Source organism: Gallinula chloropus (genome assembly GCF_964237585.1).
Source record: "Gallinula chloropus genome assembly, chromosome: 30".
Classification (NCBI taxonomy): Eukaryota; Metazoa; Chordata; class Aves; order Gruiformes; family Rallidae; genus Gallinula; species Gallinula chloropus.
In genome coordinates this window covers 2,008,060-2,150,917 of record NC_140115.1, presented here as the reverse complement: position 1 = coordinate 2,150,917, position 142,858 = coordinate 2,008,060, and the positions used below count along the sequence as shown (strand labels likewise).

Below are 142,858 nucleotides of genomic sequence, written 5' to 3'. Positions count from 1 at the left end.
AACTGATGATAGTGGCTGCACACTAACAAGCTTCCAGGGCAAAGTCACTGAGTGTGGAGGCCCATGGCAGGAAGGAAGATTCCTGGAGGTTTAGTAGAGGCTCCTCAGGGCTGTGGATGATGAAACTCGTTCAGAACATTGACACGTGCCTCCCTGAATGCTGATTGGAGCAGGAAATCAGGGAGCAATTTCAGGATGACGAAGTGAGAAGATACAGACGTGCTGTGTCATGGAGCCACTTGCATGTGTCCTGTCACACCACAGGGCCCAGTGGTCCTCCAATGCCCAGTGAAATGGGGAGGCTTTTGGTCACCAGCTGAAGTTAGTCTCTGGTCACCGTGAGGGTGGAAGCTTGCAGAGTGCCTACACACCCTGTCTCTTCAACCTGGCACTGCCCAGAGCACCCTCCACCTTTTCCTGTATCCTAATCCTGGAGCACTCACCTATCACCCTACTCTAAATGCCAACACCATAGTTGAAACCCTCACCAGATGCCTGAAGCTTAACCCATCCCTAATGCTGAAGCCACCCTCCCCACATCTTCAACCCTTCTCCAAAATGTTTCCTAAAGAGCTACAATGAGGGCAGGGATTGTGAAGGAAAGGCCAGGGAGATGAGGTTTGGGGCAAGAGGAAGAAGGTGGCATTGCTGGTGATGATACTTCTGCTGGAGGAAGCTGGTCGGTGAGGAGCAACATTGTGAGGTGCTTGAGATGCCTGAGAGCTTCATCCAAGAGCGAAGGGACCGTGGGGAAGGACAAGGAAGCAGAACATGAAAGGGACAGCACTTGATCCCTACTCTTGACATGCCAGCCTTGATCTTGGCCCTTCCTTCTAGCCCTAACCCAATCCCCTAAGCCACAAAGCTGAGCAGCCCTGAAATCACTTTCAAGTAGCACTAAGCAGAAACACAAATCCTCACCCTGAGCCTCACCCAAACTGTAAAGGGGGATCCCTGATGCTTAGCCCTGTGAGGTCATTGAACCCTTGGAGGAGAAAGGTGAGGTGGCATCTATCTTTGAAGGGCTTGTAGGACACAAGGGGAGTGGTGGGTGGGGAAGGGACTTTTATTTCATCTGTGCCTCAGAATCTGAATAGTGACAGCCTGATTGCAGAAAGCTCATGTCTTGGGTTGTGACATTGCTTCTTCCTGACATCTCACAGGATGGGTCACTCTTGCAGGTTCTCCTCCTGCTGGTGGATTTCAATCACCTTGTAAAAGGAGAGTGGGGACTGGTAGCAATCCAGGAGTATCCTGGGTTTCATCAAAGATGACTCCTGAGGTAACAGACCTACGAGAGAGTAGATCTATTGGTTACCAGTTAGTCAGTAGGACCCCCAAGGAAACTGCCCTCAGCACCAAAGAAGCAGAGAAGAGCTGGCAGATGTTTTAAGATGCTGTCATGGTTTTACCCCAGCTGAGGGCCAAGATCCACGCAGCTGCCTGCTCCTTAAATGAAAAGAGCAGGGAAAGAGAGAAGAGGGGGTGGGGGCGTGGGTGTGTATGAGAGGCAAAGGAAGGGAAAAGGAAGGGGCAAATAACCCCAAAACCAAGAAACTAAGAGGCCCGTGGGTTGGGATAAGGATAGTTTACTAAGATAGCAGAAAGATAAAATATAACAATGCTAACAGGACTTTAGAGCAAAAATATATGAAGCTGTTGATACACAATGCAGTTTCTCACTGAACCCACAGCTCAGGCCGTGCCACCCAGAGCCGTCCCAGAACCCGACCGTCCCACAAGAACCGCGCGTCCCGGAGCCGCCCCAGGCCTTCCTCCTGTCAGCCCCCCGATATCCTGGTCAGGATGTAATTGGCATGGAATACTCTCTTTGGTCAGCTCGGTCACCTGTCCTGGCTTTGCCCCTCCTTTCCCATGAATAGAGAAATACGAAGAGCTGAGAAATTTCTTGACTGTCTGACAGCAACTAAAAACATCAGGGTGTTACCAGCACTGCTTTCATTTTAACTCTCAAACACAGCATCCCATCCGCTGCTACAAAAGAAGTTAACTCCATCCTGACCAAAACCAGGACAGCTATATAACACTGTGCCACTCACTAATAAACGCCATTTGCCGTCCACCACATTGGTGTCTGTGAGCTGATGGACCATGAGGCCAGAGTGTGGCGTCGTTGCCGTTCCTGAACTGGGTTGCCACGCCACAAAAGGCAACAGGAGGCCCAAGGTCAGTCTCTGGGGTTTTGGAGTCGGGGCTACAGAGGATCCAGACACTCTAACAGAAAGGTAAATACTGGCAGCACATGAAGGGGTTCGAGCCACTTCAGAAGTGATTGGGACTGAAGCCCAGCTCCTCCTGGCACCCAACTGCCAGTGCTGGGCTGGATGTTCAAAGGGAAGTCCCCTCCTACACAGCATGCCACTCATGCTACGTGGAGCAAGTGGGTCACACTTATCACACAGCAAGATTGAATAAGAAACCCCAATCACCCAGGAACCCTGGAAGTGATCACAGAGTGGCCAGAGGGAAAGATTTTGGAATATCACCACAGGAACAGGTGACATGTGGTGAAGAGGCTTCAGTGTACAGTGAACTGACAGAAAATGAGAAGAAAAATGCCCTGTTCACCAATGGGTCCTGTCACATTTCTGGTAAACATCAGAGGTGGAAGGCTGATGTATGGAGTCCTACACAACCAGTTGCAGAAGCTGCCTATGGAGAAGGCAAATCCAGCCAGTTTGCAGAGGTGAAAGCCATCCAGCTGGCTTTAGACATTGTCAAAGGAGAAAAAAGGCCAAATATTGCATATTTCTCTATACTATTTCCTGGATGGTGGTCCAGAGTAGATGGTCTAAATAATAAATGATGTCATGAACCTCCCCAGGACTCTGAAAACATAAGATCTGCGCATGGTGTAGATGGTGTGGAAACAGGAGTGGATAATGTCCTGGTTCTGGCCAGGCCAGAGCTCACCTCCCCTAGCAGCCAGCACAGGTGACCTGAGTTTGCCTGGGCTGTTTTTCACACCACCTGACATCACTTCCCCATCCAAGGGACTGGCTGAGGAGGGGTGGTCATGGCATGCTGCAGCACTCTGTTATTGATGGGTTTGTAATGTACTCTGTGCTGTCACTGGGCGTGAGTGCAATTGGGGCTGTTATTGTTCCCGTTTTATGGTGCTTTTGTCAGTAAACTGTCCTTATCCCAACCCACAGAGGGTCTGTCTGTTTTCAGGCAGACCTAATGCAAAGAGAGCACAGGTCTGGGTCACACAAGTTCAGGAGAAGCTGCATTAGGAATGGGATGGAGGTGCACTATTTTATTATAGATTAGACAGAAAAGAAGGAAAAAACCTTCCACAACGTGGTGCAGTTTATTGCTGCTTAGAAACACCAGACACACTAGTAATCAGTTTCCACAAAGCATCCTTGAGCTCCTGGTTCCTCATGCTGTAGATGAGGGGGTTCACTGCTGGTGGAACCACCGAGTAAAGAAATGCCACTACCATATCCAGCACAAGGGAGGAGATGGAGGGGGGCTTCAGGTAGGCAAACAGGACACTGCTGACAAACAGGGAGACCACAGCCAGGTGAGGGAGGCAGGTGGAAAAGGCTTTGTGCCGTCCCTGCTGCGAGGGGTTCCTCAGCACAGCCCTGAAGATCTGCACATAGGACACCACAATGAACACAAAACACCCAAAACCTAAACAGATACTGACGACAATGAGTCCAATTTCCCTGAGGTAGGCATCTGAGCAGGAGAGCTTGAGGATCTGGGGGATTTCACAGAAGAACTGGTCAACAGCATTGCCATGGCAGAGGGGCAGTGAAAATGTATTGGCTGTGTGCAGAATGGAATAGAGAAACCCACTGCCCCAGGCAGCTGCTGCCATGTAGACACAAGCTCTGCTGCCCAGGAGGGTCCCGTAGTGCAGGGGGTGGCAGATGGCAACATAGCGGTCATAGGCCATGACAGTGAGAAGACAGAGCTCTGTTGCAATCAAAAAAAAAAAGAAAAAGAGTTGAGCCACACATCCTGTATAGGAAATGGCCCTGGTGTCCCACAAGGAATTGGCCAGGGATTTGGGAACAATGGTGGAGATGCAGCCAAGGTCAGTAACAGCGAGGTTGAGGAGGAAGAAGTACATGGGGGTGTGGAGGTGGTGGTCACAGGCTATGGTGATGATGATGAGGCCATTGCCCAGGAGAGCAGCCAGGTAGATGCCCAGGAAGAGCCAGAAGTGCAGGAGCTGCAGCTCCCGTGTGTCTGCAAAGGCCAGGAGGAGGAACTGGTTGATGGAGCTGCTGTTGGACATCAGCTGCTGTCAAGAGTGGAGACCTGTCCAAGGAGGAAAAGACACAGTGAAAAGTGATGGAACACTTCTTTTAGGAAAACATCTTCTAATTCTTAGGGAATGCCCTCAGATTGACTCCCTGCATTCAGGAGGACTTTTGTCAGGTCCCTTTTGGGAGGTCTGCTTTGTGCTGGCATGAGCGTGCCACTGCTGGGAAGAGGGTCAGCTGTGGGCTCTGGAGAACTCAGTCCTGCCTGGCAGCAGTCAGTAAATAGAAGGATGGTGTGATCTCAGACTAAATGCCCTGTGGATAGGAATGAGCTTTTCAGCACTGTCACTCCTATTTCACCTGAGGGCAGAGCAGAGCTTTGGTAATGGTGGGACAAAGGCAGCAAGGACAGGAAGGGAAACAGTGAGAAATAGTCCAGCCAGGGCTGCAAGGACAGGGACAGACAGACAGGTACTCGCAGGTTTCTCAGACTGAAAACGTGGAAGTCTTGTCTCAGAGTCTGTGCTGGGTGGCAGAAACCAGGGGGTTGCTGTGGGAAAGTATCAGCACACTGTGTGATGTCAGGTAGGTACCAAATCCCACTGCCAGGGCAATGCTGGGAGCAGCTCACTCTTCCTCCTTGCCAATGTATCTGCTAACTGCAGCTGTCCCTGCAGATGCTTCTCTTTGCCCATGTCACCTCTGCTCTGTGCTCACAGACCTCATCCAAATTACCCTGTGCTCAGCTCTGCTCTGCAGACCCCTCCTGGTATCAGGGCACTGCCCTGGGGAACCTCTGTGTGTGCAGGGCTCAGGAGATGCTCTGACAAGTCCTAATGACCAATGAGTTTGCACTGCCTGCTGCAAAGTTATCAGGAAAAGTTCAGCTCCCACTTCCCATCCAGTCCACAAGAGCAGAAAATTCAAAGTAAAGTCTCTTTACCTGGAGTGGAAAATTCATCCTTGGTGTTCTTGAAAAGTCCCTGGGAAGTTGCCAGGGATCCGCTGGAGCTGGGAGCAAACCTGTCCTACACAGCACACTGACAGCAGAAGGACCCTACACTGTCTTTCCATGGGTCACACTTTAAACTCACAGCTTCTTTCTGCACTGCTGATAGAAGTCCAGCAGGCAGGCTGAGTTCTGACCCTGGCAGCAGCAGAGTCCCTGCCACAGCACACAGACCCTGGGGTGCAGGGACCCTGCTCACTAGGACAGCCCTGGGCATCCCTGGGTGCACACGCTGCTTCACACCTCTGCAGCCATGCCCAGGAGAAGACAGCTGTCCTGCCCTGGTCCTCTGATGGGGTAGAAGGACATCCCTTCCAGGCAGCACTTTCTGGTCCTATAGAGAACCTGTCCTCCTGACAGACCCCACACACTGCCCCATGTCCCAGCTTTAGGAGATCCCTCCAGGAACAGAACCTGCATTGCCCTGCACCCACAGACATACCAGGCAGAGTGCTTTGGAGATTTCTCCTGCAGTGAGCTCTCAGTATCCATCACCTCTCTAAGCCTCACAGGTCTCCCCTCGATGCCTACAGGCAGTGTCCCCAGCCCTGTGTGCTTGGTAGAGGAGCTGCTCCTGGGCAGAGCTGTCTCTCTGGAGCACTGCTGGGTTGCAGTGAGCTCCCTCCATCCCAGGACCCTGGCCAGCTCAGCAGAAGACCAGTTCTTCTAGGCTCCCTCCTGGTGCCTCAGGCCTCATGGGGATCGCTCTGTGATCTCATCTCTGATGTTCCCTCCCTCAGCTGGGGAGAAATCCTTCTGTCCAGCAGAGTTCTTTCTCCTGATCAAACCAGAGCTGGGCAGGACAATCACTTTTCCTTGTCTCCCCATGAGACAGGACCTCCAGGCAGGGACAAGCAGGGGTGTCTGACCCCCTGCAAAGGTTAAGGAGCATGGCTGCCTGGGAGCTGCTGGTCCCAGTGCCCATGGGAATTACTGAGAGTGGAGGCCAGGAAAGAGTTGCTAAGACACCAACCCCTGTTGTCACCTGAAGGGCCAGAGGTGAAGCCAGGTCCAATCGAAACTCCCAGCGACTCTAGAGGGGGATAAAGTCCCTGTAGTGTGCATTAAAACCAGTTGGCAAAACAGTCCAGGTTATTCCTGCTACAGGCAAAGACAAACCCATTTGTGGGATTGCTTTAACTCAGGGACCTGAGTGCACTTGGTGGGTGATGAGAAAGGATGAGGAAGTCCAGTGTGTACCCCAAGGGGTTTTAGTTCTAGGTGAGGACAGCCACTAAATTGTTGGTGTATAACAAAATCGCTCAATGGCAGATGGTCTAAATAATGGATAAATAATGTTATAAACCTCCCCAGGACTCCGAAAAAGTGAGATCCAGGCATGATGTCGATGGTGTGGAAACAGGGGTGGATAATGTCCTGGTTCTGGCCAGGCCAGAGCTCACCGCCCCAGGCAGCCAGCACAGGTGAGATGAGTTTGCCTGGGTTGTTTTCCACAACCCCTGACATCACTTCCCCAACAAAGGAAATTGGGCTGGTTGGAGAGGGGTGCTTGTGGCATGGTGCAGCACTCTGTTATTGTTGGGTTTGTAAGGTACTCTGTGCTATCACTGGGTGTGAGTGCAATTGGGTCTGTTATTGTTCCCCCTTTTATGGTGCTTTTGTCAGTAAACTGTCCTTATCCCAGCCCACAGAGGCTCTGTCTGTTTGTCCTCCAGGAGTGAACAAACAGCATGTGTTGCTCAGCCATTGTTTGGGGCTGAACCACCACAGTTTCCAAGCCACAAACAGTGAGCTTCTGTAAGAGAAAGTTCTGGAAATCTGTGCCCAAGGCCTGGCTAAAGTCAAGGTAGACAACATCCAGAGCCCTTCCCTTGTCCAAGAAGCAGGTCACTCTGTCATAGAGGGAGATTCAGTGGGTCAAACAGGAGCTGCCCTTATGAACCTAAGCTGACTGGGCCTGATCACCTGGGGGTGCTTCATCAAACCAACCTAGGGCTTGCTCAGCATCTCAGCTGCTTGTACATTGCCTTTGCCTACCAGCCAACATGGCCTCCAGTTACCTGTTCTAACGAGTCCCTGGGGAGGCTCAGCCAGCAATGGCTCTCAGCGGGACTCATTAATACTTCAGGGTACTTTGGCTTCTGCTTTTGACATGGAGATTTTTGTGTAATTTCCTATCAGTACCTGAGCTTCAAGGACTCAGCACCAAATGCACCACAGGGATCATTAAAAGTAAAAAGCAAACCCTGACGAGCTATGTCAAGTCTTCAAGAGATGTACAGATCATTGAAGCTGTTTCAAAGGGAGCTCAGAATAAAACTGATTTCTTTTTAAAGGTGTAGGATATTATTTTCACTTCAGAGGACAGGTGATAACCCCTGACTGAGATAGATTCAGGGTGCCTCCTAAGGAGGTCTGGGCTGGTCTGAAAAAAGGTCCCTTGAGGCAGTGGGGACAACCTTGCTGCACATCTCCACAAGCCCACCATGACTCTCACCAGCCAACTGGGACTTGCATCCCTTGTCCTTACATCAGGTCTCTCTGCTGCACTCCACAGTGGGGCATTACAGCCCCTCTGTACCAGCTCCCCTGCTTTCCTTAGAGAACTGGCTGCACACAGGCAGCACACAGGGAGTTATGTTCCCACCAACAGAAGAAACCTGAGAAGATCCACCATTAAATTAAACACTCCTCACTCTGTGCCAAGTGCAATCTGCCACCAGTGAGGTTCACCTGCCACAAAGCTTAACCAGGTGAGAAATGTTTTTGTGAGGAATGAGACTGTGAAATCACCACAACTCAAGAGCTGGCTAAAGACAGAATGAGTCAGACAACTGCCAGAAAGGCAAGGGTTTAACTCCCTGAAACTCAGAGCAGCAGCTGGATGGTTGAGAGGTGTCTGAATGGTCGAAGGGGAAGGGGAAGGGAAATCTAGAGAGCAACCAGAAGCACTGGTGTGCAGATCCACTGTTGGAACAATGGTCAATTGACTTTGGACAGGTAGAACTATGTGACAGACAGGGGAGATTAAATGCACAGCGGTCCTGTTTCAGGCCAGGCAAGAGTTCACCTCCCCAAGCAGCCAGCAGAGGTGAGCTAAGTGAGCAGGGGTGACCTGAGTTAGCACAGCTGAGCTGAGTTAGTCCAGGCTGTTTTCCACACCACCTGACATCTCTGCCCCATAAAAGGGGCTGGTTGGGGAGGGACACTCATGGCTTCCTTAACGACAATCTGAATATGGCTGGGGCATTTGGTTGGTCCTTGCACTGTGCAGTACCTTGTGATCCTTTGGTCAGTAAAGTACTCTGTGTTATCACTGGATGTGAGTGTAGTTTGTGATGTGCTGTTATCATTTGTTCACAGTGATTTTGTCAGTAAACTGTCCTCCTCCCAGCCCACAGAGTGTCTGTCTGTTTCTCCTCCGGGAGTGAGCATTATAACCTGACCCTTGTACATGACTACCAAGGGAACGGTCCTAAAATTACCTGATGCCATTTTAGGACTCTACCAGTGTCCACCTTCAAACACACTGAACATCCAGAAATATCTCCCAAACAAAACGTGCGAGGGATGAAAGATGGGTCTGGACTACAGCCTCCCCAGGTAGCACACTAGCAGCACCAGGAACCTTGGGGCTCAGGGCTTTCCTTAGAAAGGGAACAATCCTGACAGTGCCTGATGTCACTTTTGGGCTCTACCAGTATACACTTTCCAACTGCTAAACGAACAGCAGTAGATCCTTAAAAAAAGCTTTGAGGGATGAAAGATGTTCCTGGATTGAAAGCTCCTGAGATAATCCACAAGCAGCCCCAGTACCCTTAGGGCTCAGGGCTTTCATAGACAACAGAATCTTCCTGGCAGTGCTTGACATCATTTTTCGGGCTCTAACAACGTCCAGGTTTGAAACTGCAAAACGTCCAGCAATAAATCCCCCAAAAGAAAATCAAGGGCTGAGAGATTGTCCTGCCTTGAAACCTCACTAGGTAGCCCACTATCAGCTCCAGCTACACTTGGACTCAGGTCAGTCCTTATGAAGGGAATGGTTGTAACAGTTCCTGATGTCATTTCCAGGCTCTACCAGCATCCAAATTGGAAACTGCTAAACGTCCAGCAATATCTCCCAAAGAAAAAGTGAGAGGGTTGAAAAAAGTTGCTTGGAATGGAACATGCCCAGATAGCCAACTAGCAGCCCTAGTAACCTTGGGGCTCAGAGATTTGCTTGCTAGGAGAACAGTCCTAAGGCGGGATTCCAGTCACTTCCAGGCTCTGCTACCATCCAGCTTCAAAACTACTAAAGCTCCAGCAATAACTCCATCCTAAATAAAATTTGAGGGATGAAAGATGTTCGCTGGCTGAAACCTCCACTGTGAGAGGCGAGTAGCCCCAGTAACCCTTGAGATCAGGGCATTCCTTGCCATGGGAACAATCCTAACAGAGTCTGATGTCATTTTCAAGCTCTACCAGCGACACCCTTAAAATATTCTAAATGTAGAGCAATAGTTCCCCAACCAAAGGTGTGAGGAATTGAAGAGGTTCCTGACCTGAAACTCCCCCAGGTAGCCCATGAGGAACCCCATTAATCTTGAGGCTCAGGGCATTCCCAGACAGGGAACAGTACTAACAGGGCCTGATGTCAATTTACAGATCTACCTGCATCCACATTCAAAACTTCTACATGTAACACAATAGCACCAAAGCAAAAGGTGTGGGGACTGAATCCTCCCCAGGCACTGCACTACGAGCACTAGTAAGCTTGGAGCTCAGGGCATTCCTAGCCACGAGAATGGTCCTAAAAAACCCTGATTTCATTTTCGGCATCTACCTTCATCGACCTTCAAACATGCTGAACGTCCAGCCATAGGGTCCCAGGTTCTTTAACACCAATTGCTGTCATTTTGTTAGAGGGAACACAATTTGGAGAGATACCTGCATGCACACATGTGCACTGTTAACAAAATGGAGCTGCACTTCAAACTGACCTTGACAAACTCCAGGATTTCCAGACCAGAAACATCAAGAAGGTTTCCAACCAGAAGAGATCATCTCCTGCTGACCATATTTTGTCTGGGCTGGAATTAATTCTCATGTTTGCAGCCCCCAGAGTTCTGTGGGGTGGATTTGTAAGCAAAAAAGTCTAACTAAATGGATTTGTTCCTTGCTGAGCAGGGCTTGCACAGCATCAAGGGCTTTGGACTAATTTTGCTCCAGAAATGAGTCAACTGGGAGTGCCCAAGTGCCGGGAAGGGGACAGAACAGGCCCAGCTGACCATAACTGACCAAAGGAATTCTCCATACTGTATGACTACAAGAGTGAGCCCACTGTTGTGTTGCACTTGTTGTCTGCAAAGGTGGCCTGGTTTCAGCCAGGATAGAGTTGATTTTCTTTCTGACAGTGGGTGTAATGCCGTGTTTGGGAGTTCAGGTGAGAGCAATGCTGATAACACAGGGATGGTCGAGTTGTGTCCAAGCAGTCAGGGACTTGTCAGGTTTTTATGCTGCCCTGTTTCCAAGAACACGAGTTGCACCCAGGGAGCTGGGCGGGGACACAGCCAGGACACAGCCAGGTGACCCAAACTGGCCAAAGAGCGTATTCCATTCAATTGTGTCATGCTCAGATGATGGCTGGAGGGGAGAGGATCGTACAGATCCAGGACATGCAGTTTTGGGGACTGTCCAGGTTCAGGACAGCTCTGAGCTGCTCCCCCTGAGCTGTGCGGTTCAGTGAGAAACTGCACTGTGCAGCCCCAGTTTGTATATTGTGCTACAAAGTCCTGTTGTTGTTGTCAGTCTCTCTCTGCTGGCCCAGTAGACTGTCCTTATCCCAACCCACGATGTTTTGGGTGTTTTGGTTTCCTTTTTATTCCCTTCATCCCAGCCACAATCCACCCCCACACCCTGTTAAAGAGAGAGAGTAGCTGTGTGGTACCCGGCCCTCAGCTGGGATGAAACCATGACCAAAGGTTCCAGCACAACACCCCCACATCAAGGCAGCTCAGACATGATGGGTGGAGAACCGGGCACAAGAAGAATTTGGTCATTCCAGGGGATGCCATAGCAGTCAGAGGTGCTGAACAGGGATCTGGCCATGAGCACATTGGGCTGCACTGGGAGGAGCATGGCCACACAGACAAGGGCCCTTCTTGTCCATCTGGATGCAGCACTTGTGAGGCCACTTCTGGAGCAGTCAGTCCCAGTGTGGGGCTCCCCAGTCTGGAGAAATGGGGAGGAACACTCGTGCGGGCAGTAAAAGTATGCCAAGTTACAATTAGGTGTCTTGTGTGCAGGGGCTGAGTGACCATTGCTTCTTTAGGTCAGGGAAGGGGACGCTAAAGGAAGCCCTGTCTGTGGTATGTGGAAAGAATATAGGTTATCAAATACACAGAAACAGCAGCTTTGAAGGTCAGAGTGGACATGAGGATAAAGAAATGTCATTCTGAGGGCAGTGCTGTGGTGCAAGAAGTCACTCAGTGAAACTGTGGATGAGCTGGTGGCTTTGTGATTAGGGAAACAGCTGGTGAAGGGGAAACAGCAGCATAGGCAGGGACATCATAGGGTGAGAATGAGGATGGGAAGGACAATGCTTGCCTGCAGCATGCAGTGAAACAGGTATAGCCTAAGAGCAGTGTGGGATGGGCCGTGGTGCAGATGGCCAAGGGTGCCAGCCAGGCTAAAAAGGGCCTGATAGAAATCAGGTCTCTGCCACATTCTCTATGGCTGATGGCCCTGCCACAGAGGCCTCAGAGGAGACACATTGTCCTCATGGCCACGGAGCATCGTTACATCCTTGAACCCACCACACGAGAGGACACCATGTGTCATACCCCTGTCCTTCCCTTGGCATCGCACTCCCCACATCAAATGGATGAGCTCTGAGACACAGGTGAGGGTCAGGATTTCCCTGCCCAAAAGCTAGAGGTCAGTGCTTGGCATTTCTGGTTCATCAGACCAAGCCAGGGTGTCCTCAGCATCAGAGCTGCCTGTGCTTTGCCTGGGTTTGTCCTCATGGCCTCCAGTTGTCTGCTCTAATGAGCCCCTGGGGAGCCTTTGTCAGGAATGGCTCCTACTGGGGTTCCAGAATGCTTCAGTGTACTTTGGGCATTACTCCTGACTTAACTTCTGGAGAGGTTTCATCATTCTCTGCTTGGTATCTGAGTCTGTAGAGTCAGAAGAAAAGACACCATGGGGCATCTTAGCATCCAGAAAGCCCTTACAAGCGTAACTCTTCCAGTCATTTTCATTAAAGAACTCAAGACTTCTACAACTACTTGGATTTTAGTTGGGTCCTTAGTGATGAAGATTTCAAAGGAATTTCCCATGAAGGACCTTTTTCAGTCACGGGTATTTTCTGTCCTGGCTCAGTTGATAGAAGCAGTGACAGCAGCATTATGGGATGGATATGGGTCTGCTAAGGAGATCTGGACAGGCAGGAAAAACAGTCTCTGGAGATCTAACCCTGCCTGGAGACCCTTGCTCTTCCCCAAGCCCAGCAGGTCCTTCACTGGCTTCCTGGGACACCCAACGCTTTTCCTCACATAATCTGTGCTCACAGGCACAGACAGATTTCTCTGACAACAAACAGCAGTTCAACATGACACAGTTTAATACCCATGAAATCTCTCTCCTCAGCTGCTGCCACGGCCAAGCAGCGTGTGAAGGGGCTCAGCTTTCAGAGGAGATTCTCTCCCAGAACAGTTTTATTCATATATATATTTATATAAAGGTTACTTATTAACAGAGAAGAAGATCAGTTGGTTGTTGCTGAGAAACATCCAGTCATCAGTTTCCACATGGCATCCTTGAGCTCCTGGTTCCTCATGCTGTAGATGAGGGGGTTCACGGCTGGTGGAAACACCGAGTAAAGGAATGCCAATATCAGGTCCAGAAACAGAGAGGAGATGAAGGGGGGCTTCAGGGAGGCAAAAATGGCAGTGCTGACAAACAGGGAGACCACGGCCATGTGAGGGATGCACGTGGAAAAGGCTTTGTGCCGTCCCTGCTGAGAGGGGATCCTCAGCACAGCCCTGAAGATCTGCACATAGGACACCACAATGAACACAAAACACCCAAAAGATAAACAGGCACTGACCACAATGACTCCAATTTCCCTGAAGTAGGCATCTGAGCAGGAGAGCTTGAGGATCTGGGGGATTTCACAGAAGAACTGGTCAAGGGCATTGCCATGGCACAGGGGGAGTGAAAATGTATTGGCTGTGTGCAGCACAGCATGGAGAAACCCACTGGCCCAGGCAGCTGCTGCCATGTGGACACAAGCTCTGCTGCCCAGCAGGGTCCTGTAGTGCAGGGGGTGGCAGATGGCAATGTAGCGGTCATAGGCCATGACAGTGAGAAGACAGAACTCTGTGGAGATAAAAAAGGAAAAGAAAAAAATTTGAGCCACACATCCTGTGTAGGAAATGGCCCTGGTGTCCCACAAGGAATTGGCCATGGATTTGGGAACAGTGGTGGAGATGAAGCCAAGGTCAGTAAGAGAGAGGTTGAGGAGGAAGAAGTACATGGGGGTGTGGAGGTGGTGGTCACAGGCTATGGTTATGATGATGAGGCCATTGCCCAGGAGAGCAGACAGGTAGATGCCCAGGAAGAGCCAGAAGTGCAGGAGCTGCAGCTCCCGTGTGTCTGCAAAGGGCAGGAGGAGGAACTGGCTGATGGAGCTGCTGCTGTTGGACATCTGCTGCCATCAAGTGTGGAGACCTGTCCAAGGAAGAAAAGGCAGTAAGAAGTTAGGGAATAATTCTTTGAGGAAAACCTCTTGTAACTCTTAGGGAATACCCTGAGATTCACTCTCTGTTTTAAGAAAGACTCTTGGCAGGTCCCTTTTGTGCTGCCTCTAGTGTGCTACTACTGGGAGGAGGGTCAGCTGTAGCTCTCAAGATCTCAGTCCTGCCTGGCAGCAGTCAGGAAATAGAATCACAGAATCACAGAATCACAGAATCTTAGGGGTTGGAAGGGACCTCAAGAGATCATCGGGTCCAACCCCCCTGCCAAAGCAGGCTCCCTATCTCATATTACACAGATAGGCATCCAGACGAGACTTGAATATCTCCAGAGAAGGAGACTCAACCACCTCCCTGGGCAGCCTATTCCACTGCTCCATCACCCTCACTGTGAAAAAGTTCTTCCGCATGTTGGTGCGGAACTTCCTATGCTCCAGCTTACAGCCATTGCCCCTAGTCCTGTCCCCACAGACCACTGAAAAGGGGCTGGCCAGATCCCCCTGCGTCCCAAGTCTAAGATATTTATAAACACTAATTAGGTCTCCCCTAAGCCTTCTTTTATCCAGGCTGAACAGACCCAGCTTACTCAGCCTTTCCTCATATGGGAGATGTTCCAGGCCCTTAATCATCTTCGTGGCCCTTCTCTGGACTCTCTCCAGGAGATCCCTGTCTTTTTTATACCATGGAGCCCAGAACTGGACACAGTACTCCAGGTGGGGCCTGACCAACGCAGAGTAGAGGGGGAGGATCACTTCCTTCGACCTGCTGGACATACTCTTCCTGATGCATCCCAGGACCCCATTGGCTCTCTTCGCCACCAGTGCGCACTGCTGGCTCATAGCCAACCTGTCATCAACCAGGACCCCCAGGTCCTTCTCCACAGAGCTCCTTTCCAGCAGGTCATCCCCCAGCCTGTACTGATACAGTCGGTTGTTCCTCCCCAGGTGCAAGACTTTACACTTGCTCTTGTTGAACCTCATCTGGTTTCTCCCAGCCCAGCTCTCCAGCCTGTCAAGGTCTCGCTGGATGGCAGCGCAGTGTTCCTGCGTGTCAGCCAATCCTCCCAGCTTTGTATCATCGGCGTACTTGCTGAGGGTGGATGCTATACCCTCATCAAGATCGTCAATGAAGATATTAAACAGGACTGGACCCAACACCGAGCCCTGGGGAACACCGCTAGTCACAGGCCTCCATTCAGATTCTACTCCACTGATCACAACCCTCTGAGCCCGGTCCGACAGCCAGTTCTCGACCCACCTCACTGTCCACTCATCTATCCCTTGTTCCCTCAGCTTCTCTATCAGGATGTCGTGGGAGACAGTATCGAAAGCTTTGCTAAAGTCAAGGTAGACGACATCCACTGCTCTCCCTCCGTCCACCCAGTTGGTGATGACATCATAGAAGGCTATGAGATTGGTCGAGCACGATTTCCCCTTGGTGAATCCATGCTGACTACTCCTCATAACCTTCTTCTCTTCCAGTTGTTTGGAGATGGCATCCAAAACAAACTGTTCCATCACCTTTCCAGGGACAGAAGTGAGGCTGACTGGCCTGTAGTTACTGGGATCCTCCTTCTTGCCTTTTTTAAAGACTGGAGTCACATTGGCTATTCTCCAATCTTCAGGCACTTCTCCTGTAGTCCAGGACCTATTGAAGATGATAGAGAGTGGCTCCGCAATCACCTCCGCCAGTTCTCTCAGCACACGTGGGTGTATCCCATCTGGACCCATGGATTTGTGTGCATCCAATCCTTTGAGTCGCTCCTGGACTACCCCTACCTCAACTAGAGGTGAGCCGTTCATTCCCCAACCACTGCTACTTTCGTCTAGTATCTGTGGGTCCCGAGAAGCCTTCGGAGTAAAGACCGAGGCAAAGAAGGCATTCAGTATCTCCACCTTCTCATCATCTCCCGTTACCAAGACACCCGCCTCATTCAACAAGGGACCTACATTATCCCTGGTCATCCTTTTACTATTCACATACCTGAAAAAACTCTTTTTATTATCTTTTATGTCCCTTGCCAGCTTAATTTCTAAGCAGGCTTTAGCCCTCCTAGTTGCATCCCTGCAGGCCCTGGCAACATCCTTATATTCATCCCATGATCCCAGACCCTGTTTCCACAGTTTATAGGTCTTCTGCTTCCCTTTGAGTTTACTCAAAAGCTCCCTGCTTATCCACGCAGGTCTTCTACCTCTCCTTCCCGATTTCTTACTCAAAGGGATGCACCTATTCTGTGCTTGGAAGAAGTGCTGTTTGAATGTTAGCCAGCTCTCGCAGGCTCCCATTCCTTCAAACAGAGCAGCCCAAGGGATAGCTCCTATTTAATTTCGGAGGAGATCAAAGTTAGCTCTTCCAAAATTCAGGGTAGCTGTCCTACTTTTTGGCTTGCCTCTTCCACTCAGGATCTTGAACTCGATCATTTCATGGTCACTTTGTCCTAAGCTGCCTCCGACCTTCACCTCCCTAACGAGCCCATCCTTGTTAGTGAAAACAAGGTCCAGCACCCGCCCTCTCCTCGTAGGTTCCTGCACCATCTGTATCAGGAAGTTGTCTTCCATATGCTGCAGAAATTGCCTGGACTGCATACGACTGGCCGTATTGCTTGCCCAGCAAATATCTGGGTAATTGAAATCCCCCATAATGACCAGCGCCTGCGATCTTGAAGCTACTTCCAATTGCTTGAAAAATGCACTGTCAACCCACTCCTCTTGATCAGGGGGCCTGTAGTACACACCCACGACTACATCACACATACTGGCCTGCCTTTTAATTCTTACCCACAAGCTCTCGACAAGTGGTTCGTCCCTACCCAGCTGGAGGTCAATACACTCTAGGTGCTCTCTAACATAAAGAGCAACTCCTCCACCTCGTCTCCCTGGCCTATCTTTCCTAAAAAGCACGTAGCCATCCATGGTAGCATGCCAGTCATCCAGGCTGTCCCACCACGTCTCAGTGATTGCAATGAGATCGTGGCCCTGTGACCGCACAAAGATCTCCAATTCTTCTTGTTTGTTCCCCATGCTACGTGCGTTTGTATAAAGGCATTTTAGTGGGGCAGCAGATGCAGATATCCCCAATAGCTCACAGCGAGTTTTTCGATAGGGGATGGGCAAAAGCGGCTCCACTGAGGAGTTCACGGGGTAATCCACAGAGTTATCCCTACTCTCATGTGGAGCAACATCCCCAAGTCTGCCATTGTGTTGTTGGCATTTATCTATTTCCTCCATCAACTCGTGCTGTGACTCCCAAAGCACCTGCCTTACCCCAGCGGCCTTTGTAATATCCCCTTCCCCCTTCCTAACTAGTTTAAAGCCCTATCAATGAGCCCTGCCATCTCCTGAGCTAGGATCCGCTTTCCTCTATGGGACAGGCGAGCCCCATTAGCAGTACTCATGTCCGGAGCAGAGTACACCATCCCCTGGTCAAAAAACCCAAACTTCTTGTGCAGGCACCAGCCTTTCAACCACTGATTCAATTCATGTGTTCTCCTGACCCACTCTGAACCCCACCTCCCACAAGTGGGGATAGAAGAAAATATTATTTGGGCACCCGTCCCCCCAACAAAGCGCCCTAGGTCACGAAATTCACTCTTGATAGTGCGCAGGCTACACTTTGTGATTGCATCCCTGCCTGCTTGAACTATCCACAGTGGGTAATAATCAGAGTGACTCACCAGCCCTGGGAGCCTTCTGGTAATATCCCTGACCCTGGCTCCAGGAAGGCAGCACACCTCCCTACGTGTAGGGTCTGGTCTACATATGGGGCCCTCCGTCCCACTGAGGAGGGAATCCCCAACCACAACTACCCTTCTTTCTTCTTGCTTTGCTGAGGCAGTCACAAGGCGTGCAGATACTCGCCTCGCTCTGGGCTTTCGCTTCCTCTGAGGTAGAGGGACTGTATTCATCTCCTCACATACCTCCTCTTCAACTTCCAGGGCTCCAAACCTATTGCATATGGGGACCTGGGGGAGCGGGGTAGGTAGGCGGGGGGAGTGCCTATGGCAGCGAGTAGGGACTGCCTTCCAGACCTCCACAGGGTTTGGGTCACTCCCATTTACCTGGCTAGGGCTGGGCAGGGGGACCGCCTTCAGTAGTGTGGAATCTACCTGGCACTCTTCCCTCTTGGATGCCAGGGAGCTACACCACCAATCAATCTCCATCTCGCATTCCCGAATGGATGGTGTGGTCTCAGACTAAATCCCCTGTGGATAGGAATGAGCTGAGGAGTGCTTCTTCTGTCAGAACTCCCTGACATTGCTGCTGCAGTGCCAGTGAAACCTTCCCTTCAGTGCAGACTAGGAAGAGCAGGTCTGCCAATCAGCCCTCTTCGGAGCTGCCCAGTGCCGGACACTCTGTGATCACTCCCGGGTGTTCCCTGTAGAATATTATTGTCTGTACTCTCAGGGAGTTACCAAATCTTTTCTGTCATGGCATTTCTTGGAGCAGCTCCTTCTCCCTCCCTGACAATGTCTCTGCTGCCTGGAGCTGTCCCTGCAGCTGCTTCTCTTTGCCCATGTCACCTCCTGCTCTGTGCTCACAGACCTCATCCAACCTGCCCTGCGCTCAGCTCTGCTCTGCAGACCCCTCCTGGCATCAGGGCACTGCCCCGAGGAACCTCTGTGTGTGCAGGGCTCAGGAGATGCTCTGACAAGTTCTAATGACAAATAAGTTTGCACTGCCTTCTTAAAAGTTACCAGTTAAAGCTCTGCTCCCACTTCTCACCGAGTCCACAAGAGCAGAAAAATTCAACGCAAAGTCTCTTTCCCTGGAGAAGAAAATGCATCCTTGATGTTACTGAAAAGTCCCCAGGAAGTTCCCAGAGATCAGCTGGAGCTGGGACCAAATCTGACCTGCACAGCACAAGACCCAACACTGTCCTTCCATGGGTGACACTTGCCACTCACAGCTTCTTTCTCTGGTGATGCTGATGGAAGCCCACCAGGCACCTGTGTGTGCAGGGCTCAGGTGACGCTGGAATGTGTAATGAGTTTTCATTTTATGTTCTTGAGTGGGGAAATAAGTTCTCATCTCCCACAGTCAGCACAGCCCACAGGAGAGAAAAAGTCAAAGCAAAGACTCTGTCTACAGGAAAATGCTTCATTGATATTGTTCTTCAAAGTCCCTGAAGAATTTCTCAAGGATCATCTGGAGCTGGGAGCAAAGCTGACCCATGGAGCTTTTTCTTACAGCAGAAGGACCTTCCCTGGGTCCCTCCTCCCACCCAGAGCTGCTGTCTGTGGTTTGAAGCCCATGAGCCAGGCTGAGTGCTGACCCTGGCAGTAGGAGCATTTCTTCCCCAGCACACAGCCCCTGGGGTGCAGGGACCCTGCTCTCAAGGACAGCTCTGGGCACCCCTGGGTGCACACGCTGCTTCACACCTCTGCAGCCATGCCCAGGAGAAGACAGCTGTCCTGCCCTCTCCCTCTGATGGGGCACAAGGGCATCCCTTCCAGGCAGCACCTTCTGGTCCTATAGAGAACCTGTCCTCCTGACAGACCCCACACACTGCCCCATGTCCCAGCTTTAGGAGATCCCTCCAGGAACAGAACCTGCATTGCCCTGCACCCACAGACATACCAGGCAGAGTGCTGTGGAGATTTCTCCTTCAGTGAGCTCTCAGCATCCATCAGCTCTCTCAGCCTCACAGGTCTCCCCTCAGTGCCTACAGGCAGTGTCCCCAGCCCTGTGTGCTTGGCAGAGGAGCTGCTCCTGGCCAGAGCTGTCTCTTTTCAGGAGCTGCTGGGTTGCAGTGAGCTCTCTCCATCCCAGGAGCCCAGCCCAGCTCACAGCAGAGGATCAGGCAAATACGTCACATACTCCATTCCCCAGAGTCTCCTGTGAGGTGTCCCTGGAGCTCCAAGGAAACTACTTGGAAAGACACTAAGTCTTTACTGACTTTCTCTTCCTTGGGTGGGGAGAAACCCTTCTGTCCAGCAGAGTGGTTTCTCCTGATCAAACCAGAGCTGGGCAGGACAATCACTTTTCCTGGTTCTCTTGTAAGACACGATCCCCATGTCGCAACTCTTTCCCCCTCTTGGAGTCACTCTAGACCCCTCATCCTTGCTTTACAGCCCTGGGGCTGGAAGGGGATGCAGCTCTGACCTATGGCTGTCACAAACCCACCTGTGCTGGGATTCCTCTTGTCACAGTTCTGGTGGCAAAAATAGGCTCCTTCTGTCTGGGAGCTGCTGTTCCCAGCTCCCATGGGAATTACTGGGGGCAGAGACAAGTTTCCAAGATCCCCTTCTCCATGAGAGTGGACTTGATCTGATGGAAACTGTGTGTCACCCCCATTCGCCTGTACCCAAAACTGAAGACCAGGAATGACTCTTTGGGAGCCCATGACAGAGGCTTCTGCTCCTCGTGCACACCTGGGAGTTTGTGAGATAAATCAAGATTGTAGTTTTCCATGTTATAAATCTCTCCTCACTCCTGTCTTTTACTTCTGAAAACACTTTTCCATACCCAGAGGCAGCAGATGTCCAACAGCAGCTCCATCAGCCAGTTCCTCCTCCTGCCCTTTGCAGACACACGGGAGCTGCAGCTCCTGCACTTCTGGCTCTTCCTGGGCATCTACCTGGCTGCTCTCCTGGGCAAGAATTTAATGATCAATACTATAGCCTATGACCATTGACTCCACATGCCCATGTACTTCTTTCTCTTCAACCTCTTGTAGAAGGGAGTTGACCCAGGTGCTCACCAAAGCTGCTCTATCACTCCCCTTCCTCTGCTGCATAAGGGAGAGAAGATGTAACAAAAGGTCAAGATAAGGACAGGGAGAGATCATGCAGAGGTCATTCACCAGAGTTACTCTCAATAAACCCATCTAATTCATTACCCAATCAAAGAGAGCAGAGGAATGGGAAAGATAAATAAATTAAAACACCCACTCACATCCCTCCCTGTTTTTCCCAGTGTCCCCTTCACTCTCCAATTCTCTCCTTCCTCTAACTGAGCAGCACAGGAGGATGGGGAATGGGCATTGGGGTCAGTTCATCACACATTGTCTCAGCTGCTCCTTCCCCCTCATGGGAGGACTCCTCACAGTCTCCCCGTGCTCCAGCATTGGGTCCCACCCACAGGAGACAGTCCTGCATGAACCCCTCCAAGTTCTTCCCACATGGCTTCAGATCATCACCAACTGCTCCAGGGTGGGTCACTTGAATGGGCTGCCCTCCTTCAGCACCAGACTGCTCCAGCCTGGGTCCTCCACATCCCTGCCAGCAAACCTGCTCCAGCACAGGCTTCCTATGAGGTCACAGCCTCCTTCAGGTGTCTGCACCTGCCTAAGCGTGGTGACGTCTACAGGCTGCATGTAGAATCACTGTTCCACATCATGTAGCATGGGCTGAGGGGGAACAGCCTCATTCACCATGGTCTTCTGCATGGGATGCAAGGGTATCTCTGCAATGAGGCTGGGAGGACCTTCTCCCCCTACTTCACCGACCTTGTTATCTGCAAAGTTCCTTACACTTTCTCTCTCCTTTCTCTGACAGCAAAAAGACAGATAATTTTTAATTTCTTATTAAATATATTGTCACAGCAAATATATTTTCACTGCCCCTCTGCCATGGCAATGCTGCTGACCAGTTCTTCTGTGAAATCCCCCAGATCCTCAAACTCTCTTGCTCACTGGCCACGCTCAGGGAAATTGTGGCCAGAGCTTGTTTGGCTTTTGGGTGTTTTTGTGTTCATCGTGGTGTCCTATGTGCAGATCTTCAGGGCTGTGCTGAGGATCCCCTCGGAGCAGGGATGGCACAAAGCCTTTTCCACATGCCTTCCTTACATGTGAGTAGACTCCTCCTTTGTCAGCACTGCCATGTTTGCCTACCTGAAGAGCCCCTCTAAATATCCTCCCTATTTACAGATTAACAGATTCACAGAATTGGAGTTGGAAGGGACCTCCAGAGATCATCAAGTCCAAGCCCCCCCTTCAAAAGCAGAGTCCTCGGACGGGTCGGACAGGTCGGCATCCAGATGGGTCTTGAATATCTCCAGAGAAGGATACTCGACTACCAACTCAGGAGACTGTCCCAGGGCTCTGTCACCTTTCCTTTGTTCCAACTTGGAGCCGTTGGCCCCTGTCCAGTCTCCAGAGACCACTTAACCTGGTAGAGGTATTTCTTTACATGGTGGTTCCACTGGCAGTGAACCCCCTCATCTACAGCATGAGGATCCAGGAGCTCAAAGATGCCGTGTGGAAACTGAGGACTGGATGTTTCTAAGCAGCAATAAACTGATCATTTTCTTCATTGTATTGTTGGCCCTGTCGATTTAATGAAATGTAATCATGCTGAATAGATTGATGGAGATGCAGCTTAAGAGACAATTAATATAATTTTAATATAAGAATTATCGTGTTTTTAAGAATAGATTTGTTTTGGATTTTAGTAGATGTGGTTTTGCCCCAGCTGAGAGCTGAGCACCAGACAGTTCCTTGTTCTTTAAAAGGAAGAAGGTGGGGGGACAAGTTGGAAGGGAGGGAGAGGAAAGGGAGAGGGAAAAAACCCAAATCCAAGGAAACAAAACCTCACAGGTTGGGATAAGGATAGTTTACTAGAATAGCAGAAAGAGAGATATAACAATGATAACAGGACTTTGTAGCAAAATATATGAAACTGATGATACACAATGGAGTTTCTCACTGAACCACACAACTCAGGCCGTGCAGCCCAGAGCTGTCCTGAAAACTGGACCATACCAAAAAAACTGCATGTCCTGGAGCTGTCTCCTTCTCCTCCCACCAGCCCCCCTTTTATGCTGAGCATGATGTAATTGGCATGGAATACACCCTTTGGCCAGTTCGGGTCACCTGTCCTGGCTGTGTCCCCTTCCTTCTCCTTAGTAGGGAAATAGGAACAACTGAAAAGTCCTTGATTGCTTGGCAACAACCAGAAACATCAGGGTGTTATCAGCACTGCTCTCATCCCAACTCCCAAACACGGCATTCCACCCGTTATTAGAAAAGAAATTAACTCGATCCCAGCTGAAACCAGCACACTGACATAATTTCCCTGACAAAGGCGCTGGTTGGGGAGGGGTGGTCATGGCATGGTGCAGCACTCTGTTATTGTTGGGTTTGTAAGGTACTCTCTGTGCTATCACTGGGTGTGAGTGCAATTTGGGCTGATATTGCTCCCTTTTTATGGTGCTTTTGTCAGTAAACTGTCCTCATCCCAACCCACAGAGGCTCTGTCTGCTTCTCCTCCAGGAGTGAGCGAGCACCATGTGGTGCTCAGCCATTGCTTTGGGCTCAACCACCACAGTTTCCAAGCCGCAAGCAGTGAGCTTCTCTAAGAGAAAGTTCTAGAAAACTGTGTCTAAGGCCTTGCTAAAGTCAGGTAAACAACATGCACAGCCCTTCCCTTGTCCAGGAAGCAGGTCACCCTCTCATAGAGGGAGATCCAGTGTGACAAACAGGACCTGCCCTTAGGAACCCAAGCTGACTGGGCCTGATCACCTGGGGGTTCTTCATGAACTGGTTAATGCCTCTCAGGATGATCTGCTCCATCAGCTTCTCTGGGACTGAAGTCAAACCATCAGGCCTGTAATTTCCCTGATCATCCTTCTGTTCCTTCTTATATAGGGGGTTACATCGACTGATTTCCAGTCTTCTGGTACCTCTCCAGTCAGCCAGGACTGATGGAAAGTGGCTTGGTGAACCTCCCTTGCTAGTTTTTTCAGCACCCTTGGCTGCATCCCATACAGCCCCACAGATCTGTGCACATCTCTGTGGTGCAGCAGGACCATCTCCTCCTGGATTGAGGTGGGCTCATTCTGCTCCCTGTCCCTGTCTCCTAGCTCAGGGAATTGGATTCTCTCTGTACAACTGCTCCTATTACTAAAGACAGTGGCAAAGATTTCATTAAGCACCTCAGCCTTGGCCTCATCTTTCAACAATGTTTCCTCCTGAATCTGATAGATGATGGAGGGTCTCCCTGGTCTTTCTTTTATTTAAATGGAGGACAGATGAATTTCTAGCTGGGCTTTGGACCAACAATGAGGAGAAACTCTCATCCTGTTGTTCTTCCTTCAGTGTTACACACCCCACAATGCCCCAGGAAGAGCCTGAGCAATGCCTGAGGGGCAGGACCTGTCTTCCCTGGGGCTGGGGGTCAGGGCTTGGCCTTTCTGCTTCACCAAACCAACCCAGGGCTTACTCAGAATCTCAGCTGCTTGTACATTGCCTTTGCCTACCAGCCAACATGGCCTCCAATTACCTGTGCTAACGAGTCCCTGGGGAGGCTCAGCCAGCAATGGCTCTCAGCGGGACTCATTAATACTTCAGGGTACTTTGGCTTCTACTTTTGACATGGAGTTTTTTGTGTGATTTCCTCTCAGTACCTGAGCTTCAAGGACTCAGCACCAAATGCACCCCAGGGCTCATTAAAAATAAAAAAGAAGACCTAACGAGCTATGTCTCTTGATGAAATTATCTTCAAATCTTCAAGAGATGTGCATACCATTGAAGCTGTTTCAAAGGGAGTTCATAGGAAAATTGATTTCTTTTTAAGGTTGTAGGTTATTATTTTCACTGTAGAGGAGAGATGATAACCTCTGACTGAGATTGATGCATGTTGTCTCCTAAAGAGGTCTGGACTGCTCAAAAAAAAGGTCCCCTGATGTCTGGAACAGTGGTGACAACCTTGCTGCACATCTCCACAAGCCCACCATGACTCTCACCAGCCAACTGGGACTTGCATCCCTTGTCCTTACATCAGGTCTCTCTCTGCACTCCACAGTGGGGCATTACAGCCCCTCTGTACCAGCTCCCCCTGCTTTCCTTAGAGAACTGGCTGCACACAGGCAGCACACAGGGAGTTATTTTCCCACCAACAGAAGAAACCTGACAAGATTCACCATTAAATTCAACACTCCTCACTCTATGCCAAGTGCATTCTGCCACCAGTGAGGTTCACCTGCCACAAAGCTTAACCATGTGAGAAATGTTTTTGTAAGAGGAAGCAGACTGTGAAATCACTGCAGCTCAAGAGCTGGCTAAAGACAGAATGAGTCAGACAACTGCCAGAAAGGCAAGGGTTTAACTCCCTGAAACTCAGAGCAGCAGCTGGATGTTTGAGAGGTGTCTGAACGGTCAAAGGGGAAGGGGAAGGGAAATCTAGAGACCAACCACAAGTGCTGGTGTGCAGATCCACTGCTAAATGGTGATTTCAGACAGAGTCAAAGAATCTCCTGAGTTGGAAGGGACCCATAAGGATCATAAAGTCCAACTCCTGGCTCCACACAGGGCCAGCCAAGTCAGAGCACGGAACTGAGCGCATCATCCAGATGCTTCTTGAACTTGGTCAAGCTCAGTGCTGTGACCCCTTCCCTGGGCAGCCTGTTCCAGGGCCTGACCACCCTCTCAGTAAAGAACCTCTCCCTCATATCTAGCCTAAACCTCCCCTGTCACAGCTTCATGCTGTTCCCTCAGGTTCTATCCCTGGCTACGAAAGAGATATCAGTGCCTGCCCCCTCTCTCCCCCTCCTCAGGATGCCACAGACTGCAATGAGGTCTCTCCTCAGTCTCCTTTTCTCCAGACTGAAAAAGCAAGGGACTTGTCGTGGTTTCACCCCGGCTGAGGGCCAAGATCCACGCAGCTGCCTGCTCCTTAAAGGAAAAGAGCAGGTTAAAGGGAAGGGGGGGGTGGGGGGGGTGGGTGAGAAGTAAGGGAAGGGAAAAGTACAACCAGGTCCTTGAGCAAAAGCAATCCCAGACATGGGTTTACCTTTGCCCGAAGCAGGGATGACCCAAACCGTCTTCCCTAATATACTCTTCATATGCACCACTGGGACTCTGTCTCCTTCCACAGTACGTGGAAATTTTGACTGGGCAGGACCAGCTCGATTGGTGGATCCCCTAGAGTTAACTAACCACGTGGCTTTGGCTAAATGTGTATCCCAGTGTTTGAATGTTCCACCACCCATTGCTTTCAGGGTAGTCTTTAAGAGCCCATTATATCGTTCAATTTTCCCAGAGGCTGGTGCATGATAAGGAATGTGGTACACCCACTCAATGCCATGCTCTTTGGCCCAGATGTCTATGAGAGTGTTTCGGAAATGAGTCCCGTTGTCTGACTCAATTCTTTCTGGGGTGCCGTGTCGCCACAGGACTTGCCTTTCCAGACCCAGGATTGTATTCCGGGCAGTGGCATGGGGTACGGGATATGTTTCTAGCCAGCCGGTGGTCGCCTCCACCATCGTAAGCACGCAACATTTCCATGGCGGGTTCATGGGAGGGTGATGTAATCAATCTGTCAGGCCTCCCCATATCTGTATTTCATCCACCGGCCTCCATACCAAAGGGGCTTCAAGCGCTTCGCTTGCTTGATTGCGGCACACATCTCACACTCATGGATAACTTGTGCAATAGCATCCATGGTTAAGTCCACCCCTCGATCCTGAGCTCATCTATATGTTTCATCTCTCCCTTGATGACCTGAGGAATCATGAACCCATCGAGCTATGAACAATTCACCTTTGCGTTGCCAGTCTAGATCTACCTGAGCCACTTCAATCCTAGCAGCCGTATCTACCTGATGGTTGTTTTGATGTTCCTCCATGGCCCGACTCTTAGGCACATGGGCATCAACATGACGTACCTTTACAACGAGCTTCTCTAACCGGGCAGCAGTATCTTGCCATAAGTCAGCAGCCCATATGGGTTTGCCTCTACACTGCCAGTTGTTCTTTTTCCACTGCTGCAACCAACCCCACAGGGCATTGGCTACCATCCATGAATCAGTATAAAGGTAGAGCATTGGCCACTTTTCTCTCTCAGCAATGTCCAGGGCTAACTGGATGGCTTTCACCTCAGCAAACTGGCTTGATTCACCTTTTCCTTCAGTGGCTTCTGCTACTCGTCTTGTAGGACTCCATACAGCAGCTTTCCATCTTCGATGCGTTCCCACAAGGTGACAGGAGCCATCAGTGAAAAGGGCATATTGCTTCTCATTCTCTGGCAGTTTATTGTAAGGTGGGGCTTCTTCAGCCCGTGTTACCTCCTCATCCTCTGGTGACATCCCAAAATCTTTGCCTTCAGGCCAGTCTGTGATCACTTCCACAATTCCTGGGTGATTAGGGTTTCCTATTCGAGCCCGCTGAGTAATCAGTGCAACCCACTTGCTCCACGTAGCATCAGTGGCATGATGTGTAGAAGGGACCTTCCCTTTGAACATCCAGCCCAGCACCGGCAGTCGGGGTGCCAGGAGGAGCTGGGCTTCAGTTCCAATCACCTCTGAAGCGGCTCGAACCCCTTCATAGGCGGCCAGTATTTCCTTTTCTGTTGGAGTATAATTGGCCTCAGAGCCTTTGTAGGCCCGACTACAAAACCCCAGCGGTCGACCTCGAGTCTCCCCTTGTGCTTTCTGCCAGAGACTCCAGGTGGGTCCATTCTCCCCGGCCGCAGTGTAAAGCACATTTTTAACATCTGTCCCTGTCCGGACAGGCCCAAGGGCCACTGCATGGACTATCTCACGTTTGATCTGCTCAAAGGCTTGTTGCTGCTCAGGGCCCCTTTGGAAATCATTCTTCTTCCGAGTTACGTGGTAAAGTGGGCTCACAATGAGACTGCAGTTTGGGACATGCATTCGCCAAAAACCTATGACACCTAAGAAAGCTTGTGTTTCCTTTTTGTTGCTTGGTGGAGACATAGCTGCTATTTTATTGATAATGTCCATTGGGATCTGACGACGCCCATCCTGCCATTTTATTCCTAAAAACTGGATTTCTTGCGCAGGCCCCTTGACTTTACTTTGTTTTATAGCAAAACCAGCTTCTAGAAGGATTTGAATTATCCTTTTTCCTTTCTCAAATACTTCCTCTGCTGTATTGCCCCATACAATGATGTCATCAATATACTGCAGGTGCTCTGGGGCTTCACCCTTTTCCAGTGTAGTCTGAATCAGTCCATGGCAGATGGTGGGACTGTGTTTCCACCCCTGGGGCAGACGATTCCACGTGTATTGGATGCCCCTCCAGGTGAAAGCAAAATGTGGCCTGCACTCTGGCGCCAGTGGTATTGAGAAGAAAGCATTTGCAATATCAATTGTGGCATACCACTTGGCTGCCTTTGACTCCAGTTCATACTGCAGTTCCAGCATGTCCGGTACAGCAGCACTCATACCTGGAGTGACTTCATTTAGGCCACGATAATCCACTGTCAGCCTCCACTCTCCATCAGACTTCCACACTGGCCATATGGGACTGTTAAAGGGTGAGCGGGTTCGACTGATCACTCCTTGACTCTCCAGTTGACGAATCAGCTTATGGATGGGGATCAGGGAATCCCGGTTAGTACAGTATTGTCTCCTGTGCACTGTCGTTGTAGCAATTGGTACTTGCTGTTCTTTAACCTTCAACAACCCCACAACAGAAGGATTGTCCGAGAGTCCAGGCAAGGCACGCAATTGTTCAATTTCTTCTGTCTCCAAAGCAGCTACTCCAAAAGCCCATCGGTACCCTTTTGGGTCTTTAAAATACCCTCTACGGAGATAATCCATACCTAAAATGCATGGAGCTTCTGGGCCAGTCACAATTGGGTGTTTCTCCCAGTCCTTCCCAGTTAAGCTCATTTCAGCCTCTAACACAGTCAATTGTTGGGATCCCCCTGTCACTCCAAAAATGCTAACAGGTTCTGTCCCAACATGATTCGATGGCATTACCATACACTGGGCACCAGTATCCACCAGAGCCTTGTACTCTTGTGGGTCTGACGTGCCAGGCCGTCGGATCCACACAGTCCAATAAACACGGTTATCCCTCTCCTCCACCTGGCTGGAGGCAGGGCACCTCTATTGTTGCTGACTGTGTTGGCTGTTCACTGGTGCAACGTTCTTCCTGTCAGAATCACGTTGTGCAATTCTTTTACCTCGCAGCTCATTCACTCGTGCTTGAAGGGCTGAGGTGGGCTGCATACCCCACTTACTCATGTCCTCACCATGGTCACGCAGGTAAAACCACAGCGTCTCTCGCGGTGTGTACCTACTGTATCCTCCCTTCTGGGACGATGGACGCTTTCTCCCAATAGCTGCAACATGGCTGCATACGGGTTTGGAGATGGACACATTTTCGTCAAGTCGTTTGACCAGTTTCTCTACCACTGCAATGACAGAAACATTGTCCTGATATCTCCGAAGGTGGCCGGACACCTCAGATACGGTTGGTGGATATGTATCACTCCAGTCCATTGTTGCCAATGAATTGGTGTGCCCTGCTGGTGCACTTCGTACAACCTTACGCCACATATCTGGGGTGCATAGGATGTCATCAGGATCAGAGGGAAGCTGTGAGTTGTCCAGATCATAATAAATTACCTCCCGTACAGCTAATTCTCTCAGGTGCTGGATAACTGCCTCTAGCTTGTTACACTTGGGTGTTTGACATGTAATGTATTCCTTTATGGGATACCTTTCCCTCACACTTGACAGTAGTCGACTCCAGAGGCTGAGGATTTCAGGCTTTTCCCCAATTGCCTTATCAATGCCTCCTTCTCTAGCTAGGGATGCCAACTGCTTGGCCTCCCTGCCATCTAATTCCAGACTACTGGCTCCGTGATCCCAGGATCGGAGCAACCAAGTGATGATGTGCTCACCTGGGCGGCGGCTGAAATCTTTTCGAATTTCACGCAGTTCACTCAGGGACAGGGATCTTGTGACAACAACCTCACCCTGAGATGGTTGAGATGGAACAACCTTATCCCGGGATGGTTGAGATGGCTTTTCCTTATCCTGAGATGGTTTGGATGGCTTTGCCTTATCCTGAGATGGTTTGGATGGCCTTACTTCATCCTGACATTCATCGGATGACCCAGCTTTATCCTGACATTCATCAGATGACCCCACTTTATCCTGACCTTCATCAGGTGGCCCTGATTCAATTTCATCCTCATCCTCATCCTTCACTACAGGAACAACTCTCTTTGTGTATTTCCTCTTTAGTACGGGAGCAACAGACACTGATGTGTGGTGATTTTTTGTTTTACCAGCAGTATCTGCTGTAGGGGCAGCGGTAGCTGCAGCATCAGTTGGGCAGGTTGCAGTAGCCACAGTGCTAGTCACAGAAGTTACAGTGGCCTCAGTGTTAGTCCCAGTGATTACAGTAGCTGCAGTTTCTGCTGGTCTGTTTTCCTTCCTTTCCCTCTGCCAGTGCTGACTGCTGTCAAGCAGTGTTTGGTAAATAGTGGCCAGGGCCCAGCACAGTGCAGTAAGCTGTGCATCTCTGGGAAACTTACGGCAATTTCTTTTCAGATATGCAGTCACTTTATCAGGGTCCTGTAACTGTTCGGGAGTGAAACTCCAAACCATCGGGCGTGAGACAGTGCCTAGGTAGTTGCCCATACTCTGCCACATGCCCTGCCACTCGTGATTATCTGGCCTCGCAGAACACTCTTGAGTGGTATTCATAACCCTGTGCTTAATATTGAACAAAAGCAGAACCATATTCACCAAACATAACAACAGCAAAATGCTAGTTTGAATATTACAGGGATATTGGAAATTTTCAAAAGCTGTTCCCAGAGCTGTTGTATTTAGCCCAAAGGAAGAGAAAGCAGAGTAGATATTTCTTTCTCTACTCCCACCATACCAGCTGCCGTTACTAACTCCTCCCTGTCCAAAGAATGGACAGGGCAGCAAAATTTCATACAAGTACCAGAACAAGTTCACAATCATCGATATCACTGCATCATAGACTGCTGTCATAAAGTACACCAAAAGGAGGTACGGGAACGAAAACAGGAGCCGCAGCCCCAAGATTTTAAAAGATCCTGCTAGGATTGCATACAGCAGACGGTGGTTTTGCTGCCACAGCTGTGAGCACAGCCTTGTGAGTAAATACCAGAGCATCGTGACCAGAGACTGCTTAAACCAAAGTGCTTATCACAACTTTGTCTTAATTACAATAGGGTCAGGGTCAGATCTACCGTTATCTCAACCTTTCGGGCCCGACGTTGGGAAGCAAAAAGACTGTTGTGGTTTCACCCCGGCTGAAGTGATCTCTGAAGCCGAGATCCACGCAGCTGCAGAGAAAAGGGAACGGTGTTTGTGTGTGTGAGAGAGAGGTAAGGGAAGGGCAAAGGAAGAGGAAAGGGCAAATAACCCCAAAACCAAGAAATAAGAGGCCCATGGGTTGAGATAAGGATAGTTTACTAAGATAACAGAAAGATACAATATAACAATGCTAACAGGACCTTAGAGCAAAAATAAATGAAGCTGTTGATACACAATGCAGTTTCTCACCAAACCACACAACTCAGGCCGTGCCACCCAGAGCGTCCCGGAGCCGCCCTAGGCCTTCCTCCTGTCAGCCCCCCAATATCCTGGGCAGGATGTAAGTGGCATGGAATACTCTCTTTGGCCAGTTGGGTCACCTGTCCTGGCTTTGCCCCTCCTTTCCCATGAATAGAGAAATACGAAGAGCTGAGAAAGTCCTTGACTGTCTGACAGCAACTAAAAACATCAGGGTGTTACCAGCACTGCTTTCATTTTAACTCTCAAACACAGCATTCCATCCGCTGCTACAAAAGAAGTTAACTCCATCCTGACCAAAACCAGGACAGCTATATAACACTGTGCCACTCACTAATAAACGCCATTTGCCGTCCACCACATTGGTGTCTGTGAGCTGATGGACCGTGAGGCCAGAGTGTGGCATCGTTGCCGTTCCTGAACTGGGTTGCCACGCCACAAAAGGCAACAGGAGGCCCAAGGTCAGTCTCTGGGGTTTTGGAGTCGGGGCTACAGATGATCCAGACACTCTAACAGAAAGGTAAATACTGGCAGCACATGAAGGGGTTCGAGCCACTTAAGAAGTGATTGGGACTGAAGCCCAGCTCCTCCTGGCACCCCGACTGCCAGTGCTGGGCTGGATGTTCAAAGGGAAGGCCCCTCCAACACAACATGCCACTCATGCTACATGGAGCAAGTGGGTCACACTTATCACACAGCGGGATTGAATAAGAAACCCCAATCACCCAGGAACTCTGGAAGTGATCACAGACTGGCCAGATAGAAAGATTTTGGAATATCACCACAGGAACAGGTGACATGTGGTGAAGAGGCTTCAGTGTACACTGAATTTCCAGAAAATGAGAAGAAAAATGCCCTGTTCACCAATGGGTCCTGTCACATTTCTGGTAAACATCAGAGGTGGAAGGCTGATGTATGGAGTCCTACACAACCAGTTGCAGAAGCTGCCTATGGAGAAGGCAAATCCAGCCAGTTTGCAGAGGTGAAAGCCATCCAGCTGGCTTTAGACATTGCCAAAGGAGAAAAAAGGCCAAATATTACATATTTCTCTATACTATTTCCTGGATGGTGGTCCAGGGTAGATGGTCTAAATAATAAATGATGTTATGAACCTCCCCAGGACTCTGAAAATGTAAGATCTGGGCATGATGTAGATGGTGTGGAAACCGGAGTGGATAATGTCCTGGTTCTGGCCAGGCCAGACCTCACCTCCCCTAGCAGCCAGCACAGGTGACCTGAGTTTGCCTGGGCTGTTTTTCACACCACCTGGCATCACTTCCCCATCCAAGGGACTGGCTGAGGAGAGGTAGTCATACCATGCTGCAGCACTCTGTTATTGATGGGTTTGTAATGTACTCTGTGCTGTCACTGGGTGTGAGTGCAATTGGGGCTGTTATTGTTCCCGTTTTATGGTGCTTTTGTCAGTAAACTGTCCTTATCCCAACCCACAGAGGCTCTGTCTGTTTTCAGGCAGACTTAATTCAAAGAGAGCACAGGTCTGGGTCACACAAGTTCAGGAGAAGCTGCATTAGGAATGGGATGGAGGTGCACTATTTTATTATAGATTAGACAGAAAAGAAGGAAAAATCCTTCCACAACGTGGAGCAGTTTATTGCTGCTTAGAAACACCAGGCACACTAGTAATCAGTTTCCACAAAGCATCCTTGAGCTCCTGGTTCCTCATGCTGTAGATGAGGGGGTTCACTGCTGGTGGAACCACCGAGTAAAGAAACGCCACTACCATATCCAGCACAAGGGAGGAGATGGAGGGGGGCTTCAGGTAGGCAAACAGGACACTGCTGACAAACAGGGAGACCACGGCCAGGTGAGGGAGGCAGGTGGAAAAGGCTTTGTGCCGTCCCTGCTCAGAGGGGATCCTCAGCACAGCCCTGAAGATCTGCACATAGGACACCACAATGAACACAAAACACCCAAAACCTAAACAGGAACTGACCACAATGAGTCCAATTTCCCTGAGGTAGGCATCTGAGCAGGAGATCTTGAGGATCTGGGGGATTTCACAGAAGAACTGGTAAAGAGCATTGCCATGGCAGAGGGGCACTGAAAATGTACTGGCCGTGTGCAGCACAGCATGGAGAAACCCACTGCCCCAGGCAGCTGCTGCCATGTGGACACAAGCTCTGCTGCCCAGGAGGGTCCCGTAGTGCAGGGGGTGGCAGATGGCAACGTAGCGGTCATAGGCCATGACAGTGAGAAGATAGAGCTCTGTTGTGATCAAAAATAAAAAGGAAAATAGTTGAGCCACACATCCTGTGTAGGAAATGGCCCTGGTGTCCCACAAGGAGTTGGCCAGGGATTTGGGAACAGTGGTGGAGATGCAGCCAAGGTCAGTAACAGCGAGGTTGAGGAGGAAGAATTACATGGGGGTGTGGAGGTGGTGGTCACAGGCTATGGTGATGATGATGAGGCCATTGCCCAGGAGAGCAGCCAGGTAGATGCCCAGGAAGAGGCAGAAGTGCAGGAGCTGCAGCTCCCGTGTTTCTGCAAAGGGCAGGAGGAGGAACTGGCTGATGGAGCTGCTACTGTTGGACATCTGCTGCCGTCAAGAGTGGAGACCTGTCCAAGGAGGAAAAGACACAGTGAAAAGTGATGGAACACTTCTTTTAGGAAAACATCTTCTAATTCTTAGGGAATGCCCTCAGATTGACTCCCTGCATTCAGGACTTTTTTCAGCTCCCTTTTGGGAGGTCTGCTTTGTGCTGGCTTGAGCGTGCCACTGCTGGGAGGAGGGTCAGCTGTGGGCTCTGGAGAACTCAGTCCTGCCTTGCAGCAGTCAGTAAATTGAAGGATGGTGGGATCTCAGACTAAATGCCCTGTGGATAGGAATGAGCTTTTCAGCACTGTCACTCCAGTTTCACCTGAGGGCAGAGCAGAGCTTTGGTAATGGTGGGACAAAGGGAGCAAGGAAAGGAATGGAAACAGTGAGAATCAGTCCAGCCAGGGCTGCAAGGACAGGGACAGACAGACAGGTACTCACAGGTTTCTCAGACTGAAAACATGGAAGTCTTGTCTCAGAGTCTGTGCTGGGTGGCAGAAACCAGGGGGTTGCTGTGGGAAAGTATCAGCACGTTGGGTGATGTCAGGGAGGTACCAAATCCCCACTGCCAGGGCAATGCTGGGAGCAGCTCACTCTTCCTCCTTGCCAATGTATCTGCTAACTGCAGCTGTCCCTGCAGATGCTTCTCTTTGCCCATGTCACCTCTGCTCTGTGCTCACAGACCTCATCCAAATTACCCTGTGCTCAGCTCTGATCTGCAGACACCTCCTGGCATCAGGGCACTGCCCCGTGGAACCTCTGTGTGTGCAGGGCTCAGGAGATGCTCTGACAAGTCCTAATGACCAATGAGTTTGCACTGCCTGCTGCAAAGTTATCAGGAAAAGTTCAGCTCCAACTTCACAGCTAGTCCACAAGAGCAGAAAATTCAAAGTAAAGTCTCTTTACCTGGAGTGGAAAATTCATCCTTGGTGTTCTTGAAAAGTCCCTGGGAAGTTGCCAGGGATCCGCTGGAGCTGGGAGCAAACCTGTCCTACACAACACACTGACAGCAGGAGGACCCTACACTGTCCTTCCATGGGTCACACTTTAAACTCACAGCTTCTTTCTGCACTGCTGATAGAAGTCCAGCAGGCAGGCTGAGTTCTGACCCTGGCAGCAGCAGAGTCCCTGCCACAGCACACAGACCCTGGGGTGCAGGGACCCTGCTCACTAGGACAGCCCTGGGCACCCCTGGGTGCACACGCTGCTTCACACCTCTGCAGCCATGCCCAGGAGAAGACAGCTGTCCTGCCCTGTCCCTCTGATGCAGCAGAAGGGCATCCCTTCCAGGCAGCACTTTCTTGTCCTAGAGAGAACCTGTCCTCCTGACAGACCCCACACACTGCCCCATGTCACAGCTTTAGGAGATCCCTCCAGGAACAGAACCTGCATTGCCCTGCACCCACAGACATACCATGCAGAGTGCTGTGGGGATTTCTTCTCCAGTGAGCTCTCAGTATCCATCACCACTCTCAGCCTCACAGGTGTCCCCTCGATGCCTACAGGCAGTGTCCCCAGCCCTGTGTGCTTGGCAGAGGAGCTGCTCCTGGGCAGAGCTGTCTCTCTGGAGCACTGCTGGGTTGCAGTGAGCTCCCTTCATCCCAGGAGCCTGGCCAGCTCAGCAGAAGACCAGTTCTTCTAGGCTCCCTCCTGGTGCCTCAGGCCTCATGGGGATCGCTCTGTGATCTCATCTCTGATGTTCCCTCCCTCAGCTGGGGAGAAATCCTTCTGTCCAGCAGAGTTCTTTCTCCTGATCAAACCAGAGCTGGGCAGGACAATCACCTTTCCTTGTCTCCCCATGAGACAGGACCTCCAGGCAGGGACAAGCAGGGGTGTCTGACCCCCTGCAATGTTTAAGGAGCATGGCTGCCTGGGACCTGCTGGTCCCCGTGCCCATGGGAATTACTGAGAGTGGAGGCCAGGAAAGAGTTGCTAAGACACCAACCCCTGTTGTCACCTGAAGGGCCAGAGGTGAAGCCATGTCCAATCGAAACTCCCAGCGACTCTAGAGGGGGATGAAGTCCCTGTAGTGTGCATTAAAACCAGTTGGCAAAACAGTCCAGGTTATTCCTGCTACAGGCAAAGACGAACCCATTTGTGGGATTGCTTTAACTCAGGGACCTGAGTGCACTTGGTGGGTGATGAGAAAGGATGAGGAAGTCCAGTGTGTACCCCAAGGGGTTTTAGTTCTAGGTGAGGACAGCCACTAAATTGTTGGTGTATAACAAAATCGCTCAATGGCAGATGGTCTAAATAATGGATAAATGATGTTATGAACCTCCCCAGGACTCTGAAAAAGTGAGATCCAGGCATGATGTCAATGGTGTGGAAACAGGGGTGGATAATGTCCTGGTTCTGGCCAGGCCAGAGCTCACCGCCCCAGGCAGCCAGCACAGGTGAGATGAGTTTGCCTGGGCTGTTTTCCACACCACCTGACATCACTTCCCCATCAAAGGAAATTGGGCTGGTTGGAGAGGGGTGCTTGTGGCATGGTGCAGCACTCTGTTATTGTTGGGTTTGTAAGGTACTCTGTGCTATCACTGGGTGTGAGTGCAATTTGGGCTATTGTTCCGCTTTTATGGTGCTTTTGTCAGTAAACTGCCCTTATCCCAACCCACAGAGGCTCTGTCTGTTTCTCCTCGGGGAGTGAGCGAGCAGCATGTGGTGCTCAAGCATTGCTTGGGGCTGAACCACCACAGCTTCCAAGCCACAAGCAGTGAGCTTCTCTAAGAGCAAGTTCTGGAAAACTGTGTCCAAGGCCTTGCTAAAGTCAGGTAGACAATAAACACAGCCCTTACCTTGTCAAAGAAGCAGGTCACCCTCTTATGGAGGGAGATTCAGTGGGTCAAACAGGACCTGCCCTTATGAACCCAAGCTGACTGGGCCTGATCACCTGGGGGTTCTTCATGAACTGGATAATGCTGCTCAGGATGATCTGCTCCACCAGCTTCTCTGGGACTGAAGTCAAACTATCAGGCCTGTAATTTCCCTGATCAGCCTCCTGTTCCTTCTTATATAGGGGATTACACTGACTGATCCAGTCAGCCAGGACTGATGGGAAGTGGCTTGGTGGCTCTTTCAGAACCCTTGGGTGCATCCCATTCAGCCCCACAGATCTGTGCACATCTCTGTGGTGCAGCAGGACCATCTCCTCCTGGATTGAGGTGGGGTCATTCTGCTCCCTGTCCCTGTCTCCTAGCTCAGGAAATTGGATTATCTCTCTACAACTGCTCCTATTACTAAAGACAGTGGCAAAGATTTCATTAAGCACCTCAGCCTTGGCCTCATCTATCCACAATGTTTCCTCCTGAATGTGATAGGGGATGGAGGGTCTCCCTGCTCTTTCTTTTATTTAAATGGAAGACAGATGAATTTCTCGCTGGGCTTTGGACCAACAATGAGGAGAAACTCTCATCCTGTTGTTCGTCTCCCAGCATTATACAACCCATGATGCCACAGGAAGAGCCCAGAGTAATTCCTGAGGGACAGGACCTGTCTTCCCTGGGGCTGGGGGTTAGGGCTTGGCCTTTATACTTCATCAAACCAACCCAGGGCTTGCTCAGCATCTCAGCTGCTTGTAATTTGCCTTTGCCTACCAGCCAACATGGCCTCCAGTTACCTGTTCTAACGAGTCCCTGGGGAGGCTCAGCCAGCAATGGCTCTCAGTGGGACTCATTAATACTTCAGGTACTTTGGCTTCTACTTTTAACATGAACGTTTTTCTGTAATTTCCTCTCAGTACCTGAGCTTCAAGGACTCAGCACCAAATGCACCGGAGGGCTAATTAAACTAAAAAGCAAGCCCTAACGATCTATGTCTCTTCATGTAATTATCTTCAAGTCTTTAACAGATGTACAGATCATTGAAGCTGTTTCAAAGGGAGCTCAGAATAAAACTGATTTCTTTTTAAGGGTGTAGGTTATTATTTTCACTGTCGAAGAGAGATGACAACCTCTGACTGAGATTGATCCAGGGTGCCTCCTAAGGAGGTCTGGACTGGTCTGAAAAAGGGTCCCTTGAGGTCCGGCACAGTGGGGACAACCTTGCTGCACATCTCCACAAGCCCACCATGACTCTCACCAGCCAACTGGGACTTGCATCCCTTGTCCTTACATCAGGTCTCTCTGCTGCACTCCACAGTGGGGCATTACAGCCCCTCTGTACCAGCTCCCCTGCTTTCCTTCGAGAACTGGCTGCACACAGGGAGTTATTTTCCCAACAACAAATAGAACCTGACAAGATTCACCATTAAATTAAACACATCTCACTCTATTCCAAGTGCAATCTGCCACCAATGAGGTTCACCTGCCACAAAGCTTAACCATGTGAGAAATGTTTTTGTGAGAGGAAGGAGACTGTGAAATCACAGCAACTCAAGAAAACATGTCCTTAGGCATGGCTGTGTCATCAGGAGAGGGTGAAACACCTGCCTGACCAGGGACATGAAAGAGCCAGACTGGTGGTGATGCAGGTACAGGGAAAGGGGAGTTTTTGTATGCAGCCCAGTAGCAGCCCCAGTATCCCTGAGGCTCAAGGTTTTCCTTAGAAAGGGAACAGTCCTAAATTTGACAAATGCTGCTTTTGGGCTGCTCTTCCCTGTCCTTATTCAATCTCCTGAGCCTCTTAATGTATATTTTCTGCCCTGTCCAACTAAGAAGGGGAGTAATAGACTGACTTTGGTGGGTGTCTGCCCTCCAGCCAGGACTAAACCACGAGAACATTAATAACAGAAGGAGCACCAGGGCGGATCTCCCACCTTTATTGAATGGGGGGGGGAACCGTTGTGGTGGAGGATGAAGAAAAAAGGCTGATGTCTACATAGTAAAGCCTTCATCACTGTCTCCACAGCATCCTCCTGGAGAAATCTGAGCACCTTACCAGGGAGACATAATGCAAAGAGAGCACAGCTTTTTGTTACAGAATGTCTGCATCACACAAGACCATGAGATCCTGGGTTAGCAATGGGATAAATGTGAACCATGTTAGTATAGAAGAGATTCCCTTGAAGCCCCTGGTGAAGTCCATGGTCAGTGAGGTTGTTCCTCCACCGCCCATTCTGGATGATGTGGAACACTGATTCTACCTGCAGCATGTAGACATCCCCACACTAGAGCGTGTGGAGACACCTGAAGGAGGCTGTGACCTCATAGGAAGCCTGTGCTGGAGCAGGTTTGCTGGCAGGGCTGAGAGGACCCAGGCTGGAGCAGTCTGTTGCTGAAGGAGGGCAGCCCATTAAAGTGACCCACCCTGGAGCAGTTGGTGATGATCTGAAGCCATGTGGGAAGGACTCACATTGGAGGAGTTCATGGAGGACTGTGTCCTGTGGGAGGGACCCAAAGCTGTAGCAAGGGGAGACTGTGAGGAGTCCTCCCATGAGGGGGAAGGAGCGGCTGAGACAATGTGTGATGAACTGACCCCAATGCCCATTGGTGGGGGGTGTTTTAATTTATTTTTCTTTCCCATTCCTCTGCTCTCTTTGATTGGGTAATGAATTAGATGGGTTTATTGAGAGTAACTCAGGAGAGTGACCGCTGCATGATCTCTCCCTGTCCTTATGTTGACCTTTTGTTACATCTCCTCTCCCCTATGCAGCTGAAGAAGGGGAGTGATAGAGCAGCTTTGGTGAGCACCTGGGTCCACCCACTTCAACAAGAGGTTGAAGAGGAAGAAGTACATGGGCATGTGGAGTCAATGGTCATAGGCTACAATAATGATCATGAAACTCTTGCCCAGGAAGAGGCAGAAGTGCAGCAGCTGCAGCTCCCATGTGTCTGCAAAGGGCAGGAGGAGGAACTGGCTGATGGAGCTGCTGTTGGACATCTGCTGACTCTGGGTATGGAAAAGTGTTTTCCGAAGTAAAAGACAGGATTGAGGAGAGATTTATAACAAGGAAAACAAAAATACTTGATTTGCCTCTCAAATACCCAGGGAGAGCAGAAGCCTCACCCATGGGGTCCTAAAGAGTCATTCCTGGTCTTCAGTTTTGAGTACAGCAAATGTGTGTGACATGCACTTTCCATCTGATGAGGCTCACTCTAATGGAGAAGAGTTAATGACAACTTGCCTCCACCACCAGTAATTCCTAAGGGAGCTGGGATCAGCAGCTCCCATACAGAAGGTGCCTATATGTGCCACCAGAACTGGGGCAAGTGGAATGGAAACTCCAATGGGTTTGTGGCAGCCATAGGTCAGAGCAGTAAGTCCTTCCAGCCCCAGGGCTGCAAAGCAAGGATGAAGGGTCTGGAGTTACTCGACTGACTCCCTTCCATTCACAGGGGGAAAGAGACCCCTCCTTGTCCCTTCCTGTGGGTCGTGTCTCATAGAGAGACAAGGCAAGGTGATTCTTCTGCCCAACTCTGGTTTGACCAGGAGAAAGGACTCTGACAGACAGAAGGATTGCTCCCCAGACAAGGGAGGGAACATTACAAAGGACTTCAGTATATTTCCAAGTTAGTTACTTGGACCTCCAGAGACACAACGGAGGACAGAGGGGATGGAGAATATGATGTCTTCACCTGCTCCTCTGGTGGGAGCTGGGCTGGGCTCCTGGGATGGAGAGTAGGAGCTCAGAAATATTGCAGTGCTGAAGAGAGACAGCTCTGCCCAGGAGCAGCTCCTCTGCCAAGCACACAGGGCTGGGGACACTGCCTGTAGGCACCAAGGGGAGACCTGTGAGGCTGAGAGAGCTGATGGATGCTGAGAGCTCACTGGAGGAGAAATCTCCACAGCACTCTGCCTGGTATGTCTGTGGGTGCAGGGCAATGCAGGTTCTGTTCCTGGAGGGATCTCCTAAAGCTGGGACATGGGGCAGTGTGTGGGGTCTGTCAGGAGGACAGGTTCTCTATAGGACCAGAAAGTGCTGCCTGGAAGGGATGCCCTTCTGCTGCATCAGAGGGACAGGGCAGGACAGCTGTCTTCTCCTGGGCATGGCTGCAGAGGTGTGAAGCAGCGTGTGCACCCAGGGGTGCCCAGGGCTGTCCTAGTGAGCAGGGTCCCTGCACCCTGCGGCTGTGATCATGGGAGGGACTCTGCTGCTGCCAGGGTCAGCACTCAGCCTGCCTGGTGGGCTTTACACAAGCATAGAGACAGCAACTATGGGTTATAGGAGTGACCCAGGGAAGGTCATCATAAGGTCCATCTGCTACAAGAAAAGGCTGCCTGGGTCAGCTTTGCTCCCAGCTGCAGCTGATCCTTGAGAAATTCCAAAGGGAACTTCAAGAACAACATCAAGGAAGCATTTTCTTGCCAGGCAGAGTCTTTGCTTTGACTTTTCCTCTCCTGTGGGCTGTGCTGAGTGTGGTGTATTAGAACTTATTTCTCCTCTCAAGAATGTCCACATCAGAGGATTTCCTGATCTCTGCACACACAGAGGTTCCCAGGGCAGTGCAATGATGCCAGGAGGGGGTTGCAGAGCAGAGGTGAGCACAGGGCAGACTGGATCAGTTCTGTGAGCACAGAGCAGGATGTGATATGGGCAGAGAGGGACAGCTCCAGGGACAGCTCCAGGCAGCAGAGACATTGTCAGGGAGGGAGAATAAAGGAGCTGCTCAACAAAATGCTCTGGCAGTGCGGATTTGGGACGTCCCTGATATACCCCACTGTGCAGACACTGATGGGTGTGATCAGAGAGCACCCAGCACAGGGCAGTTGAGACCAGGGCTGATGGACAGACCAGCTCTCCCCACTCTGCATTCAGGGGAAGGTTTCACTGGCACTGCAGCAGCAATGTCAGGGAGTTCTGACAGGAGAAACACTCTCAGGTACAGGCACGTGAAAAAAAGCTCCAAAGCTCTGCTCTGCCCTCAGGTGAAACTGGAGTGAAAGTGCTGAAAAGCTCCTTCCTATCCACAGGGGATTTAGTCTAAGATCACACCATCCTTCAATTTACTGACTGCTGCAAGGCAGGACTGAGTTCTCCAGAGCCCACAGCTGACCCTCCTCCCAGCAGTGGCACGCTCGAGCCAGCACATTGCAGACCTCCCAAAAGGGACCTGACAAAATTCTCCCTGAATACAGAGAGTCAACCTGAGGGCATTCCATAAGCAGTGGAAGGGATTTTCCTCAAGGAAAGATTCCCTAATTTCTCTTTGCCTTTTCCTCCTTGGACAGGTCTCCAAACTTGATAGCAGCAGAAGTCCAACAGCAGCTCCATCAGCCAGTTCCTCCTGCTGCCCTTTGCAGACACACGGGAGCTGCAGCTCCTGCACTTCTGCCTCTTCCTGGGCATCTACCTGGCTGCTCTCCTGGGCAATGGTCTCATCATCATCACCATAGCCTGTGACCACCACCTCCACACCCCCATGTACTTCTTCCTCCTCAACCTCCCTGTTACTGACCTTGGCTGCATCTCCACCACTGTTCCCAAATCCATGGCCAATTCCTTGTGGGACACCAGGGCGATTTCCTACACAGGATGTGTGGCTCAACTATTTTCCTTTTTATTTTTGATCACAACAGAGTACTGTCTTCTCACTGTCATGGCCTATGACCGCTACGTTGCCATCTGCCAGCCCCTGCACTACGGGACCCTCCTGGGCAGCAGAGCTTGTGTCCACATGGCAGCAGCTGCCTGGGCCAGTGGGTTTCTCTATTCTGTGCTGCACACAGCCAATACATTTTCAGTGCCCCTCTGCCATGGCAATGCTGTTGACCAGTTCTTCTGTGAAATCCCTCATATACTGAAGCTCTCCTGCTCAGATGCCTACCTCAGGGAAATTGGAGTCATTCTCTTCAATGTGTGTTTAGTTTTTGGCTGTTTTGTGTTCATTGTGGTGTCCTATGTGCAGATCTTCAGGGCTGTGCTGAGGATCCCCTCGCAGCAAGGACGGCACAAAGCCTTTTCCACCTGCCTCCCTCACCTGGCCGTCGTCTCCCTGTTTCTCAGCACTGCCCTTTTTACCTACCTGAAGCCCTCCTCCATCTCCTCCCTTTTTTTGGACCTGGTATTGGCATTTCTTTACTCGGTGGTTCCACCAGCAGTGAACCCCCTCATCTACAGCATGAGGAACCAGGAGCTCAAGGATGCCGTGTGGAAACTGATGACTGGATGTTTCTAAGCAGCAATAAACTGCTCATCTTCTTCCCCATATCACTGGTCATGTAACACACATTAGGACCAGTCTGTATTTAGTATTTTAGGATTTTTGGGTGCTGTGCGGGCTTTTTCCCTCTATTTTGTCTCTGATGTAATAACACCTTCATCCCATTCCTCATGCAGTATCTCTGGTCTTGTTTGACTCAGACATGGCAGCAGAAGAAACACTCCCCTTCCCCTGTACCTGGCTCACCACCGGTCTGCCTCTTTCATCTCCCTCGTCATTCAGGTGTTTCCACTTCTCCTGACGGCACAGCCATGCCTAGGGACATCTTTTCAGTAGACTGGATGGATGTATGCACTTTACTTTGATCACAGGATTCCACCTCCACTTTCTCTTTGTTCATTGAAATCCCAATCATCTCTCTGGTTTCTGCTTTGAGTTCCAAAGTTTTGACAAGTGACCTTTCTATGTATTTTATTAAAACTGTTCTGGGAGAGAATCTCCTCTGAAAGCTGACCCCCTTCACACGCTGCTTGGCTGTAGCAGGCAGCTGAGGAGAGAGATTTCATGGGTATTAAACTGTGTCATGTTGAACTGCTGTTTGTGGTCAGAGAAATCTGTCTGTGCCTGTGATCACAGATGATGCCAGGAAAAGTGTTGGGAGTCCCAGGAGGCCAGTGAGGGAACTGCTGGGCTTGGGGAAGAGCAAGGTTCTCCATGCAGGCTTGGATCTGAAGAGACTGCTTTTCCTGCCTGTCCAGATCTCCTTAGGAAACTGACACCCATTGCATAATGTGGCTGTCACTGCTTCTATCAACTGAGCCATGACAGAAAATACCCGTGAAGAGAAAATATCCTCCATTGTAATATTCCTTTGAACTGTTCATCATTAAATACCTAACTGTAATCCAATTATTTGTAGAACTCTGGATTTTTTTAATGAAAAGGACTTGAACAGATATGCTTTTTAATCCTTTCTGTATTTCCATGAGCCCTATTGTATATCTGCTTCTGAGTCCATAGACCCCAGATACTAAGAGAAGAGTGAAGAAACCTCTTAAAATGTCAGTCAGACCTAATGCCCAAAGAACCTCGAAGCGTTCATGAGCCCTACTGTGAGCCATTACAGACAAAGCCTCCCCATGAACATCTTACACCTCACAACTGGAGGCCATGAGGACAAACCCAGGCAAAGCACAGGCAGCTCTGATGCTGAGAACACCTTGGCTTGGTCTGATGAAGCAGAAATGCCAAGTGCTTATCCCTAGCCTCTGGGCAGGGAGATCCTGACCCTCACCTGTGTCTCAGGGCTCTTATATTGGATGTGGGGAGTGTGATGCCAAGGGTAGGACAGGGGTATGACACATGGATGCCTCCCTACTTTGAGTTCAAGGAGGCAATGATGTTCCATGGCCACGAGAACAATGTGTCTCTTCTGAGGCCTCTGCAGGGACATCAGCCACAGCCAAGTGCTGTGATCTCATTTCTATCAGGCCCTTTCAGCCTGGATAACACCCTTGACCTTCTGCACCACAGCCCATGTGACACTGCTCCACACCTGTGCCTGTTTCCCTGCAGGCACCCAACCCATTTCCCCATTTTGTTCTCACCCCATCATGTCCCTGCCTGTACTGCTGTCTCTCCCTCCTTGCCAGCTGTTCCCAGATAAACCAAGCAACCAGCTCATCCACACTTCCTCCAAGTAACTCCAAGCACCACAGCACTACCCTCAGAATGACATTTCTCCATGCTCATAACCCATCTGCACCTCTAGTTTTAATTGCCATTAATTTGAAAAGGAACTTTCAAGCTCTCTGAGCTACCCCTACACTCTCCTCAGACTCCCCTTCCCCAGGCTAAAGAAGCCCGGGTCTCACAGCCTCTCCACACAAGACTCCTAACCCTATCTTGGCAGAATTTCTCTCAACCTTGTGACAGTTCCTCCACACTCGTCTTGACCACCCCCCACACACACACACAGACACTCCTGGACTCTCTGCTGGTGTCCTCCAGTGCTGAGTCAAACAGTAAGTGCCTTTGCCTGGGTGGCCATACTGCTCCCAGTGCTGCCCAATGTGCTCACGGCCAGGTTCCTGTGTAGCAGCCCTGGCTGCTATGGCATCCCTCAGAACGCCCAAAGCCTCCTCCTTGACACTGCTGCTCCACCAGTCATGTCTGAATTCCCTTGATGTGCGGGTGTTGAGGTTTAACCCTGCTCACTGATGATGTCATCATGCATGGGAGATTCTTTTGGGCAGTTGGCACCAGCTGCCCTGGCAGTCCTCCCTCACAACAACCAGTGCTCCCTGAGCTTACTTTCTAGTGGAGCAGCACGCAAATCAGGAAGGGCCTTGATGCTGTGCAAGCACTGGGCAGCAATGAATAAATTATCATGTGTCACCAATGCTGGATTGGTCACAAAACAGGATGATGTGTTGGTTCTACCCCCTGTTCTGGTTATCCCCTGATGCAGAACATCACAAGATCAGAAGGAGCAGATCAGCTTTGGTTGGAAAAGTTCTTGAAGTTTCTCTTTGTAAAACCACAGAGGATTTTGCCAGGGTCTGCTGGAAGTGAAGCTCCGTTGTGTCAGTGGTTGATGCGTGCGTGTAGAAGCCTCAACTGACTTGTGGTGCCTCAGCAAGAGGCATTAAAGGACATGATAGAAAATAAATGAAAAGAGGAGAGAGTAATTTAAATGCTTCCAGTGGTTGAGCCCCAAACAGTGGCTGAGCACCACACACCACTGGCTCACTGCCAGAGGAGAAAGAGACAGAACCTCTGTCGGTTGGGATAAGGAGAGTTCACTGAAAAAACCACCATGAAACTAGAACAATAAACAGCCCATTAGACTCATACCCGGTGAGAACACAGAGTACCTTACCCACCTGAGGATTACAGAGTGCTGCAGGACAGAAGGACCAACCCAAAAGCCCAGCTGCACTCACACTGCCCTGGAGGCACCCAGGAGTGGTGTCCAAACCAGCTCCTTTATGGAGAAGTGATGTCAGGTGGTGTGGAAAACAGCCAGGGCTAACTCAACCTCCCCAAGCAGCCAGCACAGGTGAGATAACTGCGGCCTGACCGGAACCAGGACATTATCCACCCCTTTTTGCACACCATCTACATCATGCCCAGAAGGGTTTGCCTCTGCACTCCCAGTCGCTTTGTTTCCATTGCTGAAACCACCCCCACATGGCATTGGCCACCATCCAGGAGTGAGTATAGCGGTAGAATTTTGGCCACTTTTCTCATCTGGCAATGTTTAAAGCCAGCTGGATGGCTTGTACCTCTGCAAACTTGCCCTCTAATCTTGTTCATCATATTTGCTGTTTACTTCTTTCAAAAAAAGTCTGAGCAGTCCATTCAAGAGGATCACAGGCACAATGACAGTCTGGTGGGCTGTCTACTGGAAACTGGTGCAGCATTCTTCCTGGAGAAATCTCTTTTTGTAACTCTTTTTCATTGCAGCTTGTCAGGTTTGGAGGTGGGTTTCCCATCTCACCTCCTCATGTCTTCACCATGGTCATGCAGAGAGAACCACAGGATGCCTCTTGGTGTGTACTTTTTTCTGGAACAGGGGAAGGCCTGCTGCAGGTAGCTGAAATTGTTGTCTGCCCAGGTGGGCAGTAGGACATATCCTCTTTGAGTTGTCAGACCTCTCAAGACAACTTATCCACAGCTGAGACAAGAGAGGAACAAAGACTTTCTTCAAGTAGATGGAGTTGGCCAGACACCTCAGCTGCTGTCGGTGCTTCTTCCTTTCCCCAATCTATTACTGCCAGTGAGTTGGCATATGATGCTGGTGCACTCCACACAGACTTACACCACATGGGTGAGGAACATTGGACTTCATCAGGATTGGTGGGTAGCTGCAGATCATCAGGATCATAGTAATTCATCTCTCACATGGCTAATCCCCTCAAATACTGCATACTCTGCTCTGTGGTCATCCACTTGACTGGCCAACACATGACGTCTTCACTGAACTGGTACCTTTCCCCCACACTTGACAGAAGTGGCCTCCAGAGGCTGAGGGCTTGAAACTTCTTTCCAATCACCTTGTCAATAACTCCTTTTCTGAACAGGGATCCCAGCTGCTTGGCCTCCCTGCCTTCTAATTCCAGGCTGCATGCCCCATTGTCCCAGCATCGGAGTAGCCAGGTGATGACGTGCTCACCTGGAAGGCAGCTGAAATCTTTTCTCATTTCTCCCATCTCACTCATGGACAAGGGTCAGGTTATAATGCTCACTCCTGGAGGAGAAACAGACAGACCCTCCGTGGGTTTGGAGGAAGACAGTTTACTGACAAAATGTGAAAAAATGATAACAGCACATCACAAACTACACTCACATCCAGAGATAACACAGAGGACTCTACTGACCAAAGGATCACAAGGTACTGCACAACACAAGGACAAACCAAAGGCCCCAGCCACACTCAGACTGTCCTTAAGGAAAACATGAGTGCCTCTCCCCAACCTGCCAACTTGATGGGGGAGAGATGTCAGGTGGTGTGGAAAACAGCCTGGACTAACTCAGCTCAGCTGTGCTAACTCAGGTCACCTCTGCTAACTTAGCTCACCTCTGCTGGCTGCTTGGGGAGGCTAACTATTGCCTGGCCAGAAACAGGACAGCTGTGCATTTAATCTCCCCAGTCTGTCACATATTTCTACCTGTCCAAAGTCAACTCACCATGTCTGAAATCATAGTTCCATCAATGGATCTGCACTCCAGTGCTTCTGGTTGCTCTCTAGATTTCCCTTTCTCTTCCCCTTTGACCATTCAGACACCTCTCAACCATCCAGCTGCTGCTCTGAGTTTCAGGGAGTTAAACCCTTGCCTTTCTGGCAGTTGTCTGACTCATTCTTTTGTCATTAGCCAACTCTTGAGTTGCAGTGATTTCACAGTCTCCTTCCTCTCACAAAAACATTTCTCACATGGTTAAGCTTTGTGGCAGGTGAACCTCACTGGTGTCAGATTGCACTTGGCATAGAGTGAGGAGTGTTGAATCTAATGGTGAATCTTGTCAGGTTTCTTCTGTTGTTGGGAAAATAACTCCCTGTGTGCTGCCTGTGTGCAGCCAGTTCTCTAAGGAAAGCAGGGGAGCTGGTACAGAGGGGCTGTAATGCCCCACTGTGGAGTGCAGCAGAGAGACCTGATGTAAGGACAAGGGATGCAAGTCCCAGTTGGCTGGTGAGAGTCATGGTGGGCTTGTGGAGATGTGCAGCAAGGTTGTCCCCACTGTGTCAGACCTCAGGGGGCCATTTTCCACAACAGTCCAGACCTCCTTAGGAGGCACCCTGGATCAATCTCAGTCAGAGGTTATCACCTCTGCTCTGAAGTGAAAATAATAACCTACACCCTTAAAAAGAAATCAATTTTACTCTGAGCTCCCTTTGAAACTGCTTCAATGATCTGTGCATCTCTTGAAGACTTGAAGATAATTACATCAAGAGATATGACTCAGGGCTTGCTTTATACATTTAATGAGCCCTGTGGTGCATTTGGTGCTGAGTCCTTGAAGCTCAGGTACTGAGATGGAAATTACACAAAAATCTCCATGTCAAAAGCAGAAGCCAAAGTACCTGAAGTATTAATGAGTCCCTCTGAGAGCCATTGCTGGCTGAGCCTTTCCAGGGACTCGTTAGCACAGGTAATTGGAGGCCATGTTGGCTGGTAGGCAAAAGCAATGTACAAGCAGCTGAGATGCTGAGCAAGCCTTGGGTTGGTTTGATGAAGCAGAAAGGCCAAGCCCTGACCCTCATCCCATGGAGGACATGTCCTGTCCCTCAGGCATTGCTCAGGCTCTTCCTGGGTCAGCATGTGTTGTGTAATGCTGAGGGAAGAACAACAGGATGTAGAGTTTCTCCTCATTGTTGGTCCAAAGCCCAGCTAGAAATTCATCTGTCCTCCATTTAAATAAAAGAAAGAGCAGGGAGACCCTTCATCCCCTATCAGATTCAGGAGGAAACATTGTGGATAGATGAGGCCAAGGCTGAGGTGCTTAATAAAATCTTTGCCACTGTCTTTAGTAATAGGAGCAGTTGTACAGAGAGAATCCAATTCCCTGAGCTAGGAGACAGGGACAGGGAGCAGAATGAGCCCACCTCAATCCAGGAGGAGATGGTCCTGCTGCACCGCAGAGGTGTGCACAGACTGAATGGGATGTAGCCAAGGGTGCTGAAAGAGCTGGCAAGGGGGGTTCACCAAGCCACTTTCCATCATTCCTGTCTGCCTGGAGAGAAACCAGCAGATTGGAAATCAGTCAACATAACCCCCTATATAAGAAGGGAGAGAAGGATGATCAGGGAAATTACAGGCCTGAGAGTTGGACTTCAGTCCCAGAGAAGCTGATGTAGCAGATCACCCTGAACAGCATTATGCAGTTCATGAAGAACCCCCAGGTGATCAGGCCCAGTCAGCTTGGGTTCATAAGGGCAGGTCCTCTTTGAGCAACCACATCTCTCTGTATGACAGTGACCTGCTTCTTGGACAAGGGAAGGGCTCTGGGTGTTGTCTACCTTGACTTTAGCATGGCCTTGGACACAGTTTCCCACCACCTTCTCTTAGAGAAGCTCACTGCTTGTGGCTTGGAAACTGTGGTGGTTCAGCCCCAAACAATGGCTGAGCACCACATGCTGCTCACTCACTCCCGGAGGAAAAACAGATGGAGCCTCTGTGGGTTGGGATAAGGACAGTTTTCTGACAAAAGCACCATAAAAGGGGACCAATAACAGCCCCAATTGCACTCACACCCAGGTATAGCACAGAGAGTACCTTACAACCCCAATAACAAGAGAGTTCTGCACCTTGCCATGACCACCCCTCCCCAACCATCTCCTTTGATGGGGAAGTGATATCAGGTGGTGTGGAAAACAACCCAGGTGAACTCAGCTCAACTGTGTTTGCTGTTTGGGGAGGTGAGCCTGGCCTGGCCAGAACCAGGACATTATCCACCTCTGTTTCCACACCATCTACACCATGCCCAGATCTTACATTTTCAGAGTACTGAGGAGGTTCATAACATCATTTATTATTTAGACCATCTACCCTGGACCACCATCCAGGAAATAGTATAGAGAAATATGTAATATTTGGGCTTTTTTCTCCTTTGGCAATGTCTAAAGCCAGCTGGATGGCTTTCACCTCTGCAAACTGGCTGGATTTGCCTTCTCCATAGGCAGCTTCTGCAACTTGGCGTGTGGGACTCTATACAGCAGCCTTCCACCTCTGATGTTTACCAGCAATGCCACAGGACACATCGGTGAACAGGGCATATTTTCTCTCATTTTCTGGCAGTTCACTGTACAGTGAGGTCTCTTCAGCACGTGTCACCTGTTCCTCCGGTGATATTCCACAGTCTTTGCCTTCTGGCCAGTCTGTGATCACTTCCAGGGTTGTTCCTGGGTGATTGAGGTTTCCTATTCAATCCTGCTGTGTGATAAGTGTGACCCACTTGCTCCACGTAGCATGAGTGACATGGAGCATATAAGCGGCCTTCCCTTTGGACATCCAGCCCAGCACCAGCAGTCGGGGTGCCAGGAGGAGCTGGGCTTCAGTCCCAATCACTTCTTAAGTGGCTCAAACCCCTTCATGTGCTGCCAGTATTTCCTTTTCTGTTAGAGTGTCTGGATCCTTTGTAGCCCCGACTCCAAAACCCCAGAGACTGACCTTGAGCCTCCCCTGGTGCTTTCTGCCAGAGTCCAGATAGGGCCATTCTCCCAGGCTGACCTGTAGAACACATTTTTTACATCTGGCCCAGTCTGGACAGGCCCAAGAGCTACTACACAGACCATCTCCTGTTTGATCTCTTCAAAGGCTTCTCACTGCTCATTGGAAATCGGTCTCTTACCAGGTTACATGGTAGAGAGGGCTGACAATGAGACTGTGGTTTGGGATATGCAATCTCCAGAAAACCACAGTGCCTAGGAAAGCTTGTGTCTCCTTTTTGTGGGTGGATGGAGACATAGCTGCTATTATGCTGATAACATCCACTGGGATCTGATGACACCCATCCTGCTATTTTATTCCTAAAAAGTGGATTTCTTAAGCAGGCCTTTTGCCCTTACTTGGTCTAATGGCAAAACCAGCTTTAGCAGAATTCAGATCATTTTCTTCCCTTTCTCAAACAATTTCTCTGCTGTGCTGTCCCATGCCATAACATCATCAGTATACTGTAGGTGCTCTGGGGCTTCATCCAGCTCTAATGCAGACTGGATCAGTCCATGGCAGATGGTGGGGCTGTGTTTCCAGCCTTGGGGCAGTCGATCCCAAGTGTCCTGGATCCTCTTCCAACTGAAAGCAAACTGTGGCCTGTATTCTGCTGCCAAAGTGACAAGAAAACAACATGTGCAATGTCGATTGTGGCGTAGCACTTGGCTGCTTTTGACTCCAGTTCATACTGGTGTTCTAGCATGTCTGGCACAGCAGCACTCAGAGGCAGCGTGACCTCATTCAGGGCACAATAATCCAGTGCCAGCCTCCACTCTGCACTGGACTTCTGCACTGGCCAGATTGCACTGCTGAAGGGTGAGCGGGTTCTACCAATCACTCCCTGACTCTCCAGTTGATGATCAGTTTCTGAATGGGAATCAGGGAGTCTCTGTTGGGTGTGGTATTGTTGCCTTTGCACCATCATGGTAGCAACTGGTACTCGCTGTTATTCAACCTTTAGCAACCCTACAACAGAAGGGTCTTCTGACGGTCCAGGCAGAACAGAGAGTTATTCAATGTCTTTTGTCTCTGAGGCAGCTATTGCAAAAGCCCACTGGTACCCTTTTGGGTCTTTGAAGTGCCCTCTCCAGAGGAAGTCTATACCCAGTATGCACAGAGCTGCAGACCATCAGGATCACACTAAATCATCTCTCACATGGCTAATCCCCTCAGATAATGGATATCTCTCTCCATGGTCATCCACTGGTCTGGCCAATACACAGCATCTTCAATGAACTGGTTCCTTGCCCTTACACTTGATAGAAGTCACTTTCAGAGGCTGAGAACATGAGATTTCCTTCCAATTGCCTTGTTACTGCCTCCTTCTCTGGACAGGGATCCCAGGTGCTTGGCTTTCCTGCCTTCTCCCTGCTGTGTGCCCCATTGTCCCAGCATGGGAGTAGCCAGGTGATGATGTGCTCCCCTGGAAGGTGGCTGAAGTCTTTTCTCATGTTTCTCAGCTCAAGGACAAGGATCAGGTTATAACCTCTGGTATTGCCTCTTCGGGTCCTTGGAATGGTCCCAGTTCATCATCATCTTTCACAATGAGGACTGATTTCTCCATGTATTTCTTCTTCTGGATAGAGGTGACTGACAGGCATACTGGTTGGCTGTCTGGATCAGCTCTGGGGTTGGCCTCTGAGGTTTGAGTACCCATGGTGCTTGTTGGGGAGACTGCAGGAGCTGCACTCTCTGAGGCACGGGTAGCTCCAGTGCCTGTTGGAAGGGTTCTTTCTGGCTCAGCTGTGGTGGTGGTTTCTGAGGCCTGGGCAGCCACAGTGCCTCTGGATCTTTTTTTCTTGTCTAGGTAATTTTTCATGCCCTCCCACACCCCATGCCACCCCTGACCCTTCAGCCCAGGGAAGACCTCTTGGCAATATTCTTGGAGCAGTTGTTGGTAACACATAGGTCCAGACAGACATTCAGGAGAGCAAGACACATATGCTGGTCTGAACATCCCAGGGATAGTCAACGTTCTCAACAGATGCTGTAAAAAGCCTAAAGGGAAAAGGGGAGGGAAAAGCACCCCTCACCTCATCCTCTACTGTTATCACAACCCTTCAGGCCCCACCTTGGGCTCCAAAAAGGGCTGTGGTGGTTCAGCTCCAACCAGTGGCTGAGCAGCACATGCCACTCACTCACTCGCACAGGAGAAACAGAAAGAGCCTCCGTGGGCTGGCCTAAGGACAGTTTACTGACCAAATCACCATGAAAGGCAAGTAGCCCACAGTGAATTTCACTTATACACAGTTATGACCCAGTAACTGCACAACATAATGACCAACCCGATGACTCAGCTGCACTTGCACTGCCCTGGAGGCACCAGGAGTGCCCCTCCCCAACAAGCCCCTTTTGTGGGGGAGTGATGTCAAGTGGTGTGGCAAACAGCCTGGGCTAACTCAGCTCACCTGTGCTGCCTGCCTGGAGAGGTTATTTCTGCCCTGGCAAGATCCAGGACAGGTGGAATGGGATTGGGATGGGGATGGTATTGGGATGATGTAGCCAAGGCACCCATTGCACAGATGGTGTGTCAGCTTGCCAGGGTTGTTTGCCTGTGCAGCTGTAAAGTCACAGGCTGTAGGAGGTGATAACTGTCCTACGACCTGCTCAAATCCTTCCACAAACCCTACCAGCCAGGGACTGGCTGCTGAGGGAGGAGGAAATGTTAGAGAGACTGTAACAATGATCATTAAACTGCTGCCCAGAGGAGCAGACAGGAAGATGCCAAGGAAGAGGCAGAACGGCAGGAGCTGCAGCTCCCATGGGAGCAGGAGGAGGAACTGGCTATTGGAGTTTCTGTTGGACATGTGGTGCTTCTGGGTATGGATGGTCCTAACTGTGACCATCTGGTGTCTTTTCATTTGGCCAAAGGAATTCCCCACCAGGCTCAAAAATGCTCCTCATCCCAGGCAGCATTGCTCTATTGGACCTTGTACCCACTCATGTCTCTTGGACCACCTCTGGCCCTTCAGCTGACAACAGGGGTTGGTGTCCGAGCAACTCTCTCCTGGCCTTCATACTCAATAATTCTCATGGGCACTGGGACCAGCAGGTCCCAGGCAGCCATGCTCCTTATCCTTTGCAGGGGGTCAGAGACCCCTGCCTGTCCCTGCCTGGGGGTCCTGTCTCATGCAAAGACAATGAAAGGTGATTGTCCTGCCCAGCTCTGGTTTGATCAGGAAAAAGGACTCTGCTGGACACAAGGATTTCTCCCCAGCCAGGGGAGGGAAAGTCAATGAGAACTTCAGTTTCTTTCCAAGAAGGTTCCCTGGAGCTCTAGGGAGGAGTCCAGAGGGGATGGAGTGTACGATGTCTTCACCTGCTCCTCTTCTGTTAGCTGGGCTCCTGGGATGAATAGAGGGAGCTCAGAAATATTGCAGTGCTGCAGAGAGACAGCTCTGCCCAGGAGAAAGACTGATTGCTTGGACACAACTAAAGCCTCCCTGTTATCAGCAGTGTTCTCATCCTAACACCCACACATGACACCACACTGGCTGCTAGAAAGAAAGTCAAATGTATTGCTCCCAAAATTAGGCCGCCTTTGTAGACAACAAGTGCAACACAATGGTGGGGTCACTCCTGTGCCCTTCCAGGCACTTGTGCACTCCTAGTTGACTCATTTCTGGAGCAGAACTAGAAAAAAGGCCTTGATGCTGTGCAAGCCCTGCTCAGCAAGGAACAAACATGTTTATTTAAACTTTATGACTTACAAATCCAAACACCAGAACTATGGGGGCCACCAACATGAGAATTAATTCCAGCCGCAGAGAAAATACGGGCAGGAGGAGAAGATCTCTTCTGGTTGGAAATCTTTCTGATGTTCCTGGTCATCAAATCCCAGAATTTCTCAAGATCTCTCTGAAGGGAATCTCTATTTTACTAATGGTTCACATATGCTTGCAGATGGCTCTCTAACTTACGGTGCTTTTAACAAAATGCCAGCAATAGGTGCTAAAGAACCTGGGACTCTATTGCTGATTGTTCAGCATGTTCGAGAGTGGATGATGGTAGAGCCTGAAAATGACATTTTTAGGACTGGTCCTGTGGCTAGGAATGACCTGAGCCCCAAGGTTTTTAAGCCCTTGCACCTTTTGCCATGGAGCTGGTGCTGGACATTGAGCAGTTTCAAAGGTGGACACTGTTGAAGCTGGAAAATTATGTTGGGCAGAGTTACATCCACTCCCATGGCTACAAAAGCCCTGACCCCCATGTTCCTGGGGCTGCTAGTGGGATACCAGGGGATATGTAAGGCCATGAACATCTTTCATCCCTCACACCTTTAGTTTGGGATGTATTGCTGTGCATTTTGCAGGTTCAAAGGTGGATGCTGATATAGCCAGAATTAATATCAAGCAATGTTATGACCCTTCTTTTGTCTCTGAACACTCTGAACCCTAAGGTACTGGGGCTGCCAGTGATCTACCTAGGCAGGTTTCATGCCAGGAGAATCTTTCATCCCTCACACTTTTGTTAGGGATCTCTTGCTGTTTGTTTAGCAGTTTGAAGGTGTATGCTGGTAGAGCCCCAAAATGACATCAGACTGTTCCCTTTCTAAAGAAAACCTTGAGCCCCAGGGCTACGGGGGCTGCTAGTGGGATACCCAGGCAGGTTGAAGGTCAGAAACATCTTTCACACCTCAAACTTTGTCTTTGGGAATTATAGCTGGACTTTTTATGTTTTCAACGGTGGACACTGTTAGAGCTGGAAAAAGACAACAGGCAAATTTCATACCATTGCATTGTCTATGAAAACCCTGTGCCCCATGGTTACTGGGGCTGCTAGTGGGCTACAAGGAGAGTTTTCAGGCCAATAAGATTTTTATGCCCTTGCATGTTATGTTTGAGGCTACTGCTTTACATTTAGTGTGTCATGTTGGATGCTGGGAGAGCCTGTGAATGTCCACAGGCACAGTTAGGAAAGGTAAGCCCTGAGCCTTAAGCCTACTTGGGCTGCTAGTGAGCTACCTAGATAGGTTTCAGGCCAGGAACATCTTCCAGCACTCAAATCTGCTTTGCAGCCCTACTATACATTTAGCACTTTCTAAGGTGGACACTAGTTGAGCCTGAAAATGAAAACAGGAGCTTTTAGGATCATTCCTCTGTGTAGGAACCACAGAATCACAGAGCCACAGCACGACCAACGCTGGACTCTTTCAAGGAGTTCCCTGTCATTCTTGAACTGAGAAGCCCAGAACTAGACACAACATTCCAGGTGCGTTCTCACCTGGGCAAGGAGGAGAAAGACTTCTCTTGACCTACTGAACACACCCCTTCTAATACACCCCAGGATGCCATTGGCCTTCATAGCCAGGAGGGCACATTGCTGGCTCATGCTCATCCCGCAGCAAATGAAGGGGGTCAGCGTTCAGAGGAGATTCTCTCCAAACCAACTTCTGTTCAGATAGATAGAAAGGTCACTTAACAACACACTAAAATTCTGAGAGAATGTCCTGGTTTTGGTCAGGATGGAGTTAATTTCATTTGTAACAGCAGATGAATGCTGTGTTTGAGAGTAAAATGGGAGTAGTGCTGATAACACCCTGATGTTTCTAGTTGCTGTCAGACAGTCAAGGACTTTCTCAGCTCTTCATGAGAAAGGAGGGGCGAAGCCAGGACAGGTGACCGAACTGACCAAAGAGAGTATTCCACGCCAGTTACGTCCTGCCCAGGATATCGAGGGGCTGATGGGAGGAAGGCCTGGGGCGGCTCCGGGACGCGCGGTTCTGGGGGACGGTCGGGTTCTGGGACGGCTCTGGGTGGCACGGCCTGAGTTGTGTGGTTCGGTGAGAAACTGCATTGTGTATCAACAGCTTCATATATTTTGCTTTGAAGTCCTGTTAGTATTGTTACATTGTATCTTTCTGTTATCTTAGTAAACTATCCTTATCCCAACCCACGGGCCTCTTAATTTCTTGATTTTGGGGTTATTTGCCCCTTTCTATTCCTTTTCCCTTCCCTTACTTCTCACCCCCCTTCCCTTTTCCCTTTAACCTGCTCTTTTCCTTAAAGGAGCAGGCAGCTGCGTGGATCTTGGCCCTCAGCCGGGTGAAACCACGACAGTCTTTTTGGCGCCCAACGTGGGGCCCGAAAGGTTGGGATAACGGTAGATCTGACCCTGACTGGATTGTAATTAAGTCAAAGTTGTGATAAGCACTTTGATTTAAGCAGTCTCTGGTCACGATGCTCTGGTATTTACTTACAAGGCTGTGCTCACAGCTGTGGCAGCAAAAGCACCGTCTGTTGTATGCAATCCTAGCAGGATCCTTTAACATCCTGGGGCTGCGGCTCCTGTTTTCGTTCCCGTACCTCATTTTGGTGTATTTTATGAAAACAGTTTATGATACAGTGATATCGATGATCACGAATGTGTTCTGGTATCTGTATGAGATTTTGCTGCCCTGTCCATTCTTTGGACAGGGAGGAGTTAGCAATGGCAGCTGGTATGGTGGGAGTACAGAAAGAAATATCTATGCTGCTTTCTCTTCCTTTGGGCTAAATACAACAGCTCTGGTAACAGTTTTTGAAAATTTCCAATATCCCTGGGATATTCAAACTAGCATTTTGCTGTTGTTATGTTTGGTGAATGTGGTTCTGCTTTTGTTCAATATGAAGCAAAGGTTTATGAATACCACTCAAGAGTGTTCTGCGAGGCCAGATAATCACGAGTGGCAGGGTACGTGGCAGAGTATGGGCAACTACCTAGGCACTTTCTCACGTCCGATGTTTTGGAGTTTCACTCCCGAACAGTTACAGGACCCTGATAAAGTGGCTGCATATCTGAAAAGAAATTGCCGTAAGTTTCCCAGAGATGCACAGCTTACTGCACTGTGCTGGGCCCTGGCCACTATTTACCAAACACTGCTTGATAGCAGGCAGCACTGTCAGAGGGAAATGAAGGAAAACAGACCAGCAGAAACTGTAGCTACTGTAACTACCGGGACTAACACTGAGGCCACTGTAACTTCTGTGACTAGCACTGTGGCTACTGCAACCTGTCCAACTGATGCTGCAGCTACTGCTGCCCCTACAGCAGATACTGCCGGTAAAACAAAAAATCAACCCACATCAGTGTCTGTTGCTCCCGTACGAAAGAGGAAATACACAAAGAAAGTTGTTCCTGTAGTGAAGGATGAGGATGAGGATGAGGATGAGGATGAGGATGAGGATGAGGATGAGGATGAAATTGAATCAGGGCCACCTGATGAAGGTCAGGATAAAGCAGGGTCATCTGATGAATGTCAGGATAAAGCGGGGTCATCTGATGAATCTCAGGATAAGGCAGGGCCATCCAAACCATCTCAGGATAAGGCAAAGCCATCTCAACCATCCCGGGATAAGGTTGTTGTCACACGATCCCTGTCCCTGAGCGAGCTGCGTGAAATTCGAAAAGATTTCAGCCGCCGCCCAGGTGAGCACATCATCACTTGGTTGCTCCGATGCTGGGATCACGGAGCCAGTAGTCTGGAATTAGATGGCAGGGAGGCCAAGCAGTTGGCATCCCTAGCTAGAGAAGGAGGCATTGATAAGGCAATTGGGGAAAAGCCTGAAATCCTCAGCCTCTGGAGGCGACTACTGTCAAGTGTGAGGGAAAGGTATCCCATAAAGGAATACATCACATGTCAAACACCCAAGTGTAACAACCTAGAGGCAGTTATCCAGCACCTGAGAGAATTAGCTGTACGGGAGGTAATTTATTATGATCTGGACAACCCACAGCTTCCCTCTGATCCTGATGACGTCCTATGCACCCCAGATATGTGGCGTAAGGTTGTACGAAGTGCACCAGCAGGGCACACCAATTCATTGGCAACAATGGACTGGAGTGATACGTATCCACCAACCGTATCTGAGGTGTCCGGCCACCTTCGGAGATATCAGGACAATGTTTCTCTCTCTGTGATCGCAGCAGTAGAGAAATTGGTCAAACGGCTTGACGAAAATGTGTCCAACTCCCAACCCGTATGCAGCCATGTTGCAGCTATTGGGAGAAAGCGTCCATCATCCCAGAAGGGAGGATACAGTAGGTACACACAACGAGAGACGCTGTGGTTTTACCTGCGTGACCATGGTGAGGACATGATGAAGTGGGGTATGCAGCCCACCTCAGCCCTCCAAGCACGAGTAAATGAGCTGCGAGGTAAAAGAATCGCACAACGCGATTCTGCCAGGAAGAACGCTGCACCAGTGAACAGCCAACACAGTCAGCAACAATAGAGGTGCCCTGCCTCCAGCCAGGTGGAGGAGAGGGATAACCGTGTTTATTGGACTGTGTGGATCCGATGGCCTGGCACGTCAGACCCACAAGAGTACAAGGCTCTGGTGGATACTGGTGCCCAGTGTACGATAATGCCATCGAATCATGTTGGGACTGAACCTGTTAGCATTTTTGGAGTGACAGGGGGATCCCAACAATTGACTGTGTTAGAGGCTGAAATGAGCTTAACTGGGAAGGACTGGGAGAAACACCCAATTGTGACTGGCCCAGAAGCTCCGTGCATTTTAGGTATGGATTATCTCCGTAGAGGTTATTTTAAAGACCCAAAAGGATACCGATGGGCTTTTGGAATAGCTGCTTTGGAGACAGAAGAAATTGAGCAATTGCGTGCCTTGCCTGGACTCTCAGACAATCCTTCTGTTGTGGGGTTGTTGAAGGTCGAAGAACAGCAAGTGCCAATTGCTACGACGACCGTGCACAGGAGACAATACCGTACTAACCGGGATTCCCTGATCCCCATCCATAAGCTGATTCGTCAACTGGAGAGTCAAGGAGTGATCAGCCGAACTCGCTCACCCTTTAACAGTCCCATATGGCCAGTGCGGAAGTCTGATGGAGAGTGGAGGCTGACAGTGGACTATCGTGGCCTAAATGAAGTCACTCCAGGTATGAGTGCTGCTGTACCGGACATGCTGGAACTGCAGTATGAACTGGAGTCAAAGACAGCCAAGTGGTATGCCACAATTGACATTGCAAATGCTTTCTTCTCAATACCACTGGCGCCAGAGTGCAGGCCACAGTTTGCTTTCACCTGGAGGGGCATCCAATACACGTGGAATCGTCTGCCCCAGGGGTGGAAACACAGCCCCACCATCTGCCATGGACTGATTCAGACTACACTGGAAAAGGGTGAAGCCCCAGAGCACCTGCAGTATATTGATGACATCATAGTATGGGGCAATACAGCAGAGGAAGTATTTGAGAAAGGAAAAAGGATAATTGAAATCCTTTTAGAAGCTGGTTTTGCTATAAAACAAAGTAAAGTCAAGGGGCCTACGCAAGAAATCCAGTTTTTAGGAATAAAATGGCAGGATGGGCGTCGTCAGATCCCAATGGACATTGTCAATAAAATTGCAGCTATGTCTCCACCAAGCAACAAAAAGGAAACACAAGCTTTCTTAGGTGTTATAGGTTTTTGGCGAATGCATGTCCCAAACTACAGTCTCATTGTGAGCCCACTTTACCACGTAACTCGGAAGAAGAATGATTTCCAGTGGGGCCCTGAGCAGCAACAAGCCTTTGAGCAGATCAAACGTGAGATAGTCCATGCAGTGGCCCTTGGGCCTGTCCGGACAGGGACAGATGTTAAAAATGTGCTTTACACTGCGGCCGGGGAGAATGGCCCTACCTGGAGTCTCTGGCAGAAAGCACAAGGAGAGACTCGAGGTCGACCGCTGGGGTTTTGGAGTCGGGCCTACAAAGGCTCTGAGGCCAATTATACTCCAACAGAAAAGGAAATACTGGCCGCCTATGAAGGGGTTCGAGCCGCTTCAGAGGTGATTGGAACTGAAGCCCAGCTCCTCCTGGCACCCCGACTGCCGGTGCTGGGCTGGATGTTCAAAGGGAAGGTCCCTTCTACACACCATGCCACTGATGCTACGTGGAGCAAGTGGGTTGCACTGATTACTCAACGGGCTCGAATAGGAAATCCTAATCGCCCAGGAATTGTGGAAGTGATCACAGACTGGCCTGAAGGCAAAGATTTTGGCATGTCACCAGAGGATGAGGAGGTGACACGGGCTGAAGAAGCCCCACCTTACAACAAATTGCCAGAGAATGAGAAGCAATATGCCCTTTTCACTGATGGCTCCTGTCGCCTTGTGGGAAAGCAACGAAGATGGAAAGCTGCTGTATGGAGTCCTACAAGACGAGTAGCAGAAGCTACTGAAGGAAAAGGTGAATCAAGCCAGTTCGCTGAGGTGAAAGCCATCCAGTTAGCCCTGGACATTGCTGAGAGAGAAAAGTGGCCAATGCTCTACCTTTACACTGATTCATGGATGGTAGCCAATGCCCTGTGGGGTTGGTTGCAGCAGTGGAAAAAGAACAACTGGCAGCGTAGAGGCAAACCCATATGGGCTGCTGACTTATGGCAAGATATTGCTGCCCGGTTAGAGAAGCTCGTTGTAAAGGTACGTCATGTTGATGCCCATGTGCCTAAGAGTCGGGCCATGGAGGAACATCGAAACAACCATCAGGTAGATAAGGCTGCTAGGATTGAAGTGGCTCAAGTAGATCTAGACTGGCAACGCAAAGGTGAATTATTCCTAGCTCGATGGGCTCATGATTCCTCAGGTCATCAAGGGAGAGATGCAACATATAGATGGGCTCGAGATCGAGGGGTGGACTTAACCATGGATGCTATTGCACAAGTTATCCATGAGTGTGAGACGTGTGCCGCAATCAAGCAAGCGAAGCGGTTAAAGCCACTTTGGTATGGAGGACGGTGGATGAAATACAGATATGGGGAGGCTTGGCAGATTGATTACATCACCCTCCCACGCACCCGCCATGGCAAGCGTTATGTGCTTACGATGGTGGAGGCAACCACCGGCTGGCTAGAAACATATCCCGTACCACATGTCACTGCCCGGAATACAATCCTGGGTCTTGAAAGGCAAGTCCTATGGCGACACGGCACCCCGGAAAGAATTGAGTCAGACAATGGGACTCATTTCCGAAATGCTCTCATAGACACTTGGGCAAAAGAGCATGGCATTGAGTGGGTGTATCATATTCCTTATCATGCACCAGCCTCTGGGAAAATTGAACGATATAATGGACTCTTAAAGACTACCCTGAAAGCGATGGGTGGTGGAACATTCAAACACTGGGATACATATTTAGCCAAAGCCACGTGGTTAGTTAACTCTAGAGGATCCACCAATCGACCTGGTCCTGCCCAGTCAAAATTTCCACGTACTGTGGAAGGAGACAGAGTCCCAGTGGTGCATATGAAGAGTATTTTAGGGAAGACAGTTTGGGTCATCCCTGCTTCAGGCAAAGGTAAACCCATGTCTGGGATTCCTTTTGCTCAAGGACCTGGTTGTACTTGGTGGGTAATGCAGAAGGATGGAGAAGTTCGATGTGTACCCCAGAGGGATTTGATTTTAGGTGAGAATAGCCAATATAATCAATAAGGTAAAGATTGTATTATAATAATTGCTCTGTACAGTCATTATTGCTATTATTGCTGTATGTTGTTGTATGTTGTACCAATGGAGTTACAGCCGGAGTCATACAAGTCAATGAAGGAAGAGTGCCACGACGACGGGACCAAGACCTGGTGTTCCAAGAACTTTTTCCTCCTTCCCTTTGAAAATGAACATCTTTGATTCACAGACTATGAACATGGACCATGTCAGCTGTATCGGCCGAGAGCCCGAGATACAACGATCCAGTGACGCATACTGACACCACGAGAGACTGTTACGACGAATGAAGCCTGAAGATCATCATGGACTAAATGTTCATTCACTCAACAAACTCAGAGGAATGGACTAAGGGAAGAATACCTGTATGCACATATGTGCGTATACATGTGTGCACACATATATGTGTGTCTGAAACAAGAAATGGTTGGATTTGGTCATGACGTAAATGGTATGGAATAAGGGGTGGATAATGTCCTGGTTTTGGTCAGGATGGAGTTAATTTCATTTGTAACAGCAGATGAATGCTGTGTTTGAGAGTAAAATGGGAGTAGTGCTGATAACACCCTGATGTTTCTAGTTGCTGTCAGACAGTCAAGGACTTTCTCAGCTCTTCATGAGAAAGGAGGGGCGAAGCCAGGACAGGTGACCGAACTGACCAAAGAGAGTATTCCACGCCAGTTACGTCCTGCCCAGGATATCGAGGGGCTGATGGGAGGAAGGCCTGGGGCGGCTCCGGGACGCGCGGTTCTGGGGGACGGTCGGGTTCTGGGACGGCTCTGGGTGGCACGGCCTGAGTTGTGTGGTTCGGTGAGAAACTGCATTGTGTATCAACAGCTTCATATATTTTGCTTTGAAGTCCTGTTAGTATTGTTACATTGTATCTTTCTGTTATCTTAGTAAACTATCCTTATCCCAACCCACGGGCCTCTTAATTTCTTGATTTTGGGGTTATTTGCCCCTTTCTATTCCTTTTCCCTTCCCTTACTTCTCACCCCCCTTCCCTTTTCCCTTTAACCTGCTCTTTTCCTTAAAGGAGCAGGCAGCTGCGTGGATCTTGGCCCTCAGCCGGGTGAAACCACGACAGAGAATCATTTATTAGACATCTGACAGATGGGAAGTTTTCCAAGTCTCGGAAGTCACTGGAGAGCTGAGCAGCATCGAAATGACCAAAGAGCAAGCAGAGGTGGAAAATCACTGAGAAAAGTGAAGCGCATACATGTATCTAGGCTACTGAGAAGACTAAACAACCACCAAAATTCATACTAAATACAGACTGGTCCTAATGTGAGTTCCATGGCCAGTGATATGCCAAAGATGAGCTGCTTAGAAACATCCAGTCCTCAGTTTCCACATGGCATCCTTTAGCTCCTGGTTCCTCATGCTGTAGATGAGGGGGTTCACTGCTGGTGGAACAACAGAGTAAAGAAATGAAAATACCAGGTCCAGAAATAGGGAGGAGATGGAGGGGGGCTTCAGGTAGGCAAAGATGGCAGTGCTAAGGAACAAGGACACTGCAGCCAGGTGAGGGAGGCAGGTGGAAAAGGCTTTGTGCTGTCCCTGCTGCGAGGGGATCCTCAGCACAGCCCTGAAGATCTGCACATAGGACACCACAATGAACACAAAACACCCAGTAGCAAAAGAGGCACTGACCACAAGGACTCCAGTTTCCCTGAGGTAGGCATCTGAGCAGGAGAGCTTGAGGATCTGGGGGATTTCACAGAAGAACTGGTCAACAGCATTGCCATGGCAGAGGGGAAGTGAAAATGTGTTGGCTGTGTGCAGCACAGAATAGAGAAACCCACTGGCCCAGGCAGCTGCTGCCATGTGGACACAAGCTCTGCTGCCCAGGAGGGTCCCGTAGTGCAGGGGGAGGCAGATGGCAACGTAGCGGTCATAGGCCATGACAGTGAGAAGAAAGAGCTCTGTAGAGATCAAACATACAAAGAAAAAGAGTTGAGCCACACATCCTGTGTAGGAAATGGCCCTGGTGTCCCACAAGGAATTGGCCATGGCTTTGGGAACAGTGGTGGAGATGCAGGCAAGGTCAGTAACAGCGAGATTGAGGAGGAAGAAGTACATGGGGGTGTGGAGGTGGTAGTCACAGGCTATGGTGATGATGATGAGGCCATTGCCCAGGAGAGCAGCCAGGTAGATGCCCAGGAAGAGCCAGAAGTACAGGAGCTGCAGCTTCCTTGTGTCTGCAAAGGGCAGGAGGAGGAACTGGCTGATGGAGCTGCTGCTGTTGGACATCTGCTGCCATCAAGTGTGGAGACCTGTGCAAGGAGGATAAGGCAGTGAGAAGTTAGGGAACAATTCTTTGAGGAAAGCCTCTTTCAATTCACACTGACTCTCTGTATTCAGGAAGACTTTTGGCAGATCCCTTTTGGGAGGTCTGCTTTGTGCTGGCTTGAGTGTGCCACTGCTGGGAGGAGGCTCTGGAAAACTCAATCCTGCCTTGCAGCAGTCTGTAAATAGAAGGATAGTGTGATCTCAGACTAAATCCCCTGTGGATAGCAATGAGCTTTTCAGCACTGTCACTCCAGTTTCACCGAGGGCAGAGCAGAGCTTTGGAACTGTGATTTTCTCCTGACTGAGAGCTGAGGAATCCAGTCTCACAGGGCAGAGCTCCAAAGCCCTCCTGTGGTCTCATCCTACCCAAGGAGGATCTCAGCTCCCCGCTCCCGGCCAGGGACACACAGGGCTCAGTGCATCTGCCCACACACAGGTGATGAGTGCCATTGTCACGGCCTCTGTTCCGAGATGTCTCCTGCATGGGGCTCCTCTCTGGGGCACAAGAGTCCCTGGGAGAGCGGTGCCATTGTGGGAGGCAGCTGCAGCCCAGCAGGAGCTGCCTGGAAAACCTCAGTCCTAATGATGGGGATCCTGAAGTGAGGGTCAGCTCAGTGCCAGCCCCACCAATGGATGTCTTTGGAGCCCCAGGAAATGGTGGGAGAAAGGCAACAAGGACAGGAGGAGAAACAGCGAGAAACTTTCCACAGACAGCTAGAAGGACAGGCACTCGGAGATTTCTTCTCTCTGGGACAAGGACCCTGCACCATATTTCCATGCGTCAGACTTTACATCCACCGCTTCTTTCCACAGTGTGAATGCAGCCATGCCCAGGAGAAGACAGCTGTCCTGCCCTGTCCCTCTGATGGGGCACAAGAGCATCCTTTCCAGGCAGCACCTTCTGGTCCTATAGAGAACCTGTCCTCCTGACAGACCCCACACACTGCCCCATGTCCCAGCTTTAGGAGATCCCTCCAGGAACAGAACCTGCATTGCCCTGCACCCACAGACATACCAGGCAGAGGCTGTGGATATTTCTCCTGCAGTGAGCTCTCAGCATCCATCAGCTCTCTCAGCCTCACAGGTCTCCCCTCGGTGCCTACAGGCAGTGTCCCCAGCCCTGTGTGCTTGGCAGAGGAGCTGCTCCTGGGCAGAGCTGTCTCTCTGCAGTGCTGCTGGGTTTCCATGAGCTCCCCCCATCCCAGGAGCCTGCCCAGCTCAGCAGGAGAAGACCAGTTCTTCTAGACTCCCTCCTGGGAGATTCATGGATCCTCCATGGGGATTGTTCCATGATCTCACCTCTGACATTCTCAGGATCTTCCTGTCCAGGGGCTTGGGGTCAACACTGGCATTGCTGCTTCATCAGACCAAGCCAGGGTGTCCTCAGCATCAGAGCTGCCTGTGCTTTGCCTGTCTTTGTCTTCATGGCCTCCAGTTATCTGTTCTAACGAGCCCCTGGGGAGGCTTTGTCAGGAATGGCTCCCAGTGGGGCCTGTTATTGCTTCAAGGTGCTTTGGGCATTACTCCTGACTTGAACTTCTGGAGAGGTTTCTTCGTTCTTCTCTTTGTAGCTGAACTCTCTGGACTTACCAGAGACACCATGAGACTCATTAATATCCAGAAAGTTCCGCGACGGAGAGAGACAGCCACAGCTTGATGCCAGCAAGAGTCGGTTCATTGCACAGAACCATTCCTGTTTATATGCTCTGCAGACGGCTGCTTTCTTTCAAACATACCCTGTTTCTGGGCTACATCTGATTGGTCAAAGTTTTACTGTCACAGCAGCATCTCTATCTTATTCTAATAGAACTTCTAAACCCTCCTCAGACAGCAGATACACCTTAACAATAGAGGACACTCTTTCCTGGAGCCTGTCCCAGCAGGGGGCCGGCAACGATGCTGCCACCTTGTTTAGTTTCCCCGAGGTTCATGGCCTAAAGGCTCCATCCCGTTATCTGTTAACCTGGCAGTGCATGTGGCTTTGTTTCTCAAGGTGCAGGCCACACCCCACAATCCTCTTACCTCACAATCCCTTTACCAAACAATCCCTTTACGTCACAATCCCCTTACCTCACAATCTATCTGTCAATCAATTCTGTGACTTCATAATCCCCTTAACTCACAATCATCATACATCACAATCTTTTTAGTACACAATCCCTTTACCTCACAATGCCCTTAACTAACTCACAATCCATTTACCTTACAATCCCCTTACCTCACAATCCTCTTACCTCATAATACCCTTAACTCACAATCCCTTTACCTCACAATGCCCTTACCTCACAATCTCTTTACCTCACAATCCCCTTACCTCATAATCCCTTTTCCTCACAATCCCCTTACCTCACAATCCCCTTACCTCACAGTCTCTTTACCTCACAACCCTTTACCTCAATATCCCCTTATCTCCAAATCCCCTCACCGCACAATCTCCTTTCCTCACAATATATCTGTCAATCAATTCTGTGACTTCATAATCCCCTTAACTCACAATCCCCTTACCTCACGATCCCATTGCCTTACAATCCCCTTACCTCACAATCCCTTTATCTCACAATCCCTCTTCCTCACAATCCCCTTACCTCACAAACCCCTTACCTCATAATCTATCAATCTCATTACGTCACATCTATCAATCCACCTTCTTACCTCACAATCCATCAGTCTATTGCCTTACATCACAATCTCATTGCCTCACAGTCCCCTTATGTCACAATCTCTGTATCAATCCCCTTACCTCACATTCTATCAGTCTCTCATACCTCTCATTTATCTCTCAGACAATGTTCTTACCTCACAATCTATTGATCTCTCTATCGTCTTACCTCACGATCTATATATCAGCCAACTTCTTCACCTCACATCTACCGATCAGTCAATCCCTATAGCTCATTCTTCAATGTATCAGTCAATCCCCTTGCCTCACAATCTATCTATCTATCTATCTATCTATCTATCTATCTATCTATCTATCTATCAGTCACAGAGTCACAGAATTGTAGGGGTTGGGGGGGACCTCAAGAGATCTTTGGGTCCAACCCCCAGCCAAAATAGGTTCCCTAGGACAGGTCGCACAGGTCAGTGTCCAGAGGGGTCTTGAATATCTCCAGAGGGGGACACTTCACAACCCCCCTGGGCAGCCTGTCCCAGGGCTCTGTCACCCTCACTGGGAAAAAGTTTTTCCCCATGTCGGTGCAGAACTTCCTGTGCTCCAACTTGTAACCATTGCCCCTTGTTTTACCCCCACAGACCATTGAAAAGAGGCTTAAAATATTCCCCTGGGTCCTACAATTCAGATATTTATAAACACTGATAAAATCCCCTCTTAACCTTCTTTTCTCAAGGGTGAATACCCCCGGGTGACTCAGCCTTTCCTCATAGGGGAGATGCTCCAGGCCTTTAATTGCCTTTGTAGCCTCCGCTGGACTCTCTCCAGGAGATCCCTGGCTTTTTTGTCCTGGGGAGCCCAGAACTGGGCACAACACTGCAGGTGGGGTCTGACCAGGGCAGAGCAGAGGGGGAGGATCACCTCCTTTGACCTGCTGGCCACTTTCTTTTTTATGTCCCCCAGGATCTCATTGGCTCTCTTAGACACCAGGGCACACTGCTGGCTCATGGCCAACCTGTCACCCACTGGCACCCCCAGGTCCTTTTCCACTGAGCTCTTCTCCAGCAGGTCATCCCCCAGCCTGTACTGATTCCAGCGGTTATTCCTTCCCAGGTGATGATGTCAGGCAGTGTTAGGAACGATCCCTTGGTAGGGACAAAAATGAGTTCCAAGGGTACTGGGGCTGCTACTGGGCTACCTCGCATGGTTGCAGGACAGCAACATATTTCTGCCCTCAGTCCTCTTGCTTGGGACCTACTACTGGACATTTATCAGTTTGAAATATGGATACTGTTAGCACACGAAATGACATAGGCATTGTTAGGACCATTCCCTTGCCAAGGAAAGCCCTGAGCTCCAAGGTTATTTGGGCTGCTATTGGCTTCCTTGGGAGGTTTCAGGCCAGGAACATTGTTCAGTACTTAAAGCTTTTGTTTTGGAGCTGTACCTGGGCATTTAGCAGTTTCTAAGGTTGACACTGGTAGAGCATTAAAAGGATATGAGGAGCTTTTAGGAACATTCCCTTGGGTAGGAATCATAGAATCAGAGAATCACAGAACGTTAGGAGTTGGCAGGGACCTCAAAAGATCATCTAGTCCAACCTCCCCTGCCAGAGCAGGATCACCCAGACTAAATCACACAGGAATGCATCCAGGCAGGTTTTTAGAGTCTCTAGAGAAGGAGACTCCACAACCTCACTGAGCAGTCTGTCCCAGTGCTCCATCACCCTCACAGGGAAAAAGTTCCTCCTTACATTCATATGGAACTTCCTCTGCTCCACCTTTCACCCATTGCCCCTTATCACTGGCCATCACTGAGAAGAGCCTGGCTCCATCCTCCCAACTCTCACCATTTACATATTTATAAAGATGAAGAATGTCACCCCTCAGTCTCCTCTTCTCCAAGCTCAAGAGGCCCAGCTCCCTCAGCCTTTCCTGATAAGGAGTCATCTTGGTGGCCCTGCCCTGGATTCTTCCAAGGAGTTCTCTGTCCTTCTGGAACTGAGGGCCCCAGAACTGGACACAACATTCCAGGTGCGTTCTCACCTGGGCAAGGGGGAGAAAGGCCTCTCTTGACCTACGAACCACACCCCCTCTAATACACCCCAGGGTGCCATTGGCCTTCTTAGCCAGGAGGGCACACTGTGTTGCCTTTCACAAGGCGCGGTGACCTGGTTCAGGAACGGCAACGGCGCCACACTCTGGCAGCACGGTCCATCAGCTCACAGACACCAATGTGGTGGACGGCAAATGGCGTTTATTAGCCAGAGGCACGGGGCTTTATACCCCAGGGCTGTGATGCCACTCCCATCCTCTCACCTAACCGGCTACTTGCTATTGGTTACCTGTGGAGGGGAGGGATCCTACCTTTCCGTACGGCGCAACATCTTCCAACCGCAAAGCCCTATCTACCAACACCCCTGCATCCCATATTTAAGATATTTATAAACATTGATTAGGTCCCCCCTCAGTCTTCTCCAGGCTGAACAGCCCCAGCTCACTCAGCCTCTTTTCACATGGGAGATGCTCCAGACCCTTAATCATCTTTGTAGCCCTTCTCTGGATCTCTCCAGGAGATCCACCTCTTTTTTATACCAGGGAGCCCAGAACTGGACAAAGTACTCCAAGTGCGGCCTGACCAGGGCAGAGTAGAGGAGGAGGATCACCTTCTGTGATCTGCTGGCCACACTCCTCCTGATACACCCCAGGATCCCATTGGCTCGCTTAGCCACCAGTGCACACTGCTGGCTCATGGCCAACCTGTCATCAACCAGGACCCCCAGGTCCTTCTCCACAGAGCTCTTCTCCAGCAGGTCATCCCCGAGCCTGTACAGAAACAAACGGTTGTTCCTTCCCAGGTGCAAGACTCTACACTTGCTTTTATTGAACCTCATCTGGTTTCTAACTGCCCAGCTCTCCAGCCTGTCCAGGTCTCTCTGGATGGCAGCACAGTGTTCCTGCGTGTCAGCCACTCCTCCCAGCTTTGTATCATCGGTGTACTTGCTGAGGGTGGATGCTATTCCCTCATCAAGTTCATCAATGAAGATATTAAACAGGACTGGACCCAACACCGAGCCCTGGGGAACACCGCTAGTCACAGGTCTCCAGTCAGATTCTGCTCCACTGATCAGAACCCTCTGGGCTCAGTCCAACAGCCAGTTTTCAACCCACCTCACTGTCCACTCATCTATCCCGTGCGCTCTCTCAGCTTTGTTATCAGGATGTCATGGGAGACAGTATCAAAGGCCCGGCTGAAGTCAAGGTAGACGACATCCACTGCTCTCCCTCCATCTACCCAGCCTGTCATGAGATCGTAGAAGGCTATGATATTGGTCGAGCACCATTTCCCCTTGGTGAATCCATGCTGACTACTCCTCATGACCTTCTTCTCTTCCAGTTGCTTGGAGATGGCATCCAGAACAAGCTGTTCCATTACCTTTCTGGGGACAGAGGTGAGGCTGACTGGCCTGTAGTTACTAGGTTCCTCTTTCTTGACCTTTTTAAAGACTGGAGTGACATTGGCTATCCTCCAGTCTTCAGGCACTTCTCCTGTCCTCCAAGACCTGTTGAAGATGATAGAGAGCAGCTCAGCAATCACCTCCGCCAGCTCCCTCAGCACACGTGGATGCATCACATCCAGGCCCATGGATTTGTGTGCATTAATCCCTTTGAGCCACTCCTGGACCTCCCCTACCTCAAACAGAGGGAAGCTCTTCATTTCCCAAACACTCCTGCTTTCATCCAGGATCTGTGGATCCCGAGGGGCCTTTGAAGTGAAGACCTAAGCAAAGGCCGCATTCAGTATCTCCACCTTCTTTACCAGGACACACGCCTTGTTCAGCAAGGGACCCACATTATCCCTGGTCATCCTCTTACTATTCACATATCTGAAAAAACCCTTTTTATTATCTTTTATGTCCCTTGCTTGCTTCTTTTCCATGCGGCCTTTCGTCTTCCTAGTCGCGTCCCTACAGGCACTGACAGCATCCCTATATTCTTCCCAAGTGCTCAGACCCTGTTTCAACAGTTCATAAACCTTCTGCTTCCCTTTGAGTTTACCCAATAGCTCTGTGTTCATCCACACGGGTCTTCTGCCTCTCTTTGCTGATTTCTTACTCAAAGCGATGCACCGGTCCTGTGCTTGGAAGAAGAGTTGTTTAAATGCTACCCATCTCTCTCAGGCTCCTTTACCTTCTAACAGTGTAGCAAATGGGACAGCTCCTAATAGGTTGTGGAGGAGATCTTGCTCTTCCAAAATTCAGGGTAGTTATCCTGCTTTTTGGCTTGATTCTTCCACACAGGATCTTGAACTCGACCATTTCATGGTCACTTTGTCCTAACCTGCCCCTGACCTTTACCTCCCTAATGAGCCCGTGCTTGGCATTTTCCTCTACTGCATTACTGCTAGTCTCATGACATTGACACATGGTGGCCTCCACAGGATGGGTTTAAGGAGGCAATGATGCTCCATGGCCATGAGGACAATGTGTCTCCTCTGAGGCCTCTGTGCCTCTGAGGCATCAGCCATAGCCAAGCGGGCAAAGACCTCATTTCTATTGGGGCCTTTTAGCCTGGCCAGCACTCTTGGCCATCTGCACCACAGGCCATCCCGCACTGTCCCACAACTGGGCCTGTTTCCCTGATGGCTGCAGGCACCCAATGACCTTCCTCAACTTGTTCTCACCCCACCATGTCCCTGCCTGTACTGCTGTCTCTCCCTCCTCACCAGCTGTTCCCAGAAAAACAAAGCCACCAGCTCATCCACACTTCCTCCAAGTAACTCCAAGCACCACAGCACTACCCTCAGAATGGCATTTCTTCATGCTCATAACCCATCTGCACCTCTATTTTTAATTGACATTCATTTGAAAAGGAAATTTCAATCTCTCTGGAGCTACCCCTATACTCTCCTCAGACACTCCTTCCCCAGGCTAAAGAAGCCTAGGTCTCACAGCCTCTCCACACAAGACCCCTAACCCTAACTTAGCAGAATTTCTTTCAACCTTGTGACTGTTCCTCCACACTCGTCCTGACTGGGGACCCCCCCCACTCCTGGACACTCTGCTGGTGTCCACACCAGTGTTGAGTCAAACTGAACAGTAAGTGCCTTTGCATGGGTGGTCATACTACACCCAGTGCTGCCCAATGTGCTCATGGACAGGTTCCTGTGTAGCATCCCTGGCTGCTATGGCATCCCTCAGAACGCCCAAAGCCTCCTCCTTGACACTGCTGCTCCACCAGTCATGTCTGAATTCCCTTGATGTGTGGGTGTTGAGGTTTAACCCTGCTCACTGATGATGTCATCATGCATGGGAGATTCTTTTGGGCAGTTGGCACCAGCTGCCCTGGCAGTCCTCCCTCACAACAACCAGTGTCACTGAGCTTACTTTCTAGTGGAGCAGCATGCAAATCAGGAAGGGCCTTGATGCTGTGCAAGCACTGGGCAGCAATGAATAAATTATCATGTGTCACCAGTAATGGATTGGTCACAAAAAAGGACGATGTGTTGGTTCCACCCCCTGTTCTGGTTATCCCCTGATGCAGAACATCACAAGATCAGAAGGAGCAGGTCAGCTCTGGTTGGAAAAGTTCTTGAGGTTTCTCTTTGTAAAACCACGGAGGGTTTTTCCAGGATCTGCTGGAAGTGAAGCTCTGATGTGTCAGCAGTTAATGCGTGAGTGTAGAAGCCTCAACTGACTTGTGGTGCCTCAGCAAGAGGCATTAAAGGACATGATAGAAAATAAATGAAAAGAGGAGAGAGTAATTTAAATGCTTCCGGTGGTTCAGCCCCAAACAGTGGCTGAGCACCACACACCACTGGCTCACTCCCAGAGGAGAAAGAGACAGAACCTCTGTCGGTTGGGATAAGGAGAGTTCACTGAAAAAAGCACCATGAAACTAGAACAATAAACAGCCCATGACACTCATACCCGGTGAGAACACAGAGTACCTTACCCACCTGAGGATTACAGAGTGCTGCAGGACAGGAGGACCAACCCAACAGCCCAGCTGCACTCAGACTGCCCTGGAGGCACCCAGGAGTGGTGCCCAAACCAGCTCCTTTATGGAGAAGTGATGTCAGGTGGTGTGGAAAACAGCCAGGGCTAACTCAACCCCCCCAATCAGCCAGCACAGGTGAGATAACTGTGGCCTGACCAGAACCAGGACATTATCCACCCCTTTTTGCACACTATCTACATCATGGCCAGATGGGTTTGCCTCTGCACTCCCAGTCGCTTTGTTTCCATTGCTGAAACCACCCCACATGGCATTGGCCACCATGTAGGAGTGAGTATAGCGGTAAAATTTTGGCCACTTTTCTCATCTGGCAATGTTTAAAGCCAGCTGGATGGCTTGTACCTCTGCAAACTTGCCCTCTAATCTTGTTCATCATACTGTCCTTCCCAAAAAAGGCTGAGCAGTCCCTTCAAGAGGATCACAGGCACAATGACAGTCTGGTGGGCTGTCTACTGGAAACTGGTGCAGCGTTCTTCCTGGAGAAATCTCTTTTTGTAACTCTTTTTCATTGCAGCTTGTCAGGATTGGAGGTGGGTTTCCCATCTCACCTCCTCATGTCTTCACCATGGTCATGCAGAGAGAACCACAGGATGCCTCTTGGTGTGTACTTTTTTCTGGAACAGGGGAAGGCCTGCTTCAGAGTGCTGCCCAGGTGGGCAGTAGGACATATCCTCTTTGAGTTGTCAGACCTCTCAAGACAACTTATCCACAGCTGAGACAAGGGAGGAACAAAGACTTTCTTCAAGTAGATGGAGTTGGCCAGACACCTCAGCTGCTGTCGGTGCTTCTTCCTTTCCCCAATCTATTACTGCCAGTGAGTTGGCATATGATGCTGGTGCACTCCACACAGACTTATACCACATGGGTGAGGAACATTGGACTTCATCAGGATTGGTGGGTAGCTGCAGATCATCAGGATCATAGTAATTCATCTCTCACATGGCTAATCCCCTCAAATACTGCATACTCTGCTCTGTGGTCATCCACTTGACTGGCCAACACATGACGTCTTCACTGAACTGGTACCTTTCCCCCACACTTGACAGAAGTGGCCTCCAGAGGCTGAGGGCTTGAAACTTCTTTCCAATCACCTTGTCAATAACTCCTTTTCTGAACAGGGATCCCAGCTGCTTGGCCTCCCTGCCTTCTAATTCCAGGCTGCATGCCCCATTGTCCCAGCATCGGAGTAGCCAGGTGATGATGTGCTCACCTGGAAGGCAGCTGAAATCTTTTCTCATTTCTCCCATCTCACTCATGGACAAGGGTCAGGTTATAATGCTCACTCCTGGAGGAGAAACAGACAGACCCTCCGTGGGTTTGGAGGAAGACAGTTTACTGACAAAATGTGAAAAAATGATAACAGCACATCACAAACTACACTCACATCCAGAGATAACACAGAGGACTCTACTGACCAAAGGATCACAAGGTACTGCACAACACAAGGGCAAACCAAAGGCCCCAGCCACACTCAGACTGTCCTTAAGGAAACCATGAGTGCCTCTCCCCAACCAGCCAACTTGATGGGGGAGAGATGTCAGGTGGTGTGGAAAACAGCCTGGACTAACTCAGCTCAGCTGTGCTAACTCAGGTCACCTCTGCTAACTTAGCTCACCTCTGCTGGCTGCTTGGGGAGGCTAACTATTGCCTGGCCAGAAACAGGACAGCTGAGCATTTAATCTCTCCTGTCTGTCACATATTTCTACCTGTCCAAAGTCAACTCACCATGTCTGAAATCATAGTTCCATCAATGGATCTGCACTCCAGTGCTTCTGGTTGCTCTCTAGATTTCCCTTCCCCTTCCCCTTGGACCATTCAGACACCTCTCAACCATCCAGCTGCTGCTCTGAGTTTCAGGGAGTTAAACCCTTGCCTTTCTGGCAGTTGTCTGACTCATTCTGTCTTTAGCCAGCTCTTGAGTTGTGGTGATTTCACAGTCTCCTTCCTCTCACAAAAACATCTCTCACATGGTTAAGCTTTGTGGCAGGTGAACCTCATTGGTGGCAGATTGCCCTTGGCATAGAGTGAGGAGTGTTGAATCTAATGGTGAATCTTGTCAGGTTTCTTCTGTTGTTGGGAAAATAACTCCCTGTGTGCTGCCTGTGTGCAGCCAGTTCTCTAAGGAAAGCAGGGGAGCTGGTACAGGGGGGCTGTAATGCCCCACTGTGGAGTGCAGAGAGAGACCTGATGTAAGGACAAGGGATGCAAGTCCCAGTTGGCTGGTGAGAGTCATGGTGGGCTTGTGGAGATGTGCAGCAAGGTTGTCCCCACTGTGTCAGACCTCAGGGGGCCATTTTCCACAACAGTCCAGACCTCCTTAGGAGGCACCCTGGATCAATCTCAGTCAGAGGTTATCACCTCTCCTCTACAGTGAAAATAATAACCTACACCCTTAAAAATAAATCACTTTTACTCTGAGCTCCCTTTGAAACTGCTTCAATGATCAGTCCATCTCTTGAAGACCTGAATATAATTACATGAAGAGACATAGCTCGTTAGGGCTTGCTTGTTAGTTTAAAGAGCCCTGGGGTGCATTTGGTGCTGAGTCCTTGAAGCTCAGGTACTGAGAGGAGATTACACAAAAAACTCCATGTCAAAAGCAGAAGCCAAAGTACCCTGAAGTATTAATGAGTCCCACTGAGAGCCATTGCTGGCTGAGCCTCCCCAGGGACTCGTTAGCACAGGTAATTGGAGGCCATGTTGGCTGGTAGGCAAAGGCAATGTACAAGAAGCTGAGACGCTGAAGAAAGCCCTGGGTTGGTTTGATGAAGCAGAAAGGCCAAGCCCTGACCCCCAGCCCCAGGGAAGACAGGTCCTTGTCCCTCAGGCATTGCTCAGGGCTCTACCTGGGGCATCGTGGGGTGTGTAACGCTGAGAGAAGAACAACAGGATGAGAGTATCTCCTCATTGTTGGTCCAAAGCGCAGCTAGAAATTCATCTGTCTTACATTTAAATAAAAGAAAGAGCAGGGAGACCCTTCATCCCCTATCAGATTCAGGAGGAAACATTGTGGAAAGATGAGGACAAGGCTGAGGTGCTTAATGAAATCTTTGCCACTGTCTTTAGTAATAGGAGCAGTTGTACAGAGAGAATCCAATTCCCTGAGCGAGGAGACAGGGACAGGGAGCAGAATGACCCCACGTCAATCCAGGAGGAGATGGTCCTGCTGCACCACAGAGATGTGCATAGATCTGTGGGGCTGAATGGGATGCACCCAAGGGTGCAGAAAGAGCTGGCAAGGGGGGGTCACCAAGCCACTTCCCATCAGTCCTGGCTGACTGGATCAGTCAGTGTAATCCCCTATATAAGAAGAAACAGGAGGCTGATCAGGGAAATTACAGGCCTGATAGTTTGACATCAGTCCCAGAGAAGCTGGTGGAGCAGATCATCCTGAGCAGCATTATCCAGTTCATGAAGAACCCCCAGGTGATCAGGCCCAGTCAGCTTGGGTTCATAAGGGCAGGTCCTGTTTGACCCACTGAATCTCCCTCTATGAGAGGGTGACCTGCTTCTTTGACAAGGGAAGGGCTGTGTTTATTGTCTACCTGCCTTTAGCAAGGCCTTGGACACAGTTTTCCAGAACTTTCTCTTAGAGAAGCTCACTGCTTGTGGCTTGGAAACTGTGGTGGTTCAGCCCCAAGCAATGCTTGAGCACCACATGCTGCTCGCTCACTCCCCGAGGAGAAACAGACAGAGCCTCTGTGGGTTGGGATAAGGGCAGTTTACTGACAAAAGCACCATAAAAGGGGAACAATAACCCAAATTGCACTCACACCCAGTGATAGCACAGAGTACCTTACAAACTCAACAATAACAGAGTGCTGCACTATGCCACAAGCACCCCTCTCCAACCAGCCCAATTTCCTTTGATGGGGAAGTGATGTCAGGTGGTGTGGAAAACAGCCCAGGCAAACTCATCTCACCTGTGCTGGCTGCCTGGGGCGGTGAGCTCTGGCCTGGCCAGAACCAGGACATTATCCACCCCTGTTTCCACACCATTGACATCATGCCTGGATCTCACTTTTTCAGAGTCCTGGGGAGGTTCATAACATCATTTATCCATTATTTAGACCATCTGCCATTGAGCGATTTTGTTATACACCAACAATTTAGTGGCTGTCCTCACCTAGAACTAAAACCCCTTGGGGTACACACTGGACTTCCTCATCCTTTCTCATCACCCACCAAGTGCACTCAGGTCCCTGAGTTAAAGCAATCCCACAAATGGGTTCGTCTTTGCCTGTAGCAGGAATAACCTGGACTGTTTTGCCAACTGGTTTTAATGCACACTACAGGGACTTCATCCCCCTCTAGAGTCGCTGGGAGTTTCGATTGGACATGGCTTCACCTCTGGCCCTTCAGGTGACAACAGGGGTTGGTGTCTTAGCAACTCTTTCCTGGCCTCCACTCTCAGTAATTCCCATGGGCACGGGGACCAGCAGGTCCCAGGCAGCCATGCTCCTTAACCTTTGCAGGGGGTCAGACACCCCTGCTTGTCCCTGCCTGGAGGTCCTGTCTCATGCAGAGACAAGGAAAGGTGTTTGTCCTGCCCAGCTCTGGTTTGATCAGGAGAAAGGACTCTGCTGGACAGAAGGATTTCTCCCCAGCTGAGGGAGGGAACATCAGAGATGAGATCACAGAGCGATCCCCATGAGGCCTGAGGCACCAGGAGGGAGCCTAGAAGAACTGGTCTTCTGCTGAGCTGGCCAGGCTCCTGGGATGAAGGGAGCTCACTGCAACCCAGCAGTGCTCCAGAGAGACAGCTCTGGCCAGGAGCAGCTCCTCTGCCAAGCACACAGGGCTGGGGACAATGCCTGTAGGCATCGAGGGGACACCTGTGAGGCTGAGAGTGGTGATGGATACTGAGAGCTCACTTGAGAAGAAATCCCCACAGCACTCTGCCTGGTATGTCTGTGGGTGCAGGGCAATGCAGGTTCTGTTCCTGGAGGGATCTGCTAAAGCTGGGACATGGGGCAGTGTGTGGGGTCTGTCAGGAGGACAGGTTCTCTCTAAGACCAGAAAGTGCTGCCTGGAAGGGATGCCCTTCTGCCCCATCAGAGGGACAGGGCAGGACAGCTGTCTTCTCCTGGGCATGGCTGCAGAGGTGTGAAGCAGCGTGTGCACCCAGGGGTGCCCAGGGCTGTCCTAGTGAGCAGGGTCCCTGCACCCCAGGGTCTGTGTGCTGTGGCAGGGACTCTGCTGCTGCCAGGGTCAGAACTCAGCCTGCCTGCTGGACTTCTATCAGCAGTGCAGAAAGAAGCTGTGAGTTTAAAGTGTGACCCATGGAAGGACAGCGTAGGGTCCTCCTGCTGTCAGTGTGTTGTGTAGGACAGGTTTGCTCCCAGCTCCAGCGGATCCCTGGCAACTTCCCAGGGACTTTTCAAGAACACCAAGGATGAATTTTCCACTCCAGGTAAAGAGACTTTACTTTGAATTTTCTGCTCTTGTGGACTGGCTGGGATGTGGGAGCTGAACTTTTCCTGATAACTTTGCAGCAGGCAGTGCAAACTCATTGGTCATTAGGACTTGTCAGAGCATCTCCTGAGCCCTGCACACACAGAGGTTCCACGGAGCAGTGCCCTGATGCCAGGAGGGGTCTGCAGAGCAGAGCTGAGCACAGGGTAATTTGGATGAGGTCTGTGAGCACAGAGCAGAGGTGACATGGGCAAAGAGAAGCATCTGCAGGGACAGCTGCAGTTAGCAGATACATTGGCAAGGAGGAAGAGTGAGCTGCTCCCAGCATTGCCCTGGCAGTGGGGATTTGGTACCTCCCTGACATCACCCACAGTGCTGATACTTTCCCACATCAACCTCCTGGTTTCTGCCACCCAGCACAGACTCTGAGACAAGACTTCCATGTTTTCAGTCTGAGAAACCTGCGAGTACCTGTCTGTCTGTCCCTGTCCTTGCAGCCCTGGCTGGACTGTTTCTCACTGTTTCCCTTCCTTTCCTTGCTCCCTTTGTCCCACCATTACCAAAGCTCTGCTCTGCCCTCAGGTGAAATAGGAGTGACAGTGCTGAAAAGCTCATTCCTATCCACAGGGCATTTAGTCTGAGATCCCACCATCCTTCTATTTACTGACTGCTGCAAGGCAGGACTGAGTTCTCCAGAGCCCACAGCTGACCCTCCTCCCAGCAGTGGCACGTTCAATCCAGCACAAAGCAGACCTCCCAAAAGGGACCTGCCAAAAGTCCTCCTGAATGCAGGGAGTCAATCTGAGGGCATTCCCTAAGAATTAGAAGATGTTTTCCTAAAAGAAGTGTTCCATCACTTTTCACTGTGTCTTTTCCTCCTTGGACAGGTCTCCACTCTTGACGGCAGCAGATGTCCAACAGCAGCAGCTCCATCAGCCAGTTCCTCCTCCTGCCCTTTGCAGACACACGGGAGCTGCAGCTCCTGCACTTCTGCCTCTTCCTGGGCATCTACCTGGCTGCTCTCCTGGGCAATGGCCTCATCATCATCACCATAGCCTGTGACCACCACCTCCACACACCCATGTACTTCTTCCTCCTCAACCTCTCTGTTACTGACCTTGGCTGCATCTCCACCACTGTTCCCAAATCCCTGGCCAACTCCTTGTGGGACACCAGGGCCATTTCCTACACAGGATGTGTGGCTCAACTATTTTCCTTTTTATTTTTGATCACAACAGAGCTCTATCTTCTGACTGTCATGGCCTATGACCGCTACGTTGCCATCTGCCACCCCCTGCACTACGGGACCCTCCTGGGCAGCAGAGCTTGTGTCCATATGGCAGCAGCTCCCTGGGGCAGTGGGTTTCTCCATGCTGTGCTGCACACGGCCAGTACATTTTCAGTGCCCCTCTGCCATGGCAATGCTCTTTACCAGTTCTTCTGTGAAATCCCCCAGATCCTCAAGATCTCCTGCTCAGATGCCTACCTCAGGGAAATTGGACTCATTGTGGTCAGTATCTGTTTAGGTTTTGGGTGTTTTGTGTTCATTGTGGTGTCCTATGTGCAGATCTTCAGGGCTGTGCTGAGGATCCCCTCACAGCAGGGACGGCACAAAGCCTTTTCCACCTGCCTCCCTCACCTGGCCGTGGTCTCCCTGTTTGTCAGCAGTGTCCTGTTTGCCTACCTGAAGCCCCCCTCCATCTCCTCCCTTGTGCTGGATATGGTAGTGGCGTTTCTTTACTCGGTGGTTCCACCAGCAGTGAACCCCCTCATCTACAGCATGAGGAACCAGGAGCTCAAGGATGCTTTGTGGAAACTGATTACTAGTGTGCCTGGTGTTTCTAAGCAGCAATAAACTGCTCCACGTTGTGGAAGGTTTTTTCCTTCTTTTCTGTCTAATCTATAATAAAATAGTGCACCTCCATCCCATTCCTAATGCAGCTTCTCCTGAACTTGTGTGACCCAGACCTGTGCTCTCTTTGCATTAAGTCTGCCTGAAAACAGACAGAGCCTCTGTGGGTTGGGATAAGGACAGTTTACTGACAAAAGCACCATAAAACGGGAACAATAACAGCCCCAATTGCACTCACACCCAGTGACAGCACAGAGTACATTACAAACCCATCAATAACAGAGTGCTGCAGCATGGTATGACTACCCCTCCTCAGCCAGTCCCTTGGATGGGGAAGTGATGTCAGGTGGTGTGAAAAACAGCCCAGGCAAACTCAGGTCACCTGTGCTGGCTGCTAGGGGAGGTGAGGTCTGGCCTGGCCAGAACCAGGACATTATCCACTCCGGTTTCCACACCATCTACATCGTGCCCAGATCTTACATTTTCATAGTCCTGGGGAGGTTCATAACATCATTTATTATTTAGACCATCTACCCTGGACCACCATCCAGGAAATATTATAGAGAAATATGTAATATTTGGCCTTTTTTCTCCTTTGGCAATGTCTAAAGCCAGCTGGATGGCTTTCACCTCTGCAAACTGGCTGGATTTGCCTTCTCCATAGGCAGCTTCTGCAACTGGTTGTGTAGGACTCCATACAGCAGCCTTCCACCTCTGATGTTTACCAGAAATGTGACAGGACCCATTGGTGAACAGGGCATTTTTCTTCTCATTTTCTGGAAATTCAGTGTACACTGAAGACTCTTCACCACATGTCACCTGTTCCTGTGGTGATATTCCAAAATCTTTCCCTCTGGCCACTCTGTGATCACTTCCAGGGTTCCTGGGTGATTGGGGTTTCTTATTCAATCTTGCTGTGTGATAAGTGTGACCCACTTGCTCCATGTAGCATGAGTGGCATGTTGTGTAGGAGGGGCCTTCCCTTTGAACATCCAGCCCAGCACTGGCAGTCGGGGTGCCAGCAGGAGCTGGGCTTCAGTCCCAATCACTTCTGAAGCGGCTCGAACCCCTTCATGTGCTGCCAGTATTTACCTTTCTGTTAGAGTGTCTGGATCCTCTGTAGCCCCGACTCCAAAACCCCAGAGACTGACCTTGGGCCTCCTGTTGCCTTTTGTGGCGTGGCAACCCAGTTCAGGAACGGCAACGACGCCACACTCTGGCCTCATGGTCCATCAGCTCACAGACACCAATGTGGTGGACGGCAAATGGCGTTTATTAGTGAGTGGCACAGTGTTATATAGCTGTCCTGGTTTTGGTCAGGATGGAGTTAACTTCTTTTGTAGCAGTGGATGGAATGCTGTGTTTGAGAGTTAAAATGAAAGCAGTGCTGATAACACCCTGATGGTTTTAGTTGCTGTCAGACAGTCAAGGACTTTCTCAGCTCTTCGTATTTCTCTATTCATGGGAAAGGAGGGGCAAAGCCAGGACAGGTGGCCAAACTGACCAAAGAGAGTATTCCATGCCAATTACATCCTGCCCAGGATATTGGGGGCTGATGGGAGGAAGGCCTGGGGCGGCTCCAGGACACGCGGTTCTTGGGGGACGGTCGGGTTCTGGGACGGCTCTGGGTGGCACGGCCTGAGCTGTGGGTTTGGTGAGAAACTGCATTGGGTATCAACAGCTTCATATATTTTTGCTCTAAAGTCCTATTAGCATTGTTGTATTTTATCTTTCTTTTATATTAGTAAACTATCCTTATCCCAACCCTTGGACCTCTTAGTTTCTTGGTTTTGGGGTTATTTGCCCCTTCCTTTTCCCTTCCCTTGCCTCTCCCCCCACCTCCCCCCCCCCCTTCCCTCTTCCCCTGCTCTTTTCCTTTAAGGAGCAGGCAGCTGCGTGGATCTTGGCCCTCAGCCAGGGTAAAACCACGACAGCATCTGAAAACATCTGCCAGCTCTTCTCTGCTCCTTTGGTGCTGAGGGCAGTTTCCTTGGGGGTCCTACTGACTAACTGGTAACCAATAGATCTACTCTCTCGTAGGTCTGTTACCTCAGGAGTCATCTTTGATGAAACCCAGGATACTCCTGGATTGGTACCAGTCCCCACTCTCCTTTTACAAGGTGGTTGAAATCCACCAGCAGGAGGAGAACCTGCAAGAGTGACCCATCCTGTGAGATGTCAGGAAGAAGCAATGTCACAACCCAAGACATGAGCTTTCTGCAATCAGGCTGTCACTATTCAGATTCTGAGGCACAGATGAAATAAAAGTCCCTTCCCCACCCACCACTCCCCTTGTGTCTTACAAGCCCTTCAAAGATAGATGCCACCTCACCCTTCTCCTCCAAGGGTTCAATGACTTCACAGGGCTAAGGGTCAGGGTTCCCCCTTTACAGTTTGGGTGAGGCTCAGGGTGAGGATTTGTGTTTCTGCTTAGTGCTTCTTGAAAATGATTTCAGGGCTGCTCAGCTTTGTGGCTTAGGGGATTGGGTTAGGGCTAGAAGGAAGGGCCAAGATCAAGGCTGGCATGTCAAGAGTAGGGATCAAGTGCTGTCCCTTTCAAGTTCTGCTTCCTTGTCCTTCCCCACAGTCCCTTCCCTCTTGGATGAAGCTCTCAGGCATCTCAAGCACTTCACAATGTTGCTCCTCACCAACCAGCTTCCTCCAGCAGAAGTATCATCACCAGCAATGCCACCTTCTTCCTCTTGCCCCAAACCTCATCTCCCTGGCCTTTCCTTCACAATCCCTGCCCTCATTGTAGCTCTTTAGGAACCATTTTGGAGAAGGGTTGAAGATGTGGGGAGGGTGGCTTCAGCATTAGGGATGGGTTAAGCTTCAGGCATCTGGTGAGGGTTTCAACTATGGTGTTGGCATTTAGAGTAGGGTGATAGGTGAGTGCTCCTGGATTAGGACACAGGAAAAGGTGGAGGGTGCTCTGGGCAGTGCCAGGTTGAAGAGACAGGGTGTGTAGGCACTCTGCAAGCTTCCACCCTCACGGTGACCAGAGACTAACTTCAGCTGGTGACCAAAAGCCTCCCCATTTCACTGGGCATTGGAGGACCACTGGGCCCTGTGGTGTGACAGGACACATGCAAGTGGCTCCATGACACAGCACGTCTGTATCTTCTCACTTTGTCATCCTGAAATTGCTCCCTGATTTCCTGCTCCAATCAGCATTCAGAGAGGCACGTGTCAATGTTCTGAATGAGTTTCATCACCCACAGCACTGAGCAGCCTCTACTAAACCTCCAGGAATCTTCCTTTCTGCCATGGGCCTCCACACTCAGTGACTTTGCCCTGGAAGCTTGTTAGTGTGCAGCCACTATCATCAGTTTACTCTTGCCTCTCAACTTCTGTACAGTTGCAGGGGGACTTTTAAGCAGACACTGTCTTCTAGAAAGAGTTTTACTAATGTGATGATGTCAGCTAACATAGGATACAGCACAAGTCCATTTCTTTCACAGTCCTAACTAACTTATATTTTCAGCATCAACAAACATTTTAATTTGACTGAAAATAATCCCCCAGAAAAGTCCAATTTCATTTTCTAAAAATGGGCTTGGGGACAGGGGACTGTCGATAGATAGGCCTTTGCGGTCGGAAGATGTCGCGCTGTACAGAAAGGTAGGACCCCTCCCCTCCACAGGTAACCAATAGCAAGTAGCCAGTAAGGTGAGAGGATGGGAGTGGCATCACAGCCCTGGGGTTTAAAGCCCCGTGCCCCTCGCTAATAAACACCATTTGCCGTCCACCACATTGGTGTCTGTGAGCTGATGGCCCGTGCTGCCAGAGTGTGGCGCCGTTGCCGTTCCTGAACCAGGTCGCCGTGCCTAAACAAAGGCAACAGGATTGTGAGGTAAAGGGATTGTGAGTTGAGGGGACAGTGAGGTAAAGGGATTGTGAGGTAAGGAGATTGTGAGGTATGATAATTGTGAGACAAACAGATTATGAAGTCAAAGGATTGACAGATAGATTGTGAAATAAGGGGATTGTGAGGTAAAGGTATTGTAAGGTAAGGGGACTGTGAGGTAAAGGGATTGTGAGGTAAGGGGATTGTGAGGTGAGGGTATTGCGAGGCAAGGGGTTTGTGAGGTAAAGGGATTGTCAGGCAAGAGGTTTGTGAGTTAAGTGGATTGTGAGGTAAAGGGATTGTCAGGTGAGGGGGTTGTGAGGTAAGGGGATTGGGAGTTGAGGGGATTGTGAGGCAATGGGATTGTGAGGGCAAGGGAATATGAGGTAGGGGGATTGTGAGGTAAGGGGATTGTTATGTAAAGGGATTGTCAGGTAGGGGGATTGTGAGCTATGATGATTTTGTGGTAAGGGGATTATGAATTCACAGAATTGATTTACAGATAGTTTGTGAGGAAAGGGGATTGTGAGGTAAAGGGATTGTGAGGTAAGTGGGTTGTGACGTAAAGGTATTGTAAGGTAAGGGGATTGTGAGGTAAAGGGATTGTGAGGTAAGAGGATTGTTAGGTAAAAGTATTGTGAGTTGAGGCATGCTGTTTGAGAATCAAAGCCTCAAGCACTGCCAGGTTCACAGATAATGGGATGGAGCCTTTAGGCTGTGAACTCTTGCTTGCATCAAGCTGTGTCTCGTCTCTCTCCGTTGCAGCATGAAATTTGCACAAAAATTTGCCATCACAAAGAAAAGGGGGTGGAAAAGAGGGGTGAACTTACCAGGGACTGAGGGCCTGAAGCTCTGGGGCTGCCAACTCCACACGAGGCCAAGATGGCTCCGGCAGGGACTTGCTGCCCAGGCTGTGGCAGATACCAAAAGCCCCGGCTGGGCGGGGGAGCGGAGCTGCAGGGAGAGGGGGTGCCGGGGGTGGGGAGAGGCTGGAGGGTGAGAAACTCCCCCCTCCTGTGGGGAATGGAACAGCCACCCGGGAAAGGAGACACCTTGTGCTGGGGGGAGGGGAGCTGTGAGAGCCCGAGGAGCAGCAGCACAGCCCGAGACAGGGGGTCTGGCAGCCATGTCAGTGTGGGTGCTGTCTGGCAGCCATGTCAGTGTGGGTGCTGTCAGGCAGCCATGTTAGTGTGGGTGCTGTCTGGCAGTGATGTCAGTGTGGGTGCTGCCTGGCAGCCATGTTAGTGTGGGTGCTGTCTGGCAGCCCTGCCAGTGTGGGTGCTGTCTGGCAGCCATGTCACTGTGGGTGCTGTCTGGCAGCCATGTCACTGTGGGTGCTGTCTGGCAGCCCGGTTTCAGCCACGCAGGCACTGTTACAAGCTCTGCATCTCTTCAAGGCTGCCAGTTGCCAGTGATTACTATTTCCAGCCTTGAAGAGGTGCACAGCTCTCCCCATGTCCTGGTTTAGGTCACACTGTACTTCAAGGCACTGGAAACAGAGACTGTGGTGGCAAGGTTCAAGCATCACTTTCCTGACAGGGAGAGAAGCAGGAAGCAGGATCACTATGAATAGCCTTGGCTAATGTAAAGCCATCCAACACTTGGCTGCAATTTCTATCTTACTTTGTTGGGTATGACAGAAAATACAGAAAGCCAGAGAATGATCAAATTGCAGCAAATCTGTATTTACACTACCCAGTTAATACGTGCCATTCATAGGAGTCCTGTTTTATAACACAGAGAATAAATGTGCACTAGATGTTCAAAGTTATTGCTCCTTCACTTCTACAGAAAATCCCCCACGAGGATTAAAAAATGTCTAGAGACTGCTGGAGATAATGGCACTTAGACAGATATAAGCAGCACAAAAACACTCCATCGTTATTTACAGCCTTGAAGAGATGCACAGTGTGGAGATTATCTGGTTGGCAGCAATTGTTCAGAAACAGGAGAACAGGGCAGTGAGGAAAGGGTTAGGAAAGATCAGCCGAAGATGAGATGAGCACGCGCAGGAATGGGGTTCAGTCCTGGGACACAGTGAGGAAGAGTATCGACGGCCACCAGAGAAACCCGCTCAGCATCACTCTGCGTGGGCTGGGGACATGATAATGACTTCCAGGAAATAGCATCCCTATGCTAACAGTAACCCTCCCCTCTTTGTAGTCCAAGAAGTCAGTGAAGTGAACCAACGATTTCCGTAGAGTAGGAATATAGATCAAGTGAGATAACTGCAAGCCAGTCACTGCAAAGGTACAGCGGCTGTGTGCAGTGGGGCTGGGGTCAGGCCCACAGGGTTGGGGCACCCCCATGGGAGCCAGAGACCAGCCCTCAGTGTGCAGGTTTGGAGCGGAGCCCAAATCTGGCATGTCTGGGGCTTGAAATCCGGCTCATGGGGCCACTCCTGGGGCTCGGAGGTGAGACTGGAGTCCTGAATGTCGGGGCTCCAAGCTGGGCTTGGGGCTCAGAGCCTGTCGCAGCTTTGTGTAGCTGGGTACTGGCAGAGAGTGCGGGGGCTGCAGGGGTGGCTGCTGCAAGGAGCACCCAGAAGCTCTCTGCAGGTCCCACAGAGCAAACACCAGCTGCCTCAGGGCCTGTGCCCTTGTTAAGGCCAGTCCAGAGTTAACCTCCCCAAGCAGCCAGCACTGGTGAGCTGAGTTAGGCTGGGCTAACTCATAACTGGAGAGTCAGGGAGTGATTGGTAGAACCTGCTCACACTTCAACAGTCCAATGTGGCCAGTGAAGAAGTCCAATGGAGAGTGGAGGCTGACAGTGGGCTATCTTGACCTGAATGGAGTCACGCCACCTGTGAGTGCTGCAGTGCCAGATATGCTAGAACTCCAGTATGAACTGGAGTCAAAAGCAGCCAAGTGGGACGGCACGATCGACATTGCAAATGCTTTTTGCTCGATTCCTTCAGCAGTGGAGTGCAGGCCACAGTTTGCTTTCTCTTGGAAGGGAATCCAGTACACCTGGAATCGACTGCCCCAGGGCTGGAAACACAGACCCACCATCTGCTGTGGACTGATGTTAGAGCAGGGTGACGCCCCAGAGCACCTACAGTACATTGATGACATCATTGTATGGGGTCACGGGGCAGATGAAGTTTTTGAGAAAGGAAAGAAAATAATCCAGATTCTGCTAAAAGCTCGTTTTGCCATCAAACAAAGTAAGGTCAAGGGACCTGCTCAGTTTTTAGGAATAATAAATCCAATTTTTAGGAATGAAATGGCAATGTCTCCTCTGACCAACACAAAGGACACACAAGCACTGTGGGTTTGTGGCAAATGCATATCCCCAGCTACGGTCTCATTGTCAGCCCTCTCTACCATGGAACAGATCAAACAGGAGACAGTCCCTGCAGTAGCCCTTGGGCCTGTCTGGACAGGGCCAGGTGTCAAAAACTTGCTCTACACCACAGCTGGGGAGAATGGCCCTACCTAGAGTCTCTGTCAGAAAGCACTAGAGGAGACTTGAGGCCGACTGCTGGGGTTTGGATTCAGGGCTGCAAAGTATCCGAGGCCCATGATACACTGACAGAAAAGGAAACACTGTCAGCATATGAAGGGGTTCAAGCCACTTCAGAAGTGATTGGAACTGAAGCCCAGCTGCTCCTGGCACCTCGACTGCTGGTGCTGGGCTGGATGTTCAAAGGGAAGGTCCCACACATGGAGCAAAAGGGTCGCATTTATCATGCAGCGGGCTCAAATCAGAAACTCCAATCATCCAGGGATCCTGGAAGTGAGCACAGACTGGCCAGAAGGCAAAGATTTTGGGATATCACCAGAGGAGGTGATGCATGCCAAAGAGGCCCCTTTGTATAATGAACTGCCAGAAAATGAGAAAAAATATGCCCTGTCCAGTGATGGGTCCTGTCGTCTTGTTGGCAAACATTGGAGATGGAAGGCGGCTCTATGGAGCCCCACACAACAAGTTGCAAAAGCTGCCAAAGGAGAAGGTGAATCCAGCCACTTTGCAGAGGTTAAAGCCATCCAGCTGGCTTTAGACATGGCCAAACGAGAAAAGTGGCCAAAATTGTACCTCTGTAGTGACTCCTGGATGGTGGCCAATGCCCTGTGGGGGTGGTTACAGTGATGGAAACAAAGCAACTTGCAGCGCAGAGGCAAACCCATCTGGGCTGCTCCATTGTGGCAAGACATCTCTGCCCAGTTAGAGAACCTGACTGTAAAAGGATGGTGTGGAGATGCCCACGTAGCCAAGAGCCGAGCAACCTGAGAACATCAAAACACCCAGCAGGTCCATCAGGCTGCTGAGATTGAAGTGGCTCAAATAGACCTCGATTGGCAACGTAAGGGCAAATTATTATAGCTTGCTGGGCCCATGACATCTCAGGCCATCAAGGAAGAGATGCCACATACAGATGGGCCCATGACTGACTGGTGGATTTGACCATGGACACTGTCTCTTCGTATTTCTCTATTCATGGGAAAGGAGGGGCAAAGCCAGGACAGGTGGCCAAACTGACCAAAGAGAGTATTCCATGCCAATTACATCCTGCCCAGGATATTGGGGGCTGAGGGGAGGAAGGCCTGGGGCGGCTCCGGGACGCGCGGTTCTTGGGGGACGGTCGGGTTCTGGGACGGCTCTGGGTGGCACGGCCTGAGTTGTGTGGTTTGGTGAGAAACTGCATTGGGTATCAACAGCTTCATATATTTTTGCTTTGAAGTCCTGTTAGCATTGTTACATTGTATCTTTCTGTTATCTTAGTAAACTATCCTTATCCCAACCCACGGGCCTCTTAATTTCTTGATCTTGGGGTTATTTGCCCCTTTCTATTCCTTTTCCCTTCCCTTACTTCTCACCCCCCCCCCCCCCCCCCTTTCCCTTTAACCTGCTCTTTTCCTTTAAGGAGCAGGCAGCTGCGTGGATCTTGGCCCTAAGCCGGGTGAAACCACGACAGGGCAGTAAAAGTATGCCAACTTACGATTAGGGGTCTTGTTTGGAGAGGTTGAGTGACCATTGCTTCTTTAGGTCGGAGAGAGGGGAGGCTAAGGGAAGCCCTGTCTGTGGTATGTGGAAAGCACATAGGGTATCAAATCCACTGAAACTGCAGCTTTGAAGGTCAGAGTGGACGTGAGGATAAAGAAATGTCACTGTGAGGACAGTGCTGTGATGCGAAAAGTCAGTCAGAGGAAGTGTGGATGAGCTGGTGGGTTTGTGCTTGTGGGAACAGCTGGTGAGGATGGAGAGAGATCAGAACAGGCAGGGACATCATGGGGTGAGATCAAGGTTGGGAAGGGTGCTGGGTGCTTGCAGCCTACAGGGAAACAGGCACAGGTGTGGGGCAGTGTGGGATGGGCAGTGGTGTAGAGGGACAAGGGTGCCAGCCAGGATGAAAGGGCCTGATAGTAACGAGGTCTTTGTCCCCTTAGCTGTGGCTGATGTCCCTGCCACAGAGGCTTCAGAGGAGACACATTGTCCTCATGGCCACAGAGCATTGTTTTCCCCTTGCACTCACCCCAGAGTAGGCCTCCATGTGTCACATCCCTGTCCTTCCCTTGGTGTCACACTCCCCACATCCCAAGGAAGAGCCCTGAGGCACAGGTGGGGGTCAGGATCTCCCTGCCCAGGGGCTGAGGGTCAGTGCTTGGCATTTCTGCTTCATCAGACCAAGCCAGGGTGTCCTCAGCATCAGAGCTGCCTGTGCTTTGCCTGGGTTTGTCCTCATGGCCTCCAGTTGTCTGCTCTAACGAGCCCCTGGGGAGGCTTTGTCAGTAGTGACTGTCGGTGGGGCCTGTTAGTGCTTCAAGGTTCTTTGGGCATTATTCCTGACTAAACATCTGGAGAGGTTTCATCATTCTTCTCTTGCTACCTTGAGGTCTGTTGACTCAGAATAAAACACACCATGGGGCTCATTAACATCCAGAAAGCCCTTACAACCATGGCTCTTCAAGTCATTTTCTTTAACAAAAAATTAGCCTTGTACAACTAATTGGAGAGGTTTTATTTGAGTGATGAAAACTTCAAAGGAGTTTCACAATGGAGGGTTTTTCCGTAGGAAAAATGTTTCTGTCACATCTCAGATCATGGAAGAAAGTTCAGCAGCATGCTGCAATGGGGGCTGGTCCAGAGGTCACCTAAAGAGATCTGGACCGGCAGAAAAAGCAGTCTCCTTAGACCCAACCCTGCATGCAGAACCTTGCCCTTCCCCAAGCCCAGCAGTTCCCTCCCTGGCCTCCTGGGACTCCCAACACTTTTCCTCCCATCATCTGTGCTCACAGGCACAGACAGATTTCTCTGACAACAAACAGCAGTTACACATGATCCAGTTTAATAACCATGAAATCTCTCTCCTCAGCTGCCTGCTACGGCCAAGCAGCGTGTGAAGGGGGTCAGCTTTACCAGTGCTCCCAGTGCACAACCTGGGGAGGTTTAGGTGCTCTTGCTGGACATTTTGCATTTTTGAAACTTGACGCTGCTGGAGCAGGCAGATTATGTCAGGCACTTGTAAGGACTGTTCCCTTTGACAAGGACAGTCCTGAGCTCCAACATTCCTAGGGCTGCTAATGGGATGTCTGAGTTTGATGCTGGAAGAGACTGAAAATGACATCAGGCACTATTAAGATCGTTCCCTCAGCTACAAAAGCTCTGAGCCTCAAGGTTACTGGGGCTGCCTTTGGGCATGCTGGGGAGTTTTCAGACTCCCAAGATATTTCAGCCCTCAAACCTTTTGTTGTGGAACTATTGCTGGGCATTTAGCATCTTTGAATGTGGACGCTGGTAGAGCTGGAAAATGATGTCTGGTGTTATAGGACAATTCCCATAGCCAGGAATGCCCTTTGCCCAAAGTTTACAAGAGCTGATTGTTGGCTAACTGGTAGGGTTTCAGCCCAGGAACATCTTTCAGCCTTCACAGATGTATTTGGGAGCTATTGATGTTTAGAATTTTCAAAGGCGGAACCTAGTAGAGCCACAAAAATTGTGTGGGGCAACCGTAGGACTGTTCCCCTGGCTAGGAAAGCCCTGACCCCCAAAGATACTGGGGCTACAAGTGGGCTACCTGGGGAGGTTTCTAGAAAGGAAATTTTTTCAGCCCTTGCAACTTTTGTTTGCGACCTACAATAATGGTGGGAGATTCTCCCTGGTAATCCTTTTGTTATTAATGAATTTATAGACTTAATACCAAAAGGATTACCAGGGAGAATCTCCCACCTTCACTGGATCAGGGGGAACCACTGTGATGGAGGATGAAGAAAAGGCTGATGTACTTTGCCTAAGTCCTTAGTAGTAACACCATTGGTCTCCTGATACCCAGACCCTGAGTGGAAAGATGGGGATGGGAAGTGGACTGAAGTCCCATCATCCATGGGCAACTGGTTACTGACCTGCTCAGCCACTTAGATCCATGCGAGTTGATGGATCTGGATGGGAAACACCCCAAGGTACTGAGGGAGCTGGTGGATTTCCTCCCCAAGCCACTTTCCCTTAATTACCAGTACTCTTGGCTGACCAGGGTGGTTCCACCTGACTGGAAGCTGGCACATGTGACACCCATCTACAGGAAGGGACAGAGGGAGGTCCTGGGGAATTACAAGCCTGTCAGCCTGACCTTGGTGCTGGGGAAGCTGCTGGAACAAATCATATTGCATACCATCATGCAACACATGCAGGACACTCAGGCCATCAGGCCCAGTCAGCATGGGTTTAGGAAAGACAGATTGTGCTTCAAGCTGCTGATCTTCTATGACAAGGTGACCTGCTTAGTGGATGAGGGGAAGGCTGTGGATGTGATCTACCTGGACTTCAGTGAAGCCTTCATCAGTTTCCCCCAGGGCACCCTGCTGAAGCCTCTGTTCATGGATTAGATGGGTATACTCTTTGCTGGGTTAGAAACTGGCTGAAGGCTGGGCCCAAACAGCTTTGGTGAATGGAGTTAAATCCAGCTGACAGAACATCACATGTGGTGACGTTGAGATGCTGGATTGTGTCCAGAGAATGGCAGAGTAGACAGTGAAAGGTTTGCAGCACAAGACCTGTGAGGATCAACTGAGGGAACTGGGGCATTTTAGTCTTCAGAATGCTGAGGGAGACCTTATCACTCTCTACAAGTACCTGCAAGAAGGATATAGAGAGGTGCAGGTTGGCCTCATATCTAAGGTAACAAGCCATAGGATGACAGGGAATGGCTTGAAATGATACTAGGGGAGATTTAGGTTAGACATCAGGAAGAATTTCTTTATGGAAAGGGTATTCAGCTATTGGAACAGGCTGCCCAGGGACATGGTGGAGTAACCATCCCTGGAAGTATTACAAAGGTGTTCAGATGTTGTGCTTGATGACATAGTCTGGAGGTGGACTAAGCAGGGTTAGACTGTGGTTGGACTTTGTAAAAGATTCTGTGACTTTATGTTTGTTACACTTCAAGGAAATTCCTGTTCTGTCATGGTGGGAAAGCATTGCCATTTCAGACAAGTTGTCAAGTGATTCAGGCAATGAAAATGTTCTTATAAATATTTAATAAATGTCAGGAGAAATTTTAAGAAAGAAAAATTTGTGCAACTTTTCAGACAGCCATGATGCAAAGAGAGCACAGCCCTCATGGTCAGCGATAAGCAGAAGAAGATGAGCAGTTTGTTGTTGCTTAGAAACATCCAGTGCTCAGTTTCCACATGGCATCCTTCAACTCCTGGTTCCTCATGCTGTAGATGAGGGGGTTCACTGCTGGTGGAAAAACCGAGTAAAGAAATGACAATACCAGGTCCAGAAATAGGGAGGAGATGGAGGGGGGCTTCAGGTAGGCAAAGAAGGCAGTGCTGAGAAACAGGGAGACCACGGCCAGGTGAGGAATGCAGGTGGAAAAGGCTTTGTGCCGTCCCTGCTCCGAGGGGATCCTCAGCACAGCCCTGAAGATCTGCACATAGGACACCACAATGAACACAAAACACCCAAAATCTAAACAGGCACCGACCACAATGAGTCCAATTTCCCTGAGGTAGGCATCTGAGCAGGAGAGCTTGAGGATCTGGGGGATTTCACAGAAGAACTGGTCAAGGGCATTGCCATGGCAGAGGGGCACTGAAAATGTACTGGCCGTGTGCAGCACAGCATTGAGAAACCCACTGGCCCAGGCAGCTGCTGCCATGTGGACACAAGCTCTGCTGCCCAGGAGGGTCCCGTAGTGCAGGGGGTGGCAGATGGCAACGTAGCGGTCATAGGCCATGACAGTGAGAAGACAGAACTCTGTGAAGATCAAAAATAGGAAGAAAAAGAGTTGAGCCACACACCCTGTGTAGGAAATGGCCCTGGTGTCCCACAAGGAATTGGCCAGGGATTTGGGAACAGTGGTGGAGATGAAGCCAAGGTCAGCAACAGAGAGGCTGAGGAGGAAGAAGTACATGGGGGTGTGGAGGTGGTGGTCACAGGCTATGGTGATGATGATGAGGCCATTGCCCAGGAGAGCAGCCAGGTAGATGCCCAGGAAGATGCAGAAGTGCAGGAGCTGCAGCTCCCGTGTGTGTGCAAAGGCCAGGAGGAGGAACTGGCTGATGGAGCTGCTGCTGTTGGACATCTGCTGATGTCAGGTATGGAGACCTGTGAAAAGAGGAAAAGACACAGTGAGAAGTGATGGAACTCTTCTTTTAGGAAAACGTCTTCTAATTCTTAGGGAATGCCCTCAGATTGACTCTCTGTATTCAGGAAGAATTTTGTCAGTTCCCTTTTGGGAGGTCTGCTTTGTGCTGGATTGAACGTGCCACTGCTGGGAGGAGGGTCAGCTGTGGTCTCTCCAGAACTCAGTCCTGCCTGGCAGCAGTCAATAAACAGAAGGATGGTGTGATCTCAGATTAAAGCCCCTGTGGATAGGAATGAGCTTTCCAGCACTGTCACTCCAGTTTCACCTGAGGGCAGAGCAGAGCTTTGGTAATGGTGGGACAAAGGCAGCAAGGACAGGAAGGGAAACAGTGAGAAACAGTCCAGCCAGGGCTGCAAGGACAGGGACAGACAGACAGGTACTCGCAGGTTTCTCAGACTGAAAACGTGGAAGTCTGGGTGCAGAGTCTGTGCTGGGTGGCAGAAACCAGGGGGTTGCTGTGGGAAAGTATCAGCACGGTGGGTGATGTCAGGGAGGTACCAAATCCCACTGCCAGGGCAATGCTGGGAACAGCTCACTCTTCCTCCTTGCCAATGGCTCTGTTGCCTGGATCTGTCCCTGCAGACGCTTCTCTTTGCCCATGTCACCTCCTGCTCTCTGCTCACAGACCTCATCCAACCTGCCCTGCACTCAGCTCTGCTCTGCAGACCCCTCCTGGCATCAGGGCACTGCCCCGGGAACCTCAGTGTGCAGGGCTCAGGAAAAGCTCCAAAGTCTTAATAAGATTTGAGTTTTCATTGCATATTCTTTGGGGAGAAATAAGTTCTCATCTACCACAGCACAGCCCACAGGAGAGGAACAGTCAGAGCAGACACTGCCTTGCAGGAAAATGCTTCCTTGATATTTTTTTTTCAAAGTCCCTTTGGAATGTCTCAAGAATCAGCTGGAGCTGGAAGTAAAGCTGACCCAGGCAGCATTTTCTTACAGAAAAGGGAAACTGTGCTGCCCGTCCCTGGGTCACTCCTTTATCCCACAGCTGCTGTCTCTATCACTGTGGAAAGCCCAGCAGGCAGGCTGAGTGCTGACCCTGGCAGCAGCAGAGCCCCTGCCCCAGCACACAGACCCCAGGGCACAAGGACCCTGCTCACAAGGACAGCCCTGGGCACCCCTCTGCAGCCATGCCCAGGAGAAGACAGCTGTCCTGCCCTGTCCCTCTGATGCAGCAGAAGGGCATCCCTTCCAGGCAGCACTTTCTGGTCCTATAGAGAACCTGTCCTCCTGACAGACCCCACACACTGCCCCATGTCCCAGCTTTAGGAGATCCCTCCAGGAACAGAACCTGCATTGCCCTGCACCCACAGACATACCAGGGAGAGGCTGCAGAGATTTCTCCTCCAGTGAGCTCTCAGCATCCATCAGCTCTCTCAGCCTCACAGGTCTCCCCTCGGTGCCTCCAGGCAGTGTCCCCAGCCCCGTGTGCTTGGCAGAGGAGCTGCTCCTGGGCAGAGCTGTCTCTCTGCAGCACTGCAATATTTCTGAGCTCCCACTTTCCATCCCAGGAGCCCATCTCAGCTCCCAGCAGAGGAGCAGGTCAAGACATCATACTCTCCATCCCCTCTGGGCTCCTCCCTGGAGCTCCAGGGAACCTTCATGGAAAGAGCCTGAAGTTCTCACTGACTTTCCCTCCCTTGGCTGGGGAGAAATCCTTGTGTCCAGCAGATTCCTTTCTCCAGATCAAACCAGAGCTGGGCAGGACAATCACCTTTCCTTGTCTCTGCATGATACAGGACCCCCAGGCAGGGACAGGCAGGGGTCTCTGACCCCCTGCAGAGGTTAAGGAGCATGGCTGCCTGGGAGCTGCTGGGAATTAATGAGGGTGGAGGCCAGGAGAGAGTTGCTCAGACACAAACCCCTGTTGTCAGCTGAAGGGCCAGAGGTGGTCCAAGAGACATGAGTGGGTTCAAGGTCCAATAGAGCAATGCTGCCTGGGATGAGGAGCATTTTTGAGCCTGGTGGGGAATTCCTTTGGCCAAATGAAAAGACACCAGATGGTCACAGTTAGGACCATCCATACCCAGAGGCACCACATGTCCAACAGCAGCTCCATCAGCCAGTTCCTCCTCCTGGCCTTTACAGAACCCATGGGAGCTGCAGCTCCTGCACTTCTGCCTCTTCCTGGGCATCTTCCTGACTGCTCCTCTGGGCAACAGTTTAATGATCATTGTTATAGTCTCTCCAACATTTCCCCCTCCCTCAGCAGCCAGTCCCTGGCTGGCAGAGTTTGTGGAAGGATTTGAGCAGGTCATAGGGCAGTTATCACCTCCTACAGCCTGTGACTTTACAGCTGCACAGGCAAACAACCCTGGCAAACTGACACGCCACCTGACCGATGGGTGCCTTGGCTACATCATCCCAACCCCATCCCCATCCCAATCCCATCCCATCTGTCCTGGATCTTGCCAGGGCAGAATTAACCTCCCCAGGCAGGCAGCACAGGTGAGCTGAGTTAGCCCAGGCTGTTTTCCACACCACTTGACATCACTCCCCCACAAAAGGGGCTTGTTGGGGAGGGGCACTCCTGGTGCCTCCAGGGCATTCAAAGTGCAGCTGAGTCATCTGGTTGGTCATTATGTTGTTCAGTTACTGGGTCATAACTAGGTATAAGTGAAATTCACTGTGGGCTGTTCTCCTTTCATGGTGATTTGGCCAGTAAACTGTCCTTAGGCCAGCCCATGGAGGCTCTGTCTGTTTCTCCTGTGGGAGTGAGTGAGCGGCATGTGCTGCTCAGCCACTGGTTGGAGCTGAACCACCACAGACCTTTTTGGAGCCCAAGGTGGGGCCTGAAGGGTTGTGATAACAGTAGAGGATGAGGTGAGGGGTGCTTTCTCCTCCCCTTTTCCCTCTAGGATTTTTGCAGCATCTGTTGAGAACGTTGACTATCCCTGGGATGTTCAGACCAGCATATGTGTCTTGCTCTCTCTCCTGAATGTCTGTCTGGACCTATGTGTTACCAACAACTGCTCCAAGAATATTGCCAAGGGGTCTTCCCTGGGCTGAAGGGTCAGGGGTGGCATGGGGTGTGGGAGGGCATGAAAAAATACCTAGACAAGAAAAAAAGATCCAGAGGCACTGTGGCTGCCCAGGCCTCAGAAACCACCACCACAGCTGAGCCAGAAAGAACCCTTACAACAGGCACTGGAGCTACCCGTGCCTCAGAGAGTGCAGCTCCTCCAGTCTCCCCAACAAGCACCATGAGTACTCAAACCTCAGAGGCCAACCCCAGAGCTGATCCAGACAGCCAACCAGTACGCCTGTCAGTCACCTCTATCCAGAAGAAGAAATACATGGAGAAATCAGTCCTCATCGTGAGAGATGCTGATGAACTGGGACCATTCCAAGGACCCGAAGAGGCAATACCAGAGGTTATAACCTGATCCTTGTCCTTGAGCTGAGAGACATGAGAAAAGACTTCAGCCGCCTTCCAGGGGAGCACATCATCACCTGGCGACTGCGATGCTGGGACAATGGGGCAGGCAGCAGGGAGAAGGCACGGAAGCCAAGCAGCTGGGATCCCTGTCCAGAGAAGGAGGCAGTAACAAGGCAATTGGAAGGAAGTCTCAAGCTCTCAGCCTCTGAAAGTGACTTCGATCAAGTGTAAGGGCATGGTACCAGTTCATTGAAGATGCTGTGTATTGGCCAGACCAGTGGATGCCCATGGAGAGAGATATCCATTATCTGAGGGGATTAGCCATGTGAGAGATGATTTAGTGTGATGCTGATGATTTGCTGCTCTGTGCATACTGGGCATAGACTTCCTGCAGAGAGGGCACTTCAAAGACCCAAAAGGGTACCAGTGGGCTTTTGCAATAGCTGCCTCAGAGACAGAAGACATTGAACAAGTGTCTCTTCTGCCTGGGCTGTCAGAAGACCCTGCTGTTGTGGGGCTGCTAAAGGTTGAAGAACAGCGAGTACCAGTTGCTACCATGATGGTGGACAGGCAACAATACCACACCCAACAGAGACTCCCTGATTCCCATTCAGAAACTGATCATCAACTGGAGAGTCAGGGAGTGATTGGTAGAACCCGCTCACCCTTCAACAGTGCAATCTGGCCAGTGGGGAAGTCCAATGCAGAGTGGAGGCTGAGGCTGGACTATCGTGCCCTGAATGAGGTCACGCTGCCTCTGAGTGCCGCAGTGCCAGACCTGCTGGAACACCAGTATGAACTGGAGTCAAAAGCAGCCAAGTACTACGCCACAATCGACATTGCAAATGTGGTTTTCTCTGCTCCTTTGGCAGCAGAATCCAGGCCACAGTTTGCTTTCAGTTGGAAGAGAATCCAGTACACCTGGGATCGACTGCCCCAGGGCTGGAAACGCAGCCCCATCATCTGCCATGGACTGATCCAGTCTGCATTAGAGCTGGATGAAGCCCCAGAGCACCTACAGTATATTGATGATGTCATGGCATGGGACAACACAGCAGAGGAATTCTTTGAGAAAGGGAAGAAAATGATCTGAATTCTGCTAAAGCTGGTTTTGCCATCAGACAGAGTAAGGGCAAAGGACCTGCTTAAGGAATCCACTTTTTAGGAATAAAATAGCAGGATGGGTGTCATCAGATCCCAGTGGATGTTATCAATACAATAGCAGCTATGTCTCCATCAACCAACACAAAGGAGACACAAGCTTTCCTAGGCACTGTGGGGTTCTGGAGATTGCATATCCCAAACCACAGTCTCACTGTCAGCCCTCTCTGCTGTGTAACCTGGTAAGAGAACGATTTCTAATGAGCAGTGAGAAGCCTTTGAAGAGATCAAACAGGAGATAGTCCATGCAGTGGCCCTTGGGCCTGTCCAGACTGGGCCAGATGTAAAAAATGTGTTCTACAGGTCAGCCTGGGAGAATGACCCTACCTGGAGACTCTGGCAGAAAGCACCAGGGGAGGCTCAAGGTCAGTCTCTGGGGTTTTGGAGTTGGGGCTACAGAGGATCCAGACACTCTAACAGAAAAGGAAATACTGGCAGCACATGAAGGGGTTTGAGCCACTTAAGAAGTGATTGGGACTGAAGCCCAGCTCCTCCTGGCATCCCAACTGCCAGTGCTGGGCTGGATGTTCAAAGGGAAGGCCCCTTCTACACAACATGCCACTCATGCTACGTGGAGCAAGTGGGTCACACTTATCACACAGTGGGCTGGAATAGGAAACCTCAATCACCCAGGAACCCTGGAATTGATCACAGACTGGCCAGAAGGCAAAGACTGTGGAAAATCACCAGAGGAACAGGTGACACGTGCTGAAGAGGCCTCACTGTACAGTGATCTGCCAGAAAATGAGAGAAAATATGCCCTGTTCACTGATGGGTCCTGTGGTATTGCTGGTAAACATCAGAGCTGGAAGGCTGCTGTATGGAGTCCTACACAACCAGTTGCAGAAGCTGCCTATGGAGAAGGCAAATCCAGCCAGTTTGCAGAGGTGAAAGCCATCCAGCTGGCTTTAGACATTGTCAAAGGAGAAAAAAGGCCACATATGTAGCTCTATACTGATGCCTGAATGGTGGTCCATGGCAGATGGTCTAAATAAAAAATGATGTTATGAACCTCCCAAATACTCTGAAAATGTAACACACCTGGTGTTGAAACAGGGGTGGATAATTTCCTGGTACTGGACAGGCCATAGTTCTCCTCCCCAAGAAGCCAGCACAGCTGAGCTGAGTTTACCTGGGCTGTTTTCCATACCACCTGACATCACTTCCCCATCCAAGGGGCTGGTTGGGGAGGGGTGGTCATGGCATGCTGCAGCACTCTGTTATTGTTGGGGTTGTAAGGTACTCTCTGTGCTATCACTGGTGTGAGTGCAATAGGGGTTGCTATTGTTCCCCTTTTTATGGTGCTTTTATCAGTAAACTGTCCTTATCCCAACCCACACAGGCTCATTCTGTTTCTCCTCCTGGAGTGAGCAAGCAGCATGTGTTGCTCAGCCATTGTTTGGGGCTGAACCACCACAGTATCCAAGCCACAAGCTGCGAGCTTCTCTAAGAGAAAGTTCTTGAAAACTGTGTCCAAGACCTTGCTAAAGTCAAGGTAGACAACATGCAGAGCCCTTCCCTTGTCCAAGAAGCAGGTCACCCTGTCATACAGGGAGATCCAATTGGTCAAACAGGAGCTGCCCTTATGAACCCAAGCTGACTGGGCCTGACCACCTGGGGGGTTTTTCATGAACTGGTTAATGCTGCTCAGGATGATCTGCTACATCAGCTTCTCTGGGACTGAAGTCAAACCATCAGGCCTGTAATTTCCCTGATCATCCTCCTGTTCCTTCTTATATAGGGGGTTACACTGACTGATCCAGTCAGCCAGGACTGATGGAAAGTGGCTTGGTGAACCCCCCTTGCCAGCTCTCTCAGCACCCTTGGCTGCATCCCATTCAGCCCCACAGATCTCTGCACATCTCTGTGGTGCAGCAGGACCTTCTCCTCCTGGATTGAGGTGGGCTCATTCTGCTCCCTGTCCCTGTCTCCCAGCTCAGGGAATTGGATTCTCTCTCTACAACTGCTCCTATTACTAAAGACAGTGGCAAAGATTTCATTAAGCACCTCAGCCTTGTCCTCCTCTCAACAATGTTTCCTCCTGAATCTGATTGGGGATGGAGGGTCTCCCTGCTCTTTCTTTTATTTAAATGGAGGACAGATGAATTTCTAGCTGGGCTTTGGACCACCAATGAGGAGAAACTCTACATCCTGTTGTTCTTCCCTCAGCATTACACACCCCATACTGCCCCAGGAAGAGCCTGAGCAATGCCTGAGGGACAGGACCTGTCCTCCATGGGATGGGGGTCAGGGCTTGGCATTTCTGCTTCATCAAACCAACCCAGGGCTTTCTCAGCATCTCAGCTACTTGTACATTGCCTTTGCCTACCAGCCAACATGGCCTCCAATTACCTGTGCTAACGAGTCCCTGGGGAGGCTCAGCCAGCAATGGCTCTCAGTGGGACTCATTAATACTTCAGGTACTTTGGCTTCTGCTTTTGACATGGAGTTTGTTGTGTAATTTCCTCTCAGTACCTGAGCATCAAGGACTCAGCAACAAATGCACCCCAGGGCTCATTAAAAATAAAAAGCAAACCCTAACAAGCTATGTCTGTTCATGTAATTATCTTCAAGTCTTCAAGAGATGTACAGATCATTGAAGCTGTTTCAAAGGGAGCTCAGAGTAAAATTGATTTCTTTTTCAGGATGTAGGTTATTATTTTCACTGTAGAGGAGAGGTGACAACCTCTGACTGAGATTGATCCAGGGTGCCTCCTAAGGTGGTCTGGACTGGTCTGAAAAAGGGTCCCTTGAGGCAGTGGGGACAACCTTGCTGCACATCTCCACAAGCCCACCATGACTCTCACCAGCCAAGTGGGACTTGCATCTCTTGTCCTTACATCAGGTCTCTCTCTGCACTCCACCGTGGGGCATTACAGCCCCTCTGTACCAGCTCCCCTGCTTTCCTTAGAGAACTGGCTGCACACAGGCAGCACACAGGGAGTTATTTTCCCACCAGCAGAAGAGACCTGACAAGATTCACCATTAAATTCAACACTCCTCACTCTATGCCAAGTGCAATCTGACACTAGTGAGGTTCACCTGCCACAAAGCTTAACCCTGTGAGAGATGTTCTAGTGAGGAAGGAGACTGTGAAATCACCACAACTCAAGAGCTGGCTAAAGACAGAATGAGTCAGACAACTGCCAGAAAGGCAAGGGTTTAACTCCCTGAATCTCAGAGCAGCAGCTGGATGGTTGAGATGTGTCTGAATGGACCAAGGGGAAGGGGAATCTAGAGACCAACCACAAGTGCTGCTGTGCAGATCCACTGCTAAATGGTGATTTCAGACATGGTCATAGAATCTCCTTGGGATCCATAAGGATCATCAAGTCCAACTCCTGGCTCCACACAGGGCCAGCCAAGTCAGAGCACGGGACTAAGCGCATCATCCAGATGCTTCTTGAACTTGGTCAAGCTCAGGGCTGTGACCCCTTCCCTTGGCTGCCTGTTCCAGTGCCAGACCACCCTCTCAGTAAAGAACCTCTCCCTCATATCTAGCCTAAACCTCCCCTGTCACAGCTTCATGCTGTTGCCTCGGGTTCTATCACTGGCCACCAAAGAGAGATCAGCACCTCCCCCTTCTCTCCCCCTCCTCAGGATGCCTCAGACTGCAATGAGTTCTCCCCTCAGCCTCCTTTTCTCCAGGCTGGACAAACCAAGGGACTTCAGCCTCTCCCCATGAGACTTCCCCTCCGGACTCTTCATCATCCTCATTGTCTCCTCTGGACACTTTCCAATATTTTAATGTCCCACTTGTACTGTGGAGCCCAAAACTGCACCCAGCACTTGAGGTGAGGCTGCACCAGCACAGTGTAGAGCGGGACAGTCCCCTCCCTGGACCGGCTGGCAATGCCATGCTTGATGCACCCCAGGATATGCTTGGCTCTCCTGGCTGTCTGGGCACACTGCTGGCTTGTGTTCAACTTGCTGTCTACCAAGACCCCCAAATCCCTCCAGCATCTGACCCCCCAGTCTGTATGTGCAGCCAGTGCTGCCCCTTCCCAGGTGCAGGATCTGGTGCTTGCCCTTGTTAAACTCCATGGTGTTGGTGACTGCCCAGCTCTCTGACCTGTCCAGGTCTCTGCAAGGCTTCTCCACCCTCAACAGAGTCAACAGCTCCTCCCAATTTGGTGTCACATGCACATGTACTTAAGACACCCTCCAGTCCAGTTGTCTGGACATTTATGAAAACATTAAAAAGAATCAGAGAATCACAAGGTTGGAAAAGACCTTTAAGATCATCAAGTCCAACTGTTCCCATCCTGAGCTAAACCAGATCCCTGAGTATCTCATCTACCCCTTTTTTTGAACACATCCATGGAAGTTGACTCAACCCCTTCCCTGGGCAGCCTGTTCCAGGCCCTGACAACTCTTTCAGTAAAAAATTCTTCCTCACATCTGATCTGACCCTGCCCTTGTGCAGCTTGAGCCCATTTCCTCCTGTCCCCTGGCTGATGAGACCATCGCCCACCTCTCTGCACCCTCCTGGCAGGGCAGTGAGAAGGTCTCCCCTCAGCCTCCTCTTCTCCTGGCTGAACACCCCCAGCTCCCTCAGCTGCTCCTCAGAGGATTTGCCCTCCAGCCCCTTCCCCAGCCTCATTACCCTTCTCTGGACTCGCTCCAGGACCTCAATGTCCTTCTGATGCTGAGGAGCCCAGAACTGGACTCAGCACTCAAGGTGCAGCCTCACCAATGCCCAGTACAGGGGCACAATCCCCTCCCCAGACCTCCTGGCCACACTGTTTTTGATACAAGCCAAGATGCCGTTGTCCTTCCTGGCCTCCTGGGTGTTGCAGAATGGCTTGAGAAGCCAGGCCATGAGCCTGTGGAGCAGCTGCCCAAGCAGTCGCCTGTGTAGCTCAGTCAGACCAGGCCCCACGCCGTGTTGGTGAGCACAGAAGGGTCAACAATCGGTCAGGGTGTTCTTGTGCATCATGCAGCAAGGACACAAGATGTGGGAGCAGGAGGTGTGATAAGGATTCAGTGCTCCTGGGACTGAGAAAGAGACATGATTCCCAGGCTGACAGATGGGTGGGGTATGTAAATGTAACCTTTAGCTAAGAGCCAATTAGAATACGACAAGTACAACACGTGGTAGGAACAGTATCAAAGGAAGTGTGTGCTTGCCATGAAGTTGAAGTTGCTTTATCAATCACACTGATTGGCAGCATCTTCCCTCTCGTCGTGGCACCCATCCTTGGTAATAGTCTGGTAATAGTCTCTTCCCTTGAGGGAATTTTGGGGAAAATGTGGGAATTAGGGAATTTGGGGGGAAAATAGAGGATTTTGGAGGAAACATGAGGATTTTGGGGAGATATGAGGATTTGGGGGAATTCCTGGCTCCTTGGGCATAGACAACATTCTGGAGTGACTAAAGGTGAAGCTGGATGAGTCGTGGCCGGGATTCTGGGAAGAATTTGGGTGACATTCCAATGGTTTTGGAGTTTCTGCTTGAACAAGACCTGGATCTTTGTGCCAGGATGCCAGGGAGATGCCAGGAGGTGGGGACATGTCAATGGGGTGGTGACCACCGTCAGCACCACCACCACCATCTCTGGCACAGTAGTCGGTGGCCGTGTCATTGTCATTGACTGATGATGCGTATCGGGCGTCCCAACCATCTCCAGCCCCTTCCCAGGGAATCCCTATGCCCTGGGATCTTTGATGGTTGGATCAAGAGTTGACCCAGTTGACCCAGCCCTTGGCCATTGGCCTCCGGCTTTGACTGTTTCCCTCCAACATCAACCCCTTTCACCCCAACACTCAACGATCACCCCAACCCTCAACTGGTCACCCCAACCCTTTACTCCCTCAGTGTCAGGGCATTCTCTCTTTCCCTCCCCCTCCAGAGGATCATTTGGGTTTCTTGACAGTGGGAGAGATTTTGCTCTGTGTGGGACTCCACATCAGTGGCTTTGGCAGCAGAGAGGCAGCAGGAGCCCCAGTGAGAAGGGAAATTGGGTTCCCCATTCTGGTTCCCCCATGTCCAGGCAGCCCTGCAGCAGCCCTACTGCTGCCATCAGCTGAGCACATCAGCAGAGGGGGTGCTGCTCTGTGAGGGTGGGTTTAGAAAGGGCACAAATGCCAGACTGGGACAGGGGTAAGGGAGGAGGGGGGAACATGAGGAAAGATCCCAGACACACCAGGGTCAGTGAGGAAGGAGGGGGAGGAGGAGTTCCCTCCCACAGAGTTGAGAAGGAGAAAAATACCCCTTCCTACCCCAAAGGCTTTTAATAGGAACAAGTGGGGAGGCAGAGAGTAACCACAGGAGAATAAACAGAGAGCAAACCACGGGCTGTTTCTGCTGCCCCTGGGAGAAGGGAGATGGGTCCCTGGTGCTCAGGGCTCTCCCAGCTGCACAGACCTCTCCTGCCTCCTGGCTGCACCCAGCTGCATGGCCGGGCCGGGCTGTGCTGGCCCAGGGCTCAGGGGCTGCTGTGCACTGAGCTCTGGTGTCACAGCCTTGGTGTCCTCAGGGGGATGTGCCAGAGACACCTCTTCAGCATCGTCATAGCCTGTGCTGTCCTGGGGAGGGGACCAGGCATCTGCCTCAGCTCCAGGGGCCTCAGCACGTCTCTGGGGGTGCAGGTGTGTCCCTGCAAGCAGCAAGGCAGCCCACTGAGTGATTGTCCCACGAGGTGCCCATCCTGACCTGTACATCACCTTCCTCCCTTCTCCTCACCAGTGCAGAAATATTCACCTCCCTCTTCCACCAAGGGTCCCCCCCCAAGGAAAACACCCAGGGCAGGTTGGTCTATTGCCAGACTGTGGGCTCTCAATATGGCAGCAATTCATCTGGCACCACAGGAACCCACAGCACTGCCTGTCCCTCTCACCTCCAGGTGCATCCCTGGGACCAGCTCCATCCTCTGGTGCCCTGGGCATTTCCCAGTCTCCTTGCCCAGACACTGGATCCTCCCCAGGCTCAGAAACCTCCCTGGCATCGTCAAAGCCATCTGCTGGGTCATCTCTGCGCAGGACAGGCATGTCTGAAAGGAGAAGGGAGATGCTGACAGTGAGAAGACACATCCTGCAGAGCAGAGGAAGGGAGGAAGGGCAGGAACATGGGCCTCAGAGACTGGATTTGGCAGCACCAGAGGATTCCCCTGCCCATTTCCTCCCCTGCTGCTCACGGTGACACTGGTGTCCATCACCAGTGTGCAGGGAGGAGAGACCCACCCCTTCCTGCTCCCCATTACCTGGTGCTGATCCTGGACCATCCTCCTCCTCAATGTCCTCATAGTGGGTCTGCATCTTGTTCAGGGACCCCTCTGAGTAGGAGCCTGGGGAAAGTGATGGAAGTTTTATGGGGTGAGTTCTGCTGACCCAGCTTGTGCTCAGTGCTGCTGGGGACAGGGGACCCACCGAGCCAGGGCTGCATTGGATGGCGGGTCAGGAGTTTCCTTGCTCTCCTGGGAAAAACCCCAACTCACAGGGGCTCCCAGAGCTGCCCCAGGACAGCCCCTTCCCTCACCCCTCAGCTGACAATGGGATGTGGGGACACACAGAGAGGGGCTGTCCACTGGCTGGGACAGGATGAGCTGGTGAGGATGAAGCTTTTCTGCAGCCCCAAAACCTGTCTGCTCTCCCCACAGAACCCACAGCCCCAGTGCTGCAGGGACCTTGGGCCAGGGGGCTGCAGGGGGTCAGTCTTAGGTGGGGGCCAGGGGAAAGAGCCTTAGAGATATGGCCCCCATGAGGGACCCACACCCACCTGATATGCTGAACCTTGCCTGCTTCTCCAATGCTGGGCTGTACCCGATCTCTTCATACAGGGCCTCAGGGAAGGGCTTCCAGGCTCGCTCAGAGGCTGCAGACAAGAGGCAGGTCTGGCTCAGGGATGTGGCTCAGGGATGGGCAGTGAAGGGATGGATCCTGATCCGCTCCCCCTGCCCTGTTCCCCCAGCTCAGCCCAGGGCTGTCCCCACAGCACAGCCCCACTGTGCTGTTCAGTCACTGTTGCCACTTCCTCAGGAAGGGCAATGTCCCCATGGAGATGGTCATGGGCAGTGACACCCTCATCATCCCTCAGAGACAGCCCTTGTGCCCCTCTGGAACCTGGATCCTGTTCCTGGTGCTGAGCTTGGAGCAGCTCCTGCCTTTCCTCTCCCCTGGAGCTGTCCACTCTCTGCCCAGTGGATCCATTACACAGCCCCTGCCCTGCTGGGGGGAGGTAAGGGTTGGGTGGAGGAACAGCCAGGGGTCCTGATGCTGAAAGGATGGGAGGTGCTGCCCAATGATTCTCCCAGCATCTCGCACCCCCAGAGCCCCCTCCCCATATACCCAGAGCACTACCCGTGGCACATCCTCATCTATCCCCCTTTATCCCATCTCCCCAGCCCAGCTGTGCCATTTCTCTCCTGGCCCCATCCCTGACTCCCCCCACGTCTGGACTCTCTCTCCCCCTTACTGCTGGTTGCCCATGGTCAGGCAGTCAATGGGGTGATACATAGGACTGTGGGCAGCACACACTCCTGTCCCCCAGCTCTGCCTGTACCACTCACTGACACCCCACAGCACCCCTGGCCTTGCCAACACCCATCTTCACCTGGGAGCATGGAGAACAAACCCACCTTTGCGCCCAGCCCTGGCGCTCCACGCTTGCCCAGCCAGGAGGGCCAGGAGCAAGCAGAGAAGGGCTCCCAGGATGATACAGATGATGACAAGCAAGGACTCTCTCCTGCTGCTTGTCACACGGCCGCGGGTGGCATCTGCACAGGCAGGAAGCCAGAAATAGCAGCCCCAGGGCTGGGAGAGGTGGGGGGCTGTGACACCACAGTCCTGACCCCGTGATACCGGGGTAAGGGACCCCAGAGGTGAGTGATGGGGAAGGTTCCACCATTCTGGGGACTGACAGCCCTCCCTAACCCCACCCCACCCCCACTGCTGACCCAGTGACACCTTTTGGGAGTTTCCCACCTCTGCAAGGAGCCCCTTCCCCCTGGCTGTGGGTCACAGCCCGGCCCTGGGAAGAGCCAGCGCTGACACACAGGACAGGTTACCTGCTCGGGGGGTTGGTGCTGTGGTCCTGGGTGCAGCTGCAGAGGAAGAGAAGGAGAGCTGTGGATTAACTGGGATACTGCAGCGCTGGGTAATTGGTACTGAGGGGCTGGTTACTGGGGACACTGGTGGGGTGGTTGCTGGCAATACTGGTGGGACTGCCATGGGGCTCTCCCAACCAGTATGCACCCACCCCCAAACCAGTATGAACCCCCAAAAAAACATGATATAACCCCAAAACTAGTATGAACCCTCCAAACCAGTACAGAACTACCCAAACCCAGTATAGACGCCCTAAAACCAGTAAAACCCCCAAGACAAGTATGAAACCCCAGAAACCAGTATAGAACTCCCAAGAGTAGTATAAAACCTCACAAACCAGTATGAATTCCCTAAACCAGTATGGACTGCCAAAATCAGTATAGAATCTCGCAAATCAGTATAGAACACCAAATCAGTACACAACGCCCTCAAACCTGTATGAACCCCCAATAAAACCAGTACAGAATCCCCTCAAACCAGTATAGACCCCCCTGAAAACCAGTATGTACCCCCCAGATCAGTACGAACACCCCAAAACCAGTATAGCACCCCTCAAACCAGTATAGAACCCTGAAAAACAGCTGCAGAGGAGAAGAAGGAGAGCTGTGCTGAGAGGCTGGGTGTGCAGGTCCTGGGGAGCCTCCTCTCTGACACTCCGGGGGTGTGTGCATGTGTGCAGACATCCCTGGCACATCCCACCCACACTGGCCCTCCTGTGGGGCTGCTCCTTCAGAGGTGGCCAGGCAGAAGCCCAGGGCCCTGCTCGGGGCCACGGGCAGGACAGTGCAGCCCCCGGGAGATGCTCACCAGAGCAGTTCACGGCAGCGTCCTCCTTATGCCGGCAGGCGCCGCTGTCCCCGGGCCGGGCCCAGCAGTGCTGCAGAGATGGCTCTGTGCCCCGGCACTCCACCTGCTCCAGCCAGATGGGGCCCGTCCCCTTCCCAAACGCCGCCTCGCCCAGGGCAGACACTGCGGGGCCACAGCCCAGCTGCCGGCACGCCACTGCCGCGTCCAGCATGTCCCAGGAGTCGTCGCACACCGTCCCCCAGGAGCCGCGGTGCCAGACCTCCACTCTGCCCGAGCACCCGCTCTCGCCTCCCACCACACGGATCTTCTCCCTGTCTGGAGAAGGCAGAGACCCCTCAGGGCTCCAGGGCAGCAGGCAGAGCCCTGCCAGGGGAGAGGCCTGCAGAGGAGCAGCTACCTGTGCAGCTCGTGGAGTTTGGGCACGTGGATTCCAGGGCTGGGGCCTTTCCTGGCTGTCTACCTGTAGAAGGAAATGTTGTGGTGAGGGGCTGCAACAAGGGGGTCATGTGGCAGAGAGAGGGGCTGAGTTCTGCCTGTGCATCCCTAAGTCACTCAAGGGACACACCCGACAATGTGGGGGACCTTGACTGCCCAGCCCCAAAGGGAGCCTGGTTCACAGAGGGCAGGATAGGGGACACTCTTTGGAGAGTGTCTCTTTGGAGAAAGAGACCTGATGGGTCTCTTCTGAGACCCCTTCTGCAGACTCCTCTGCCTCCCCCAGGCACTGCTGGCAGCCTGGCTGCCCGCTGCTGCTAAATGTGGGGGTCTGAGAGCTGAAGGCTCCTTTGTGCCACCACCAGCAGCAGAAGGGTCTGGCATGGAAAAGAAAAGCCCCCGTGGGCTCTGTCTGTGTCTGACGGTGCCCAGAATGGAGCAGGAGCTGGGGATGCTGGTGCCCGGGTAGCTCAGAGTTACCCTGGCAGGTGATGTGGGTCTCATCGCGCAGGTCAGTGCAGGACTGTGGGTGCCAGGGAGTGGAGGGACACTGCCAGAAGGAGCTGTGACTCTTCCCACACTCCACACGATCCAACCAGGCAGGGCCACTCATCATTCCATAAGTCAGGAATGGATCCAAGGATACTGCATCCCCGCAGCCCAGCTCCTTGCACGCCAGAGACACCGTTTGGGGAGTCATTGAGTTGGAGCAAATGCTCCCCCAGGTCCCGTTATAGAAAACCTGCAGGCGCCCGGAGCAGCTGCCGTTGTTCTCCAGCCTCAGGGCCACAAACTCTGTGAGGAGAGAGGCCAAAAGGAAAAGGATGGTGCAGGGATGTGGGATCAGGGGTGTCCATCTAGTCCTCAGGTCCTCAACATGAAAAGACATGGCCAGACAGTCCCCCTGGCAGCCCCTGACAGACAGACAACCCTTCCCTCCATTGTCTCCCCAGAGATGCCATGTGGGACAGAGAGGACCTGTGTGTGGGTGTCCCCAGCATGGGCTTGGGCAGGGGCTCAGCAGCAGCCAGGGACAGCCTCAGCCATTGCCGGCTCTCCCCTTGTCCCAAGCTCCCCTGTCCCTGGGCTCCCAGCACAGCTCCCAGCACAGACCTGAGCAGACGACTCCGGCGTCCTCTTTGTGCCCGCAGTCGGGCTGCCCCCAGGGCCGTGCTGGGCAGTCCCAGAGAGCAGCTTCGGCCCCCGAGCAGCTCACGCTGCCCAGCCAGACCTGCCCGGCGCCTTCCCCGAAGCCAGCAGAGCCAACGGCCTCCACCGCCCCTCCGCAGCCCAGCTGCTGGCAGACGACGGCGGCGTCGGGCAGGTCCCAGCCGTCATCGCAGACGCTCCCCCAGCTGCCCCGGTAGTAGATCTCCACTCTGCCTGCACAGCGCCCGGGCCCGTTCACCAGCCGCACCCGACGGCTCCCTGCAGCAGGAAGAAGCCCAGCTGCTGTCAGGGGATGGTGCCCACCCAGCCCAGAGCCCGGGGGGCCCTGCAGTGCCACTCACCCTGGCAAACGACCCCCACGTCCTCGGCAATCCCAGCTGCCAGCGCGCTCTCGGGCAGGGAGGTGTTGCAGAGGGTCAGGCTGGGCTCATGCCCTGCGCACCGCACCCCTCGCAGCCCCACAGGACCCGTCCCTCTCTCAGGCTTTGGGGGGTTGTAGGCTCTCTCTGCCTCTCCACACCGCAGCTGCCGGCACACCACGCTGGCCTCCTGCACGTCCCACTGGTCATCCAGGACTCGGCCCCAGGTCCCGCGCTGGAAGATCTCCACTCGCCCGTCACACCGGCTGCCTCCACCCACCAGCCGCAGGGCCCCGGAGCTGTCTGAGCCTGGGGAGAGCAGCCATGGCCCAGCCTCAGCAGCACCAGAGAGCCCAGAGACCTGCAGTGCCTCTCCAGGCTCTGGAAGCCTGATGGCCCCCTTGAGATCCATTGCCTGCCCAAGCACTCTGCATTGAGCTTCAGGAGCAGTTTTTCTCATGGTTGGTTTCCCAGGGACTGAGCCCTGTTGGGCAAGACACTCTCTTTGCTCTTGGTGGGGCACAGACACCCAACATGTCCCTGCTGAGGCAGATGGGGCAGCTCCTGCAGGAGGGAGTAGCAGATGGTTGGATGGCCTGGAGATGGGCAGCACCAGGAGAAGCCGTGCTCATCCTCTGCCCTGGCACTGCTGATACATGGGACACCCCACACATCTCTGCATCTCTGGGGATCAGGGACTGGGAACTGGTTTGACTCCAAGACTTCTGGTGGCTCCAGGGCCTGATCCCTGTCCCAGGAAGGCAGAGATGTCTGACCCTGTTCAGTGTCAGCTCTCCCACATCAGAGCGTTCAGTCGGAGCAGATCAAGCTCTCCAGATCACTCCAGGGGAAGGGAGGTTTTCTCCAGGGAGAAGTTCACCCTGTGGCTGCCATGGGATCCCTTGCTTTGGGTGGCCATGTCACACCCCAGGGGAAAATGGGGGTAAGACGCTGTTTTCCCAGCACTCACCTGAGCAAATGACAGCAGCGTCCCTGTCGTGGGAGCATGGGGAGGCTCCCAGGGCAGTCACTGGGCACTGTCCCAGCTGGGCTTCTGTCCCATCACAGTGGAATGACTCTCTCCAGGTGGGGCCGGTCCCTCTCCCAAAACGCCCTCCTCCAGGAAGGGCCTCAGCAAACCCGCAGCCGAGGTGGCGACAGAGAACGTGGGCGTCCAAGAGGTCCCAGTGGGAGTCACAGAGGGTGCCCCAGGTCCCCAGCACCTGGACCTCCACCCGCCCATCACAAGCTGTGCTGCCATTCACCAGCCTGAACCCTGTGTACTCTGGGGACAAAGACGAGAAAAAGGTCATTGGTTCTCTTCACCTATGGCAGTTGGAGGACTGGCCAGATGGACAGCCTTCCTTTCTCCTCCTTCTGCATTCTCTTAGGGCTGCAGAAAAAGACATCGTCCCTCCTGCTTTCATACCCAGCAATGTGCCCAGACCCCTTACTTGTGCATGTGACACTGGCATCATTGGCGTGGGTGCAGGGTGGATGTCTGGGGGACCCTGTGGGGCAGAAGGCGAGAGAGGATTCATTCCCCAAGCACTGCAGCTCCCTGTCCCAGATGGAACCAACACCTTCTCCAAAATGAGCTGCCCCAGGGATGGACAGGGCTACCCCACACTGCAGCTCTTCACAGACCACGTCAGCGGCTTTGGGACCAAAGTCCAAGTCACAGACAGTTTTCCACTGGTTCTCATCACGGATCTCCACTTGTCCTGAGCAGGGGCTGCCCCCTCCAACCAGCCGCACAAACCCTGGAGCAAGCAAAGACCCCTGTGAGTTCCCAGAGCCCTCTGGCAATGTGCTGAGCATGTCTCACCTCATCTCTCAGGTGGCTACAGGCAGCTCCCAGTGGGTGCTGATGGCACAAACCCACCAGAGTCCCTCCCTGCTCTCCAGAAATCAGCACAGCACCGGGGGCTGGCTGTTCTCCCACAGCCACAGGCACAGGCACCGCTCAGATAAACTGCTGCTCTTCTGGAGACCCTGGGCTGCTGGGCACGGGCCCCAGGCCCTGGATGGGCCCAAGGAGATGGTCCCAGGTGCTGTTGTCAGTGGCAGCCTGCTCTGCACCTACAAGCTCAGGGCCAGGCCCAGGAACCCCTTGGAGCCACCAGAAATGCCCCCCTCAGTCCCAGAGGGTTCTGCAGTGTGGGTGTACCCACAACCACTGTCTGCACCAGCCTCCAGCTCCAGCACCCACCCAGGGAGGGGTCCTCATCCAGGGCAAGAGCGTACCGCAGGTGTGCACAGCACCCATCTCCCTGCTTTAGGCACCCACAGAGGGTGGGCTGAGCCACATCAGGGGTCAGCCTGTTTCAGGTTCCTGCTGGGCTTTCCTTGGGGATGAGGACACTGGGGATGAGGACTGTGGCCAGTCACACTGCCGACAATCCCATCTCGGCAGTGTGACCAGCCACACCCAGCCCTTCTCCAGTACCCCCTTGTTTCCCTGAGGGCACAGCCAGGTCCCTTCCCCCATCCTGGCCGCAAAAGTGGGGAATGGGCTGCATCCTTACCTGAACATGTCACTCCAGCATCCCATCTGTGACTACAGCGCCCTTGACCTGAGCCTCTCTTTGTGCAGTCAGACAGGGCAGACTCGGTGCCACGACACTCAACACCAGCCATCCAAACGGGGCCAGATCCTTGCCCAAAGTGTGCAAGCCAATGAGCTGCAACAGCATTCCCACAGCGCAGCTGCTTGCAAACCACTGCAGCATCGGTCTTGTCCCATAAGTAATCACACACGGTCCCCCACTGTCCCTGTTGTTTCACCTCCACTCTTCCAGCACAGCGTCCACCACCATTTTCCAGCCTCACCTCTGCAGCCCCTGAAACACAAACACGGGAACATTCAGGAGAGCACTGAGCCCTAGACCACATGTCTGGAGGTCCCTCCTGCCCAGGCCAAGTCATAGGTACCAGTGTGAGCCATCTCCCCTTCCACACTGTCCTCAGAGTTCTTCCACACTGTCTTCAGGGCAATGTGGAGGGTCCTTTTTCTCTCTGGGGCTTTCACAGGGCACCATCTCCCCACATGTCCAGACCCCTCTGCATGGCCCTGTGCCCCCAGGCCCACAGCTCCCTCTAGACCCAGAGAATCACAGGGAAAGGAACATGTTCAGTTGACTTGGGATACATCTTCCCCTCAGCTCAAGTGACACCACCAAAGATACCCCATTCCCAGGGATATCTTGGTGTTCCCAGTGGTGCCTGCTGGCCTTGTCTGTGGGACAAGGATCCTGCACTTACCTCTGCACAGATGAACCCAGAGCAGCAGACACAGCACCTGAGGGGACAGGAGTCCCTCCATCCCCAGCCTCAGCCTCCTGTCCTGCTGGAACAGCCCTGCAGCACCTCACTCCCTGTCACAGCTCCTGGGGCCCCACAGAGACGACAGTGATGAAAGGGTAATATATCTCTGTAGATGCAGACCCAGCTGCATGAGGAGCCAATCAAAGCGGCAGCACCTTTTTAGACATTATCTGGAGCTATCTCCCCTCTGACACAGCCCAGCCCTCCAATGAAATCCTCCAGCTCCGTTCATGACCATATATGAGGGACACAGAGGTCCCACTGCGCATGTCACTGTCATTGCGGCAGGGGATCATCATGGGACAAGCTGGGTGGGGAGGAGAAATGGGTCTGTCCCCCCTTGGTCCCTGCTGGGGCACTGGGAGCAATGAGCATCTCCTCTGCTGGGCTTATCCAAGAACCCAGAGCTAAGAATGTCCAGGCACCACTAAGCCATGGGAACCTCGGAGCTGGGAGTGCTCCGGGTCTGTGTCTGTGTCAGGCTGGAAAGGAAACAGCCCCTGCTCCTGCTCCAGCCCCGCTGTGCTGGGAGCAGCAGCTGGGAAAAGCCCTTGGCCAGGGGCAGAGCTCCACCCCAGGAGTGCTGGCTGGCCCCTTCCTCCCCGCAGAGCCCCACGGCGGGTCCCTCGCAGGAGCCCGGGCTGGGCCATGTCCCTGCCCTGGCAGCAGACACGCAGCCCAGGGGCTCAGCCGTGTCCCTGGCTGCCAGCGTGTCACCCAGGGGCCGTTATTCCCCAGGGCAGAGCGGGAGCTGGAGCCTGCAGGTGCACAAACCACAGCCCACGTGACCTCGCAGCGCTCGCCCTGCTCCCCCCGGGCAGCAGCCTGTGGTTTCCTGCTGGCACCGTGCCCAGGCACATCCCTGCAGTGCCCTGAGACACCCCCAGCCCCACTGCTCCAGCCAGGGCTGCAGCTCCTGAGCCCTGGGATGCCCCTCTGATGCACAGGGCTGCTCTGCACCGAGCCCATGGCCACAGGGTCCAATCAGTGACATTTCTTCACACCCTCCTACTGCCACCACTGTGTGCTCTTCAGTAAACTTGATGGTAACCTCACATCACTCCCATTGCCATCATACTTGTGGACAGGATGAGAGACATGGGTTTCTTTTGCATGTTGAAAGCTCAGAGAATTACTGCAGTGGCTGGAGAAAGCTTGGAAGTGGCTTTCAGAGATGACTGCATATTTCTTTGTGGGGGAAAGGGCAGGAGTGTCACAGTTCTTTGTAGTTGGGTACTGGCAGAGAACGGGGCTGTTGGGGTGAGCTGCAGAAAATGACTGCTGTAAAAAGCAGCTAGAAGTTCTGTAAAAGAGAATAAAAAGTCCTTCTATTGATATATTAACAGTAGAAGGAAGGTCAAGGAGAATTTCCAGCCCTTATTGGATGCAGGTGACAAAGGGATGAGGATAAGGCTGAGGTACTTAACTCCTTTTTTACCTCAGTCTTTAATAGTAAAATTGAATATTCCCTGAGTACTCATCCTCAGGAACTGGCTGACAGGGAGGGGAAGAATAACAAAGCTCCCATGATTCAGGTGGAAATGATTAGTGACCTACTTGGCCAGTTAGACACCCACAAGTCAATGGAGCCAGATGGGATCCACCCGAGGGTACTGAGAGAGCTCTTAGATGTGCTTGCGAAACCCCTTTCCATGATCTATCAGCAATCCTGGCAGACTGGGGAAGTTCCACTCTACTGGAGGCTACAGATGTGACACCCATAGACAAGAAGGGCTGGAAGGAGGATCCGGGGAACTACAGGCCTGTCAGCCTGACCTCAGTCCCAGGGAAGATCATGGAGAGGGTCATCTTGGGACCTATCATGCAGCACATGTGTGATGACCAGGGGATAAGTCTCAATCAACATGTGTTTAACAGAAGGCAGATCCTGTCAAACACCTGATCACCTTCTATGACAAGGTGACCCGCTTAATGGACTAGGGGAAGGCTGTGGGTGTGTCTGCCAGGACTTCAGTAAAGCCTTTGACAGGGTTTCTCACAGCATTCTGACTGAGAAACTGGCTGCCACTGGCCTTGACAGGTGGACCCTAAGCTCGGTTACAAACTGGCTGGATGGCCGGGCCCAAAGGGTGAATGGAACCAAATCCAGCTGAGGCCGGTCACGAGTGGCACCCCCAGGGCTCAGTCCTGGGTCCAGTCTTGTTCAACATCTTTATCAATGACCTGGATGAAGGGATTGGATGCTCCCTCAGTCAGTTTGCAGATGACACCAAGCTGGGAGGAAGTGTTGATCTGCCTGAGGGTAGGGAGGCTCTTCAGAGGGATCTGAACAGACTGGACCGATGGGCTGAGACCAACGGGATGAGGTTTAACAGGGCCAAGGGCAGAGTCCTGCACTTTCCTTGTAAATCTCTCCATCTTCAACCTGGGATACATCTCAACCACTGTTCCCAAATCCATGGCCAGCTTCCTCTGGGACACCAGGGCCATCTCTCTTACATGGGATGTTCTGAACAGGTATTTTTGGTTTTTTTTCTGTTCTACAGCTGAGTACTATATTCTGACTGTCATGTCCTACGACCGCTACGTTGTCATCTGCCAGCCCCTGCACTACGGGACCCTCCTGGGCAGCAGAGCTTGTGTCCACATGGCAGCAGCTGCCTGGGGCAGTGGGTTTCTCTATTCTGTTCTGCACACAGCCAGTACATTTTCACTCCCCCTCTGCAAGGGCAATGCTCTTGACCAGTTCTTCTGTGAATTTCCCCAGATCCTCAAGCTCTAACACCTACTTCAGGGAGGCTGGGCTTATAGTTGTCAGTGTCTGTGAACAATTTGGGTGTTTTGTGTTCATCGTGGTGTCCTATGTGCAGATCTTCAGGGCTGTGCTGAGGATCCCCTCGCAGCAGGGACAGTACAAGCCTTTTCCACCTGCCTCCATCACCTGGCTATGGTGTCCCTGTTTCTCAGCACTGGCATGTTTGCCTACCTGAATCACACCTCCGTCTCCTCCACACCAATGAACCTGGTGGTTACTGTTCTGTGCTCAGTGGTGTCCCCAGCAATGAACCCCTCATCTACAGCATGAGGAACAAGGAGTTCCAGGTTGCACTGTGGAATCCATCCCAATGGAAGTTGCTTCATCAACAATAACCTGTCTCCCATTCTCTGCACATTTACCAGAATTTATCTTAGGCCAGGAGTCTTCTGCTTTCCCTTCCAATAATCCCACTCACAGAGAATTCTTTGCTTTACACTGCTTGTTCTGAGGTTTGATTCTGTGATTCTGACCACTGGATAACACTCTCCCAGACATTGCATTTCCAAGAGCTGCTCTTCAATCAAAGGGGATGTACTGCACTCTGGCTTTTCATCTTAGGACCATTCTCTTGGCTAGGAAAGCCCTGACCCCCAAGGTTACTGGGGCTCCTAGTAGGCTACCTAGGAGGGTTTCTGGCTAGGAAAGTTTTTCATCCCTTGCAAATTTTTTTGTGACCTACAATAAAGGTGGTAGATTCTCTCCTACCCCTCCTTTTATTAATAACTCTATAAATACATTAATAACAATGTTAATGCTATTAATAGTAGTTCTATAAATAAGTAATATTAACAATAATGGATGGGTACACCCTCGGCTGGGTAAGGAGCTGGCTGGAGGGCCGGGCTCAGAGAGTGGTAGTAAATGGAGTTAAATCCAGCTGGCGACCGGTCATGAGTGGTGCTCCCCAGGGGTCGGTGCTGGGGCCTGTCCTCTTCAATTGATGACCTAGATGAGGGCATTGAGTGCACCCTCAGTAAGTTTGCAGATGACACTAAATTGGCTGGGAGTGTGGATCTGCCTGGGGGTAGCGAGGCTCTACAGAGGGATCTGGACAGGCTGGAGAGCTGGGCTGAAGCCAATGGCATGAGGTTCAACAAGAGCAAATGCCGAGTCCTGCACTTTGGCCACAACAACCCCAGGCAGCGCTATAGGCTTGGGGCGGAGTGGCTGGAGGACTGTGTGGAGGAAATGGACCTGGGGGTACTGATTGATGCCCGGCTGAACATGAGCCCACAGTGTGCGCGGGTGGCCAAGAGGGCCAACGGCATCCTGGCTTGCATCAAAAATAGTGTTACTAGTAGGAACAGGGAGGTGGTTGTCCCCCTGTACTCAGCACTTGTGAGGCCGCATCTCGAGTACTGTGTTCAGTTTTGGGCCCCTCACTACAGGAAAGACATTGAGGCCCTGGAACGCGTTCAGAGGAGGGCTACTAAGCTGGTGAGGGGTCTGGAACACAGGCCTTACGAGGAGCGGCTGAGGGAGCTGGGATTGTTCACCCTGGAGAAGAGGAGGCTCAGGGGAGACCTTATAGCTCTCTATAACTTCCTGAAGGGAGGTTGTAGTGAGCTGGGGGTCGGCCTCTTCTCCCGTGTAGACAGTGACAGAACTAGAGGGAATGGTATCAAGCTGCGGCAGGGGAGGTTCAGGCTGGACATTAGGAAGCGCTGCTTCTCGGAAAGGGTAGTCAGGCACTGGAATGCACTGCCCAGGGAGGTGGTGGAGTCACCGACCCTGGGGGTGTTCAAGGAAAGACTGGATGTTGTATTGAGGGACATGGTTTAGTGGGAGCTAGTAGTAATAGGTGAATGGTTGGACTGGATGATCTTTTAGGTCTTTTCCAACCTTGATAATTCTGTGATTCTGTGATTCTGTGAAACAAAACCTCGCAGGATGGGTAAGGATAGTTTACTAGAATAGCAGAAAGAGAGATATAACAATGATAACAGGACTTTGTAGCAAAATATATGAAACTGGTGATACACAATGCAGTTTGTCACTGAACCACACAACCCAGGCTGTGCAGCCCAGAGCTGTCCCGAAAACGGGATCATCCCCAAAACTGCACGTCATGGAGCTGCCTCCTCCTCCTCCCACCAGCCCCCCTTTTATGCTGAGCATGATGTAATTCGCATGGAATACCCCCTTTGGCCAGTTCGGGTCACCTGTCCTGGCTGTGTCCCCTTCCTTCTCCTTAGTAGGGAAATAGGAACAACTGAAAAGTCCTTGACTGCTTGGCAAAAACCAGAAACATCAGGGTGTTATCAACACTGCTCTCATCCCAACTCCCAAACATGGCATTCCATCTGCTATTAGAAAAGAAATCAACTCCATCCCAGCCAAAACCAGCACTCTGACATAATTTCCCTGTCAAAGGGGCTGGCTGGGGAGGGGTGGTCATGGCATGGTGCAGCACTCTGCTATTGTTGGGTTTGTAAGGTACTCTCTGTGCTATCACTGGGTGTGCAATTTCGGCTGTTATTGTTCCCCTTTTATGGTGCTTTTGTCAGTAAACTGTCCTCATCCCAACCCACAGAGGCTCTGTCTGTTCTCCTCCTGGAGTGAGTGAGCAGCATGTGGTGCTCAGCCATTGTTCGGGGCTGAACCACCACAGTTTCCAAGCCACAAGCAGTGAGCTTCTCTAGGAGAAAGTTCTGGAAAACTGTGTCCAAGGCCTTGTTAAAGTCAAGGTAGACAACATCCAGAGCCCTTCCCTTGTCCAAGAAGCAGGTCACTCTGTCATAGAGGGAGATTCAGTGGGTCAAACAGGACCTGCCCTTATGAACCCAAGCTGATTGAGCCTGATCACCTGGGGGTTCTTCATGAACTGGTTAATGCTGCTCAGGATGATCTGCTCCATCAGCTTCTCTGGGACTGAAGTCAAACTCTCAGACTTGTAATTTGCCTGATCATCCTTCTGTCCCTTCTTTTATTGGGGGTTATGTTGACTGATCCAGTCAGCCAGGACTGATGGAAAGTGGCTTGGTGAACACCCCTTGCCAGATATCTCAGCACCCTTTCAGCCCCACAGATCTCTGCACATCTCTGTGGTGCAGCAGGGCCATCTCCTCCTGGATTGGGGTGGGGTCATTCTGCTCCCTGTCCCTGTCTCCCAGCTCAGGGAATTGGATTCTCTCTGTACAACTGCTCCTATTATTAAAGACAGTGGCAAAGATTTCATTAAGCACCTCAGCCTTGTCCTCATCTTTCCACAATGTTTCCTCCTAAATCTGATAGGGGATGGAGGGTCTCCCTGGTCTTTCTTTTATTTAAATGGAGGACAGATGAACTTCTAGTTGGTTTTGGACCAACAATGAGGAAAAACTCTCATCCTGTTGTTCTTCCCTCAGTGTTATACACCCCATGCTGACCCAGGAAGAGACTTAGCAATGACTGAGTGTCAGGACCTGTCTTCTCTGGGGCTGGGGGTCAGGGCTTGGCCTTTCTGCTTCATCAAACCAACCCAGGGCTTTCTCAGCATCTCAGCTGCTTGTACATTGCCTTTGTCTACCAGACAACATGGCCTCCAATTACCTGTGCTAACGAGTCCCTGGGGAGGCTCAGCCAGCAATGGCTCTCAGTGGGACTCATTAATACTTCAGGGGACTTTGGCTTCTGCTTTTGACATGGATTTTTTTGTGTAATTTCCTCTCAGTACCTGAGCTTCAAGGACTCAGCACCAAATGCACTCCAGGGCTCATTAAAATTAAAAAGCAAGCCCTAATGAGCTGTGTCTCTCTGTGTAATTATCTTCAAATCTTCAAGAGATGTACAGATCACTGAAGCTGTTTCAAGAGGAGCTCAGAGTAAAATTTATTTATTTTTAAGGGTGTAGGTTATTATTTTCACTGTGGATGAGAGGTGATAAACTGATTGAGATTGATCCAGAGTGTCTCCTAAGGAGGTCTGTAATGGTCTGAAAAAGGGTCCGTTGAAGGAGTAGGGAGAACCTTGCTGCACATCTCCACAAGCCCACCATGACTCTCACCAGCCAACTGGGACTTGCATCCCTTGTCCTTACATCTGGTCTCTCTGCTGCACTCCACAGTGAGGCATTACAGCCCCTCTGTACCAGCTCCCCTGCTTTCCTTCGAGAACTGGCTGCACACAGGCAGCACACAGGGAGTTATTTTCCCAACAACACAAGAAACCTGACAAGATTCACCATTAAATTCAACACTCCTCGCTCTATGCCAAGTGCAATCTGCCACCAGTGAGGTTCACCTTGAACAAAGCTTAACCCTGTGAGAGATGTTCTAGTGAGGAAGGAGACTGTGAAATCACCACAACTCAAGAGCTGGCTAAAGACAGAATGAGTCAGACAGCTGCCAGAAAGGCAAAGGTTTAACTCCCTGAAACTCAGAGCAGCAGCTGGATGGTTGAGCGGTGTCTGAATGGTCCTAGGGGAAGGAGAAGGGAAATTTAGAGAGCAACTCTCCTTATCCCAACCGACAGAGGCTCTGTCTCTTTCTCCTCTGGGAGTGAGCCAGTGGTGTGTGGTGCTCAGCCACTGTTTGGGGCTGAACCACCAGAAGGATTTAAATTACTCTCTCCTCTTTTTATTTATTTTCTATCATGTCCTTTAATGCCTCTTGCTGAGGCACTACAAGTCAGCTGAGGCTTCTACACGCACACATTAACCACTGACACATCGGAGCTTCACTTCCAGCAGACCCTGGCAAAACCCTCCGTGGTTTTACAAAGAGAAACCTCAAGAACTTTTCCAACCAGAGCTGATCTGCTCCTTCTGATCTTGTGATGTTCTGCATCAGGGGACAACCAGAACAGGGGGTAGAACCAACACATCATCCTGTTTTGTGACCAATCCAGCATTGGTGACACATGATAATTTATTCATTGCTGCCCAGATGCTGCCCATCAAGGCCCTTCTTGATTTGCGTGTTGCTCCACTAGAAAGTAAGCTCAGGGAGCACTGGTTGTTGTGGGGGAGGACTGCCAGGGCAGCTGGTGCCAACTGCCCAAAAGAATCTCCCATGCATGATGACATCATCAGTGAGCAGGGTTAAACCTCAACACCCGCACATCAAGGGAGTTCAGACATGACTGGTGGAGCAGCAGTGTCAAGGAGGAGGCTTTGGGCGTTCTGAGGGATGCCATAGCAGCCAGAGCTGCTTCACAGGAACCTGTCCATGAGCACATTGGGCAGCACTGGGAGCAGTACGGCCACCCAGGCAAAGGCACTTACTGTCAATTTGTCTCAGCACTGGTGTGGACACCAGCAGAGAGTCCAGGAGGGGGGTGGGGGGGGGTTGGGGGGGCGGTCAGGACGAGTGTGGAGGAACTGTCACAAGGTTGAAAGAAATTCTGCTAAGTTAGGGTCTTGTGTGGAGAGGCTGAGAGATCTGGGCTTCTTTAGCCTGGGGAAGGGGACTCTGAGGAGAGTATAGAGGTAGCTCCAGAGAGCTTGAAATTTCCTTTTCAAATAAATGGCAATTAAAAATAGAGGTGCAGATCAGTTATGAGCATGAAGAAATGCCATTCTGAGGGTAGTGCTGTGGTGTTTGGAGTTACTTGGAGGAAGTGTGGATGAGCTGGTGGCTTTGTTTTTCTGGGAACAGCTGGTGAGGAGGGAGAGACAGCAGTACAGGCAGGGACATCATGGGGTGAGAACAAGTTGAGGAAGGTCATTGGGTGCCTGCAGCCATCAGGGAAACAGGCCCAGTTGTGGGACAGTGCGGGATGGCCTGTGGTGCAGATGGCCAAGAGTGCTGGCCAGGCTAAAAGGCCCCGATAGAAATGAGGTCTTTGCCCGCTTGGCTATGGCTGACGCCTCAGAGGCACAGAGGCCTCAGAGGAGACACATTGTCCTCATGGCCATGGAGCATCATTGCCTCCTTAAACCCATCCTGTGGAGGCCACCACGTGTCAATGTCATGAGACTAGCAGTAATGCAGTAGAGGAAAATGCCAAGCACGGGCTCATTAGGGAGGTAAAGGTCAGGGGCAGGTTAGGACAAAGTGACCATGAAATGGTCGAGTTCAAGATCCTGTGTGGAAGAATCAAGCCAAAAAGCAGGATAGCTACCCTGAATTTTGGAAGAGCAAGATCTCCTCCACAACCTATTAGGAGCTGTCCCATTGGCTACACTGTTAGAAGGTAAAGGAGCCTGAGAGAGCCGGGTAGCATTTAAACAACTCTTCTTCCAAGCACAGGACCGGTGCATCCCTTTGAGTAAGAAATCAGCAAAGAGAGGCAGAAGACCCGTGTGGATGAACACAGAGCTATTGGGTAAACTCAAAGGGAAGCAGAAGGTTTATGAACTGTTGAAACAGGGTCTGAGCACCTGGGAAGAATATAGGGATGCTGTCAGTGCCTGTAGGGACGCGACTAGGAAGACGAAAGGCCGCATGGAAAAGAAGCAAGCAAGGGACATAAAAGATAATAAAAAGGGTTTTTTCAGATATGTGAATAGTAAGAGGATGACCAGGGATAATGTGGGTCCCTTGCTGAACAAGGCGTGTGTCCTGGTAAAGAAGGTGGAGATACTGAATGCGGCCTTTGCTTAGGTCTTCACTTCAAAGGCCCCTCGGGACCCACAGATCCTGGATGAAAGCAGGAGTGTTTGGGAAATGAAGAGCTTCCCTCTGGTTGAGGTAGGGGAGGTTCAGGAGCAGCTCAAAGGGATTAATGCACACAAATCCATGGGCCCTGATGGGTTTCATCCATGTGTGCTGAGGGAGCTGGCAGAGGTGATTGCTGAGCTGCTCTCTATCATCTTCAACAGGTCTTGGAGGACAGGAGAAGTGCCTGAAGACTGGAGGATAGCCAGTGTCACTCCAGTTTTTAAAAAGGGCAAGAAAGAGGAACCTAGTAACTATAGGCCAGTCAGCCTCACCTCTGTCCCAGGAAAGGTAATGGAACAGCTTGTTCTGGATGCCATCTCCAAGCAACTGGAAGAGAAGAAGGCCATGAGGAGTAGTCAGCATGGATTCACCAAGGGGAAATCGTGCTCGACCAATATCATAGCCTTCTACGATCTCATGACAGGCTGGGTAGATGGAGGGAGAGCAGTGGATGTCGTCTACCTTGACTTCAGCCGGGCCTTTGATACTGTCTCCCATGACATCCTGATAACAAAGCTGAGAGAGCGCACGGGATAGATGAGTGGACAGTGAGGTGGGTTGAAAACTGGCTGTTGGACTGAGCCCAGAGGGTTCTGATCAGTGGAGCAGAATCTGAATGGAGGCCTGTGACTAGCGGTGTTCCCCAGGGCTCGGTGTTGGGTCCAGTCCTCTTTAATATCTTCATTGACGACCTTGATGAGGGAACAGCATCCACCCTCAGCAAGTACCTGATGATACAAAGCTGGGAGGAGTGGGGACAGGCAGGACACTGCGCTGCCATCCAGAGAGACCTGGACAGGCTGGAGAGCTGGGCAGTTAGAAACCAGATGAAGTTCAACAAAAGCAAGTGTAGAGTCTTGCACCTGGGAAGGATCAACCGTTTGTATCAGTACAGGCTGGGGGATGACCTGCTAGAGAAGAGCTCAGTGGAGAAGGACCTGGGGGTCTTGGTAGATGACAGGTTGGCCATGAGCCAGCAGTGTGCCCTGGTGGCTAAGAGAGCCAATGGGATCCTGGGGTGCATCCGGAGGAGTGTAGCCAGCAGGTGACAGGAGGGTATCCTCCCCCTCTACTCTGCCCTGGTCAGGTCCCACCTGGAGTATTGCGTCCAGTTCTGGGCTCCTTGGTTTAAAAAGGACAGGGATCTCCTGGAGAGAGTCCAAAGAAGGGCCACAAAGATGATTAGGGTCCTGGAACATCTCCCCTACGAGGATAGGCTGAGTAAGCTGGGAGTCTTCAGCCTTGAGAAGACTAAGGGGGGACCTAATTAAGGTTTATAATTATCTGAAGCAGGGGATGCAGGGGGAATCATCCAGCCCCTTTTCAGTGGTCTGTGGGGATAGGACAAGGGGCAATGGCTGCAAGTTGGAGCATAGGAAGTTCCACACCAACATGTGGAAGAACTTTTTCACAGTGAGGGTGACAGAGCCCTGGGACAGGCTGCCCAGGGAAGTGGTGGAGTCTCCATCTCTGAAGATATTCAAGACCCGTCTGGATGCCTATCTGAGAGATATGTCCTAGGGAGCTGCTTTGGCAGGGGGGTTGGACCCGATGATCTCTTGAGGTCCCTTCCAACCCCTACAATTCTATGATTCTATGATTCTATGATGTCTCCTGGAGCACCTCTTGCCTTCCATGCAGCCATGCTCCTGAATCTCTGCAGGGGGACAGAGAACCCTCCCATCCCTGTCAGGGTGTTCTGTCTCATGCAGAGGCAAGGAAAGGTGATTGTCCTGCCCAGCTCTGGTATGTTCAGGAGAAAGGGCTCTGCTGGACACAAGGATTTCTCCCAGGCTGAGGGTGGAAACATCAGTGAGAACTTCAATGTCATTCCTAGTAGGTTCCCTGGACGTTAAGGGTGGAGCCCAGAGGGAACCAAGGGTGTGATGTCTTCCCCTGCTGATCTGATATGAGCTGGGCTGGGCTCCTGAGATGGACAGTAGGAGCTCAAGAAATATTGCAGCGCTGCAGAGAGACAGCTCTGCCCAGGAGCAGCTCCTCTGCCAAGCACACAGGGCTGGGGACACTGCCTGTAGGCACTGAGGAGAGACCTGGGAGTCTGAGAGAGCTGACGGATGCTGAGAGCTCACTGGAGGAGAAATCTCCACAGCACTCTGCCTGGTATGTCTGTGGGTGCAGGGCAATGAAGGTTCTGTTCCTGGAGGGATCTCCTAAAGCTGGGACATGGGGCAGTGTGTGGGGTCTGTCAGGAGGACAGGTTCTCTCTAGGACCAGAAAGTGCTGCCTGGAAGGGATGCCCTTCTGCCTCATCAGAGGAACAGGGCAGGACAGCTGTCTTCTCCTGGGCATGGCTGCAGAGATGTGAAGCAGCGTGTGCACCCAGGGGTGCCCAGGGCTGTCCTTGTGATCAGGGTCCCTGCACCCTGGGGGCTGTGATCTGGGGCAGGGACTCTGCTGCTGCCAGGGTCAGCACTCAGCCTGCCTTGTTGGCTTTCCACAGGGATAGAAAAGGACCTGTGGGTTGAGGGAGTGACCAAGGGAAAAACAGAATAAAGTCCTTCTGCAGTAAAACAGCCTTGGTCAGCTTTGCTCCCAGCTCCAGCTGATCATTGAGAAATTTCAAAGGGAATTTGGAGAGCAACAGGGAAGCATTTTCCTGCCAGACAGAGTCTTTGCTTTGACTTTTCCTCTCCTGTGGGCTGTGCTGACTGCGGTGTATTAGAACTAATTTCTCCCCTCAAGAATGTCCACATCAGAGGATTTCCTGAGCTCTGCACACACAGAGGTTCCCCAGGGCAGTGCCCTGATACCAGGAGGGGTGTGCAGAGCAGAGCTGAGCACAGGGCAGGTTGGATGAGTTCTGTGAGCACAGAGCAGGAGGTGACATGGGCAGAGAGGACCTCCAACGACAGCTCCAGGCAGCAGAGACATTGTCAGGGAGGGAGAATAAAGGAGCTGCTTCCAGAAATGCCATGGCAGTGGGGATTTGGGACGTCCCTGATATACCCCACAGTGCAGACATTGATGTTCAACAGGGAACACCAGGGTGTGATCACAGAGCTCCCAGCACAGGGCAGCTGAGTCCAGGGCTGATGGACAGAGCAGCTCACCCCACTCTGCACTCAGGGAGAGTTTTCACTGGCACTGCAGCAGCAATGTCAGGCAGTTCTGACAGAAGAAACAGTCCTCAGTTGCAGTGAGGAGGAAAGCAAATCTCCAAAGCTCTGATCTTAGGTAGATTAAAACTGGAGTGTCAGTGCTGAAAAGCTCATTCCTATCCACAGGGGATTTAGTCTGAGTTCACACCATCCTTCTATTTACTGACTGCTGCCAGGCAGGACTGAGTTCTCAAGAGCCCACAGCTGACCCTCCTCAAGCCAGCACAAAAGGGACCTGCCAAAAGTCCTCCTGAATACAGAGAGTCAATGGGAATTGGAAGAGGTTTTCCTCCAAGATGATTTCCCTAACGACTCACTGTGCCTTTTCCTCCTCTGACAGGTCTCCACACTTGACAGCAGCAGATGTCCAACAGCAGCTCCATCAGCCAGTTCCTGCTCCTGCCCTTTGCAGACACACGGGAGCTGCAGCTCCTGCACTTCTGCCTCTTCCTGGGCATCTACCTGGCTGCTCTCCTGAGCAATGGCCTCCTCATCATCACCATAGCCTGTGACCACCACCTCCACACCCCCATGTACTTCTTCCTCCTCAACCTCTCTGTTCTTGACTTTAGCTGCATCTCCACCATTGTTCCCAAATCCATGGCCAATTCCTTGTGGGACTCCAGGGCCATTTCCTACACAGGATGTCTGGCTCAAATATTTTTCTTTGTATTTTTGTTCTCATCAGAGTTTTCTCTTCTCACTGTCATGGCCTATGACCGCTACGTTGCCATCTGCCACCCCCTGCACTACGGGATCCTCCTGGGCAGCAGAGCTTGTGTCCACATGGCAGCAGCTGCCTGGGCCAGTGGGTTTCTCAATTCTGTGCTGCACACAGCCAGTACATTTTCAGTGCCCCTGTGCCATGGCAATGCTGTTGAACAGTTCTTCTGTGAAATCCCCCAGATCCTCAAGCTCTCCTGCTCAGATGCCTACCTCAAGGAAACTGGAGTTGTTGTGTTCAGTTCCTGTTTAGTTTTTGGCTGTTTTGTGTTCATTGTGGTGTCCTATGTGCAGATCTTCAGGGCTGTGTTGAGGATCCCCTCGCAGCAGGGACGGCACAAAGCCTTTTCCACCTGCCTCCCTCACCTGACCGTGGTTTCCCTGTTTGCAAGCACTACTGTGTTTGCCTACCTGAAGCCCCCCATCCTCTCCTCCCTATTTCTGGACCTGGTAGTGGCATTCCTTTACTCAGTGGTTCCACCAGCAGTGAACCCCCTCATCTACAGCATGAGGAACAAGGAGCTCAAGGATGCCATGTGGAAACTGATGACTGGATGTTTTAAGCAGCAATAAAGTGCTCATATCAATAACAATGTAGTCTCTATTTAGTAGGATTTAATTTTTTGAAGTATTTTTTCCTTTTAGATTGTCTATGTTATAATTACATGGTGCACATTAGTCCTATTCCTAACACAGTATCTCTAGGTCTTCTTTGCTCCAGACAGTACGAAATGACAATGTATGCACAATTTGCAGCATATCTGCCTCCAAAGGGACACAATTTTTCCTTCTTTTATTTTATTATTTTATTTTTTTAAATTTACAAGCACCTCTTCTTCTCCTGAAACATTTGTCTACTTGTCTGGTGTGGCAATGCTTTCCTACAAGAGCAGAATAGGAATTGCCAGTATTGGTACCCACGGCAGCAGAAGAAATACTAACCTTCCCCTGTACCTGTCTTACCTCCAGTCTGTCTCTTTCATCTCCATCATCATGCAGGTGTTTCCACCCCTCCTGATGATGTGGCCATGCCTAAGGACAGCTTTTCAGCAGACTAGATGGACGTATCCTCACTGAATTCCACCTTCACTTGCTCTTTGGTCATTCAGATGCTGCTCAGTCTCCATTTCCTGCTTTGAGATTCAGAGAGTTGGAAAACATCCCATCTTTCAGAAGTCTAATGAACTGTTCTGTCAGCAAGTCAGTGTGTTGATAAGTGACCTTTCTATGTACCTGATTAAATCTGTTCTGGGAGAGAATCTCCTCTGAAAGCTGACCCCCTCCACACGCTGCTTGGCTGTAGCAGGCAGCTGAGGAGAGAGATTTCATGGGTATTAAACTGTGTCATGTTGAACTGCTGTTTGTTGTCAGAGAAATCTGCCTGTGCCTGTGAGCACAGATGCTGCCAGGAAAAGTGTTGGGAGTCCCAGGAGGCCAGTGAGGGAACTGCTGGGCTTGGGGATGAGCAAGGTTCTCCATGCAGGTTTTGATCTGAAGAGACTGCTTTTCCTGGCTGTCCAGATCTCCTTAAGACACCTCTGGACCAGCCCCCATTGCAGCATGCTGCTGAACTCTCTTCCATGATCTGAGATGTGACAGAAACATTTTTACCTAAGAAAAAATCCTCCATGGTGAAAATCCTTTGAAATTTTCATCACTCAAATAAAACCTCTCCAATTAGTCATACAAGTCTTATTTCTTTTAATTAAAATGTGTTGAAGAGCCGTGGTTTTAAGGGATTTCTGGATGTCAATGAGCCCCATGGTGTCTTTTCTTCAGAGTCTACAGACCTCAAGATACCAAGAGGAGAATGAAGAAACTTCTCAAGAAATTCAAGTCAGGACTAATGCCCAAAGTACCTTGAAGCATTTACAGGCCCCACCGACAGTCACTACTGACAAAGCCTCCCCATGGGCTCATTAGAGCAGACAACTGGAGGCCATGAGGACAAACCCAGGCAAAGCACAGGCAGCTCTGATGCTGAGGACACCCTGCTGGGTCTGATGAAGCAGCAATGCCAAGTGCTGACCCCCAGCCCCTGGGCAGGGAGATCCTGACCCCCACCTGTGCCTAAGGGCTCTTCCTTTGGATGTGGGGAGTGTGACCCCATGGAAGGACAGGGGTTTAATACATGGTGTCCTCCCCTGGCATGGGTGCAAGGAGGTAATGATGCTCCATGGCCACAAGGACAATGTTTCTCCTCTGAGGCCTCTGTGTCAGGGCCATCAACCACAGCCAAAGGGACAAAGACCTTGTTTCTATCTGGCCCTTTCAGACTGTTCAGCACCCTTGGCCATCTGTACCACAGTTCATCCTACAGTTCCCCACACCTGTGCCTGTGTCCCTGCAGGCACATTATCCCCTTCCCGACCATGCTCTCACCCCATGATGTCCCTGCCTGCACTGCTGTGTCTCCATCCTTGCCAGTTGTTCCCACAAACACAAACCCACCAGCTCATCCACACTTCCTCAAAGTGACATTTTACACCACAGCACTACCCTCAGAATGACATTTCTTTATCCTCACGTCCACTCTGACCTTCAAAGCTGCAGTTTCACCTTGACTTCCTTTCTTAGGTTCTTTCCCTGTAGCACAAGAGGGCTTCCCTCAGCCTCCCTTTCCCCAGGCTAAAGAACCCTGGGTCTCTCAGCCTCTCCACACAAGACCCCTAACTGTATCTGGTCAGACTTTCTGTGCCCACGTGAGTGTTTCTCCACATTCCACCAGACTGGGGAGCCCCACACTGGCACTGACTGCTCCAGAGGTGTCTTCACTGGTGCTGAGTCCGGATGGACAAGAAGGGCCCTTGTCTGCGTGGCCACACTCCTCCCAGTGCAGCCCAATGTGCTCATGGGCAGATTCCTGTTCAGCACCTCTGACTGCTATGGCAGCCCTTGCAATGCCCAAATTCTTCTCCCTGCAGCCTGTTCTCCACACGTCATGTCTGAGCCTGTCTTGATGTGTGGGTGTTGTGCTGGAACCTTTTGTCATGGTTTCATTCCAGCCAAGAGCTGGACATCAAGAGGCAAATTTCTCTCCAGGAGGATGATGTGGGGTGGGAGGGATTGGAGACAGGGGGAAGGGAGGGAAATGAAAACAAAAAACATAGTAAAACATACAACACTGGTGATTCCCGGTGCACTTTCTCACCAAACCACACAGCTCAGGCCCTACAGCTCAGAGCCCTGCGCTCCTACCCCCACCAGCCCCCTTTATGCTGAGCTTGATGGAATTGGCATGGAATACCCTCTGTGGCCAATTTTAGGTCACCTGTGCAGGTTTGTCGAGGTCTTTTTGAAGGGAAACTCCATCTTTTTAATGGTCCACATGTGCTTGCAGGTGTCTCTCCAACTTGTGGTGCCTCCAATGAAATACCAGCAATAGGTGTTAGAGACCCTGGGACTCCATTGCTGGACGTTCAGCATGTTCCATGTTGGACTATGGAAGAGCCTGATAATGACTGCTGGCACTGTTAGGACTGTTCCCTTGGCTGGGAATTCATGATTCTCAAGGTTTATGGGGCTGCTTGTGTACTCCTGGGGAAGTTTCAGGCCAGGAACGTCTGTCATCCCTCACAACTTTTTGCTTGGGACGTACGGCTGGACGTTTAACAGGTTGGAAGGTGGGTGCTGGTATAGCTGGAACATATAGCACCATATTACTACCCTGAACCTCCCCTTTTCCCCCACAGATTCACCCATATCCACCCCCAGAACCCTTGTACAACATCCTCACACCCCTCCCATCACGCATGGGAGCCCCCACAATTAACCCTCCCAGCACCCCTGGTGGATCCCCAAAACCTAATTACCCCCACCCCTTCATTTTCACCTCCAAATCCCCTCATATCTCACCCAAACACTCCTCTACTCCCTCCAGATGCCCTCCCTTCTGCAATCATGGGTGCCCTCCACACCTTCATCCTGCCCCCCAGCCCACCCTTAACCCTTCCCAGGCACCCTGGCAGGCACCCCCCACCCCCCTGTATCCCCCTTGACCCCCTGCTCCCCCCAAAGAAATCCCACTCATACACCCCCAGCACTGCCTACACCACCCCCAGGCTCCCTACAGAACCCACGGGTGCCGCCCCTCACTCCCCAGCACTGTGTTAAACCCCCAGCACCACTGGTGGTCCCCCAACACTCCCCATAACCCCAAACCTCCTATTTTCCCCCTCAAGTCCCAACATATCTCTCCCCAGTACGCACTATACCTCCCCCCAAAACACCTCCCCAACCACCTATGGGTTTCCCCCAATTTAACCCCCACATCCAGCCCAGCCTTAAACCTATCTAGTACCCCTTGTTGCCCCTCAAATGCCCCCATAAACCTCAAACTCCACCCTTCCCCCCAAAAATCCTCCCATGTCCCCCGCAGAACTACCCTGACTCCCCCACACCCCACCTCCCCAGCACTAATGGGTTCCTCAGCACCACATAAGCCTCCTCAGCCAAACATTAATAACCCAGCAAACTCTATACCCACCAGCACCACATTACTCCTCCAACCCCCTTCCTTTTCACCTTCAAATTACACCATACCTTCCCCCAAGACCCTGCCTCAACCCCTACACCCCCCCAGCAACAGTAAGTGTGTCCCCACCACCACCTTTCCAGCCCTATCTTAACTCCCCAAGCATGTTTATACCCCCAAACACCATGTAACCCTGTAAAACCCTGCTGTAGCAGGGGGCAATATGGTGCTGAGGGGGTGTGCAAGTAAGTGCTTGGCAGGAGAAAGGTCTCCTTTATGCCAGTGCTGAGATCAGCCATGTTCAGTCTTGAATGGGCCATCTTGCTTTGCCTCATCCTTCTTCTGCTGGCTCATTTTGCTCCTGGGAATGAGCTGTTGTTCCTGAGCTTGTTCATCTGCAGAAGGGAAGGGACTGGCATGGATAGAAATAAAGCAGGTGTGTTTGGAATAGCAGGAAAGGGAATGAGGAGAAAATGCCTTTGCCCTACACTGTCAAAAGCCCAACACCAGCCCCACCCCCCGCTAAAGTAAGGAAATGGGAATGGCACTTCTGAAGGTAAAGGAGACTTTGCAACAGGTGATAGAAGTAGTGCCACAGAATCACAGAATCACAGAACACTGGGGGTTAGAAAGGACATTGAAAGATCACACAGTCCAACCTTCCCTGCCAGAGCAGGATCATCTAGGCTAAATCATACAGGTGGCTTTGAATGTCTCCAGAGAAGGAGACTCCCCAACCTCTCTGGGCAGTCTGTCCCAGTGCTCCATCACCCTCACAGTCTAAAAGTTCCTCTTTACATTCACATGGAAGTTCCTCTGCTCCAGCTTGTACCCATTGCCCCTTGTCTTATCACTGACCATCACTCTCAGAAGAGCCTGGCTCCGTCCTCCTGAATCTGACCCTTTATATATTTATAAACATGAATAAGGTCAGCCCTCAGTCTCCTCTTCTCCGAGCTCAAGAGGCCCAGCTCCCTCAGCCGTTCCTCATAAGGAAGGTATTCCACTCCCTTAACAATCTTGGTGGCCCTGAGCTGGGCTCTTTCAGCCCACAACACACCTCGAGTGCTGTGTCCAGTTCTGGGCTCCTCACCATAAGAAAGACACTGAGGTCCTCGAGCAAGTGCAGAGAAGGGCAACCAGGCTGGGGAAGGGGCTGGAGGGCAAATCCTATGAGGAACGGTCGAGGGAACTGGGGCTGTTTTGATTGGAGAAGAGGAGGCTGAGGGGACACCTCATCACCACCTACAACTACCTGAAGGGAGGTTGTTGAGAGGTGGGCAATAGTCTCATCAGCCAGGTAACAGGTGATAGCACAAAGGGAAATGGCATGAAGCTGGGCCAGGGCAGGTTTAGATTGGATATTAGAAAAACATTTTTACTGAAAGAGTTGTCAGGGCCTGGAACAGGCTGCCCAGGGAGGGGGTTGAGTCACCTTCCCTGGATGTGGTCAAAATAAATGGTAGATGAGGTAGTTAGGGATATGGTTTAGCATAGGGTGGGAATGGTTGGACTCAATGATCTTAAAGGTCTTTTCCAACCTTGTGATTCTGTGATTCTTTCAAGGAGTTCTCTGTCCTTCTTGTAACTGAGGGGCCCAGAACTGGACCAAACATTCCAGGTAAAGTCTTACCAGGGCAGAGAAGAGTGGGAGAAAGACCTCTCTTGACCTAGTAAGAGCACCCCTTCCAATACACCCCAGGATGCCATTGTTCCTCTTACCCAGGAGGGCACATTGCTGGCTCATGGTCATCCTACTGTCTACCAGGACCCCAGGTACCCCGTCACTCTCCAACAGGCCATTCCCCAACTGTTGCAGATGGGATAGGTAAGAGGGATGCGCTTCACTCTTAAGAGAGAGGCAATAATGTGTTTATTGATATAAACATAAAGGGATCATGGAAGAAAGTTCAGCAGCATGCTGCCATGGATGCTGGTCCAGAGGTCTCCTAAGGAGATCTGGACAGGCAGGAAAAGCAGTCTCTTCAGACCAAAACCTGCCTGGAGAACTTTGCTATTCTGACAGAGCAGCAGTTCCCTCACTGGCCTCCTGGGACTCCCAACACTTTTTCTGGCATCATAGAATTGAGTTGTAGGGGTTGGAAGGGACCTCGAGAGATCATCGGGTCCAACCCCCCTGCCAAAGCAGCTCCCTAGGACATATCACTCAGATAGGCATCCAGACGGGTCTTGAATATCTTCAGAGATGGAGACTCCACCACTTCCCTGGGCAGCCTGTCCCAGAGCTCTGTCACCCTCACTGGGGAAAAGTTCTTCCGCATGTTGGTGCGGAACTTCCTATGCTCCAGCTTACAGCCATTGCCCCTTGTCCTATCTCCACAGAGCACTGAAAAGGGGCTGGCTGATTTCCCCTGCATCCCCTGCTTAAGATAATCTAAAAACCCCCTTTTTATTATCCTTTATATCCCTTGTCTGCTTCATTTCAAAGGGGGCTTTAGCCTTCCTAGTTGCATCCCTACAGGCCCTGACCACATTCCTGTATTCTCCCCAGGTGCTCAGACCCTTTTTCCACAATTCATAGATCTTCTGCTTCTCTTTGAGTTTACCCAATAGCTTCGTGTTCATCCATGCAGGTCTTCTGCCTCTCTTTCCCGATTTCCCGCTCAAAGGGATGCATCGTTCCTGTGCTTGGAAGAAGCACTGTTTGAATAATAGCCAGCTCTCACAGGCTCCCATTCCTTCCAACAGCGTAGCCCATGGGATAGCCCCTATTAAGTAGTGGAGGGGATCAAAGTTAGCTCTTCCAAAATTCAGGGTAGCTATCCTACTTTTTGGCTTGCTTCTTCCACTCAGGATCTTGAACTCGACCATTTCATGGTCGCTTTGTCCTAAGCTGTCCCCGACCTTCACTTCCCTAACGAGCCCGTCCTTGTTAGTGAAAACAAGGTCCAGCACCCGCCCTCCCCTAGTAGGCTCCTGCACCATCTGTAGCAGGAAATTGTGTTCAACACACCGCAGAAATTGTCTGGACTGCATACGACTGGCCGTGTTGCTTGCCCAGCAAATATCTGGACAGTTGAAGTCCCCCATAAGGATCAGTGCCCGGGATCTTGAGGCTACTTCTAACTGCTTATAGAATGCGCTATCAACCTGCTCCTCTTGATCAGGGGGCCTATAGACACTCTCACAACAAGGTCACCCATGCCACTTTGCACCTTGATTTTAACTCACAAGCACTCGACGGATGGTTCATCCTTCCCCAGGTGTTGGTAGTTGGGGCCTGACGGTCGGAAGATTTCGGGCTGTACGGAAAGGTAGGAACCCCCCCCCTCCTCAGGTAACCAATAGTAGGCAGCCGGTGATGTAAGTGGACGGAAATGACATCGTAAACCTCGGCTATATAACACTGTGGCACTCACTAATAAACACCATTTGCCGTCCCCCACGTTGGTGTCTGTGAGCTGATGGCCCGAGCGGCCAGAGTGTGGCCGCCGTGCCGTTCCTGAACCAGGTCGCCACGCCTAGAGAGGCAACAGCCAGGTGGAGCTCAATACATTCCAGCTGCTCTCTCACATAAAGAGCAACTCCTCCACCTCGCCTCCCTAGCCTGTCTTTCCTAAAGAGCACATAGCCATCCATGACAGCGTGCCAGTCGTCCAGGTTGTCCTGGGGATTCCATCCACTTTCTGTCCCCATCTTTTCACTCAGGGGTCTGCGTATCAGTAGACAAATGGTATTACTACTAAAGACTGAGGAGAAAAGGCCTCAGCCTTTTCTTCATCCTCTGTCACAATTAGGTAATTATAAATTCAATTAATTTGCTATTTGTTCTTATAGAGTTAATAACATAAGTAGGGCCAGGGAGAATATCCCTCCTTTATCGTAGGTCGCAAACAAAAGGTTCGAGCGCTGAGCAAGTTTCCTGGTCAGAAACCTCCCCAGGTAGTCCACAAGCAACCCTGGTATCCTTGGGGCTAAGGTCATTCCTGGTCAAGGGAATGGTCCTAATAATGCCAGATGTCATTTTCAGGCTCTACAGGCATCCACATTCAAAAATGCAACACGTCCAGCAACAGCTCCCAAAGAAAAGGTGTGAGGGCTGAAAGATGTTTCTGGTCCGAAACCTCCACAAGTAGTTGTCAGGATCCAAAACCAGACTAATTTGGCAGAGGTTGCACACCATTGTGTTCCAAAAGACCTTAGGTTGCTCTGGGTGGCTTGGGGCACCTGGGCTTAACTCCTGAGTAATGCCCAACTAGGAGTTTTGTCATGACCAGGTCTTCATAATTTTCAGGAACAGAATTAAGACTCAAAACCGAGTCAAGGGTCAAGTCACTTTATTTGGCCAACAACAAGTGTGCAAGAGAAGAGGGGGGAAAGAAATGCGATATCTACCACCATGGAGCTGCAGTGTCCTGTCAGTCCAGTGTCTTCAGGTCTGGTGGGGCAACGTTCCCTCCATGTCGGTCACCTCTGTTCTTTTATTGTGTTGTATTCACTCCTTCCAGGAATCAATCAGCATATTGCAAGAGCTACTTTGTTTAGCTGCACCCCCCACTCAGTGGTGGTGTGTCTGCCCAATACCATCACTGGGAGGTTTTTGGTGGTCTTCAGGGGTGCCTGTGCCCCTGTCTCTTCCAGACCCCGGGTCTGGGCACATGCACAGTGGTTGGGTTAAAGTTAATCAGCTCTGCATTCAGGTCCATAGGAAGGCAGGATGCATCTGGTCTTGCGGTCTGACCGTTGCTCTACTGCTGACAGTGGTGAGAGCTGGTGGTGTAATGTTCCAGCAGTGTTGAGACAAACACCTGACACAGTCTCTTCATTGTTTGACACAGTCCCCTAGACCACCCTATGGCTCCACATGGCTGTTTTGTTCATGTTACGCCACGGTGGCATGAATGACAGGAGGTAAAGAGAGGAAGAAGGAAAAGAGACAGCATGGTCACAATAGCTAACAACATCCAATTAACTATTGCATTCTTACTTCTTAAAATGTAAATCTCTTCCTGCTGGAACAGGCTGCACGGAGAGGTGGTGGATGCCCCATCCCTGGTGGTGTTCAAGGCCAGGCTGGATGGGGCCCTGGGCAGCCTTGTGTAGCTCCAGTCCTGGAGGTTGGTGGCACTGCCTGTGGCAGGGGGTTTGAACTGTATGATCCTTGGGGTCCCTTCCAACCCAGACCAGTCTGTGATTCTATTATTATCAATTCAGAACATCTATGCTTTCTGGTACCTGTGTGGTTTTGGTGATACAAAACAGAGTGATTGTGGCCTTTGTGGTTCATGTGCTCTGCTGCCCTGGTCTATTCTGGTTGGGGTCGGCATACACAGTAGGAAAATGGATTTCCACACCCCCTTAGTCTAAGGCACATGTTTTGTTGGGGTCTCAAAACTTCTGTTCTAGATTTAAGCAAAGGCAAGTAAAAACACCCTATTTAATATGATCCATACTGCTGACAGTGTCGTTGGGCATTTCTTTAACGCCTTCAGGTGAAGCAGGAGTTACAAATTGCCTATTGGCTACGACATGTTGAATCAATTGTATAAAACATGGAATAATACGTGGCAAAAACAACAATGTGGTGAATCCACATGTCAAATAAATGTAATGTGACAATATTGCTCTTCACATTTGTGCCCCCTGATTGGCCAATAGATGGAGGGCATGAGCTGTGTCATTAGTAATAATTCCTACGATGGCTTGTAGACAAATAATGCAATTTAGATTATAGATTGGGTCTCGAGCAGCCCTAATCCATTCCTTAGGATTCTAGGTTGCAGGTCCAAAATGTTGTACGACACATTGGAGGGTCCACCTGTCTTTTCCCCAGGACTGGCTACTCCCACCTGCTACAGAAACATCAGTGGACCCTCGATATTGACTGAGGTCGTCATAGACCTTAATTCCCAAACGGAATGGTAACTTCCTGGTTGGTTATGCCAACCAGGTTCTGCCACAAGCCAAAGGGTTGGATTCCCTCAATATCTCAACTCACATACGATTCCTATTAGACCAAATGATATCAAATTTGTTTTGATGACCAGTTGCATTGACCCAATCCCAACTTAGCCATTGAGGGATGAGTTTTGCTCATCAGTGGTGTTGCTCAACACACACCAGAACATGTCACTTCTGACAGGAAAAGAGTGATTATAAGTTGCACAATTAATGGGTCGACACCCAGGGAAGATACAAGGATTTCCACACCTGAAGGTCCAATCACACACACTACAACCCACAAAACCTCCATTGTTGTCATTCCGATTCAGACAATATTCCCCCTTTTCTGGAACTGGGGTTTTCTATGGATTTGTTTCCTCATTCCAATAGAATGAATCTTTGCCAATGGTTATGTCACTTAGATCACTCAGGAGTCATTTTGGGGATATTGTTTCAACGTCCATGGCCAGTCTTTAAATCCTGAAGGGCTCCCACATCCCCAACAGTTTGTCATCTTAAAAGCGTTGGGCACCTGCTGGCCTAAAGTTATAAATCCATTTTGCCACCCCAGGCTGAAGAAGGGGGCACAAAAGTTTCCCCAGATATTAAAGATGGTGAGAATGGTCGACCAAAACAATGTTTGTGATAGTCTGCTAAACGTCCTATAAATATTAACAAAGCAGTTATTAACTAAACTATACAGACAATTAACAGCTTCATCTATTCCTTCAAGCAGGTGTCAGAGATTCCATCTGGAAAAGAAAAGAAAAAAACCCAGAATCAGTTTGTATTAAGGAACTGGTCGTAGATTGTTACTAGAAGGATGGAATAATCCACCTTGTATTGATTTTGTGTTCCTTCCCATGGGCATCTTTTGCTTTCCAAGCGTAATTGTTGAGGGGCTCAGCCAGTACGAGGGGAACGGTCCCAAAGGTCGGCATTTCTACCAAGCCTGGCAGACCAGGAGAGAAAATGGCTTTTCTGGGGTGCTGGGAGTTGGGGTTTGGGGATTAAAGCTGGGAGTTTTTGGACAAAAGGCATTGAGTCGGGACATCCAATTATTCCCCAGCAATCATTGACTTGGGGAACTGCATCCCAGAGTCGTTCTGCCCAGTGTGGCTTGTGAGCTTTTAAAAACCCTTTCAAAAGCCCATTAGTTCCCCCCACTATCCCATTAGCTTGGGGGTAACACGGGGGGTGAAATCCCCACCTGACTCTTCCTTCCTTGTCCCTCTCCTGCCCCTTAGCAGCAGAGAAATGACTGCCCTGGTCTGACTGAGCAGACTGGGGGTTGGCAGAAAGAAAAACCAATTGGTCAGGGCCTGCCCTGGATGTTCTCCTGCTGCTCCTGGAAATGCCTGGGCTTGGACTAGGCCAGAAATGATTTCCACTCCCACTAATACTCTTGTTTCCCCTCTGCCTTCCCAAGGGCTCCAATAGAGTCGATGTGCCAGGCCTCCCAAAGGGTCTTTTTCTCTCTCAGCTGGAGGGGGGTCTCTTCCATGGGGTGCCACTCTAACCGCAGGCAGCATTGTTCACAGGCCCAGAGCCAGGTGGGGCAAGCTTCCCAGCAACAGGCCAGCCCCTGGCATGTGCCTCCCTGTGGGAATCCTTGGATCCTGCCTGGACACATTTCACATGCAGCCATTCCAGGAGCCTGTCCCAATGTCCTCTGAGCTGGTCCTCTTTCTGCAGAGGGGCAATGCTGGCCAGTTCCTCTGAGCTGAGGGAGCTGGGCCTCGTTAGCTTGGAGAAGAGGAGACTGAGTTGTGGCCTTATTCGGGTCAATGGGTAAAACCTGGAGCAGAGGAAGTTCCATGTGAATGTCAGGAGAAACTCTTTCACTGTGAGGGTGCCAGAGCCCTGGGACAGACTGCCCAGAGAGGTTGTGGAGTCTCCTCCTCTGGAGACATTCACACCCTCCTGGATGTGTTCCTGTGTAGTTTAGTCCAGCTGATCCTGCTCTGGCATTGTGGTAGGACTAGATGACCTTTTGAGGTCCCTTCCAACTCCTGATGATTTGTGATTCCTTGACCTTGGATCTCCCTGCACGTCTCTTGGAGCACCTCTGGCCACTCAGGTTTCACCGGGTGTTGGTGTTTGAACACCTCCTTCTTGGCCTTCCTCCCCCACCCCATTACTTCCCATGAGAGCTGGGACCAGCAGCTCCCAGGAAGCAGGTGCCTCTTTTGTGCCCACTGGAACTGGGGCAAGAGGAATCCCAGCTTTGGTTGGCTTGAGGCAGCCCTGTGCCAGAGCTGCATCCCCTCCCCAAGGGGAAAGAGTCCCCTTCCTGTCCCTGTCTGGGGGTCCTGCCTCATGATGAGACAAGAAAAAGTGATTCTCCTGCCCAGCTCGTGTTTGATCAGGAGAAAGGACTCTGCTGGACAGAAGGATTTCTCCCCAGACTAGAGAGCAGATGGCAGGGAGGACTTCAATGTCTCTCCAAGTTGGTTCCCTGGAGCTTCAGGAATACCTCAGAGGAGCCGAGGAGTACGTGACGCCTTCACCTGCTCCTCTGCTGTAGCTGGGCTGGACTCCTGGGACAATGGGAGCTGATGAAACATTACAGCAATGATGAGGGACAGCTCTGCCACAGAGCAGCTCCTCTGCCAAGCACACAGGGCTGGGGACACTGCCTGTAGTCATCAGGGGAGACCTGAGAGGCTGAGAGAGCTGACAGATGCTGAGAGCTCACTGGAGGAGAAATATCCTCAGCACTCTACCTGTGAGTATGTCCCTGGTATGTCTGTGGGTGCAGGGCAATGCAGGTTCTGTTCCTGGAGGGATCTCCTAAAGCTGGGACATGGGACAGTGTGTGGGGTCTGTCAGGAAGATTCTCTATAGGACAAGAAGGTGCTGCATGGAAGGCATCCCCATATGCCCTATTAGGGGGACAGGGCAGGACAGCTGTCTTCTCCTGGGCATGGTTGAGAGGTGCCCAGGGCTGTCCTTGCGAGCAGGGTCTTTGTGACCCGGGGTCTGTGTGCTGGGGCAGGGACTCTGCTGCTGCCAGGGTCAGCACTCAGCCTGCCTGCTGGGCTTTCCACAGGGATATAGACAGCACCTCTGGGTTGAAGCAGTGACCCAGGGAAGGGCAACGTAAGGTCCTTCTGCTGTAAGAAAGTGCTGCCTGGGTCAGCTTTGCTCCCAGCCAGAGCTGATCCTTGAGAAATTGCAAAGAGAATCTTTCTCCAAAGGCAGAGTCTTTGCTTTGACTTTTCCTCTCCTGTGGGCTGTGCTGAGTGTGGTAGATGAGAACTTGTTTCTTCCCTTGAGAATATGCAGTGAAAACTTGATTCTCCTGAAGATGTTGGAGCCTGGGCTGAGCCCTGCACACACAGAGGTTCCCTGGGGCAGTGCCCTGATGCCAGGAGGGGTCTGCAGAGCAGAGCTGTGCGCAGGGCAGGTTGGATGAGGTCTGTGAGCACAGAGCAGGAGGTGACATGGGCAAAGAGAAGCAGCTGCAGTGACAGTTCTACACAGCAGAGACATTGTCAGGGAGGGAGAAGGAGCTGCTCCCAGAAATGCCCTGGCAGTGGGGATTTGAGACGTCCCTGACATCCCCAGCAGTGCTGAATCTATCCTACAGCAACCACCAGGTTTCTGCCACACAGCTTAGAGTCAGCACCCAGAGTTCCAGTGTTTCAGGCTCAGTCTTCTCCTTGACAAAATAACCCACATGAGGAGAAACCCCTGAGTGCCTGTCTGTCTGTCCCTGTTTCCAGCCTTGACTAGAACATTTCTCAATGTTTACCCTCCTATCCTTGCTGTCTGTGTCCCAGCATTACCTGGAGATCTGGTGGGGCTGCCACTGAGCTGACCCTCACTTCAGGACCCTGATCTGTAGGACTGAGGTTTTCCAGGCAGCTCCTGCTGGGCTGCAGCTGCCTCCCACAATGGCACCGCTCTCACAGGGACTCTTGTGCCCCAGAGAGGAGCCCCATGCAGGAGACATCTCGGCACAGATGCCGTGGCAATGCCACTCATCCCCTGTGTGTGGGCAGCTGTACTGAGCCCTGTGTGTCCCTGGCTGGGAGTGGGGAGCTGAGATCCTCCTTGGGTAGGATGAGACTGCAGGAGGGCTTTGGAGCTCTGCCCTGTGAGACTGGATTCCTCAGCTCTCTGTGGGGTCCAGTTTCTTCTGCAGGGAACAGCAGGGTGTGATCACAGACCGTCCAGCACAGGGCAGCTGAGAGCAGGGCTGATGGACAGAGCAGCTCTCCCCACTCTGCACTCAGGGGAAGGTTTCACTGGCACTGCAGCAGCAATGTCAGGGAGTTCTGACAGGAGAAACACTCCTCAGGTACAGGCAGGAGAAAACCAAAGCTCCAAAGCTCTGCTCTGCCCCAGGGTGAAATTGGAGTGACAGTGCTGAAAAGCTCATTCCTATCCAGAGGGGATTTAGGCTGAGATCACACCATCCTTCTATTTACTGACTTCTGCCAGGTAGGCCTGAGTTCTCCAGAGCCCACAGCTGACCCTCCTCCCAGCAGTGGCACGCTCAAACCAGCACAAATCAGAACTCCCAAAAGGGACCTGTCAGAAGTCCTCCTGAATACAGTCAATGTGAATTGAAAGAGTCTTTCCTCAAGGACGAGACCAGTAAATTATCGCTGCACCTTTTCTCTTTTGACAGCTCTCCACAGTTGATGGCAGCAGATGTCCAACAGCAGCAGCTCCATCAGCCAGTTCCTCCTCCTGGCCTTTGCACACACACGGGAGCTGCAGCTCCTGCACTTCTGTCTCTTCCTGAGCATCTACCTGGCTGCCCTCCTGGGCAATGGCCTCATCATCATCACCATAGCCTGTGACCACCACCTCCACACCCCCATGTACTTTTTCCTCCTCAACCTCTCTGTTGTTGATCTTGCCTACATCTCCACCACAGTTCCCAAATCCATGGCCAATTCCATGTGGGACACCAGGGCCATTTCCTACACAGGATGTGTGGCTCAACTCTTTTTCCTTTTATTTTTGTTCTCCACAGAGTTCTGTCTTCTCACTGTCATGGCCTATGACCGCTACGTTGCCATCTGCCACCCCCTGCACTACGGGACCCTCCTGGGCAGCAGAGCTTGTGTCCACATGGCAGCAGCTGCCTGGGGCAGTGGGTTTCTCCATGCTGTGCTGCACACAGCCAATACATTTTCACTGCCTCTCTGCAAGGGCAATGCCCTTGACCAGTTCTTCTGTGATATCCCCCAGATCCTCAAGCTCTCCTGCTCAGATGCCTACCTCAGGGAAACTGGACTCATTGTTGTCAGTGTCTGTTTAGTTTTAGGTTGTTTTTTGTTCATTTTGGTGTCATATGTGCAGATCTTCAGGGCTGTGCTGAGGATCCCCTCGCAGCAGGGACAGCACAAAGCTTTTTCCACCTGCCTCCCTCATCTCGCTGTGGTGTCCCTGTTCATCAGCACTGCTGTGTTTGCCAACCTTAAGTCCCGTTCCATCTCCTCCCTTATTCTTGACCTGGTACTGGCATTTCTTTACTCGGTGGTTCCACCAGCAGTGAACCCCCTCATCTACAGCATGAGGAACCAGGAGCTCAAAGATGCCCTGTGGAAACTGATGACTGGGTGTTTCTAAGCAGCAACAAGCTGCTCATCTTCTTCTGTATATCACTGGCCATGTAACTCACATTAGGACCAGTATGTGTTCAATAGGTTTTTTCAGTTGTTTGCATTTTTCTGTTTCTTCTTTGTCTAAGCTATAATAAGATGGGACAAGTTCATCTTATTCCTAATTAAGTATCTCCAGGTCTTACGTGACCCATACACTTTGTAATGATGAGCAGGGCTTTCTTTCCATCAGATTTGCCTGGAAATGTGCCCGAATTTTTCTTTCTTTCATTGTCTCCTGACATTTATAAAAATTTTTCAAGCACATTTTCATCAGCTGAACCACTCGACTCCTTGTCAGCAATGACAATACTTTCCCACCAAGACAGAATGGGAGTTTCCTGGCAGTGTGCCATGGAATCATGGAATCGCTTATGTTGGAAGAGACCCTTCCGATCATTGTTTCCAAGCACTGCCTAA

The 142,858-nt window shown here is 51.1% G+C and overlaps 6 protein-coding genes across 6 annotated transcripts; 3 read left to right on the top strand and 3 right to left on the bottom strand.

The window, feature by feature from the left end:
• Positions 1–3,334: 3,334 nt before the first annotated feature.
• Positions 3,335–4,276, bottom strand: LOC311202476 (olfactory receptor 14A16-like; the record flags this gene model as incomplete). Its single annotated transcript, XM_084277061.1, has 1 exon — positions 3,335–4,276. The coding sequence occupies one exon, from the start codon at positions 4,274–4,276 to the stop codon at positions 3,335–3,337; it is 942 nt and encodes a 313-aa protein (XP_084133187.1).
• A 28,524-nt stretch (positions 4,277–32,800) lies between these two features.
• On the bottom strand, positions 32,801–64,007 carry LOC311202475 (olfactory receptor 14C36-like; the record flags this gene model as incomplete). The annotated part of the gene is made up of 2 exons (XM_084277060.1): positions 32,801–33,220; positions 63,654–64,007. 2 exons carry the CDS (start codon positions 64,005–64,007, stop codon positions 32,801–32,803), a joined length of 774 nt encoding a protein of 257 aa, XP_084133186.1.
• On the top strand, positions 33,396–42,804 carry LOC311202531 (olfactory receptor 14A16-like; the record flags this gene model as incomplete). The annotated part of the gene is made up of 2 exons (XM_084277114.1): positions 33,396–33,401; positions 41,875–42,804. The coding sequence occupies 2 exons, from the start codon at positions 33,396–33,398 to the stop codon at positions 42,802–42,804; spliced, it is 936 nt and encodes a 311-aa protein (XP_084133240.1).
• A 15,163-nt stretch (positions 64,008–79,170) lies between the features above and the next one.
• Positions 79,171–80,115, top strand: LOC311202474 (olfactory receptor 14A16-like; the record flags this gene model as incomplete). Its single annotated transcript, XM_084277059.1, has 1 exon — positions 79,171–80,115. The coding sequence occupies one exon, from the start codon at positions 79,171–79,173 to the stop codon at positions 80,113–80,115; it is 945 nt and encodes a 314-aa protein (XP_084133185.1).
• A 7,293-nt stretch (positions 80,116–87,408) lies between these two features.
• LOC311202473 (scavenger receptor cysteine-rich type 1 protein M130-like) lies at positions 87,409–112,179 on the bottom strand (the record flags this gene model as incomplete). Its single annotated transcript, XM_084277058.1, has 12 exons — positions 87,409–87,489; positions 105,031–105,086; positions 105,297–105,380; positions 105,812–105,907; positions 106,671–106,808; positions 107,947–108,261; positions 109,495–109,809; positions 109,893–110,209; positions 110,877–111,195; positions 111,365–111,421; positions 111,539–111,673; positions 112,158–112,179. 12 exons carry the CDS (start codon positions 112,177–112,179, stop codon positions 87,409–87,411), a joined length of 1,935 nt encoding a protein of 644 aa, XP_084133184.1.
• Positions 112,180–126,079: 13,900 nt separating this feature from the next.
• LOC311202472 (olfactory receptor 14A16-like) lies at positions 126,080–127,012 on the top strand (the record flags this gene model as incomplete). The annotated part of the gene is made up of 1 exon (XM_084277057.1): positions 126,080–127,012. One exon carries the CDS (start codon positions 126,080–126,082, stop codon positions 127,010–127,012), a length of 933 nt encoding a protein of 310 aa, XP_084133183.1.
• Positions 127,013–142,858: the final 15,846 nt, after the last annotated feature.